This window comes from Vulpes lagopus, chromosome 2, assembly GCF_018345385.1.
Source record: "Vulpes lagopus strain Blue_001 chromosome 2, ASM1834538v1, whole genome shotgun sequence".
In the NCBI taxonomy this organism is placed as follows: Eukaryota; Metazoa; Chordata; class Mammalia; order Carnivora; family Canidae; genus Vulpes; species Vulpes lagopus.
In genome coordinates, this window is record NC_054825.1 from 202,662 (window position 1) to 332,896 (window position 130,235).

General features: G+C 61.0%; 10 protein-coding genes across 16 annotated transcripts; 5 read left to right on the plus strand and 5 right to left on the minus strand.

Annotated features, from left to right (window-relative positions):
• Positions 1 to 21,034: 21,034 nt before the first annotated feature.
• LOC121483535 (olfactory receptor 287-like) lies at positions 21,035 to 21,970 on the minus strand. The gene has a single exon (XM_041742164.1). It carries the CDS (start codon positions 21,968 to 21,970, stop codon positions 21,035 to 21,037), a length of 936 nt encoding a protein of 311 aa, XP_041598098.1.
• Positions 21,971 to 40,534: 18,564 nt separating this feature from the next.
• LOC121484790 (olfactory receptor 6-like) lies at positions 40,535 to 41,470 on the plus strand. The gene has a single exon (XM_041744486.1). The coding sequence runs from the start codon at positions 40,535 to 40,537 to the stop codon at positions 41,468 to 41,470; it is 936 nt and encodes a 311-aa protein (XP_041600420.1).
• Positions 41,471 to 45,619: 4,149 nt separating this feature from the next.
• On the plus strand, positions 45,620 to 49,671 carry SPRN (shadow of prion protein). The gene is made up of 2 exons (XM_041744918.1): positions 45,620 to 45,829; positions 47,252 to 49,671. Exon 2 carries the CDS (start codon positions 47,267 to 47,269, stop codon positions 47,708 to 47,710), a length of 444 nt encoding a protein of 147 aa, XP_041600852.1. The 5' UTR covers positions 45,620 to 45,829; positions 47,252 to 47,266; the 3' UTR covers positions 47,711 to 49,671.
• A 133-nt stretch (positions 49,672 to 49,804) lies between these two features.
• MTG1 (mitochondrial ribosome associated GTPase 1) lies at positions 49,805 to 64,317 on the minus strand. Of its 2 annotated transcripts, none has more exons than XM_041744916.1 (11): positions 64,095 to 64,315; positions 63,299 to 63,363; positions 60,542 to 60,646; positions 57,944 to 58,024; positions 57,474 to 57,530; positions 56,642 to 56,732; positions 55,049 to 55,110; positions 54,475 to 54,571; positions 54,091 to 54,172; positions 50,525 to 50,637; positions 49,805 to 50,239 (listed from the first exon to the last, which is right to left on the minus strand). In XM_041744916.1, exons 1-11 carry the CDS (start codon positions 64,204 to 64,206, stop codon positions 50,106 to 50,108), a joined length of 999 nt encoding a protein of 332 aa, XP_041600850.1. In that variant the 5' UTR covers positions 64,207 to 64,315; the 3' UTR covers positions 49,805 to 50,105. The 2 variants fall into 2 exon arrangements, 1 of the variants encoding a protein (XP_041600850.1); XR_005986170.1 differs by having other exon boundaries at positions 50,098 to 50,239; positions 54,091 to 54,198; positions 64,095 to 64,317.
• Positions 64,318 to 65,704: 1,387 nt separating this feature from the next.
• Positions 65,705 to 76,243, minus strand: PAOX (polyamine oxidase). 3 transcript variants are annotated; one of them, XM_041745242.1, is made up of 7 exons: positions 76,005 to 76,243; positions 75,181 to 75,667; positions 74,148 to 74,347; positions 71,744 to 71,996; positions 70,234 to 70,346; positions 69,693 to 69,850; positions 67,106 to 67,508 (listed from the first exon to the last, which is right to left on the minus strand). In XM_041745242.1, exons 1-7 carry the CDS (start codon positions 76,195 to 76,197, stop codon positions 67,365 to 67,367), a joined length of 1,548 nt encoding a protein of 515 aa, XP_041601176.1. In that variant the 5' UTR covers positions 76,198 to 76,243; the 3' UTR covers positions 67,106 to 67,364. The 3 variants fall into 3 exon arrangements, 2 of the variants coding, with proteins under 2 accessions (XP_041601178.1, XP_041601176.1); XM_041745244.1 differs by lacking the exon at positions 69,693 to 69,850 and having other exon boundaries at positions 65,705 to 67,508; XR_005986222.1 differs by lacking the exon at positions 67,106 to 67,508 and having other exon boundaries at positions 69,815 to 69,850; positions 70,234 to 70,906; positions 71,252 to 71,996.
• An 8,841-nt stretch (positions 76,244 to 85,084) lies between these two features.
• ECHS1 (enoyl-CoA hydratase, short chain 1) lies at positions 85,085 to 92,970 on the plus strand. Its single transcript, XM_041743554.1, has 8 exons — positions 85,085 to 85,236; positions 87,142 to 87,339; positions 87,725 to 87,852; positions 88,505 to 88,604; positions 89,639 to 89,743; positions 90,195 to 90,314; positions 91,877 to 91,944; positions 92,817 to 92,970. The coding sequence occupies exons 1-8, from the start codon at positions 85,149 to 85,151 to the stop codon at positions 92,880 to 92,882; spliced, it is 873 nt and encodes a 290-aa protein (XP_041599488.1). The 5' UTR covers positions 85,085 to 85,148; the 3' UTR covers positions 92,883 to 92,970.
• A 3,220-nt stretch (positions 92,971 to 96,190) lies between these two features.
• On the plus strand, positions 96,191 to 99,758 carry FUOM (fucose mutarotase). 2 transcript variants are annotated; one of them, XM_041743552.1, is made up of 6 exons: positions 96,191 to 96,334; positions 96,733 to 96,801; positions 98,265 to 98,335; positions 98,562 to 98,660; positions 99,218 to 99,291; positions 99,503 to 99,758. In XM_041743552.1, the coding sequence occupies exons 1-6, from the start codon at positions 96,250 to 96,252 to the stop codon at positions 99,564 to 99,566; spliced, it is 462 nt and encodes a 153-aa protein (XP_041599486.1). In that variant the 5' UTR covers positions 96,191 to 96,249; the 3' UTR covers positions 99,567 to 99,758. The 2 variants fall into 2 exon arrangements, with proteins under 2 accessions (XP_041599486.1, XP_041599487.1); XM_041743553.1 differs by lacking the exon at positions 96,733 to 96,801 and having other exon boundaries at positions 96,231 to 96,334.
• Positions 99,759 to 101,532: 1,774 nt separating this feature from the next.
• Positions 101,533 to 105,216, minus strand: PRAP1 (proline rich acidic protein 1). 2 transcript variants are annotated; one of them, XM_041743557.1, is made up of 5 exons: positions 105,078 to 105,216; positions 103,259 to 103,325; positions 102,655 to 102,707; positions 101,872 to 101,975; positions 101,533 to 101,787 (listed from the first exon to the last, which is right to left on the minus strand). In XM_041743557.1, exons 1-5 carry the CDS (start codon positions 105,128 to 105,130, stop codon positions 101,570 to 101,572), a joined length of 495 nt encoding a protein of 164 aa, XP_041599491.1. In that variant the 5' UTR covers positions 105,131 to 105,216; the 3' UTR covers positions 101,533 to 101,569. The 2 variants fall into 2 exon arrangements, with proteins under 2 accessions (XP_041599491.1, XP_041599490.1); XM_041743556.1 differs by having other exon boundaries at positions 101,866 to 101,975.
• Positions 105,217 to 107,611: 2,395 nt separating this feature from the next.
• On the plus strand, positions 107,612 to 114,689 carry CALY (calcyon neuron specific vesicular protein). 2 transcript variants are annotated; one of them, XM_041738585.1, is made up of 6 exons: positions 107,612 to 107,729; positions 111,989 to 112,143; positions 112,861 to 112,974; positions 113,489 to 113,602; positions 113,732 to 114,084; positions 114,546 to 114,689. In XM_041738585.1, exons 2-5 carry the CDS (start codon positions 112,009 to 112,011, stop codon positions 114,059 to 114,061), a joined length of 693 nt encoding a protein of 230 aa, XP_041594519.1. In that variant the 5' UTR covers positions 107,612 to 107,729; positions 111,989 to 112,008; the 3' UTR covers positions 114,062 to 114,084; positions 114,546 to 114,689. The 2 variants fall into 2 exon arrangements, with proteins under 2 accessions (XP_041594519.1, XP_041594520.1); XM_041738586.1 differs by having other exon boundaries at positions 107,690 to 107,834.
• Positions 114,690 to 125,578: 10,889 nt separating this feature from the next.
• LOC121484858 lies at positions 125,579 to 129,413 on the minus strand. The gene is made up of 2 exons (XM_041744616.1): positions 129,159 to 129,413; positions 125,579 to 127,774 (listed from the first exon to the last, which is right to left on the minus strand). The coding sequence occupies exon 2, from the start codon at positions 127,697 to 127,699 to the stop codon at positions 126,470 to 126,472; it is 1,230 nt and encodes a 409-aa protein (XP_041600550.1). The 5' UTR covers positions 127,700 to 127,774; positions 129,159 to 129,413; the 3' UTR covers positions 125,579 to 126,469.
• Positions 129,414 to 130,235: the final 822 nt, after the last annotated feature.

Sequence of the window (130,235 nt, forward strand, 5' to 3'; positions counted from 1 at the left end):
CCCCCCGCCCCGCACCCCCTCCCCCCCGGACTCTGAGCACATTGTCATCCCACCCCCTCCCCCCACACCCTGAGGGAGCGGGACCCCCTCCCGGCTCCGGGCCCTGAGGCCGTCCTGACCCCCAGCGTGATGACCGCTGCCCCAGGGGGACACACGGCCCGCATCACCCTGCTCACCGCACATCACCAGCTCCATGGAGCTGTGTCTCTGTCCCCTCCACGCTGTCACCGAGCAGGACCCCTGTGGGGACCCTCGGGTCTCCCCACCCCTCACCCCTGTCAAGTCCCTGCTGCCCAATCCTCCCCAGGTCCCCGACGCAGCCTTCACCGGCACCCTCCTGGGTCCTGACCCCATGGCATCCCCCTCCCCCGATGCCCAGGGCTTCCCCCACGGGCTCAGGCCAGCACCAGCCCCACCCAAGGACACAGGAGGGGACAGTCCCCTCTGCCCCGACCCCTCCCACAAGCCTGACTCTCTGTGGGGCTTACACAGACACCCCCTCCTCCTCCCCGGCTGCCAGGGCACCCACCTCCTGTGGACACGGTTCCCTGCCCCACCCCCGGGGACTAAGGCGGCCTGCAGCCCAGTGACCTGCGCTCTGTCCACACGTGCCTGGTGCAGGGACGGAGCAGCCGGCCAGGAGGGCAGGAGCAGGCCCACAGCAGCCACGGGGAGCATCCACCCGGCCCCCGGCATCCAGGCCAGCCTGGCCTCTGCTGTCCACCTCAGGGCAGCTGCCTGGGTTCTGCTTCCTCAGACCTCGGAGGACAGTGGGCACACCGAGGGGCTGGGAGCCACCATGGCACAGAAGGAAGAGGCCCTGCTGCTGGCGGAGGGGCAGTGGGAGGCCCGAGCCCAGGCCGGAGTGCTGAGCCACACCTGCCCCACGGCCACCCCTCGGCCACCCCTCACCCGGACCCCAGACAGGGCATGACCGACCAGCGGATGAGGAGTCAGAGCTCCTGTGGCCTGGGATGCCCTGTCCCCAGCAGCCCCTCGAACCAGCCCAGCCCACCCAGGCCCCCTCTGTGCCCCCCTGTCCCCATCAGTCCCTCTGACCAGCCCTAGCCCACCCAAGGCCTCCTCTGTCCCCCCCTCCCGTCCCCATCCGTTCCTCTGACCAGCTGCAGCCCACCCAGGGCCTCCTCTGTCCCCCCCATCCCCATCAGTCCCTCTGACCAGCCCAGCCAGGGCCTCCTCTGTACCCCCTGTCCCCAGCAGCCCCTCGGACTAGCCCCAGCCCAGCCAGGGCCTCCTCTGTGCCCCCCTGTCCCCATCAGTCCCTCTGACCAGCCCAGCCCACCCAGGGCCTCCTCTGTCCCCCCACCTGTCCCCCTGGTGAGAACACAGTGTTTGGTTAAAGACAGCAGATTGAGCACCACATGCTCCCTCCTCAAATCCCAGCAGAAGGATGATAAAGGAACCCACAGGATCAGGACAGTGACAGAGAGGACAGTAGCAACAGAGCTCCAGAAACTGGACAGATGGACTGGACCCTGCTGAGCGCAAGCCCAGAAGGCAGGGGTTTGCCCCTCGGATGCCCCTGTGGCTGTCCTTACTTGTAGCTGGCATGATGAGCGAGGGGCAAACTCACGGCACCTACAGTACAGCTTACTATTCAAAACCAGTTGTAGGGGGATCCCCGGGTGGCTCAGCAGTTTAGCGCCTGCCTTTGGCCCGGGCGTGATCCCAGGGTTCCGAGATCGAGTCCCACGATGGGCTCCCTGCAGGGAGCCTGCTTCTCCCTCTGCCTGTGTCTCTGCCTCTCTCTCTCTCTCTCTCTCTCTCTCTCTCTCTCTATCATGAATAAATAAATAAATAAAATCTTTTTTTAAAAAAAAAAGTTGTATTTCTACAGAGCAGTAACCAAAAAACTGAAATGTTTTTTCAAATGCCATTCCCAGTACTATCAGAAAACATAACATAGCTAAGTGTAAATCTTACAAAAATGTGCAAGAAATGCAGACTCAAAACTACAAAACTTCGCTGAGAACATTAAAGACCTAAAAAAATGGGATGCAAACCACTGGTTGAAACACTCACGGTTGTTAAGACGTGAATCCCCCCTGAGCAGATCTGTGGGTTCCGCACAATCTCAGTCAGAACCTAAGCAGGTTTCTCTTAGAAATCTTACCAATCTGATGCTAAGCACTAGAATTCTCAAAGCAACTTGAAAAAGAGCCATGGATTTGGAAAACGAACATTGCCTGACTTCAGATTTTATTACAAAGCCACTGTAATAAGTCAGCGTAGGATCGGCATCAAGATAGACAAATAGACCCGCGGATCAGCGAAGAGAGACTACAGGAACGGAGCCACCATATAAAGACAGCTGAGTTTTGACAAAAATCCAAAGAAATTTAGTGGAAAAGTATTAGTCTTTTCAGCAAACAGTGCTGGAAAAATTAGGTATCTCGATTCCCCAAAATAGGCCTTGATCCCTACCTCACACCGTATATACCGATTCCCTCATCGACCCGCCTAAGACCATACCTCCCAGAGAAGAACATCCAAGGGAATCTTTCTTACCTTGGGTTGGGCAGAAATTTCTTAGATATAAAAGCAAAACCAAAATCCATGAAAGAAAAAAAATCATCGAGGGGCCTTCGACAGAATTTAAATCTTCCGCTCTTCAGAAGGCGCAGTTACTACAGGGTGGATACAAGTCTGAGAGATTTTTTCAAATCACGCGTCTTGGTGGGAGGGCATGTGGCCTAGCGAACTCCGAGAACAGGGTGGGAGCTCCTGAGACGCTACACATCCCCACACACCCTCGCTCTTAGGGTTTATGTCCTTTCAGGGCCCATAAGTGTGTGTTCACGGCGGCTTCCTCTGTGGCAGGCCCGCGGGGGGGGGGGGGGGGGGGGGTGCGGGCAACACCGGGTCCACCAGAGGCGGGCAAGCTGTGCACGGCCGCGGTGTCAGCAGCAAGGGGAACGGGCTGTTCCGCAGGCAACGGTGCAGGTGCTCCAAAGGAATCAGGTTAAAAGGGGAAAGTATGATGTATAAAAATCCAGAACGTGCAGACGGAGGCCCAGCGACAGGAAGCCGACCGCGGTGCCTCCGGGAGGGCTGCGCAGAGGGCTCCGCAAGGCGACAATGTACCACCGGCCCTTTGCAGACAAGGCTCGGCCCCGCCGTGGAGCCATATTTAATCGGACTGTGGTTGAGAATATTCCAGAACCGGTGAACGAAAGAAACCTGGAGAGTCAACAATGGTCACCGAACGCTGAGCACACAGAGAACCAAAGATGGCGAGATGTGTACAAACCTGCGGGATGTCAAAGGCGGGGTCCCAGAAGCAGCGGGACAAGGGACAGCTGTGTCCCCGCCGGGGGCCGCATGGTGGCTGCGGGAGTCAGCAGGTGTCAGCGGGGCCGGGGTGGGCCGCACCGTCGTGGCTGAGCCCGGAGAGGGTGCCGTGTGGGCCCCGGGACCAGCCTGTCACCCGGGTCCCCTGCCCACGATCTTGAGCGCGGCCCGGCCTGCCCCGTCCCGGCCGCTCTCCAGAGACACTGCCCGGGCCTGTGCACACTCTGCCCTCACCTGCCATGCACACTCGTGCCCGCAGCTGCGTGTGCGCCAGGCCCCACCGGCGGGCTCCCTCCGGGTTGTTGACACATGGGCCTGAGGGCAGCTCCCCCTGGGATGGGTGCTGGGGCCCCCGCAGATGCCCTCTCGCCGGGCGGCCCCCCACGGCCAGCGGCTGGGCTCGGGTGGGGTGTCAGCTAGTGTAAGCGTCCCCGGAGGGCCAGCCTGTCCCCTGTGCACGGTGGTCGGCTTCCTCCACTCCCGGGCACTTCGTGTCACCCTCGGTGGTCCTCAGGGTGAGTCGGAGGGGAGCGCGCTTCGCTCAGCTGGTGCAGGCCTCCCCCCAGGAGAGGGTCAGCCGGATTCGTGCCCACGCTCCTCTTGCTGCTTAACCTTTTAAAATTCCTTTCTCCGGGCAGCCCGGGGGGCTCAGGGCTTTAGCGCCACCTTCACCCCGGGGTCTGATCCTGGGGTCCCGGGATCGAGTCCCGTGTCGGGCTCCCTGCGTGGAGCCTGCTTCTCCCTCTGCCTGGGTCTCTGCCTCTCTCTCTCCCTCTCTGTGTCTATCATGAATAAATAAATAAATAAATCTTTAAAAAAAAAGATAAGGCAAAAAATGAAAATAAAATAAAATGTCGACTTTTAAAAGCGCTCATTGTAATCCTGGCATATAACCCAGTCTCGCCATTAACGTGGTGTGGTTCCCGAGGTGTCTGGGTCGTGGCCTCCGGCTGACCACGCTCACTTGAGCCTCCATGCTTACGGCCTCGCGCGGTGGACGGAGCACAGCCCCAGCCCCGTGGACACCGGACGGCTGGTTGGATGAGCAGGACTGGCTGCGGCGGAAGGGGAAGGGTCCCCCCCACGTTCAGGAGCCTCGGAGCCGGGGGACGCGAAGGGCACGCAACAACACGGTGCACGTGACGCGTCGTGCGGCCCTGGTGGGCCCCATGAGTGAGCACAGTCGTCCAGCATCCGGCCTTAGGGGTCTGGCTCACATCCCCTAGCAGCACGTCCTCCAGGTCCCCCCACGCTGCCGCCTACGGCGGGACTGGACATGTGTGGACACTCACCAACCTCCTCTATCCAGTCCTCTGTTGATGACATTTGGCTGTGTCTGTGTCTTTAGTATTTTTGTTTAAAGATGTTATTTATTTATTTATTTATTTATTTAGTCATGAGAGACAGAGAGAGAGAGAGAGGGGCAGAGACACAGGCAGAGGGGGAAGCAGGCTCCATGCAGGGAGCCCGACGCGAGACTCAATTCCAGGACCCTGGGGTCACGCCCTGGGCTGAAGGCGGCACTAAACCGCTGAGCCCCCCGGGCTGCCCTAGAATTCAATTTCTTAAAAAAAATTTAGAAAGCTTGCCGTGTGATATCGTCCCACTCACCTGAAGGAACACGTTGTGGGACGGTGCCCAGAAAGAGGCAGAAACACACAGGGACACACACACGGAGGAACGCAAAACGCCCGCGGAGGCAGAGGAGCACCCGGGACGACGCGCGGCAGCTTCCACTTCTGGGATGCTCGAGGGGGACAAGGCTCCACAGTTTAGAATGAATGAATGAATGAATTTTGTCACATGCCAATAACAGTGAATAAAAGCCTGGGAGCATTGCAGTCGGTTGATGCAGAGCCGCCTCTCACCCCGCGTGCTGGCGCGGCCGTGCTCCCCGAGGCGGGTGGGGGAGCCGTGGGCGGGCTGGGCTCTCGCTGGGCCTGGGGTTGGCTCTGCTCGTCCCGTCCTTAGCACACTCGTGACACAGTCCCGGGGGCTGGATGATGGCAGGTGGCTGTGCCGAGGATTTTTACCCCCGTCCCCTTGTTACGGGGCTGCCTCACATCCACTGGTGTCCGTATCTCATCCATCCCCCCGACGTGGTGTATGAAGCGGTGAACGTGCTCCTGGGTTTGGTTTGAGCGTGTTTTGCTGACGACTTTCCCACCTGTGCTCATTCGGGAGCTTGGCCTGCGGCTTTCTCTTCTGAGCGTCTTTGTCTGCTGTAGGTCTCAGGAAAATCCTAAAATCATGTGGGCCCGTGAAAGACCCTGAGTAGCTAAAGCAATCTTGAGAAAGAAGAGTAAAGCTGGAGGCGTCACGCATCGTGACTTCAAACTAAATGACAAACCGACCGAGCGGCGACACGCAGACCAGGACAATGAGACAGACCCTGGAAGCCAGCTCATGGGAAGCTGGTGACCGCGCCGACGTTCAGCGAGGCGCCGGGACGCACCAGGGGGGAGCAGCCCCTTAACACATGGTCTTGGAAAACAAGATCCACGTGCAAAAGATTGGAATTGCACTCCCGTCTTACACACACACACACACACACACAAGCACGAAGTGGATCAAAGATTTAGGGACGCCTGGGTGGCTAAACGGGTGAGCGTCTGCCTTTGGCCCAGGACCTGATCCTGGAGTCCCAGGATCGAGTCCCACATCGGGCTTCCTGCATGGAGCCTGCTTCTCCCTCTGCCTGTGTCTCTCATGAATAAATAAATAAAATCTTTTAAAAATAATAAAAATTAAAAAAAATAAAACCTTTAAAAAAAGAAAAAGATTTAAACCCAGGACTTGAAACCATAAACATCGAGGACAACCCTGCGACATCGGTCTCGGCAGGGATTTCTTGGACACGACAACGCCCAAAGCACAAGCAGCAGGAGTGGAAGTGACCGACACGCTTTTATTCACTGTTTTTGGCGTGTGATAAAATCTATTCATTCATTCATTCATTCATTCATTTATTCATTCATTCATTCTAAACTGTGGAGCCTTGTCCCCCTCGAGCATCCCAGAAGTGGAGGCTGCCGCGCGTCATCCCGGGTGTTCCTCCCTCCGCGGGGCGTCTTGCATTCCTCCGTGCGTGTCCCTGTGTTTCCGCCCCCCACCCCGGGCGCCGTCCCGCAAGGTGTCCATCCAGGCGAGACCTTGGGTCGTGGTCAGCCTGGGACCGTTATGAAGAAGGCTGCTGCTGGACGTGTCCGCGCGGACCCACGGCTCCGCTTCTCCTGGGCAAACACCCAGCAGCGGATTGGCTAGGTCACGTGCTGAGCGTTCGCAGCTCAGCTTTCTGGAACACTGCTGGGCTGTTTTCCAAAGTAAGCAGTTGAGATCTGAGGTGGCTTGTGCACAGGCCACCGTAGGACCAAGTGGCCTCCGTGCTGCGTGGACAGTGGGGAAGCTGACCCAAAGCAACAGGGGCCAAGCAGGTGCCCCATTGCCTGTGGGGACCCAGCCAGCTGCACGCCTGTGCCTGGGGTCCCCGTCTGCTCACTGAGCGCAGGCTTCTGCACCCAGCCACACGCAGACGTTCCTGTCACGTCTGCAGGAATGAAATAAGTAAATGATCTAGTGACCACAATGACGCGTGTCATCATCCTAAAGGACGCTTTATGCCAAAAGGAATATTTTCTTAAAGAATTGTGTTCAGAGCAAACTCCGTGGTCCTCAGAATAGAGGTCGCCACGGCCAGCATCCCCAGGAGCAAGTAGCACAGTCACGTAACAGTTGGGCCCATCCGTGACCTCCCACAAAAGCACGCTTGGCCCACCTGCCCTGGAGGCCTCCTCCCCTCGCCGCCGCCAGGCTGAGCCATTTCCTTCAAGAGGGGGACGTAGGGACGTAGGCGGACGGAGGTTCAAGGTCCTGGGTCTCCAGTGGCTCAGCACGGGATGACGAGTCTCTTCAACAAAGTGGGATTCTCTCCCTGCCTTGTCCCGCCCATGGGGCAAATGAGATAGCACCCAGGCCCCCCCAGTGCTGCAGGAAGTGTGGTGGTCACTCCCACTGCGCGGACGCGGCCTGACGACAGAGCCACCAAGAGCAGGAGCAAGACCCACCCCAGCTCCCGGCCAGGGTGTGCTGCCCCGAGCGAGGAGCGAGGCCCCGCGTCTGGCACAGCAAAGGCTGCGCAGCTCGTGGCCTCATCCAACGTTTCCTCGGACGGAAGAGGAGCTTGTCGCCAACCACGCGTATTCCACACGGAAAGGCTTTGGGGGGTGCTGGGGACAGAGGTGTTGGCCTGGTCCACCGTCTCCACGGCAACGGAGCGCGGCACCCTGCTGAGCTGGGCCATCTGGGTGCAGGTCCCACAGAAGCCCCGTCCTGCTCTCCCAGACCCAAGATCAAGAGAGCGCTGGCTCGCGTCCCCACGGCAAGCAGGCACGAAGGAGAGCCCAGCGTCGTGGTCATCGGGAGACATAAACCGAAACCGCAAAGTGCGACGTCTTCCAGGACGGCAGCAATGAAGACAGACGACAACACTGAGTGCTCACAGGGATGGAGAGCAGAGAGCACCCCCCATACGCTCCTGGGGGGACTGGGCATTGCGGCGACCGTCCAGAAAGACGGATGTCAGCTGCCTGGCGGCTCAGCCACTTGAGATCCGACTCTTGATTTCGGCTCAAGTCATGGCCTCCTGGTCGTGAGATCGAGCCTCACGTCGGGCTCCGCACCCCACTAGGAATCTGCTTGAGGGTCTCTCTCTCTCCCTCTGCGTCTCCCCCCATTCACGCTCGTGCTCTTTCTAAAATAAGTAAATACATACAAAAATAAAATGCAAAAAAAAAGAGGAAAGGAAGACAGACTGCTACCTGCTAAAGCTAAATAGACGCAGACCTATGACCCAGCAATCCCGCCCTGGGGCGTGGACCCGACAGAAATGCAAGCTCATTCTCCTTCAAAGACGTGCATGACAAGTATCAGAGCGGCGCTACTTGTAGTGGCCAAAGGGAGAAACAGGTGTGCACCAAGAGCTGAGTGGAGGAGTCATGATGTGCTCATGGCGGGAGAATTAATGGGTGACAGCCACCCACGGCATCAGGAGACGATCTTGGGTGAAACACGAAGCACACAAGAGCGTGTTCTGTGTGATTCCACTGAATAGAGGAAAAAGGTAAAACCAGTCTGGGGTGGTGGGTGGTGAAGACCGTGGTTCCCTTTGGGGGCCGTGGGGGGAGGGAGTGCTGGGGCTGTGCGGTTCTAGCCACGTCGGGTTCTCGACTGAGTGTGGGTCTCATGGGTTTGTGCAGTTTATAAAAATTCATCAAACTATACACTTAAGGCAGCCCGGGGGGCTCGGCAGTTTAGGGCCACCTTTAGCCCGGAACATGATCCTGGAGACCGGGATCGAGTCCCACGTCGGGCTCCCAGCATGGAGCCTGCTTCTCCCTCTGCCTGGGTCTCTGTGAATAAATAAATCTTTTAAAAAGATTTATTTTCTCTCTTCTCTCTTTCTCTCTTTCTCTGTGTCTCTTGTGAATAAATAAATCTTTAAAAAAAAAACTATACACTTAAGATTTGGCACTTTTCTATATGTATTTTATAATTCAATATAAAGTTTGCAAAAAATAATAAAAAATAATAAAATAAAATAAAATAAAAAGTTTGCATTCTGGAGGCAACACACAGCATGATGGCTACAGTTGATAATAGTATGTTTTATATTTGAAAGCTGCTAAGAGAGTAGATCTTTAAAAAAAAAAAAGATTTTTATTTATTTATAAATAAAATAAATAAGGCGCACACCCCCTCCTCCCGAGCCACCTCGGGTACCCTCCTGCGCCAGCACCCGGTGTGCGAAGCAGGATCCATAATTGCTCGTTGAGACTAATTGACTCCCGCGAGCCGAGCTGTTGTGAGGAGCCGCGCGTGGTTGTTAGTGGGGGACGCGGTCCCCGTGGCGCCCGGAGGCCTCGGCGGCCTGTCGCGGGGCACACGAGCCGCCGCCTGATGGGCCCCGGGAGGAGGGCACCCGCTCCCCCCAGCCCTGAGCCGACTCCCGTCCAACTTGGCTGCAACCTCCGTGAACTGCAGACTTGATTGGGCGCCAAGAGGCTTCTGAGCAATTCCCCGGCTGCTTGAAGAACAGAAACTTTTTCTGAGACGCAGCGCAGAGGGGGGACACGCTCCACCCGAGGGGCTCGGCTGTCACCAAACTCCGCTCCTCGCAGGCTAAAAGCCCCGGGGACGCCCGTCAGGATGCTTGGCAACGCCGGCCCGCCAGGACGGCTGCGGCTGCGGGCGCGAGGGTCAGTTAGGGGCAGAGGCCCGGGTGTGTCCTCCGGCCCAGAGGCGCCTCCTGGCAGCGGCCACCCGGGAGGACGCTGCGGCCACCTCCGGCCAAGCCGTCCACTCCAGTCCCCCTCGAGAGCGGGCACAGGAGCCCCGCGTCTGCAGACCCAGGGCCACAGGCCGCCGCAGCTCCCCTGCCTTCACGGAGGCACCTGAAGAGTCCCGAAGTCCCAACCACCTCACCTCCACCCCGGGCTGCAGATCCAGGAAGCCCCAGAGCACCTGGATGGCCGCTGCCCCCCAACCCAAGGCCACTGCAGCACGTACCTTCTCTTAGTCCCACGACTCGGAGATTTCCCTCATTACCAACGCTGCCCTCGAGGTGACACTATCCTACAGGCGCACCCCACTCCCTCCCCGCTGTGGTCTCCCCCCGGCTCCTTGAGGGCCAGCAGTGTGCCCTCTCTCACCCTCCTCCAAGCCCCTGTCCCTCCCACCTCACCACACTGTCCTGTCATGTGGCCTCCCCCGTGGCGAAGCCAGGTCCAGCTGAGGATGAGCAGGTGCCCTCAGCAGCGCCGCGCTCTGCCTCCCCGCCTCCCGTGCCCGGCCTCCCAGCCTCCTGGGCCGCTGCCTCACCTCCCAGCCTCCTCACCTCCCAGCCTCAGAGGGCTCAGGTTCACCACCCAACTTCTCTCTTCTCTCCCTGGCTCTTCCTTCGGGGTCTTGGCCGGTCTTGGGACTTCCAGTGCGACGCTCCAATCAGTGCCACTGCCCGGGCTCTCCCCGAACATCCAGGCCTGTGTCCGGCTGCTCACTGACCATCTCCACTCAGATGTCCCCTCGCCTCACAGACCCAATGCGTACGACGTAGAACCCTTGAAGTTCCCTCCAAAACTTGCTCCAGCCACAGCTCTTCCATCTCTGTTAATGGAGTCCATCCTCCTAGTTGCTCAGGACAAAACCCTGAGTCATTCTCAGCCCTTCTTTTTTCCCTCACATCCCATCAGCCGTCCTATTGGATCTGCTTTAAGAATATACCTAGACTAGGGCAGCCCCAGTGGCCCAGCAGTTTAGCGCTGCCTTCGGCCCAGGGCTGATCCTGGAGTTCCGGGATCGAGTCCCACATCGGGCTCCCTGCATGGAGCCTGCTTCTCCCTCTGCCTGTGTCGCTGTGCCTCTCTCTATGTCTCTCATGCATAAATAAATAAAATCTTTTTTATAAAAGAATATATCTAGACTAGACCCCAGTGGCTTCTTCCTCCACTGCTGCCATCACCACCACCTCTCACTTGGATTATAGCGAAGCCCTCCCAACCGGGCTCCCTGTTTCCATACTACAGTGTCTCCTCGACATAGCTGCTGAGGGGTCCTTCCAACACAAGATAGATTTTACCAGTCCTCCACTGGGAACCACTAACAGTTCCCATCCCATCCAGAGCACAGGTAAGGTCTTCAGGTAAGAACCTGCAAGATTCTACATACCCTGGCCCTCCTCCACTCCAACATCATCTTCTCCTACTATACCCTTCTATCACCTCACTCCAGACACATAGGCTCCACAGCTATTTCTCAACCCCCCTGGAAACACGGCTTCCTCCTGTGGAAGAGGAAAGGAGGGAGGGGAAGGAGCCAAAAGATTAGAAGAAGGGAGAGCATGGGTGAGTGGACAGGTAGATGAATAGATGGGCGGTAGGATGAATGGATGAATGGATAACAGATAGATAGCTGGGTGGGTGAGTGGGTAGGTGGATGGATGGTAGGTGGGTGGATAGGTGGTAGATAGATGGATGGATGAATAGTAGGTGGGTAATTGGGCTGGTGAGTGAGCAGATGACAGTGCTGATGGTAGTGACACACGTAAGAACCACTGGCCTCTGCCCGCAAAGAGCTCACAGTGTAGGAAGAATCAAGTGACAGATTAACACTATGACATCCTTTTGCCAGGAAAAGGTGACTTGAGATGGAGTCAGGAGTCACCCAAAGAGCTTAGGGGAGATTGGCCTTAAGCACAGGCTCGAAGACGGCCATCCTGACCAGATGGTTCAAACAGAAACCAAGTCCAGACATAGCCAAGTCCACAAGGCAAGGAGCCCAGCTCAAGACCTGGGTCACCAGGGGATCCCTGGGTGGCTCAGCAGTTTAGCACCTGCCTTCGGCCCAGGGCATGATCCTGGAGTCCCAGGATGGAGTCCTGCATCAAGCTCCTTGCATGGAGCCTGCCTTTCCCTCTGCCTGTATTTCTGCCTCTCCCTGTGTGTGTGTCTCTCATGAATAAATAAATAAAATCTTAAAAAAAAAAAGAAAAGAAAAGAAAACGACGACCTGGGTCACCACATTGCACTTGGTGGGGAGTTCCTTAAAAGCCAATGGAGTTCTGCAGCCATAGCTCAAACTTTAGGGTAGCTCAGAGGCAGGTGGCATATCATGAGCATGAGTGGCAGAGAGGCAGGTGACCCTGACACTTTGCAGCTGCCTCGGGTGTAGATAATGGACATGGGGCTCCTGGGAACACAGGATGAAGGAGGCCACCCGAGAGCTAAGGCCTGAAAAAAAGCATTGAATCAGCACAAAAGGAAAAGATGTTCCTGAGCGTGGGGGCAGCATGTCAAGAACACAGGATGAGAAAACACAAGCCACAGGGAGGAGCCAGGTCTTGGAACAGCCACACTACAGTGTGTGTGCGTACTGGCATGGCCAACGTGATGAGGGAGGATAGGTTTCCAGAACATCCAGAGTCACCCACCAGTCCCCCAGCCAGTGACCCGAGGGCTGTCCAGACTCCTCACTCCACATCCAGCATGTCCCCACCCCTCAGATCTCCCTCCAAATGCTTGTCCCCAGTCTCACATTGCCACCATCCCATCATGTCTTCTTGATGATGCTGGAACCCCAGTCTGCCCCCCAGACCAAGGCCAGAGCAATTTCTAAAGTTCAGATTCCTTTGGACCCCACTCACTTCTCCCTCCAGACACAGAAAGCTGCCAGGTGGAGCTGTGTGTTTTGCCCAGATTCAGATGCTGCTGGCCAGTCTCCAATGTCATTAGGCCTCTCTGTGCTGTGATCTCATCTGTAACGTGGGACTGAAACGGCGCCTGCCCCCTATTTGTGGTAAAGGAGGCCACAAACTTCACAGCCACATGTGAAGTTTATTAGGACAGCTCTCAGCACCTACTGATCGTCTGTGCTCCTCCTTCCAGCCCCAGCTTGAGTGTCACACTCCCTAATGCCCCCAGCTGAGGTTGGGGTCCCCATGGCACCTTGGCCTTGTCAGTCTTGGTTACCTTCCACAGTCTGTCTAATGGCCTGCAAACCTGTCTCTTCATAAGGCAGGAACCTGACCTAATGTGTTTCTGGTGTCCCCCCAGGGCCCAGTCAGCACCTGGAACATAGCAAAAGACCAAAGCATTTTATGGGATAATGGAGATTACACTGCTTCATGGCTGCTGCTATGAGGATTGGAAATACAGGAGAATAAGCCAATTTGAGAGAAGAGTGAGTTTCATTTTTGACCTGTTGAATATGAAATCCAACTGGACATTCCATCAGGTAGTTGGGTAAGTGATTCCAAAAGAAGAAAAAAAAAGTGAGGTGTTGGGAACCATCAGTGAACAGAAAGAAGCTGAAAAGCCACTAGGGTCGATGGTAACGCTGGAGGATACAGTCAGGTCAAAAGATAGACCCTGTGATACAAGTAGACCTCAGAGGCATAGTGAGAACAGCCGAGGTGTGTGAAGGTGCATGTGGGGATTCATGCACCAGACAGGCCCTGAATGGCCTCCCTACTCACAAGGCTAGTCCATATCTGGGGGCTTCTCAGGGGAGGAGAGGTGAGAGACAGAATAAAGTGGCCCCAGGCTTCGGGTAACATGACAGATCACCAGAGAAGAGCTCAGCTACCTGTGCAGGCTCAGTGGACATCCAGCAATGGCAGATCAGAGAGGGGAGGTTCTCCTCTAAACTCAGCAGAGCCACAGACCATGGTGCAGCAGGAAAGAGGCTGGAGACCAGGAGAAGCACCAAGAAAAGATTCCACTTTCCCCTGTGTTTTTGATTGTTTGAACTTTAAGTTTGTTTGTTTTCTAGAGGAAGAAGGGATAGTACAGTCAGTGATGAAGCCTCAGGGGAAGGTCTGGGTGCAGCTCGCAGACTGGCTGGCTGTGGTTTACTTGGCGTGTAAAACAAGATGATAAATCTGACCTGGTCTATTTGTCAGGGAAGCTATGGGCATGAAATGAAACGATCTATAAAATGTAATGGCCAGGGCGCCTGGGGGCTCAGTCTGCGGAGCGTCTGCCTTCAGCTCAGGTCATGATCCCAGGGTCCTGGGATGGGGCCCCACATCAGGCCCCCAGCTCAGTGGGAAGTCTGCTTCTCTCTCTACCCCTCCCCCCTGCTCATGCACGCTCTCTTTCTCTCTCAATCAAATAAATAAATAAAATCTTTTTAAAAAATAAAATAAATTATAATGACCAGACCACATGTAAGGAGTTCCCGCTGCTCACATTCAGTAGGTCCATAGCACAGCATAGGAAACAGAGCTTCTCATGCTGTGGGGTGTAAACTGGCACAGCCTTTTGATGCAACTTGGCAGTAATTCGTCAAAGAATCAAACAAAGGTTCAAAGAGCCTCATTCAGGCACATCTTTGCAGTATTGTCTATAAAGGGAAAGCGTTGAGATCCACCAAATGCTAACTAATAGGAAGTTGGTGAAATAAATTATAGTATATCCATTTACTGGAATGATAACCATTAATTTCAGAAACAGAACTGTTATTTGTTGAGATGAAAATATATATTCATATTATAAATGGAAATTTAGGTTGCAAACTTTGATGTCCTGTGATCATATTTTTATAGGAGTGAGGATATGCTTAGAAAAGCATTTCAGGGGCAGCCAGGGTGGCTCAGTGGTTTAGCACCGCCTTTGGCCCAGGGCCTGATCCTAGAGACCCTGAATGGAGTCCCACATCAGGCTCCCTGCATGGAGCCTGCTTCTCCCTCTGCCTGTGTCTCTGCCTCTACCTCTCTCTGTGTGTCTCTCATGAATAAATAAATAAAATCTTAAAAAAAAAAGAAAAGCATTTCAAACAATCTAAATATACACTAAACCATTAATATGGCTATTTTTTAACCACCCGTACGATAAGCATATATGCTTCGCTAAAAAGGAAAAAAAGTAAGGTTATTTGTCCCCTTAAAAAATGTTCATATATCTATTAAAGAAATTGAACCAATAATTAATAATCTTCAAAAAGAAAAAGCCCAAACTTAACAGGATAAGCACTGGGTGTTATACTATATGTTGGCAAATTGAACTCCAATAAAAAATATACAAAAAATAAATTAAATAAGTCACAGGAATTTAAAAAGTAAAAAAAAAAAAAATTAAAAAGAAGAAGAAAAAGCCCCAGACCCAGATGGTTTCACTGATAAGATCTGTCAAACACTTAAGAAGGAAGTGATACCAGTTCCCTACAAGCTCTTCCAGAAACTAAAAGCAGAGGGAATACTTCCTAACTCATTCTATTAAGCCAGCATTACCCTAATACCAAAACCAAAGACATCACAGGAAAGAAAAACTACAGATCAAAATCTCTCATGAACATAGATATAAAAATCCTCAAAAAAATTAGCATATCAAATCCAAAAATTTCTTTTAAAAAAATTATACACCACAATCAGTTGGGACTTATTCCAGGTGTGCAAGACGGGACCTCTGAAAATCAATTCGTGTCCAGGGCTAAAGAAGAAAAATCACGATCATATCAATAGGTGAGGAAAAATCATTTGAGAAAATCCAATACCCATTCATGATGAAAACTCAGCAAACTAGGGATGGAAGAGAACTTCCTCAAGTTGATTAAGAACATCTACCCAGAAACCTACAGTTAATGTTGTGCTTAATGCTTTCCCTCCTGAGATTGGAAAAAAAGGTAAGGATGTCCCATCTTGCTACCGACATTTAACAATCCTGAAAGAAAAAAAAACAATCCTGAAAGACTGAGCTAATGTAATAAGACAAGAAAAGGAAATAAAAGTACACAGACTGAGAGGGAAGAAAGAAAATTCTGTTCTCAGATGATATGATTGTCTACGTAGAAAATCCCCACCTCAAATATAAATAATAGTGAAAGGGAATAGAAGGGAAGGGAGAAGAAATGGGTACGAAATATCAGAAAGGGAGACAGAGCATGAAGACTCCTAACTCTGGGAAACGAACTAGGGGTGATGGAAGGGGAGGAGGGCGGGGGGTGGGGATGACTGGGTGATGGGCACTGAGGGGGACACTTGACGGGATGAGCACTGGGTGTTATTCTATTTGTTGACAAATTGAACACCAATAAGAAATAAATTTATTATTAAAAAAAATCCCTACCTCAAAAAATGACCAAAAATCTCCTGTAACTCAGTAATGACAAGGTTGCAAAATACAAGTTCAACACACAAGTCAGTTGCTTTATATATTAGCTATATCTCAGCAATAAACAAGTAGAATTTGAAATTTATTTTTTTAAGATTTTATTTATTTGACAGTGAGAGAGAGCACAAGCAAGGGAGCAGCAGGGGGAGAGGAAGAGGGAGAAGCAAACTCCCCGTGCAGTAGGGAGCCCGATGTGGGGCTTGAACCCAGGACGTTGGGATCATGACCTGACCCAAAGGCAGATACTTGACTGACTGAGCCACCCAGGTGTCCCTAGAATTTGAAATTTAAAACACAATAGCATTTACATTGGCAAAAATTACCTACGTATAAATCTAGCAAAATACGTATGAGTTCAACATGAGAAAAACTATAAAACTCCAATGAAATAAATCAAAGAAAATCTAAATAAATGGGAAGATGTCCTAGGTTGGTGCATAGGAAGACTCAATATTGTCCAGATGTCAATTCACCCTGATTTTATTTATAGATTTAATGTCATCCCGATCAAAATTCTAGCAAGTTAACTTGCAGATATCAACAAACGGATTCTAGATTTTACCCATCACAGCACTAAAGAGGGACAGAGTCAGGAGACTGACCCTACCCGACCTCAAGGCTTACTCACGTTATAGTAACCAAACCAGCACAGTCTGGGTGAGAGAACGGACTAATCGGTCAGCTACACCGAGTGAACTCAGATAAGCGCCATCAATGAATCACTGGTGAAGGAGCACAGACAACACAATGGAGAAAGGACAGTCTCTTTTTTTTTTTTATTTAAACTCAATTTTTAAAAAAAAATTTTTTAAATAAATAAAATAAACTCAATTTAACTGACATATAGTGTATTATTCGCCTCCGAGGCAGAGGTTAGTGATCCATCGGTCTTACATGACACCCGGCGCTCACCCCATCCCGCGCCCTCCTTCCTGCCCGCCCCCCAGTGACCCTCCCCAGCGACCCTCAGTTTGTTTCCTGTGCTTCAGAGTCTCTCATGGTTTGTCTCCCTCTCTGATTTCATCTTGTTCTCCCCCCACTTGTTCTTTCTCTCTAAAATAAATAGTCTTTTTTTTAAAAGATTTTATTTATTTATTCATGAGAGACACACAGAGAGATTGAAAGGCAGAGACCCAGGTAGAGGGAGAAGCAGGCTCCACGCAGGGAGCGCAACGTGGGACTCGATCCCGGGACTCCAGGATCACGCCCTGGGCTAAAGCCAGTGCTAAACTGCTGAGCCACCTGGACTGCCCTAAAATAAATAAAATCTTAATAAAAAATAGATCCTAGAACTAAATGCAGGGACGCTTGGGTGGCTCAGCAGTTTAGCACCTGCTTCCAGCTCAGGGTGCGATCCTGGGGTCCTGGGATCGAGTCCCATGTCGGGCTCCCCACAGGGAGCCTGCTTCTCCCTCTGCCTGGGTCTCTGCCTCTCTCTCCCTCTATCTCTTTGTCTCTATGAATAAATAAATAAAATCTTTTAAAAAAATAGGGAAGCAGCCACAATGTCCTTCAACAGGCGAGGAGGTAAACAGTGTTCCACCCAGGCAGTGGAACGTCATCCGGTAATAAGAAAGACATGGGTCATCGAGTCACCAAAGGACCTGGAGGACGCTTCTGTGCGTGTTGCTCAGGGAAAGAAGTGAGTCTGGAAACGCTCCCGACGGGACAACTCCAACAACACAAAACTACAAACGACAAAGATCAGGCGTTGCCGGGGGTCCAGGCAGGAGAAGGGGGAGATGATCACGTGGGACCCGGGGGATTCCTGGGGCAGTGAAACAAGTCTGTGCGGCCCCGTGACGTGCCCTTGCCGAGACCCACAGAACACAGGCCGCTCAGAGTGGACCCCGAGGTCTCGGAGTTAGCGTGGGTCCATCCCGTGCGGCAGACCCGCTGCACCCTCACCAGGGCGTTAATAAGCCGGGGGAGACGGGAGTGTGGCAACTCCGCGCTCCGCTCAACTTTTCTATGAACCTAAAAGTGCTCTTAGACTCTAAGACCTTAAAAACCCTTTTTAAAAAGTCTTCGAAAAATAAAAAAATAAAAATTAAATTAAAAAGTCTTCGAGAGAGAGGAAAGGAGGAAACAGCGGGAGCTGTTAGAAGCCGGTTCCCCCTCAGTGACTCACGGAGGAGCCAGAAGCCCTCAGAGCCGGACCGGCCAGGCTCCGAGGCCCGCGGGTCACCCCTTAGGTGTCCGGGGGGTGAGAGCGGGACGCAACGGCAGCCCCCACAGCCTCCCCGTGACTCGCAGAGCACGATGGTCACCGAGTGGCCTCCATGAGTCACAGAAGCTACACAGAGACCAGTTGACCGTAAACGCTCTGGAGCTCCTTGACCGCCTCCCGCCGACGGCCGCTGGTCCCCCGCGCGACACATCTGCCATGAGGACACAGAAGCTGAGGGGTTGGGAATTGACCAAGACGCCCCCACCTAGTCCCCAGGGTGCCCCTGTCCCCGCGGGGGACCCCCAAGGGCTTCACGCCCTCCCGGGACAGATGAAGGCAAGGACGCCCCCGCCACCCCGTCCCAGGACCAGCTGCGGTTCCCCAGGTCCTGCTCTCACACTGAGCAGTAGTAAAGATCACCCCAAAAAACGGGAAAGACAGCGTTTCCTGCTGGTGGGAACCCCAGCAGGTGCAGCCACCTGCAGAGCAGCGTGGAGGGTCCTCAAGAGCTGCCCTGCGACCCAGCAACGGCACCGCAGGGGATTCACCCCAAGGATACAGGTGCAGCCAAACGCCAGGACACCCCCGCCCCGTGCTCACAGCAGCAGCGCCCGCAGGAGCCCGACGGCGGGAGGAGCGGTGCCCCCGGGATGGTGGAGCGAGGAGACGGGGTCCCCACGACAGTGGGCTGCCCCGCGCCAGCAGGAAGGACGGGTCTCAACATTTGCAGTGACGTGCACGGAGCTGGAAGGGAAGCTGCGGAGTGAGCCGGGGGCCTCACTCACGGGGCACATGAGAAACAGGGGTGCGGGGAGGGGGGCGATGAAACAAGACCAACCAGAGAGACTCTTAAGCACAGGAAACAAGCTGGGGGCTGCGGGGGGCGGGGGGGGGGGGTGCTGGGGAGGGGCGGGGGGATGGGTGAGCGCCAGGAGCCCCGGGAAACCCACCGGTCCCTGACCTCTGCCTTCAAGACTGACACTACGTGTTAATTAACTGATTTTAAATAGAATAAAATTTTTAGAACTTTTTAAAAATTAAAAAAAAAAAGATAGCACTCCTTCTGAGCCTTTAAAAACTACCCAATTCCTAAGCCTGAGGAGGAACACCGGGGAATCGCCACTTTCTCACGGAGGCAAGTCCGGGGCATCGAGAACCCCAGTGGTTCCGAGCTGTGAGGAGAGGCGTCCGCGTGGCCGTGGATCCCACACGGTTTCTTCCCTTGGGAACAGCAGGGGGACCTGGGAGCCCCAGTGCGCGTGGCCTGGAGGCCGGGTGCCCAGCAGAGGGACTCGGGGTCCTCCGGGACCCGCCCCACCAGCCGGATGCGCAGAAGCAAATGCACCCAGGGCGGGATGGTTGTTTGTGCAGAGGCCGCCCCCTGCTCCGGGCCCTTCACTCCGGAGACCCGTGACGGGAGCAGGGACAAGGAGCACCTGGCGGCAGCCGGGGCAGCAGGGTCCACGCGGCCATGAGCTCAGGCCGCGGCCACACCCAGGGCCCTGCACCTGCGCTGCGGGGTCCTAACCTAGGCCCCGGGGATGCGGGAGACGAGCGAGGGCCAGCTTCCACCTCCCCAAGCAGAGGAGCCTCCGGGCGGCAGGCACAGGGTGGGGGGCCTGCAGGAGAGGAGGCTGCACAGGATCCCCCACGGGTGCCCCTCGGGGTCGCCCAGCACGGGCCTCAGCCTCCGAGGAGACGCGTCGACCCGGAAGGTGTGGGGAGCCGGCGAGGCCGCGGGGCTGGAGAGGCCCCGTCTGTGGGGACGTCGTGCGTGGCCTGGGGGTCAGCCAGCCTGTCCGGGCCGGGGCCACAGTGGCGTCCTTACAGGAGCCCAGGCCGGCCTCTCCCCAGGCATGACCAAGAGCCGGCCCGCCGCGAGCTCCACTGACTCTCGGGAGGACGGGGAGCACCTCCCAGGGTCCTCTCCCTCCGGCCAGGACGCCAGCAGATCCCACGAGGACGCAGTTTGACTCGACATCTGGAAAATGACTTCACAGAAGCACAGACGGCAGGAGCACCGCGGGCTGCAGGCGACCCGGAGTCCACGCCGGAGGGCAGGCTCTGGGTGCGGCCCCGGGACCCCAAGCCCGGCGGGAGGTGGCCACAGCACCCCCGGGTGGCTACCATCGGCCCCATGCAAGGTGGACAAGGGGGACGACCGTCCCTGCCGCATGTGGGGCCAGCGCCAACACCGGCGCGTGCTGAGCCCTTGCTGCCGCCGACCTCGGGCCCCGAGAGCGCACGCGCCCGTCTCCGGTGAATATGACGCAGCCGCTCAGTTGACCTGTGGCCCAGGTCCACGCCGCCCACCAGGGACCCCGCGCCATGAGGGCTGTCGGGGCCTCTCACAGGGGTTCTGGAGCATGAGGACCCTGCACTGAGGGCCCAGGACGAGGTGAGCCCCGTGGGCTGAGCTCTGAGCAAACCACGCACGGACTCCCGTGGCCTCAACGGCCGCACGCCTCCTCACAAGCTCTGCACACACATTTCTCCGTGTCGCCTCCTCGGTGGTCACGGCCCCCCCGGGAGGGAGGACTCGGGAGACCAAGGTGTCAGCAGGGGGATCCCAAGGCACAGCCCGCCCCTCGCTGACAGGACAGCCATCAGCGCCTGGCCCCAGGCGGCAGGGGGCAGCGGGTATGTGCTCGTGCGTGGACGGCTCGTGGGGGGCCCGTGTCCCCCTTTCTGTTCCAGAACCTGCGTTTGGGACTCCAGGACTAGAGTGGTGGGAACTCCGTGAGGCCAGGACAGGGTGGGAGCTCCAGCCCACAGCCCCCGCCCCCCGCCCCCCGGGAGCCCCTGGCGGCACCGTGACATCGGGGTGCAGGAGAACGGTGCAGCACTTGGTGAGGCCCACTCCGAGGGCCGGTGGGCTGGGGCCGGGGGCTCACTTGCCCTGCACCCAGCCCCACAGGGCCTCCCTGACCTCCCTGTTCCTCAGGGTGTAAATGAAGGGGTTCAGCACTGGGGTCACAGCGGTGTTGAGCACGGTGACGGCCTTGGTGAGGTCCAGCGAGCTCTCCGCCGACGTCCTCACGTGCAGGAAGATGGTGGAGCCGTACCAGATGAGGACCACCGTGAGGTGGGAGGAGCAGGTGGAGAAGGCCCTGCGCCGCCCCTCGCCGGCCGGGATCCTGACGACGGTGGCGATGATGCAGGCGTAGGACAGCAGTGTGACGGAGCAGGAGCCCAGGATGACGCAGAAGGCGATGCCGAAGGACGCCAGCTCCACCACGCGCGTGTCGCTGCAGGACAGCGCGATCCAGGGCGCGATGTCGCAGAAGAAGTGGTTGATGACGCGGGCGCCGCAGAAGGAGAGGCGGGCGATGAGGGCGGCGGGCACGGTGATGGCCGAGAAGCCGCACAGCCAGCAGCCGAGCGCCAGGCGGGCGCACAGGCCGGGCGTCATGACGCTGCCATAGCGCAGCGGCCGGCAGATGGCCAGGTAGCGGTCGTAGGCCATCGCGGCCAGCAGGAAGTACTCCGTGCAGCCCAGCGAGAACACGAAGTACATCTGCGCCGCGCAGCCGGCCGGGGAGATGGCTCCGCGCCGGGAGGCGAGCGTGGCCAGGGCCTTGGGCACGCAGGCCGTGGTGAACCAGACCTCCAGGAAGGCCAAGTGGCAGAGGAAGAAGTACATGGGCGTCCGGAGGCGCGGGCGCACCCCGACCAGGCCGATGATGGCCAGGTTGCCCCCCACCGCCAGCAGGTACATGAGCAGGAAGAGGGCAAAGAGCCCCACGTGCAGCCCCAGCGGCCCCGGGAAGCCCAGCAGGATGAAGGGCGCCTGCGCGGACTGGTTCTGGCTGCGGCCCCAGGCCATGGGCACCGTGGGGACAGGGACCCTGCCGCCGGGGCCAGGGACCGCCCGCCCGAGCCCAGAGGTGAGAGCCGGGGCCGGGCCTGTCCCTTCTCTTTGGGGTCTACTCACCTCGTCTATGGTCCCAGGATCGCGGCCAGACCTGGGTCCCCGTGGGGGCGACGGGGCCACGGACCTCCCCTCTGCAGGGACGCTGCTCGCGAGGACACTGGACCCAGGTCATCAGGGCTTCTCACCTGGGGGGACAGCGCCTCGTTCCAGACCCTTCTCACCTGGGGGTGTCCTCAATCTAGACTCAAGAAGCCTGGGAAAGGACACAAATTGTCAAGTTTTCACAAATGAAATTACGTGTGGCCCAATTTTTAGCATTTGCATCCAATAAAGCAGATTGATTCCTGGTGAGACATCCTTACCTGTGCCCAGTAGCACCCCCCGGCCACACCCAACAACCGACCGAGGTCGCCCAGGGGCCCCGCTCCCCTCCCCTCCCCTGGGGCTCTCACCCCCACTACCAGCCCCAGGCTCCAAGTGTGAAATTGCAGCTGCCTCACGAGCGCCCCCTCCTGGCTGGATGCTGGGGGGCACTTGGGGGGCACTTGCTGGAAGGGGGGATGCCCGAGGGTGGTGCCCGCAGGGGAGGGCGCGGGGCTGTGGCACCTGTTGGGGGGCTCGCTGGGAGCTGAGCTGCGACCCGGGGCACCGAACGCCTCTGCACCGGGGCCAGGGCCCCCACCCCGCGGGCAGCCCCGGTGAGCATCAAGGGGGGCAGAGCCGGCCGCGAGCAGGAGGGCGGCGGGCAAGGGTTCCCAGGAGGCGGAGGCTGAGCATGCTCTGGGAGCCGGCACGCAGGCGCCAGTCCCCATCCCCCCCCATCAGGCGCCCCCCCCTCCCACAGGCACCCTCCTCCCCCCTGCAAGCACCTGCCTCCCCACCCAGGCACCCTCCCCCCAGGAGCAGGTGCACACACCACGTACCTAGAGGGTGGGGGCGCACACCCACGGGCCTGGGCTCACACGTGTGTGCACACCCGCTACCAACTGGCCCTGGAACACTCCCCCTGGCTCCAGGTGGGCCGGGGGTCCCCTGCTGTATCCCCCCAGGGCGCATCAGCAAAGCCTCCCCAGCAGCAGCCCACGCTCAGCGGCTCGGGCGGCAAAGTCCCGCGAAGGCCAACCCCCAGGTCGCCTGTCCCCAGGCCCAGCGGGGCGCCAGGCGGGTCCTGTCCTGGAAGAAGCCGTCTTTCTGGCAGGGCCCCCATGACTCCATTTCGGGGGGTGGGAGTGCCTCTCGGTGCCACCCCCAAGACTCAGCGGGGCGACCCAAGCCCTGGGCGCCGCGGCCCCGGAGGGCAGGCCGGCCAGCCTCGCACTTGGCCGGGGCGCTGGGTCCTGACTCGGGAACTGGGGCTGCTTCCTCGGCCTCGACGCCAGGTCGGGCCTCAGCTAGGAACCGTCTTCGCTGCTGAGGGTGCCCGCGGGGACAGGAGGCGTCGGCTCGTCCTGCCGGCCGGGGCACCCCGGTTCTGCAGGCCCGAGCGGCCGTTCCTCCCGCGTCCCTGAGCGAGGACAGTGGGCCGAGGCCACTGTGGAGGAGCACCAGGCCCCGGAATCATGCGCATCTCGCACGGGGTCCCTCACGAGTCCGACTCGGGACCCCCCTTGTGAGGGACAGCAGGGCTGGGGAACCCACCTGCCCAGGTCATCTTGGGGGGCACAGCACAGTCGGGGTCACTCACCCGAGGTCTGAGCAGTTCCAGGAGCCCCCGAAGGAGGGTGAGAGTGGGAAGGCCCAGGGACTGTCGGGCGGGGGCGCTGCCTGGGGTCTGCGGACCCTCTGACTTGCCAGTGGGGGCCCCTTGCTGTCCACCGTCGACCTCCTGGCACGCAGCGAGGAGGAACAGGGCGGGGGGCTTGGAGCGGCCCCACGCAGCCCGGCTCATCCAGGGCGGGGCCGGGAGACAGCTCTGGCCGTCCAGGAAATGGCCTGGCCCCCAACAGCACCCCCGGGGGCCGCCCCCAGCCCGTTGTGGGTCCCGAGCCTGCAGGACGGCGCTGCCCGGGGACCCCGACTCTGCTCATTCACACTGGCCAGAGCCCCAGTGCCCCTGCCTCCGGGACGAGGCCCGAGGTGCCCGTGCTGAGCCGCCCTCACCCCCAGCTGAGGCTGCGCTGTCCCCTCCCAGCTCCTCCTCCAACAGGGACGCCCCCCAAGCCCCGGGTGGCCGTCAGCTCCCACCTGCCACCGTGCTCGGGCACACGGTCCAGGATGCACACGCATCTGAGGCGGGTGGTGAGGGGACCCCCTCCCTGGAGCCCCCACCTGCCCGCCAGTGGGGAGAGCAGAGGGCAGCCCTCCGACACCGGGTTACTTCTGCCCTCCCCCGGCCTCCCCCGGGCTCAGGCCTGCAAGGACCCTCCCGATAATCACGCAGCTGCCGCGGGGCCCTAGGGGCCGGCGAGGTCCCTGGGCTTTGCCTGGCGCCCGCTTCTCCCCTGCAGCTCAAGCCTCTCCTCCGGGCCCAGCAGCACGCCAGGCCTGTCTACCCGGAGCGCCCACGCTGTGGGAACACTGGTGGCCCCCGGCGCCCCGGGGCATGACCCAGCCGTGCACTACACACCGGGTACTCATCCAGGTGCTCTGTGCTTAGTTCCCCATCTGTAAGCTGTGCCTCAGTTTCCCCCTCTGTAAACAGGGAGTTGGCCGCAGGCTGATAGGCAAAGGGCGGCTGTCCCACTCCCTGCCCCCACGGAGCCTTCTGGAAAGAGCTGCCTCAGCAAGAGCCAAGCTGGGGCTGTTTGCTGCCAGGCAGCTTCCCCGGTGCCCCCCCGCCCCCCGCCCCGCGAGGCCGGGAGGAGGCTGTGACACGGGGGAAGGGCTGCCGTCAGCAAGGTGGCCTGGAGCAAAGGCCTGTGGCTGGGCCGCACCCCGGGGGGCGCGCTCGGGGCTGCACCCGGCTGCCTGTAGTCACTCGGGGCCGGGGCTCAGGCGGGCTCCCCGGGCGGTGGGGGGAGCGTGCTCCCCCGAGCCTCAGCCTGTTGCCCTCACCAGCACCGGCCGGGGCAGGGCCTGACGAGGCCCCAGGGACACGGGGCCCGCTGACCCCTGCCGACCTGCTCTGGCATCGCATGTCACACTGCCCCGGGGACTCGGGGCCACCGCGGGCACTGCCACACAGGTGTCTGGGCTCCCCTAATTGGGAGCTCGTTAAAAGTTGGCGGAGGGGCTCCCTGGAGGCAGCCGCGTTGCCTCATCGGCTGGCGCCAAGGCCGGGGCTGCGCGGGGCGGGGAGGGTGGAGCGCCTGCAGCATCCGGACCCTTGTCAGCGCCCGCGTCGCGTGTCATTATTACGGTGCGGTCGACGGACCGGATAGCCCGTGGTGGCCACGAGGTCGCCATCAGCTGAGCCTCCCCCACGCGCGAGCCCGCGGGGACAGCGGGGCTGTTACCGACCTGCCATCACCAGCAGCTTTTTTCCTATTTCCGACAAGGTCCCAACCAGAGAGGAAATCTGTGATCCCCCCGCCCCCCGCGACAGGACCCTGAAAGGTGACAAGGCCCGGGGGCCGGTGCCCGGAGAGCCTCCTCCCCAGCCCCCTGCGACGGCCTTCTCTGCGAGGGGCCACGCTCTCCTCCGTTTGCTCTGCAGGGGTCGTGGCGAGGACGAGCCGTCGGGGGCCGTGAGGATGCCCTCGCAGGATGCGAACCCGGTGGCGGCATGGAACGTGCCTGTCCTGACACGGAGACCTGGAGGCCCGGAGGGCGGGGGCTGTGACCAGCACAGCAGACGGGGACTTCCAAGGGCACCTGTCGCCCGCCGCGGTGGCACAGGGTCAGGAGGGGCCTGCAGGCGAGACGGAGGGGCCGCCCCCGCGAGCTTCCTTCACGCCCTGCAGCAGGCGGGTGGCTGAGCGTCCCTGGCCGTGCGAGTGCGAGTGTGAGTGTGCGCGCGAGTGCAGCAGGCCCCACCTGCGGCCCCAGGCCCAGTAAGGAGTTTGCTGGGGCCCCTGAGGTGGTTCCACAAACTCCGTGGGCGACTGAGAGCAACACACACCTGTGGCCTCACGGCTGGTTAGCAGCTTGGCCCCGACGCCGCAGGGTCAGGTGCGCAGGGCAGGGTGTGGGCAGGAGCGGCTTCGCCCCGGGCAGTCTGTCCGCTAGGCTGTCCCCCCCCCCACCCCCCGCGGCCACACCTCCTCCAACTGACCACCTGCCCCGGGCCCCACTCCGAGGACCCCCCAGGACCGGCACCCCCAGCCCTGCCCCAGCAGCCGTGCCGCGGACACAGCGCACCGGCCCAGGGAGTGACACGCCCCTGTGCAGGGAGGGCCGTGCTTCCCCGCGGGGCACAGAAAGCCCCACCGGGCCTGTGGGGGGGGCCGGCCTGGCGGGCCTCCTGGGGACCCGCGGGTGTCCGAGACCCCGGCCGTTGCCGGAGGCGTCGACAACTCGGAAAGAAGTTTCGTGTCCGGACACGTGAAAGGAACCGTCGGAGACAAAGCAGCCGTGATTGAACGACGAGTTGTGATGAGAGTGACCTGTCCTTCGGCAGTCGGCAGTCGTGCAAAAACCCCAGTGGGCGGCTTACGGTCCCAGGTCCTCCGCGACTGTTGGTTTTATTGTTTAAAGTGATCAACGCGCTCTTTGTGGGCCCGTAGCCCCGCGGCCACCCAGCCCGGAGTCACCCCTGCGAGCCTCCCCCCTCCTCGTGGAGGTGCTCACGGCACCCAGCCCTCCCCTGCAGCCCAGGGGCAGCCCCCCAGTGCCTGCACCCCGACCTGCCTCCACTCCACCTGCCGCATGACAACCGGCTCCTGGATCCCATGGGTGCTGGGCCACCGGTTGTCTGGCCACCAACAGGGTCACTCTGGGGTGCTTGTAAATGTCCCCTGTGGAGGCCGTGAAGACGGATTTGGGGGACAAAACAATGACACCCCCTGCTGCCCTCAGAAGCTCTGCACACAGTATCTCCTCCCAGTTGTGACATCCTCATAGAGTGGAGCAGAAGCCCGCACCCCTTTGCTCTCACCGGCAAATCCGCAGTCCCTTCCCGGAAGGTGGGTGCACGTCCGGAGGGCCCCCAGACACCGCAGAGCAGGGACGCGGGCAACCAGTCACGTGCACCAAGTGCAAACATGCAGCTGCTGAGTGCAGGTGCGGGGACCACAGGAACCGGCCTGAATGGCGTGACCCCGGGTCCCAGGATCGAGTCCCCATCGGGTCCCTGCAGGGAGCCTGCTTCTCCCTCTGCCGGGGTCTCTCCTCTCTCTGCATCTCATGAATACATAAGTAAGATTTTTTTTTAAAAATGCCCAAGAGTAGACAAAACGGGAGAATCGCTGCTAATAAGATGCCGGAAACACCACTGGTGCATCGCCACCGCCGGCTCTAAGCAGATAATCCTTGAGATTCCCTGAAGGAGGTGAAACAGGGAAAACACGCACCCCCACTGCTCACGCTCTGTGCGCTGCTTGTGACCCACAGTTCCGAGGTCACCGCTCGGGGACACGTCGGTCACCAGCGTGACTGGCATTAATCCCGTTTGGACAAACGTAACTTAGATGAGTATGTGTGTGTGCGTGTGTGGTTCAGCGTTAGTTTGTTACAGGAAATCCTTGCGGTTTTTTGCTTTTTGGGGGTTTTTTCTGGAGACATAGTGAGCACGGCAGGAGCAGAGGGAGAGAGACTCCCAAGCAAGCTCTGCGCAGGGCCCGACATAGGGCTGGATGTCACAGCCCTGACATCATGACCTGAGCCCAAATCAAGTCAGACACGTGACCCCTGGGCCACGCAGGCGCCCTACGGGGAAACTCCTTTTAAGTGAAGTGGTTTATCGTGAGCCGGTGCAGGCCTGTCTGTGTGAGCTGCTGACGTCGTCCTTCCATGACCGTGCCTGGGTCCGGCCAGATGACTCAAGAGTGTTGATCTTGCCAATGCCACCCAAAGTGACCTACAGACTCAATGCAATCCCTATCAGAATAACAATGACAAAGTCCCAGTAGTTCATTTTCGCTTTTGTTTCCCTCGCCCTTGGAGACGCGTCTAGCAAGGAGCTGCTGCGGACAAAGTCTGTAGCCAAAGGTTGCTGCCTGTGTTCTCCTCTAGGATTTTGACCGATTCTTTTATCACGTTTAGGTCTTTCACCCATTTTGAGTCTATCTTTGTGTGTGGTGTGAGGAAATGGTCCAGTTTCATTCTCCTGCATGTGGCTGCCCAGTCTTCCCAGCACCATTTGTTGGAAGAGACTGTCCTTCCAGGGGAGAGTCTTTCCTGCTTTGTCAAAGATGAGTTGACCACAGAGGTGAGGGTCCACGTCTGGGTTCTCTATTCTGTTCCATTGATCTCTGTGTGTTTTTTGTGCCAGGACCACACAATCTTGATGATCACAGCTTCCTAACACAGCTTGATGTCCAGAATTGTGATGCCCCTGGCATTGGTTTTGTTTTTCAACATTCCTTTGGCTATTTGGGGTCTTCTCTGCTTCCATATAAATTTTAGGATTGTTTGTTCCAGCTCTGTGAAAAATGTTGATGGTATTTTGATAGGGGTTGCATCAACTGTGTAGATTGCCCTGTAACATAGACATTTTCACAATATATGTTCTTCCAACCCATGAGCATGGAATGTTTTTCCATCACCTTGTGTCTTCTTCAATCTCCTTCATAAGTGTTCTGTAATTTTCAGAGTACAGATCCTTTACCTCTTTGGTTAGGTTTATTCCTAGCTATGTTGTGGTTTTTGGTGTAAATGGGATAGATGCCTTCATCTCTCTTGTTTCTGTCTTGTTAGTGTATAGAAACATAATTGATTTCTGTGCATTGACTTTGTATCCTGCCACTTTGTTGAATTCCTGTATTAGCTCTAGCAATTTTATCCTGGAGTCTTTGGGGTTTTAAATATCGAGTATCAGGTTATCTGTGAAGAGTGGAAGTTTGACTTCTTCTTTGCCCATTTGAATGCCTTTTATTTATTTTAGTTGCCTGATTGCTGAGGCTGGGACTTCTAGTACTATGTTGACTAGCAGCGGTGAGAGTGGACATCCCTGTCTTGTTCCTGATCTTAGGGGAAAGGCTCCCAGTGCTTCCCCATTGAGAAGGATATTTGCCGTGGGCTTTTTGTAGATGGCTTTTAAGATGCTGAGGAATGTTCCCTCTATCCCTACACTCTGAAGAGTTTTGATCAGAAAGGGATGCTATATTTTGTCAAATGCTTTCTCTGCATCTATTGAGAGGATCCTATGGTTCTTGTTTTTTCTCTTATTGATGTGATCTATCACATTGATTGTTTTACGGGTGTTGAACCATCCTTGCATCCCGGGAATAAATCCCACTTGGGATAAATCACCACTTGGTCGTGGTGAATAATCCTCTTAATGTACTATTGGATCCTATTGGCTAGTATCTTGCTGAGAATTTTTACATCCATGTTCATCAGGGATATTGGTCTGTAATTCTCCTTTTTGGTGGGGTCTTGGTCTGGTTTTGGAACTTCATCAAGATAAAAGGCTTTTGCACAGCAAAGGAAACAATCAACAAAACTTAATGGCAACCTATGGAATGGGAGAAGATATATGCAAATGTCTTATCAGATAAAGAGCTAGTATCCAAAATCTATAAAGAACTTATCAAACTCAACACCCCCCCCAAAAAAAACCCAATCAAGAAATGGGCAGAAGATATGACAAGGCATTTCTCCAAAGAAGACATACAAGTGTACAACAGACACATGAAAAAATGTCCAACATCACTCAATATCAGGGAAATATGAACCAAAACCACAATGAGATCCCACCTCACACCTGTCAGAATGTCTAAAATTAACAACCCAAGAAACGACAGGTGAGGATGCAGAGAGAGGGGAACTGTCTTACGCTGTTGGTAGGAATGCAATTTGGTGCAGCCACTCTGGAAAACAGTATGAAGATTCCTTATGAAGTTAAAAATAGAGCTACCCTACATCCAAGAAATTGCACTACTGGGTATTTACCCAAAGGATACAATGATTCACAGGGGCACCTGCACCCCCATGTTCACAGCAGCCAGGTCCACAATAGCCAAACTGGGAGGATCCCAGATGTCCATCGACAGATGAATGGATAAAGAAGACATGGTATAAATACATACGATGAAATATTATCCAGTTATCAAATAGAAAAAAATCTTGTCATTTTAAATGACATGGATGGAACTAGAAGGCATTATGCTAAGTGAAATGAGTTAGTCAGAGAAAAACAAATACCATCTGATTTCACTCATATATGGAATTTAAGAAACAAAACAGATGAACATAGGGAAGGGAAGGAAAAATAAAATAAGATGAAATTAAAGAGGGAGACAAACTGGAGGAGACTCAACTCTAGGAAACAAACTGAGGGTTGCTGGAGGGGAGGTGGGGGGATGGGGTAACTGGGTGATGGACATTAAGGAGGGCACTTGATGGGATAAGCACTGGGCATTATATGCAACTGATGAATCACTAAATTCTACTCCTGAAACTAATAATACAGTATATGTTAACTAAATTGAATTTAAATAAATAATTTTTTAAAGAATAACAATATCCTTTTTCTTTTTTTTTTTTCCAAAATTGAGAAAACTGATTCCCAAATCAAATGGATTAGCAATGGTCCAGAATAGCCCAAGCAATCTTGAAAAAAAAAAAAAAAAAACCACAAAATTGTAGGACTTACAACTCTTAATTTCAAAACTTACTACAAAGCTATAGTAATCAAGAGTGTGGTACTGGCATAAGGATAGACACACAGACCAATGGAATAGATTCAAGAGATAAAAAATAACCCCACACATCTACGAACAACCAATTTTTGACAAAAGTATCAAGTCCATTCCATAGGGAAAGAATAGCCTCGCCAACAAAAGGGCTGGCACAACTGAACAACTACCTGCAGAAGAATGAGGTTGGAACCCTACCTCACACCATATATCAAAATTAAAATTAACTCAAAAAGGATCAATGATGAAAATATATTAGTTAAAACTATAAAACTCATTGAAGAAAATATGAGTAAATCTTTATGACCTTGAGTTTGCAAAAGGACTCTGAGATATGACACCAAGAGCAACAGAAGGAAGAATAGATGAACTGGAGTTCATAAAAATTTAAAACTTATGTGCATCAGAGAATACTCTCAAGAAATTGAAATGATAACTCACAAAACGGGGTGAAATATTTACAAATCTATGTCCAATAAGGGTCTAGTATCCAGAATATATTTTTTAAAAAACCTCTTACAACTCAAAACCTAAAAGACAAACAATTTAACTTAAAAATGGGCAAAGGGGGCATCTCAGGTGGCTGAGCGGTTTAGCGCCGCCTTCAGCCCAGGGTGTGATCCCAGGGTCCTGGGATCGAGTCCCACATCAGGCTCCCTATAGGGAGCTTGCTTCTCCCTCTGCCTGTGTCTCTGCCTCTCTCTGTGTGTCTCTCATGAATTAATAAATAAAAGCTTTTAAAAAAGACACACAGATGGCCAACAAGAACATGAAAAGATGCTCAGTGCCATTAGTCATTAGGGAAATGCAAATCAAAACAGTGAGCGACTGCTTCACGCCCACCATAATGCCTATAATTTTTTTAATGGAAAAGAACAAATGTTGGTGAGAATGTACAAAAATTGAAGTCCTTGTATATTGCTGATGGGAATGTAAAAATGGTGCAGCCTCGTGGAAAACTGGCAGTTCCTCAAAAAGTTAAACAGAATTATTATATGACCCAGCAATCCCACTCGTAGGTATATACATGCAAGAGAATTGGAAACAATATGCAAGCAAATACTTATGCATGAATGTTAATAGTACTATTCACAGTAGCCAAAAGGTAGGAATGACCCTAATGTCCATCAATAAATGAATGAAGAGATAAAATGTGCTAAGTACTTGCCATGGAGGGACACCTGGGTGGCTCAGCAGTTATCTGCCTTCAGCCCAGGGCGTGATCCTGGGGTCCTGGGATCGAGTCCCACATCAGGCTCCCTTGCGTGGAGCCTGCTTCTCCCTCTGCCTGGGTCTCTGCCTCTCTCTGTGTGTCTCTTATGAATAAATAAATAAAGTCTTAAAAAAAATACTTGCCATGGAATATTATCCAGTCATAAAAAGGAGTGAAGTACTGGTCCACGCTACAATGCGAACGAACTTGGAAAACAGAGCTAAAGGAAAGATGCCAGACACAAAACGCTACATACTGTATGATTCCACTTATATGAAATATCTAGGATAGAAAGCAAATTGGTGACGGCCAGGCCAGAGCAGGAGGAAGGAGGAATGGGGCACAGAGCTTCCTCTGGGGGTGATGAGAACATGCTGAAGTCAGACAGAGACAACAGTGGCACAACATCACCAAATCCTGCTGGACCGCACGTTCTCACTAGTTCATGTTATGCTGTGTGAATTTTACTTCAGGAAAAAAAAAAGGAAAAAAGAAAAAGATGCCAAAAACAAGGAAATCTTAAAACATTTCCATGAAGGTATAGATGCAACTATTCTAACCCCAGAGTAGTCAAGAATGTCCCTAAAAAGAATGTGTATTTTTAAAAAAAAAAAAAAAAAAGTTTTTTAAATAATGTGAATCAAAAAAGAAAAAATTTTTATTTTTTTTAAAGATTGTATTTATTTATTCATGAGAGACACAGAGAGAGACAGAGAGAGGCAGGGACACAGGCAGAGGGAGAAGCAGGCTCCATGCAGGGAGCCCGACGTAGGACTCCATCCCGGGACTCCAGGATCACACCCTGGGCCGAAGGCAGGCGCTAAACTGCTGTGCCACCCAGGGATCCCCAAAGAAAACATTTTTAATTGACAACAATCATTATTTATTAACTTCAGGCTACACTTTAAGACACAGGGAAAATGCTTTATCAATTTCCATTTCTTAGAACCTCTCGGGTATAGCCCAGAGGGCATACCCACTGGCAAGTGGATTGATGAGGCATCCGTATGAAAGCAAGTCTACAAAGGAGACAGTCTCATGTAGTGGGTAAGAGCTCGGACTCTGGAATCAGAAAAGCTGGATTCTAATTCCCATTCACTGCCTAGCCCCTGTGTCGCAATGGGCGGATGGCCTCAGTTCCATCTTTAAAATTAGGGATGATAACCCAATTTACCTCACCAGATGGTTGCAGAAATAAAATGAGAATGCATCACAGATACCGTTTACAATGCCTGGCTTATAGTCCAGCCCTCGACAAATGTTAGCTATTATTCCTGAGCAAGAAGACAAATCATAAAGGACATTTTTTTAATTTCTGAAAATTTGTTAAAATTAAGGCCTTTATTTAAGGGGAACCTGGGCGGCTCAGTTGGCTAAACGTCCAACTCTTGATATTGGCTCAGGTCATGACCTCAAGGTCTTGGGGTCAAGCCCAGTGTCAGGCTCCGTGCTGGGCTTGAAGCCTGCTTAAGGCTCTCTCTCTCTCTCTCTTTCTCTCTCCTCCCTCAAAGAACAAAAAACCTTTAACACCTGACCAAAGAAGATACACAGATGGAAAAAAAGCATATGAAAAGATGGTCAACAAAGATGTTGCTAGAATATTGCACAACTAAAATACTGCACAATTAAAACAACGAGATACGACTACATGCCTATAAGAATGGCTAAAATTCAAAAACCTGACAATGCAAAGTGCTGGTAAGGATGCAGAGCAACATTGCTGGTGGGAAGGCAAAACCCTAAAGCCACTTTGGGGGATGGTTCGGCAGCTTCTTATGCAGCTAAACATACTCTTGCCATACGGTCCAACAATCACATTCTCAGATACTTACCCAGCTGATTTGAACACTTACGCCCACACAAAAAACTGCACATGGATGTTGATAGCAGCTTTATCCATAATCACTCAAAGCTAGAAGCAACCAGCATGTCCTTTAATAGGTGAATGGATGAAGTCTGGAAAGTCTGCATACTGCACATTCCGATTATGTGACTTTTCCAAAGTCAAAACTATGGGGACGGTGTAATGATCAGTTTAGGGGAAGGAGAGTGTTTAGTAGGTAAAGCTCAGAGGACTTTCAGGGCAGGGAGACTATTCCATACCCTAGTGTAATGGTGGGTACGTGATGCTTGCTGAAACCCATTACACTTTACCACACAAGAAGTGAATTTTGATGTATGTAAATTTTTTAAGAATCAGGGCAGCCCGGGTGGCTCAGTAGTTTAGTGCCGCCTTCAGCCCAGGGCATGATCCTGGAGTCCCGGGATCGAGTCCCACATCGGGCTCCCTGCATGGAGCCTGCTTCTCCCTCTGCCTGTGTCTCTGCCCAGCCCCCTCTCTCTCTGTGTCTCTCATGAATAAATAAAATCTTTTTTAAAAATTTTAAAAAATTAAAAAAAAAAGAATCACTTAGGATGTTTGGGGATCTGAGATGGGAGACAAAAGGTGACAATCTAACTGTAGAGTGGGGTGGAAAGGTGCTGATCTAAGTAACCTTGGAAATGAGTAGAGTCTGTAAGCTGCACAAGCTCGGTACCCCAGCTGGCAAAGTACAGGTTAGCAATCCTGCTGCCGCCACGCACGCACGCTGCATCTGAAGAGCTAAGTAAGCAGATACTGGATTTACAGACCAGCGAGGGCAGGAGGCTGGAATAAGGCACATGGCGGTGGATGAGAGGTGGAGGTGTCAGTAAGGTCTTGAGTTCAGCTTATTGTGGGTACAGACGGCTGCGTGTTTACAGACGTGTGCACATACACAGGTTAATGGTCACACCTACGGCTCTTGCTCTGTCAGCTGGGAGGACCCAGAAGGAACGATACCCGGGAGCAACAAGCACACCCAGGGCCCAGGTATTTGTTTCTAATATTATTGTCTAATAAAAAGCTGCATCTACAGCTGAAATGGCTGAATCTACAGCTGGGATAAGAAATATGCAGGATGAGCCTGGAACATCTCCTGGTGCCAGAAATTTAGCAAGTGTTCAAAAAGAAAAAAAAAAGGCACGATGAAGGGGTATGTCACAGGGGCCCGGGAAATAAGTGAGCCCCACTGGGGCAGCTACAAAATAAACACAGTAGTACTGGGATATAAGCCAAAGTATGAAATAGATACCATTAGCCTGTATGGATATAAACAAATGATCAGATCAATAAGTGGAAAGAATAGACAAATGTCCCATGAAGGAGGATTCCAAATAGTTGGTGTACCTGTTTCTCTCTCAAGGAGGGAGAACAGGACTTCCCATCCCTCCATATGGGCTGTGCCTGCAGCCTCCTTCCAAAGAGGGCAGCGTGGAAGGGAGGTGGGTAACTTGACGTAGAGAAATCTGACACATGACCCCAGCCGGTGACCGACCACGGCCATCTGTGCAGATAACATGTGTCCTTGATGTGATGCGCTGAGAATGGCACCGCATGTCTGTGGTCTTCCTCCGAGGACACACAACCCCCGTCTAATCCTGAGAAATACATGAGACAAATCCCAATTGAGGTCAAAAAAATAAATAAAGGGATCCCTGGGTGGCGCAGAGGTTTGGCGCCTGCCTTTGGCCCAGGGCGCGGTCCTGGAGACCCGGGATTGAGTCCCATGTCGGGCTCCCGGTGCATGGAGCCTGCTTCTCCCTCTGTGTCTTTGCCTCAATCTCTCTCTCTCTCTCTCTCTCTCTCTCTCTCTCTCTGTGACTATCATAAATAAATAAAAATTTAAAAATAAATAAATAAATAAATAAAATAAATAAATAAATAAATAAATAAATAAATAAATAAATATAAGGAAAATTTTAAAAACTCACACCCAACGGAGGCTAAGGAGATAAGACAACTGAATGTAATGTGGGATCCTGGATAGGATTCTGGGACAGAAAAAGGACATTGGATAAATATTAAGGAAATCCAAATAAAAAGGCATGCACTTGTGATGAGCACAACAATGCAGTGTTATGAATCACTGGATTCTACTCCTGAAACCAGTACAGCACCACATGTCAACTAACTAGAATTTTTTTTAAGATTTTATTTATTTATTCATAAGAGACACAGACACAGAGACAAAGGCAGAGGGAGAACCAGGCTCCCTGAGGGGTGCTCAATGCGGGACTTGATCCCAGGACCCCCGGATCATGCCCCAAGCTGAAGGCAGATGCTCAATCACTGAGCCACCCAGGCATCCTTCAACTAACTAGAATTCAAATAAAATTTTAAAAAATTAAAAAAACAGGAAATGGAAATGAATTAATACCTACAAAAAAAAGGAATCCAAATAAAGTACAAACTTTAATTGATAACATATCAATATTGGTTCATTAATTTAAGAAATGTGTCATACTGGTGTAAGTTATTGGCACTAAAGGAAAATGGTTATAGGGTGTATGGGAACTGTCTGTAATTTTTCCATGTAACCATTGTAAAATAATTTTGAAAAATTTAGAACTTGTGTTCATCAAAAGACATCCTAAAGGAGCTGAAAAAGTGATGCTCTAACCTGGGGAAAGAGATTTGCAAAATATGCTAAAGCTTACAAAGTATGGGACACCTGGGTGGCTGACTCAGTGGTTGAGCACCTGCCTTCGGCTCAGGGTGTGACCCCAGGGTCCTGGGATTGAGTCCTGTGTCAGGCTCCCCACAGGGAGCCTGCTTCTCCCTCTGCCTGGGTCTCTGCCTCTCTCTCTCTCTCTCTCTCTCTCATTAATAAATAAATAAATCTTAAAAAAAAAAAAAGAAAAAAGCTTACAAAGCACTCCTGAAAGGAATCAAAGATGACCTAAATAGAGAAATATACCATGTCCATGGATTGGAGACTATCGTAAAGATGCTAATGCTCTCAACCTAATCTACAAATCCAATAAAATTCTAGCAAAATTTTTATAGAAAACAACAAGCTGAGTGTAAAATTTATGGAAGAGAAAAATGAGTTAGAAGAGCCAAAACTATGGCTCTTGGAAAAAAGAACCAAGTCCAGGAACCCATGCTACCTCTACCTGGTTGCAAGGCCCGTAAGACAGTGTAGTATTGGAGAAAGATAAACATACAGAAGTGTAACGGACCAGAGAATCCAGAAATGAGACCCACACGTGAATGATTTTCACATAGATGAAAGGTGATTCAATTTTCAATAAACAGTGCCAGAAAAGTCAGCTATCCTGATGCAGAAATGAACACTCTGTATCTCACACTCAAAGTGGACCAGTGACCTGGGGATAAAACCTTAGACAAATGGAGAAAATGCTCATGAGCTAAAAATTTCTTCAACACAACATTAAAAGCACAATCCATAAGAGAAAAAAATAGGGCAGCCCGGGTGGCTCAGCGGTTTAGCGCCGCCTTCAGCCCAGGGCGTGACCCCAGGGTCCTGGGATCGAGTCGTGCATCAGGCTCCCTGCATGGAGCCTGCTTCTCCCTCTGCCTGTGTCTCTGTGTGTGTGTGTGTGTATTTTCATGAATGAATGAATAAATAAATAAATAAATAAATAAATAAATAAATAAATAAATAAAATGTTTTTGGGATGTCTGGGGGGCTCAGCAGTTGAACGTCTGCCTTTGGCTCAGGGCGTGACCCTGGGGTCCCGGGATCTAGTCCCAGGTCGGGCTCCCTGCATGGAGCCTGCTTCTCCCTCTGTGTGTGTCTCTGCCTTTCTCTGTGTGTCTCATGAATAAATAAATAAAATCTAAATAAATAAATAGATAGATAAATAAATAAAATAAAAAACCAACAACACAAGGAGATACCAGAAAACACTTTTCAGAGCAACAGTTTCTCAAAGTCCGTACCCAGTGCAAGGCGGTGTGGCCACGTTGGACCAGCCTGGCAGCTCCTCACAGAGCTGAACATACTCTCATGTAACCCACACTTACATTCGCACAGGGAAATGTAAGCAACTGTTTATAGTGACTTAGTTCGTAATCAGCAAAAACTGGAAACGGCCCAGGTACCTCGGAGGGTCTTCCACCACGCAGGGGACGCACGCAGCAGCCTGGCTGAGCCACGAAGGGAGTGCGCTAAGGGAGCCAGGCTCAAAATGGGACACGCTCTTTTGATCCTATTTATATAACATTCTGGAAAAGTCAAAATTACAGGAACAGAAAACAGATTTGCCAGGCACCGGGGACGGGGAGGTTTATTCACCAAGGGGTGGGCAGCAGGGAGGGAAACTTGGAAGATGGAACCTTTGTATATTTTTATAGCGGTGGTGGTTATACGATTATGTGCATTTGCTAAAATAGCAGAACTGTACACCCGAGAGAGTAGGCTTTGCTGTATGATACCTTAATAAAGAGAACGTGAAAATACCTGAGAACATCTGTTCATTAAGACACCTTAGGGCAGCCCGGGGGGCTCAGCGGTTTAGCGCCGCCTTCAGTCCAGGGCCTGACCCCGGGGTCCCGGGATCAAGTCCTGCATCGGGCTCCCTGCATGGAGCCTGCTTCTCCCTCTGCCTGGGTCTCTGCCTCTCTCTCTCTCTGTATCTCTCATGAATAAGTAAAATCTTTTAAAAAATAAAATAAAAGACACCTTAAAGAAAGTAAAAAAATACGTTAAAAACTGAGGGAAGCTACTGCAACACATAGACTATATCCATTTTGAGGATATACGTGTGAGGCGGCCTCCAGCTGCACGGAGCGAGCTCGCGTCAGGGCCGCCTCCACCGCAGTGACGGGGCTAAACACGACCCGTAATATGATTATCTGGGTGCTGTCACGTTTGTCTTTAACAGCTGTTTCCGGATGCCGGGCAGGGGCAGTGCGGGGCGGTGACCCCAGGAGCAGTGGGGGACGGGCTGGACACCAGCTGCGCGACCAGGGCCCGGGCCAGGACCGCTGGTCTCTGCAAAGGGAGGAGCTCAGGGGCTGCAGCAGGTTGGGGACGGGGTGACTGGACTTGGGGTCCCGCCTGCCGCCAGCACAGAAGCCAGACGCGGACTGAGCCTCCTGCCTGAAAGGAAACAAACACATGAAAATTGTGGTTTTTCAAGACCCGGAACATGAAGGCAAGAGAGTGACGTTGAGGGACGGGGACGAGGGGGTGGGGCGTCGGCCGACCCAGCTTATTAAGGGCTCGGGGGCTTCAAGCCACCAGACGGGCCCCGGGCGGAGATGGGGTGAACATCACACACCCAGCGCAGCCGCCACGGAGAGCAGCGATGGCAGTGACGCGGAAAGGCAAGACCCGAGGGACAACATGTGGGACAGCCTCCCGCACAGTTGGCGTCGAGCCACCATGCGTCACCCTTGATTAGGCCGCCGGGAGCAGCGACGGTCCCCGGGCACAGGCTCGCCGGCGGCCGCGCTCCCACAGGGCCGATGACAGTGGGTGTCGGGGGGCTGCCGGGGAAGGCCAGACGGCTCAGGCAGCTCCCCAGCCTGGGCGCCCCAGGGCAGCGGCGGCGGGCGTGACCCCACAGGGGCACGGCAGGGGCTGGGCCGCCCCCTCCCCCGGCCCGCACTAGTGGCTCTGCACCCCCCGCCCAGGTGAGGATCTGCCTCGGCGTCTGCTGTGGGGCTGGTGGCCAGGATCCAGGGAGAGGCGGCAAGCGGGCCGGACCCCAGACCCCGACCCCGACCCTTGGAGCCCCGCAGGGACCCAGGGAGGTCGCACCTCCTGGGGGGAGGCTGTTCCTGAGGCAAAGGCCGGGGAGGGCGAGGGGCCCTGGGCCTGGGGTCCGAGCGGGTCCCACCGACCAAGCGCGCCCCCCGTCTGCAGACACTCTGCCGAGAACTGGGGGGCAGGCCTCATCCGTCCGCACCCGCCCATGAACGACCTCCCCCCAGCCCCAAGCAGCCCCCGCCGTCCAGGGCTGAGCAGGTTGCCGGGAGCGCGGTCCCCTCCCCGGGTGAGTGGCGGTGGTATCCCAGGGACCATAGTGATGCGGGAACCCCCAGTGCACCCCTGTCCACGGGGCAGCGCGAGCCCGGCCGGCTCCCCAGACTCCAGGGCCAGGGGGGTCCATCACCCTGAGACACCTAGGACAGGGGTGTCCTACCCCTCGCGGCTCCCAGCCCCCAAACAGCCACTTTGCTGCTCAGAAAGCTCAGGATAAAGACCTCGGGGGCTCAGCCACCACCGACCTGGGCAGGAGCCCCCCCTTCCGCAAACCTGCTGGTGGCTGCTGGGCCCCGAGAGCCCCCTGGCCGTCCCATGGACGTGGTGTCCGTCCCCAGGCCTGAGGGCCCCTGAGCATTCTGGGGGGACCGGCCGAGGCCAGGACGATGCCCAGGGACATGCCTGAAAGACAGAAGGGGTCTTCCTCTTGCTCCGGGTGCTGTGCACTCCAGGTGTGGGGGGCATGTGTACGCCTGGAGATGTGAGGGGTGCACATGGGCAGAGGGTGCCCCGGGGTGGGTGGGTGGGTGTGCGTCCTTGCGCACACACCCCTGGCGGGCACCGGTGCACTGGAGCAAGAAGGGCACACACCTGGCGGCTTCCGCAGGAGATCGCTGGCCTTTGCAGGGGCCACCGGGTAACAGCGTGGGGGTGGGGGTGGGGGTGGGGGCGACACCCAGGGGGGCAGCACCGTGGGGACCCCTCTCGGGAGGGGTGACGGCACAGCCACCAGCCCCGGCGGCCACTCACCGCCGCGTCCCCCCGCCGTTCCAGGTGCTCCGAAGGGCCTGCCCCGGCAGCCAGGGCCATGGGCAACTCCACCGACGCCCTGCGAACGGAATTCATCCTGCTGGGCTTCCCAGAGCTGTGCCACCTTCGGGGGCTGCTTTTCGGGTTATTCCTCGCCACCTACCTGGTGACCGTCCTGGAGAACCTGGTCATCGTGGTGACCGTCCGAGTCAGCCGCCAACTGCACACGCCCATGTACTTCTTCCTGGCCAACCTGTCGGTGCTGGAGACCCTCTACATCTCGGTCACCGTCCCCAAGCTGCTGGCAGGCCTCCTGGCGCGGGCGAGGACCATCTCCTTCACGGGGTGCCTCACGCAGCTGTTTCTCTTCCTCTCGCTCGGCTCCTCCGAGTGCTTCCTCCTGACCACCATGGCCTGTGACCGGTACCTGGCCATCTGTCGCCCGCTGCGCTACCCGGCCACCATGAACCGGGGGCTCTGCCTGTGGCTGGCCCTGGGCGCCTGGCTGGGCGGCTTCCTGGCCTCGTTCGTGTCCGTGGCTCTCATCTCGCGCCTCAGGTTCTGTGGCCCCAACGTCCTCAACCACTTCTTCTGCGACGTCTCACCCCTGCTGCAGCTCTCCTGCTCTGACACCACTGCTGTGGAAGTTCTGGACTTCGTGGCAGCCCTGGCTGTGCTCGCCACCTCCCTGCTGGTGACCACGGTGTCCTACGCGCACATCCTGGCCACCGTGCTGAGGATCCCGGGGTGGGCCAGACGCCGGAGAGCCTTCTCCACCTGCGCCTCCCACCTGCTGGTGGTGGCCGTCTTCTACAGCACCACCATCTTCATGTACGCCCGGCCTCGCGCCGCCAGCTCCATCGACCTCAACAAGCGGGTGTCCGTGGTCTACTCACTCGTGACCCCGCTGCTCAACCCCGTCATCTACTGCCTGCGCAACAGGGACATCAGGGAGGCTCTGGCCAAACTCCTCCGCGCCCCTGGGCCCTGCTGACCACCAGCTGCAGGAGGAAGGACTCCCCGAAGCCCTCCTCCCCCTGCTCACAGCCCCAGCCCAGCCCGGGGCAGGCCACAGCCTAGCGCCCTGAGCCACAGCTGCCAGGGACCCAGCACCAGGGGGGCACCGAACAAGCGGGGAGACCAGAGCTCCCGGCCACCCGCGCTCCAGAGCGTCAGCACCCCAGCGTGGACAGCTCCCGGCAGGGCCTCAGCCCAGGAGGGCGACCTCCTCCCCTCCCTGTCCCCCCTCCCCTCCCCGTTCCCCGTCCCCCTCCCAGGCCCCTTCCTCTCCCCCATTCCCATCCCCTCCCCCATTCCCCTCCCCTCTCCTGTCCCCTCCCAGGCCCATTCCCCTTCCCCATTCCCCCTCCCCTCCCCATTCCCCTTCCCTCTCCACCCCCTTACCCCACCCCACCCCACCACCCCTCACAGGAAGGCTCCTCCCCCCCACCCCCCCCACCCCCGGAGTGGCCAGCCCCTCTTCCTGGCCCTCCTGGGCCCTCCCTGCCCTGTCCCTCAGCCCCCCCAGATGGCCTCCAGGCCCGACGGCCCCAGGCCCTAGAGCAGACCTTGCCACCAACCTCAGCTGGCTGGACGGCGGGCCATCTTTCCTCAGAAACAAGAATGTCACTTTACCAAAACTTGGCAGGTCTTGGGGATCTCTGGGTGGCCCAGTGGTTTAGTGCCACCTTCAGCCCAGGGCGTGACCCCGGGGTCCCGGGATGGAGTCCTGCGTTAAGCTCCGTGCATGGAGCCTGCTGCTCCCTCTGCCTGTGTCTCTGCCTCTCTCTGTGTCTCTCATGAATAAATACATAAAATCTTGAAAATAAAAAAACAACCTGGCGGGTCTAACGGATAGATGGCAAGCCCATATGCGGTATTTCTGCCTTTTCTGTTCCCTGGCACTCAGGGGCAGAAACTGGGTTGGCCCAGCACTCCCCTTCTTAGTGTGCTGTCATCACTGGTCAGGGTGACCTCATTGCTTCCCCTGCCGCGGCTCCAGCGAGTGTTTCATGTCCCCCCCGCCCCCCCCCGCCGGCGGTGCGTACCCACAAACCTGTCCCACTGCTTTGCATGTGAGACTGTTAAATGCGCAGACATGATTTCCTACAGTTTTGCTTTATTATTTTGAGGTTATGTCACTACGTACACGAAATTCCGAACTGCTTTGTCACCTTGGTGAATCTAACCTTTGGTCTAGAAGAAGCGCTTCTCTGTCTCCCATAAGGCTTCCTGCCTCGACCCTGAGGCTCGGGTCTGACGGGTCTGACGTCCACAGAGCCGTGCGCGCCCCCAGGTCACTCGTGGGAGCTTGTGTGACACAGGACTTCTGTCTGGGCCTCTCAGCTCTGCAAACCGCACCTTGTGTCCTCGCTGCCCCCCGTGTCTGTGGAGACATCAGCTTGTCTTCAGTCCCTTTAGGTTACTGGGTTTCCCCCGTTGTCAGAAGCTTTCAAGGTCTTCTAACAAGAAGTTTGGTGTTTGGCTTCCAGGGCATGCTCTTCTCTGTACTTGCCATGCTTGGAGCTTGTGATGCTTCTAGAATTTGTGCCTTGCCTCATCGGCTTTTGGAAATGGTCGGCTCGTGCCCCTAGACACTGCACCTGCCACGTCCCCCCTTCGCCCGGCTCCGCATGTGGCCCCGCAGCCCTGGCAGCCAGCTGCGTACGCTCGCTTCCTCTCTGTGCTTTCTTCTGGAAATTTCCTTCTCCTCTTCCAGGCTACTAATTCTCCCTGGCCACATCTAATCCGCGTTTTTAAGTGTATTCTTTTCAGTTCTAGAATTTCCGTTTGGTTCTTTGAGGTTCTGGCTGCGTCACGCTCTCGCCCCCGTCCTACTCGTGTGGGTGCGTGTGAGGTTGCTCCGTGTGTCCCTTAGCGACACTCGCTTTGCCTGCACTGCTCTGTGTGATCCTCGCCAAGACCAGGTTGCTTTCTCCCCGTGACCTTTTATAACAATGTCTGACACACTGAGTCCTTCCTTGATCTTGTTTATCAAAATGAGTTATATTAGTACTTTTTTCACTTTCCCATATGGACTAGAAACCCTTGGGTTCTCTGTTACTTGCTCAGGACGGCACAACCAAGTACCACCCATGGGGTGGCTTAAACACCAGAAGTTCATTTTCCTGTTTTGTTATTGTTGTAACTCTTGAGATCCTATCCTTCTCCCTCAATTTCACTTGTCACCTGAGCTTTTTCTTTTTTTATATATATATTCTTTTATTGGAGTTCAATTTGCCAACATATAGCATATCACCCACTGCTCATCCCAGCAAGTGCCCCCCTCAGTGCCCGTCACCCAGTCACCCCCCCCCACCTCCCCTTCCACCACCCCTAGTTCGTTTCCCAGAGTTAGAAGTCAGTCTCTCATGTTCTGTCTCCCTCTCTGATATTTCCCACTCATTTTCTCTCCTTTGCCCTTTGTTCCCTTTCACTATTTTTTATATTCCCCGAATGAATGAGACCATATAATGTTTGTCCTTCTCCGACTGACTTACTTCACTCAGCATCACACCCTCCAGGTCCATCCACGTTGAAGCACATGGTGGGTATTTGTCCTTTCTGATGGCTGAGGAATATCCCACTGTCCACATAGACCACATCCTCTTGATCCATCATCTGTCGATGGACACTGAGGCCCCTTCCACAGTTTGGCTATTGTGGACGTTGCTGCTGTGAACATTGGGGTGCAGGTGTCCCGGTGTTTCCCTGCATCTGTATCTTTGGGGTAAATCCCCAGCAGTGCAGTTGCTGGGTCGTAGGGCAGCTCTATTTCTAACTCTTTGAGGAACCTCCACACGTTTTCCCACGGTTCTGGGGGCTGGAAGTCTGACACAGGGTGTGGCGGGGCTGGTTCCTCCTGAGGCTGCTCTCCTGGGCTCGCAGATGGCCGTCCCCTCCCTGTGTGCTCACCTGCTGGTCCTGTGCCTGCCTGTGTCCTGGTCTCTCCTTATAAGGACACCAGGCGGATTGGATCAGGGCCTGCCTTACGGACCTCATTTTACCCTGATTACCTCTGTAAAGACCCCATCTCCAAATACAGACCCATTCTGAGGTTATAGGGGTTGTGCCATCACACGATTGTGTGTGGAGCAGCAGCTCTGAGCCTGTGGGCATCGAGAAGGGTCACTCATGTCACAGGTGAGGAGGTCGTGGGGTGCACTCCTGAAGCCATCAGGGCAGCCTGGTGTCCCCAGGCCGACTGGCCAGGGCGCAGGGGAGGAGATCTCAAAGCCGGGTAGCAGGAAGTGTGATGGATGCAGCGGGACAGGGAGGGGCGGTTGGCTGGGGCAGCGGCTTGGCAGGCCGGGAGCCAAGGTCAGCCATGGCTCCTTTGCTCCCAGGCCTTGGAAGACAGGCCTCCTGTGGGCCCTGGACGCCGGAACCTAGAACCCGGCAGCTGGGGCATTCTGAGGGCGTCTGGGGCACATGGCGGGAGGGGCTGGGGCGGGGAGGGGGGAAGGGGGAGTGGGAAGCGGGCGCGGGGCAGGGGCGTGGATGGTGAGGATGGGGGGCAGGGGGACGGGAGGGGGATGGGGGCAGGGGGAGGGGGAACAGGCGGTGGGGCAAGGGGCAAGGGGCAAGGGGCGGGGATGGTGAGGAGGGGGAGCAGGGGAGGGGGGAGGAGGAAGCAGGGGGAGGGGGAGGGCGAAGCCGGGGAGAGGGGGAACAGGCAGCGGGGCGTGGGGCTGGGATGACGGGGCAGGGCGCGGGATGGTGAGGATGGGGGGCAGGGGGGCGGGGGCAGAGGGCGAGGAGGGGGGAGGGGGGAGGGGGAAGCAGGGGGGAGGGGAGGAGGTGGGGGAACACGCGGGGGGGGCGCGGGGCAGGGGCGCGGGGCGGGGATGGCGGAGCGGGGGTGCAGGGTGCAGCGGGCGCGGGGCAGGGGCGGGGGGGGGTGGCGAGGATGGGGGGCAGGGGAGGGGGAAGCAGGGGGCAGGGGAGCGGGAAGCAGGCGGCAGGGCGCGGGGCAGGGGCGCGGTGGGGGGCTGGCGAGGATGGGGGCAGGGGGACGGGGCAGGGGGGAAGCAGGTGGCGGGGATGGCGGGGAGGGGGGAGGGGGAGGGGGAACAGGCGGCGGGGTGGGGGCTGGGGCGGGGGGTGCCGAGGGGCCGCTCTCCTACTCCTCCTCCTCCTCCTCCTCCTCCTCCTCCTCCGCCGCCGCCGCCGCCGCCGCCGCCGCCTCCCCTCCCGGGCACGAGCCTCGGGCCCGCCCGCCCCCGCCCTCCGAGGCCTCGGCAGCCGGCTCCGCCCGCCCGCAGCGGGGTCTCGGCCGCCGCGGCTCCCTCCCTCCCTCCCGCGCCCCTGCAGCGGCGTCTCCGGCCCGGGGTCCGCAGCAAGCCCGAGGCGGGTAAGGCGGGGCGGAGGCGGCGCGAGGGCCCGGGGGCCCGGGGAGGGTCGCGGAGGGTCGGGGAGGGTCGCGCCGCCGCCGGTCCCCGCGGCCCGATGGGGCCCAGCGAGCGGCCCGGCCCGGCCCCGGGCTCCGCGGCGGTGGGGGGAGCGGACGGCGCCCCGGGTCCCGGGCTGCGGGGCGGGGCCTGAACGGGGTCACGGCGCGCGTGTCCGCGCCGCCTGCGAGGCCAGAACGCCCTGCTCCGCCCCGAGGGTCCGGGGGAGGCACACACCTGGTCTCCGCCGCCGGCGCCTCGGGTCCTGCGGGGCCTGGGTGGGTGGTCCGGGGCGGCCCAGGCCGCGGGCCCCAGCGCAGGTGTTCACCCCCCCCCCCCCCCATTCTTTGCTCCCGCTCCACCCCCGGGCGCGCATAACCCCTTTCATCCTCCAACTCACCCCTTCCTCCTGCCTGAACGGGACCCCACCCTCTCCCTAGGCCTGACCGCCTAACCCCCACCCCCACCCGCGGGGCCCCAGCGCGTCCCACCCTGAGCTCAGGATGCTGGTGGCTGTGGACCGCCCAACGCTGAGCCCCCAGCCCTGGCTCCCCAGGCCCTGAGCCCCCAGACCCTGAGCCCCTGAGCCCCCAGACCCTGAGCTCCCTGTCCCCAGGCGTGGCCCCCCTGGTCCCTAAGCCCCCGCGTCCCAGGCCCTGGGCCCCCTAGGGCCCTAAGCCTCCTGGGCCCTGAGCCCCCAGACCTTGAGCCCCTGAGCGCCCCGTCCCTGAGCCTCCCCAGTCCCTGAGCTCCTGAGCCCCCTGTCCCTAGGCCCTGGCCCCCTGAGCCCCCTGTCCCCAGGCCTGGCCCCCTGGTCCCTGAGCCTCCCTGGTCCCTGAACCTCTGGAACCTGACTCCCTGGCCCCAGGCCCTGGGGCCCTGGGCCCTGAGCTCCCAGACCCCGACCCCCTGGCCCCTTGAGCCCACTGTGCCCAGCCCCTGGCCCCCCTGGTCCCCGAGCCCCTGACCCCTGGCCCCAGGCTCTGGCCCCCCTGGTCCCTGAGCCCCGGCCCCCTGACCCCTGTCCCAAGCCCATGGCCCCCTGACCCCCTGACCCCCTGGTCCCCGACCCCCTGACCCCTGGCCCTGACCCCCCTGGCCCCCTGAGCCCCTGACCCCTGTCCCCAGCCCCTGGCCCCCCGAACCCCTGGCCCCAGGCCCTGGCACCCTGGCACCCTGGCACCCTGGCACCCCTGACTCCCTGGACCCCTGGTCCCCGACCCCCTGACCCCTGGACCTAACCCCCCTGGCCCCCTGAGCCCCTGATCCCTGTCCCCAGCCCCTGGCCCCAGGCCCTGGCACCCTGGTCCCTGGCCCCCTGACCCCTGGCCCAGCCCCGGCACCCCCGCCCCGGGAAGCTGAGGCCCTTTCCCCTTCCGCCGCAGGTGTGCTCCGCAGCGATGAACTGGACGGCCGCGACGTGCTGGGCGCTGCTGCTGGCCGCCACCTTCCTCTGCGACGGCGGCGCGGCCAAGGGCGGCCGTGGGGGGGCTCGCGGCAGCGCCCGGGGAGGGCTGCGCGGGGGCGCGCGGGGGGCCCCGCGGGTGCGCGTGAGGCCGGCGCCGCGCTACGGGGGCTCCTCGCTGCGAGTGGCGGCGGCAGGGGCGGCGGCGGGGGCGGGCGCGGCCGCGGGCCTGGCGGCGGGGTCCAGCTGGCGGAGGGCCCCCGGCCTGGGGGAGCGCGACCCCGACGACGGCGAGGACGCGGCCCCGGGCGGCAACGGGACGGGCCGAGGCGTGTACGGCTTCCGCGCGTGGACCTCGGGCGCCGGGCCCACGGGCAGCCCGCGCCTCTGCCTGCTGCTGGGCGGCGCCCTGGGCGCGCGGGGGCTGCTGCCGCCCTAGGCCCGGCTCGGGGCTCCCGGCCCCCGGCCTCCCCCGCCCCCCCTCCCCTGCCCTGCCCGCGCCCTGCCCGCGCCCTGCCGGCCCCTCCCTGCGCCCAGAGCCCGGCGCGCCCGCTGGGGGATGCCCGGCCCACCGCCCGCGCGTCGTGGGCCTCCCCAGACAGGCAGGTGCCCTGTGCCCCCTGCACCGACCTGGCCAGGCGGTGCTGACCCGGCCGGGACCCGAGGACCCCGCGGCCTCCCTCACAGAAGCGCGGAACCCACCAGAGGCCCCACTCACGGGCTGCGCTGTCCTGCCACCGCCTGCGGGTCCGGGAGCCCAGGCGCGCCCAGCACGGGCCTCTGCACAACCCCCAGGGCACCCGGCCGCAGCCTCGCCAGCTCACCCCCCGGGCGCAGCGGCCGGTCCCTCCCTGGGCCACACTCAGACCAGGGGCTTGGAGCTACTCTGGCCCAACTTGAAACAAATCATTCCACTTTTCTTGAGACCTATTTTGGGAGGAAAAAAAAAAACCCCAAAGGTTCTATTTAAATTTCAAGAGCTCTCCGTTTCCTTTGAGCTTCAGGTTCACCTTCTGGAACCAGTGCCCGTGGGCACCCAGGACGCAAACTGCCCTCGCGCTGGGCCCTCCCGGGGCAGCCAGGTGCGTGAGGCCGCCCCGTAGCCGGCAGCAGCACCTCCCGGGAAGGGGACATGTAACCGGCGCAGGCCAGACCCCGGGTCAGAACCAGCAGGCAGCACCGAGGGCCCGAGGACTCTGGCTCAGCCCAAGAAAGCCCGCAGAGGATGAGCCCCCGCCGTTCCGAGGGCAGGACAGAGCCGGGGAGCCTCTGAGGAGATGCCAGGCGGGCCCTGCAAGATTTGCCTCCGGCACCCCAGCAGCCCTGTGCAGGAGGCCAGCCCTCGGCTTCTCAGGCGCCAGGAGGCCCGTTTCCCTCGAGCCTCGGGCCTGGGTCACCGCCCCTGAGCTCAGCCCCGCGGCCCTCGGCTCTTCACACCCTCCAGCCCATAGCCCACGGCAGGACGGCGTCCCCGCCGGGGCCTCCGATCTCCTCCTCTGGTGCTCACTGAAGGCCTCAGCGGCTGCTGGGCTGCCCCCCCAGACCCGGGGCCTCGGGACTCAGATGCCAGCACCTGCAGGGGCCCCACAGCTGACTCACAGGTCTGGTTTGGGGGGGGGGGGTCTCCAAGCTACCAGCAGAATCGCGGACCAAGCATTTTTCTCCAAAGACCAGGACACAGTTCCCCGCAGCCGCCCGCGTCCACACCGCCAACATTCCAGGGGACAGCAAGCCCAGACACGCCTCCATCCACTCCAGACCAAACGTGATGCTACCAAAGACCCACAGGCCGTGGCCAAGCCCTGCCCAGGGTCCAGGGGCAGTGTGTCCATTGAGCCACCATACCTGCGGGCAGGACACCCATCGGGGCTGCTCCCTGGGCGCACTCGGTTCCACCTGAGGGCAGGAGCGTGGGCCCAGCCTCCGGGCGCCCTGGCAGGCTGCACGCACCACGTGGAGATGCGCGGAGTCAGGGAGCACCTGGCATTGGGCAAAGCCGCAAGTGTGGATGCTTCGCACTCTACTGGCCAGGGCCCCAGCAGGAGGCAGGCGGCGCCCGGGCCGGGGACCCTCAGGAGAGGTTAGTGTGTGCACGCGGGGTGGGCGGCGTCGGGGGGTGCTCGGTGGAGACCCCGGGGTTTCCAGGAGGCCACGCCTGGCCGGACACAAGGGGCAGAGCCCTGACCGGGCCCAGCCTGGGCGCTGTGCTGGGTACAGGCCAGCAGGTGCAGCTCCCGGGGAGGAGCCTCATGGGCCTGTCGGGTGAAAGGTGCTCACGGGCGGTGGCGAGCAGCTCGGGAGTCCCCGCCGACCGCACCAGCGCCACAGCCACTTGGGGACCTCCTGTCCATTCGTGTCCATGTATCGGTCGTGTCGTAAAATAAACACCCTGCTGGCAAACAGACTCTGGTTTCCTGAGGGCCCAGGACACTAACCCCCAAGGACCTGACGCAGGAGCCCCACTTACTAAGCCATTCACCTCCCGTGCCTCTTGGTGCGAGGCGCACGAATGAGCCGCCAGCACAGAGAGACCTTTTAAATGTTTAGATTACAGATTGTACTTTCACCTCCTAAGAAAGCGTCAGCGTCTCCTGAACAGATCCCTGGCGTGTGCGAGGCAGGGACAGCCCTGAGGTCAGCCGCCCTGGGCGCAGGCCCTGTGGGCGGCAGCTGGCCTGGCCCCCTCCTGGGTGGGGCCCCGCGTGGACTCTACAACAACCACACAGAGCTTCTGGGATCCCAGCGCCCAGTCCTTGGCTGTGAAGCTCTGGGACGTCCCACATCTCGGGTGCCAAGGGCCAGGCAGGGATGAGGCCCCCGCCAGCGGGACCAGTTCAGGGGTCTGTGCGGGACGAGCTCTGCAGGACGTCCCTGTCCAGCATCACTGGGCCCAGCAGCCCGTGGCGGAAGGTCCGGAGGAAGTCGCGGGCTGCCGCGGGGTAGTTAGGCTGGATGACGTTGACGTCTCCTGGGGAGAGAGGGTCATGAGGAGGGCCGTCCTGCAGTGCAGGCCCAGGGTTCACACGCACCCCTCCCGGCGCGGGCCCAGGGACTGGTGGTGGGCACTGCGGAGCCCGGGCAGAGGCACCTGGACCTCAGGAGGCCTCCCCGGGGGAGGGGGTGCAGGGTGTACCCAGTACAAGGCAGGGCCGCCCGGCCCCCTCCTCTGCGGAAACCCCGTTCCCAGAGCAGCCAGCTGTGCCCACCCACCACGTCCCCATAGCCACAGCCCCGGGGGGCCTCCGCGGCTCACCTGTGCCCGTGAGCACCTTCACCTTGTGGGTCTTCCCCAGCCTCATGGCCACGTGCTTCAGCACACGGGTGATGTCATCACAGGCTCCGTCCAGGCCGTAATGCTGCACGTACCTACAGAGACCAGGGATCAGGGCGGGGAGCCGGGCCAGGACGCCCCCCAGAGCCGCCGACATGCACCCTCCCACTTGGCCGTGACCACCTGTCCCAAGCCGCCCTCAGGCTGCATCGTCCACCCCAGTCCCGAGCAGGCCCACAGCCTCCGGATAGCCGCCCCCGGTCAGGAGTGAGCACCAGCGTCGGCAGCACCCGCTGCGCCAGGGCCTGAACAGGTCGGCCTGGCACGTCTGCAGCCCCCAGAGCAGCACAGGATGACGGAGCACCCCCCACGGCTGAGGACGGCCGGGGGCTCTCGCACCCTCCCCATGCCACGCGTCGCGGGCCCCGGGCCAGATAGGAGAAGCCCAGCACCCGGCCAGACGCGTCCGACCCCACAGGGCTGAAGGAGACCAGCCTCGTCCAAGCCACTCCCCGAGCCCCAGGAGCTGCACCCACACCCCTGCCGGGTCACTGCAGCCTGGACCTCCCGACAGGCAGGGGAGATGCCGTCACCCACCTCGGGGTGTACCGGGGAGGGCAGGTGCAGCCACGTGGAAAGTAAGACCTGGCCCAGCCCCCCGCGGGGCTCGGGGAGCCTGGGTCGGGGCGTGGGAACCCCAAGGCCAAGGGTGGCCGGCGGCCCCAGGGCGCTCTGTCCTGGCAAGCCGAGGGGCTGCCTCTGGGTCAGCACCCCACTCACACGCAGCCGAGACTCCGCAAACTCCAGAAACGCTGCAGGGCCGCAGAGGCCCGAGCAGACTCACGGCCCCAGATGTCAAAGCCGTGGAGAATGTGGACAGGCCCCCGCCACTGCCCGCGTGGCACCTGGAGACCCCGGAGCCCGCGGGGTCGTCGGGCTGCGGGCCCCAGGGAAGGGTTCCGGAAGTCTGCCAGCCTTGCTGGCCAGGGAGGCAATTCTCCAAAGCCAGAGGCCAGGAGGGGCCGCAGCCAGTGCTCACGCAGCGCCGCGAGCAGGTGGACGGGGCACAGGCAGACGACCATCCCAAGCAAAGCCCAAGAGCTTGTGCAGGAGCTTAGAGATCCCGGCGCCCCCAGACAGAACTCCAGGAGCCTGGCATCCGGCAAACTCCACCCAGCACACAGCAGGACCGTTGTGAGGACGAGACCTGGCGCTCAAAGTCCGGGCGGGGGAGGGGGGGGGGGGTTAGTGGAAGAGACGCCAGACCGCTTCTTGCGGCCACGTTCCACGTGGTTACGAGGCCAAGTGGAGAGAAGATGGGAACACGGTCCCAGTCGGACTGCGGAGCCGCGCCCGGAGACACGGGCAGGTCAACACGCAGGGGCGCAGGGGCGGGCCCACACGGGGCAGCAGCCGGGGCCAACACTCCGGAGGACGGAGGAGCCGGGAACCAAAAACACAAGGAGAAATCACGGCTGGAGATCTGACAAAAGCTACGACGCCACAGTCCTAAGAACCCCACAAACCGTAACCCGAGGAAAATGCCAAGGAAACCGTCGCGGGCCTGTTGTCATAAATGGCTCAGAAGCCCGATGAGAAACTCTTAAAGCAGCAGGAGGAACAGAGACGAACGTGACCGATGACCCATCAGAGACCACGGGGTGACAACGCGATGCCATGACGTCCTTCCAGAAAACCGCAGTCCGTCTAGACCCTCCGGCACAGGGCAGCTTTGCAACACAGACGTGAACTAAAGGCTCCTGCAAACCACCCCAACTGGAAAGAATTCAGCAGCAGCAGCCCTGCCCCGCGACAAACATCCCGGGAAGTCCCAGGGGACGGTGACGTACACGGAACTGGCGCGCCCACCGACCCTAAGGCGATGGGAAAAGGGCGGAGGTTTATTAGACCTGAAGTCTCTGTCTCCCTCAGGTTTACAAAATACGTAAAAAGACGCTGAACAGGGCAGCCCCGGTGGCTCGGCGGTTTTGCGCTGCCTTCGGCCCAGGGCCTGATCCTGGAGACCCAGGATCGAGTCCAACATCAGGCTCCCTGCATGGAGCCTGCTTCTCCCTCTGCCTGTGTCTCTGCCTCTCTCCCTCTCTCTCTCTGTCTCTCATGAATAAATAAATAAAATCTTAAAAAAAAAAAAAAAGACGCTGAACAACAAAAGCCCGAAGACCCGAAGAAGAATGGAGACGCGCGGCCATAAGGGGCTGGCGCTCACGGCTATTCCTTGAACGCTGAGGCAAGGGCCTCCAGAAGCCACGGATGACAAGCCAGGAGATGGGACACAGGGACATCGTGAGTGTCCACTCAGTGCACCAGAGGCCAAAGAGAGACACGGAGAGGCAGGGGAGGGAGACAGACAGGCAGACGCAGAGGAGACGGAAGGAGCGGGGACAGGAGGCCCAGACAGCAGGACGGCGGTGGGGGTAGCCTGAGCGAGGGGCAGGGAGCCCGATGCAGGGCTTGACCCCAGGGCCCGGGACCACGACCCGAGCCGAGGGCACACGCTCCACCGACGGAGCCACCTGGCGCCCTTCCCGAAAGACGACAAATTTAACCCCAGCGTCAATCATCCCGTTACATGTAAACGGCCCAAAGACCTGAAATAAAAGACAGAAATGGTCAGATTGGATGAAAAACAAGACCTCGCCGTCTGTACGTGAGAAAGACACTTTCAATAGAAAGACACAAATATGCTTAAAGCAAAAGGTTAAAAAGAGATGCAGCGCTTGGACACCATCCAAAGCCGGAGTCACTAGGCACCTACCAGCCGAGGCAGACGTCAGAACAGAGCACGGGGAGGGTCAAGGCCGTTCTGAACGACCGCGGCATCAAATCGGGGTCGCGATGACCCGCGCGCCTTGCAACGGAGCTTTGAATACACGAAGCGGACGGACGTGGCCGCAGGGACAGACTGACCAGTCACAGGTGGACACCTCGGTACCCCGTCAACGACTGACGGCAGAAACAGGAGGAAAGGCAGCAAAGGAGCAATAAGGAAATGATAAAGGTCGAACGGTCATCGTCAATGAAAGGGAGAGCTGGTTCCTGTGGAAATCCACAAAACTGATGAACCTCTAGCGGGACGTCCTGGAAACATCCAGCTCATCCTGGTGACGACAAACGGACGTGTCGGTCTGTACCGCGGACAGCACGTGCCAGCCACCAGGAGCCACCCGCGTCACAATGCGCAGGAACCCCAAAGCAGCCACGCTGAGCGCAGGGAACCCAACAAGAGCGTCCAGGCCGTGTGACTCCATTCACAGGACTCGAGCGACAGACCAAAGGTGGTCACCAGGGTGTGGCGTGCGGGATCTGGGGACCCCTCTGCAAAATGGGGGAAGGAAGGGGCAGGAAGGAGCAATCGCCCCAGCGCACAGGACACTGCGGGGTTTTCTTGACTGTGTGACACTCAAACGTGTCAGGCCGTACGTGATGTGCAGAGTTCGTCTAAACGCCTTAGGCTGCTACGCCCGTCCCCTAATTACGTTTGCACGGGAGGAGAGAGGACCGGCTGCCACCCCACACCCTGCACTCACCCAAAGAGCTGGTGCCTGTTGAGGGTGTAGAGAAGGTAGTCGGCCAGGGTCTCCTCCCCGACAAGGTGGTCCAACACGGTTCCTGGGACCAGGAGGCCAGTGTGAGCTCTGAAAACCAGCCCGGCATCGGCTCTCCAAGGCCCGGGGCCTGACGGCTCTGCCTCGGCTCTGCCTCGGCAGTACACCGAGGAAGGCAGGTGCTCCCCAGGCCGTGGGGAGCGGGAGTCAGAGCGGTGGTGGGCCCCCGACAGCTGAGAGCTGGGGCCGCACAGGCTGCTTGGCCTGCTCGCCCAGCACAGCCTGAAGCATCTGCAACGGCCACATCCAGAAAGGGAGGCCCCCCATGCCAGGCCTGGCGGCCCCCCTCAGAACCCCCCCACTTACCACATAGGGCCAGCTTCAGGCCCATCTCCACACTTTGGATGTGAGGGGCCAGCACCCCAGGAGTGTCCAGCAGGAACATGAGGGGCCGCTCACAGACCTGTGCACACAGAGGGCGGTCGGACAGCCGCTCCGCCCAGGCGTTGTAGGGTGGGCCCTGCACTGAGGCTCCGAGGAGACCCTGGGGCCCCGTCCTGATGGGTTCGTCCCTTACAGGAAGCTCTCAGCTTCCCTACAGGATCAGTTCCCATTGAGTTTGGAAAATAAATCAGAGCAACAGGTGCCAACAGCCCCCGTCTTCCCCTCCCAGGGCGAAAAGAGCAAGCGTGGACAGGCTGAGCAGAGCCCGAGACAGTGGGCCTCGGTGTGACCGTGGGCAGGCCTCAGGCTCCCCCATGCATTCACCAGGGTGAGAGCACACCCTCCCACAGGTTTGCGGTAAGGGTGCTGCGGTGCCCGGCACGTGGCAAGCTCCGGGGGGGATGGAGCGGGACGAGGCAGGCAGGCCACCCACTGCCCTCAGGAGGCGCCAGGCGTGTGCACGCGGAGCTCTACACCCAGCAGCCAAGGACTGTACCTGAATTCTGGACATCACAGCTCTGGTGATCCCAGGCTCCCCGCCCACCCTGGTAGCTTTTCCTGCAGGATGAAACGCGGCTGTCACATGCAGTCAACACACAAAGCCTGGCAGACAAGCTGCAGAATGAGAAGTGAGACACATGGAAACCGACAGAGGCCCACGTGAGCTTGATTCAATTTGGCTCCAAAGTAGGTCACGGCAGTGACGCTTCAAGCCAGGAACCAAACCTCATCTCCGAGACCTGCCGAGGGACAGGCAGGCCAAGTGCCTGACCGTGGAGGTCCCAACAGAGCCGCTCCTTTCAGCACACCAGCCGCCTCCCCCCAGGCCTTGACCCTGTGGCCCTCATGCCAACCTTGCACCCTGTAAACCTGCCCCCAAGGGGCCAGAGCAACTCAAGAGTAAAGAGATACACGTGTCCATCAGTGGACACGCAAAGAAGCCAAAGCTGGTTTATAAACCCAATGGGATATTCTTCAGCCTTGAAAAGGAAGGAAATCCTGGCACTGCCCGCAGCGTGGATGGGCCCTGAGAACGTTACGCTCAGCGAAAGACGTCCAACACCAAGGGACAGACACCGTGTGATGCACTCCTGTGAGGCACCAGACCGTCACGGCTGCCGACCAGCAGACTCGGAGGGGCTGGGGCCGGGGAGAGGCGTCAGTGGTTGTTTAAAGACTTCCAGTTGAGGGATCCCTGGGTGGCACAGCGGTTTGGCGCCTGCCTTTGGCCCAGGGCTCGATCCTGGAGACCCGGGATCGAATCCCACATCGGGCTCCTGGTGCATGGAGCCTGCTTCTCCCTCTGCCTGTGTCTCTGCCTCTCTCTCTCTCTCTCTGTATGACTATCATAAATAAAAAAAAAAAAAAAAAAAAAAATTTAAAGACTTCCAGTTGGACGTAGCGGGAAAGTCTAGAAATAGCGCGGTGGATGCACAACCCCAATATACTTAAAGCCACAATTTTTTTAAAGCCACAATCTTTTTTAAAGCCATGATTAAAGAAAAATAAGCTTAAAAAAAAAAACGACTTGACAAGTCAGCAACGAGCACCAAAACACCGTGTAAAACAACGGTCCGGGTGTGTGCGCTGGGTCCGGGTGAGTGAACAGACCGCGCGTCGCTGGTGTGCAGCGGAGCCCACCTGCGCTTGGCGCTGACCTGCGGCGCTTATCGGAAGAGGGAAAGGGGGAGTAGAGCGGCTGCAGTCAGGGCGGCCCGGGAGGAGGCCACCCCAGCTGCCTGCCCCCCAGGTCATCCCGCACCTCCCGCCTGACACCAGGTCGCGTCTACGCTGCGGCACCTGAGGACAGGTGTCAGGCGCCTCCGTGATGGAGGAGGCAACCGCCAAAGAGCACGAAGGTCACCCGCGCGGGAAACCCCTTAACGCTTCACGTCCAGGAGAGAAGACAGGTGCGACGAAGCGCGCCGCAGGATGACCCGGCCTCAGCCTTCAACCTGGCGCCAGGCAGTCAGGTGGCCCCTTCGGGCCGGGGGGCGCTGGCTCTGGACGTCCTGCCGGCGGCCAGAGGAAGGGGGGCTGCTCACCGGGGGCACGAAGGGCCCACGCACCAGCTGCGCGGCCGCAGTACCTTTCCTGAGGTGCTGTCTCCTGAGCGCGTTGATGAGGGAGGACTTGCCCACGTTGGGGATCCCGATCACCAGGGCGCAGCACTCCAGGTTCTGCAGGGGCGCAGCGGCCGCGCAGGGTCACAGTCCGCCCGCGGCCCCGCCCACACCGACCACGCCCCGCCCACAGCACCTTGGCCACGCCCACTGTCCTGGCCACGCCACGCCCAGACCACCTGCAGCCCCACCCACAGCACCCATGACCCCACCCAGATGGGCCGCTACCCCGCCCACAGCCCCGCCCACTCCACGTGGACCACATCCCGCCCATAGCCACGCCCCCACAGCCCCGCCCACTCCACCCACGCACCGCCCCCACGCAGCCTACCGCCCGCCCACTCCACCCACTGTCCCACCCAGACCACCCGCTGCCCCCCACAGCCCCGCCCACACCGCCCTGACCCCGCCCACTCCACCCACGCCCCGCCCAGACCGTCCAAAGCCCCGCCCACAGCCCTGTGGCCCCGCCCGCTCCACCCACGCCCCGCCCAGAGCATCCAAAGCCCCGCCCACAGTGCCCTGGCCCCGCCCACTCCGCCCACGGCCCCTCCCAGAGCCTCCTCTGGCCGGTGCACGGGGCCGCAGGGGAAGGTCACCCTCGTGGAGGCCCCGCCCACCTCGGCAGGGCCACCCCGACCCTTCCTGCCGCTAGCACAGGCGGGTGGAGCAGGGCCCCCCCCCAGCGCCTAGACAGGGAGCCCCAGGCCCAGGCGAGGAGTTCTGGGCCAGTCGCGCCCCGCAGGGGTCCTGCTCCATCGCGAGGGGCCATCCCACAGCACGGAGCCCACGACCAACCTCCTGGCGGTGGTAGCGGTGGCTGCTCTCCACCAGCCCTCTGACCATCGGGATGACCTGCAAGGGACAAACCACACGGAATCAGGCTACCTCCTGAGCTTCTGGAGGCGGTGGCCTCCCAGGTCCAGGAGGGGCGGGGGGGGGGGGGGGGGGGGGTGCACCTGCACCCATCATCAGAGAGCAGGCCATCCCCCAGAGGGGGGCAGCTGTGACCACAGCCACCTTCCACAAAGAGGCAGGTCAGCCAGTGAAATAGTCCTCAGAATAACTGCAGAAAATGCGGCCCCAGAGCGTCCAGCAGCTCGTGGAAGCTCAGACCCCTGCGTGCACACTGGCCCGGCGCCCCAGGACCCCCAGCGAACCCACGGATCCTCTCCAAAACTCTGCTTCTGTGAGAGCATGAGAGAATCTCTGGGATTTCTGACCTGTATTTAAGCAAAAGCATTAGAGAGTGAAACAGGGGCGCCTACCTGCTGGATATTCTCATCCCTTACACAGTTGGTGAAAACAACATTTTTCAGGCCCTCTTCTTCTAGGTGTTGTATAATTTTCTGAAAGAGAGATTTCCATTTTAAATACCAAATGCAAATACGGGTGGTGTGATATGCTAAAATCAAGGATCTGAGAGGGAGGTCCCCACCCCCACAGGGCCAGGCCGCTCAGGGCCACAGCAGCAGGATGGGGAAGAGCCAGGCTGTGGGGGGGGCGACGGGGGGGGGGGGGGGGGTGCAGGCAGGGAGTAGGCGGGCGGGCGGGCAGCACAGAGCACAGGAGTCCGGTGAGGGCAGGAGGGAAGTGCCCTGGCCCGGCCCCCATGCACTCCAGGCTCCAGCGGGGATGAGGGCCTCTCGGGGCTCAGGCCCCCCCCATGTACTAGGAGCCCCCGCCAATGTGAAGTGCTACAGCTCTGGTCTCCATTGCTGATCTTGTTACACCCTAGCTCCCCTGCACGCTGAGGCTTTACCCTAATCCAGTCACAAAGTATATGTAGTGTTTTGAAAGCCCAAATGTAAACTAAGGCAAGTATGAATTCACTTTTTTTTTTTAAGATTTTATTTATTCATGAAAGACACAGAGACAGGCAGAGGGAGAAGCAGGCTCCCTGCGTGGAGCCCAATGCGGGACTCGATCCCAGGACCCCAGGATCACGCCCTGGGCGGAAGGCAAACACTCAACCACTGAGCCACCCACGCGTCCCTGAAATTCACTGGTCTTAACATGAAGCAAATGCAGTGCAGGAACCCTACTTTTTAAAACCAGTATGGGGACACCTGGGTGGCTCAGCAGTTGAGTGTCTGCCTTCAGCCCAGGGCATGATTCCGGAGTCCCGGGATCGAGTCCTGCATCGGGCTCCCCGCATGGAGCCAGCTTCTCCCTGTGCCAGTGTCTCCGCTGCTCTGTGTCTCTCATGAGTGAATAAATAAAATCTATAAATAAATAAATAAAAATAAAACCAGTATGATATTGTTTGATCAACTACCGACCTAAAAAGATGACCCATGTCTGCTTATATATTTTAATTATTCGTTAGATGATGCAGATCAAGGTACAGGCCACACAACAAAGACGTATTTGGAGCCTCACTCTGAAGTGCATCCATCCACGATGGATGTCCCGAGCCGGCACCCAGAGGCAGACATGGGGCCGCTGCTGGGGGCCTTGCCTCTCCTCTGCGGGACCTCTGCCCCAGCAGCACCTCCCAATGTGGGGAGACAGTGCTAGGTCCCCAAGGTAGGTCACCCCAGTACCCAGCATTCTATGAAAATTAGCATTTAAGGGCAGAAGCAATCACTGATTATGACTCAAGTCTCAGCCAATAAAAGCCAAGCTTGGGACAAATCTGCACAGCAGGGTGGCTTTAAATGACCCCAGGTGGAGGCCTGTGGACTCTCAATGAACAAAGGACTCCTGTGGCTTCAGGATTTGATGTTTCCCTGGAAACCTTGAGACAGAGGCTTGTGGCTGGGTTGTTTTTTTTTTTAAGATTTTATTTATTTATTTATAGAGACACACACAGAGAGAGAGAGAGAGAGAGAGAGAGAGAGAGAGAGAGAGAGAGAGGCAGAGACAGAAGCAGGCTCCATGCAGAGAGCCCAGCGTGGGACTCAATCCAGGGTCTCCAGGATCACACCCTGGGCTGCAGGCGGCACCAAACCGCTGTGCCACCGGGGCTGCCCGTGGCTGGGGTTTAAGTAGCTCAGACCTAATCAACTAAGAAATCTGAGCTGTGGGCGCTGGTGGCTCAGTCGGTTCAGCATCCATGTGTCGTGTGTGCGTGTGCATGCGTGTGTGTGCATGCGTGTGTGTCTCTCTCTCTCTCCATGGTCAGCAGGGAGTCTGCCTCTCCCCCCACCCCCCTCTCCCCTGCGTTCTCTCTAGCACACTCTCTCTAAAATGAATAAAATAAAGCTTTTTAAAAAGAAAAAAGAAGCCCAAATTGCATTCTCAAAACAAAAATAAAACTGCACCAACAGCCTGAACACAGCCTGGCTGGAATCCGCGAGGTCTGGGACCTGCCCTCTGGGAAGGCTTTGACCCCCACAGCAGGAAGAGCAGAGCTGCGCCTGCTTGAAAACAGCGGGTCCAGACCTTCAGGTTTCTTGTACCTCTGTGACACCTGGGAAGGCCCTGAGCTGTGGAGTTACTTCGGGCCTCCCCACCCTTCTAGCGTCCAAATCACTGGATGTGCAGGACTGGCCAGTGAGGGCACCTGGGGCACACGTGGCCGCCAGCCCCACAGAACTTCTGAAATGCAAATCATTAAACTGAAATATGATATAAACATCATTCCTGCATCATTCCACGTCCCAAGTGCTCACGGCCACACGGGGACAGAGTCCACGCTGTGGGGCACTGGGCTCCACCTTACAGCCTGGCCACTTCCCATGGGAGATGCCCATTTGGTCACTGGGACCATAAATTAAACATTGGAGGCAAGCCTGTCCTCCTGAGGGGCCATGTGAGAATACCTCCGCAAACAGCGGGCTGTTTGCCAAAGCAAGCCTGCCCAGGTGGGTCACCAGCGAGACGGCCCGAGTGCTGCCAGCATCGGCGACGGGGACCCTCACCTGCTGCTCCTTCAGATCCGCCAAGTCCATTTTGTTGAGGACCAGCACGTGAGGCTTAAGCCCGAGAGCTTCCTGAAACAGGGGGTTGCGGCCTGAAAGTGGGATGTGGCAGAGTTAAGGCAAAACTCCTTCAGCGCTTCACCAGCCCACGAACTTTGTCCGTCTCGTTACGCAGACTGCCCACGGCCTCGGGAAGGACGAGCCGAAGGAAGCCCGGTCTCCACGCAGGGGCATGCCCCCAGCCAGCCTCTCTCCAGGCGCTAGGACAGCAGCCCTGGCTCTGCCCTCCCGGCCGGGGACAGGACCCCGACGCCGCCACAGACCCCCGCAGACACGCAGGGCAGGGCTCCATGTGCCTTCTCAAACAGGAACGACGGTGCAAAAACAAAACACAAAGCTCGGTGGAAGGTTTTCTAGCTGCTCTTTGTTTACTTGCCAAGGCACATCAAGTTCAAAATGAATGATATCACTCAAAAAAAGCGCATCTGGATCCCTGGGTGGCTCAGCGGTTTAGTGCCGCCTTCAGCCCCGGGCGTGACCCTGGAGATCCAGGATCAAGTCCCTGCAGGGAGCCCGCTTCTCCCTCTGCCTGTGTCTCTGCGTCTCTGTGTCTCTCATGAATAAATAAATCTTTAAAAAAAAAAAAAAGCGCATCCAGTAAAGCCCTGACTAGTGTATCTCAAACTACTGCTACCCGCTGGTCACGCCTAGGAGCGGCTGGTCCCCCATGCAAGCCTCCCGGAGGCTCTGCCTCCTTCGGCACCGTGAGGCCCCTCCGCCCTCAACCAGGGACCCTTGGGGTCAGGACAGGTCCCACTGGAGGGGACCCTAACACAGGCAGGAGAGGCCCTTGCTTTAGTCTCCTGAACACTCGGCCCCCGCTGGTGCTGCACCTCGTGCAGCTCCCGAGCCTCCGGCACACCCCAGGTCCAGACGCCAGTTACAGGCCACGCTGTCACCCACACAAGAGGACTTTCCACAAACCTCACCGTCCCCTCAAGAGTTAACCAATCCTGTGTAGCTCAGAAGAGCAAAGCGTCAGACCTCCTCCCAGGGCCCCTGCCCAGCCTAGGGCTCCCCAAGCCTGGAGAGAAGCGCAACGGTCTAGAAAGCAAAGGACAGACTTCTGCTCACTGTGCACTAGCCACAGGTTTATCGTTTTTGATCATCCCACACACGAGCGCCAGCAAACGCTCTGACCAGCAGGGCTGGCCGCAAACTGACGTACGGAGCCTACAGTAAGTAAACTTGGTACATTAGTCCAAAAGTTCCAGAGCCTTGAAGCTGTGAACCCGGCCCCTCTTCCGCGACCCTTGAGCTCCTAACAACCGTCAGCCCAATGCCGTCATCATGGAGAATCCGAGCACGGCTCAAGCACGGTGAAAACCAAGTCCGAGAAGGAAACTCGTCGAGGAACAAGAGCAGCAGGTCTCGCCATTCAGGCCTCAGGCCCGGAGGAAGGCCGGCAGGCTGCGGGTCGGCTGCACCCCACCTAGAGGACCCGCTGCTGGACTGGACTGGACTGGACGGCCAGGGCCAGCCAGGCCGGGGCTGGAGACAAAGATGCCACCTGGTAGCAGTGGGGAGCTTCAGAAAACACAGGGCCTGGACCCCATACCACACAGTCCGATGAACTGGTCTGGAAAGGGGCCCAGGCCAGAGGGTTTTTTAAACCTCCAGAGAAACTCTCGTGTAATGAGGGCTGAGAACCACTGCTTGTAATGCCAGTAACTGAGAGGGGTCTCGGCCCCCGGGGTAGCAGACAGCAGACCCAGGAGGATGGAGACCAGCCGGCGGCGGTCAGGGATGCCTCCCGCCGTCCTGAGCCCGGTCAGGGAGAAGGCCCCGGACGACTCTAACCCTGCACCCAATCCTGATGGCCCTGGGGCCGAGGGAGCCCAGCGTTGGCCCAGGGCGCGATCCTGGAGACCCAGGATCGAATCCCACATCGGGCTCCCGGTGCATGGAGCCTGCTTCTCCCTCTGCCTGTGTCTCTGCCTCTCTCTCTCTCTCTCTGCGACTATCATAAATAAATAATAATAATAAAAAAATTAAAAATTAAAAATAAAAAATAAAAAATAAAATAAAAAAAGATTTTATTGATTTATTCATGAGACACACAGAGGGAGGCAAAGACACAGGCAGAGGGAGAAGCACTCCCTGCGGGAGCCCGATGCAGGACTCGATCCCAGGACCCCGGAGGTCACGGTCTGAGACGAAGGCAGACGCTGCACCCCTGAGCCCCCCAGACGTCCCAAGCATCCAACTCTGGATTTCAGTTCAGGTGGCGATGTCAGGGTCGGGAGGTGGAGCCCTGCATTGACCGCACGGTCGGCTTGAGATCCTGGCTCCTCCATCCGTCCTCCCGCCCTTGCATGTGTGTCCCTCCCAACTCCAATCAAAATCATCTAAAACTAAAAAAAGTGCCACTCTCCCTCCAAATCCACATTTTGCCAACCCAGAAGCTCTCCAAACCCTGTCTTTTTAGCTTTTTATTGAGGCTTCATTATATAGGCCTGACTAATAAATCACGGGGCACTGGCAACCGGTTCCACCTCGGGCAGCCCGCTCCCCAGGCAGGTGGTTGCACCGGGCAAGCAGCCCTCAAACTTGGGTGACTTAGGGCCTCCCCAGGTCGCCTCCCCGCGGCTCACCCACCGCCACCGCCGACACTCCGACACCCAAGAAATGCCCTGGGTTTGCCAACCAGGGACAAGGCAGACCCGGCCCCCTCTGCCCCGAGTCACGGAAGGATATCCGGGCGTCGTGCACCTCGATGACGCAGTCCACCAGCCTCAGGCTGCTCTGCATCTTCTTCAGCCCTGGGCGACAGGGGGGCGCGTGAGCCTGCCGGGGCCTGCGAGGGCCTCCGCGAGTCCAGCCCGGGGCCCCGGGAGCCGCTCGCGCGCGGTCTGGGCCACGGGGCAGCACCCGGGGCCCGACCCACGGGCGCCCCCCACCCGCCACGCCGGGCGCGCAGCGCAGCCTCCCGCAGCCCACGGCGCCCACTCCGCGCCCTCGGGTCGCCGCGCAGAGGGGAGTGAAGGGGCACAAGGGACTCGGGGTCGCCCGGGGCGCGGACAAGGACGAGGAGAGGCGGGGGTGGGGGGGGGGGCGGGGCGGAACCAGGCCGGGAGCGGGGGGAGGGGGACGGGCTGGGGGCGGTGGGGGTCAGAGGGGGCGGGCAGCGGGGGAGGGTAGCGCGGCGGGGGGGGGACAAGGCTGGGGGCGGGGGGCGGGGGACAGCCGGGAACAGAGGGCTGGGGGAGGGGCCTGGGACAGCGGGGGGGGAGCGGGGGGGGGGCGGGGGCGCAGCGGGGGGGGGGGGGGGCAGAACCAGGCGGGGGCGGGGACGGGGACTGGGCTGCGGTGGGTACCGGGCTGGGGGAGGGGGAGGGACAGCGGGGTCAGAGCGCGGCGGGGCGGGGGGGCCAGGCTGGGGGCAGCGGGGGGCGCAGCGGGGCGCAGCGGGTGGGCCGGGGCGGGCCGGGGCGGGGCGGGGCGCGCACCGAGCAGAGCAGAGCAGACCCGGCCCGGCGCCCCCGCGCCTCACCCTTGGCCATGTGTCCCGGGAACCAGCGCGCCACGTCGCGCCCGCCCAGGGGGAAGCTCTCCCGCCAGGCGGCCCCGGCGACGCCGCAGAGCGCGCGACAGCCCAGCCTCATGGCGCCGTGTGCCGAGCGCGGCGGTGGAACCGCTCCCGGACGGACCCCCCGCGGCCCCGACCCGGCCCGACCCGACCCCGCGGTTCCGGGGCCTCCAGACACCGCCGCGCGGCTCGCGCATGCGCACTACGGCGCCTTCGGGGTCGCGCGGGGCGGGGCCTGGGCGGGGGCGGGGCCTGGAGGAGGGGCGGGGCTACCAGCCGACCTGCGGCCTGCGCTGCGGAGTCTCGGTTTACGCGTTTTAAGGAATTCACAGATACATTAACGCTCTTTACATTTAAATTCTTTTTTTTTTTAAGATTTTATTTCCTCATGAGAGACACACAGAGAGAGAGAGAGAGAGAGGCAGAGACACAGGCAGGGGGAGAAGCAGGCTCCAGGCAGGAGCCCGACCTGGGACTCGATCCAGGTGTCCAGGGTCACGCCCCGGGCTGAAGGTGGCGCCAAACCGCTGAGCTACCCGGGCTGCCCCCATTTAAAATCTTCTAATTCGGGGAGATCCCAGGGTGGCTCAGCGGATTGGCGCCTGCCTTCCGCCCAGGGCATGATCCTGGGGACCCGGGATCGAGTCCCACGTCGGGCTCCCTGCATGGAGCCTGCTTCTCCCTCTGCCTGTGTCTCTGCCTCTCTCTCTCTCTCTCTCTCTCTCTCTCTCTCTCTCTCTCTCTCGTCTCTCATAAATAAATAAATAAATAAATAAATAAATAAATAAATAAATAAATAAATAAAATCTTCTAATTCGGGATGCCGGGGTGGCTCAGTGGTTGAGCATCTGCCTTCGGCCCAGGGTGTGACCCCGGGGTCCCGGGATCGAGTCCCGCATCCGGCTCCCTGCAGGGACCCTGCTTCTCCCTCTGCCTTTCTCTCTGGGTCTCTCATGAATAAATAAATAAAATGGGGCAGCCCGGGTGGCTCAGCGGTTTAGCGCCCCCTTCAGCCAGGGAGACCCAGGATCCAGACCCAGGATGGAGACCCAGGGTCGAGTCCCACATCCAGTCCCACGTCAGGCTCCCTGTATGGAGCCTGCTTCTGCCTCTCTCTCTCTCTCCTCTCTGTGTATTCTCATGAAGAAATAAAATCTTTAATAATAAATAAAATCTTCTAGTTCGTCCCTAGGTGTATTCTAAGTGTAGCATGCCTCAGTTGTCCCCTGTCACTGACCCTTTTACAAACTTGGTTATAATTTTCAAATATTTTACATGTAGCCTACATTATCCAATATCCCCCCCTTTTTTTTCAAGTGCTCTAGGTCTTTTTTTTAAGATTTTATTTATTTTTTTAATTTTTATTTATTTATGAGAGTCACACAGAGAGAGAGGCAGAGACATAGGCAGAGGGAGAAGCAGGCTCCATGCACCAGGAGCCCGACGTGGGATTCGATCCCGGGTCTCCAGGATCGCACCCTGGGCCAAAGGCAGGCGCTAAACCGCTGCGCCACCCAGGGATCCCTTATTTATTTATTCATAGAGACACAGAGAGAGAGGGGGGGGGGCAGAGGCACAGGCAGAGGGAGAAGCAGGCTCCATGCAGGGAGTCAGTCGTAGGACTCCATCCAGGGTCCCCAGGATCAAACCCTGGGCTGCAGGTGGCGCTAAACTGCTGCGCCACTGGGGCTGGCCCTCAAGTGCTCTGGGTCTTAAAGGAAGTCTTTGCCGATGCTGACAGCAGTCCTGCTCCCTAGACTGCTCCCTCCTGAGCCCCCTGCACAGACATAAAGGAGGTCAGGTTTCAGCTTGAACACAGGGCAGGATCACGTCCTGGAATTTGGGAAACGAGCTCCCCGAGTTTCAATCACTCCTGGTTCTCAACACAGAAACGACTCTGCCGTGATGGTCTGACACCTGCCAGTTGTCAGCACTGAACATCGCAGGGACCAGGAGGTGAGCACTCCGGGGGGAGGACAACGCAGCCCCCCCACCACCACTGAGAGGCAGCGGCCACCCTGCTCACCTTTGTCACCCAGATTCGGCTCTAGGCTCGATGCAAGCAGGACAGATGACTGCCCCTGAGGGAAGCGGCAATCTCTCACAGCCCTGGGACCACGAACACAGGTGTCCACGCAAAACCACTTGAGTGACACAAAGCAGTGGACACACATCCAGAACGCTGGGGCAGGGGCCATCTGCCCCCTTGGAGGGGAGGAAGAGAAGGGCCCACAGGGAGCGTGCTGGGGCCCAGGGCATGTCCAGCACCATCTGGGACTGCAGAAGAGCCCATACGGGCCTGGCCCCAAGACCCCTCTTCCCCACACGCGTACACTCACCCTGGAGCCAGCGCCCCTGCCAGTCCCCTGGAGCAGGTCACAGGCTGGAGCCCAAGGTCTGAGGAGGGGCAGGAGACGCTGACAGCCCCACCCCCTGCAGCACAGGGTCCCAGCCTCTGCTGCTCCTGGACCTTCCTCCAGAGACTGGGCAGTTATTGACCTTGACTTACATTAACCTCTAGGCATTTTGTCCTTTCTTCAACTGGGAAACAGCGGCACTTTGGTCCATTCGCTGCGACACTTTGAGGATGCAGCAAGGGAAGATGGGGTCAGCTGAGCAGGGCACCCAACGCACTGGTCAGCACCCATGGCATCCAACACACCCAACACTGCCCACTCACCCTGACACAGAGCTATCCCACCCCCTCTGCACTCTGGAGGCCGCATTTTTTATTCGCATCCTCTAGAAAACCTCTTGCCCCAGGTCAGGACAGAGTGCCCCTGTGTGCTCATGTCTCCACTCTCTGGCCCTCACCCAGCCCACACAGCCAGGCCTGAGCACCACCAGTGAGAGCTCAGGAGCGCCTGAAGATGCCCAGGACGAGGGGCAACCACAGCACCCACAGCACCCACAGCCCAGGGGAGGGGACACCAGCCCTGCGGTGACTCAGGCAGGTTTAAGGACGAGGAGACACGGAGGCTTTAACACACTTTATATGCATGCCCTCAGCAGCAGCAGTGGCATCCTGGGTCTCATTTCTCCAAGAAGACCTTGCACTCGGGTCAAGCTCGGCCCTGGCCAGACTCAGTGATAGGCGTGAGAAATGAGAGCTGCTCCCAGTCACCACAAAAGGCAGGCTGTCATGGACATCCCCGAATCTCAAGCCCGGCCAGATGCTGTCAGAGGAAAGGACGGTGTCAGCCTCCCCCTGGCACAGGAGGGGCGGAGCAGGGCTCAGAGCTGGGGCCCGGGCTGCTGGGCCTGGGGATCCTGCAGAGCAATGAGCCGGTCGGCCTCCCTCCAGCCAGACAGCAGAGCCCCGTGTGTGGTGGAGTAAAACGTCCGATGCGTGGCTTCCCCTGCAAACAGTATCTGGAGCTGCAAGGAGAAGCCGGGGTTAGCACAGGGTGCCAGGAATCAGGCCGCAGCCACAAGCCTCTCATTGGCTACAGAGTTGACGGCAAGTGTGTGGCTTCATTGCTCACTAGTCCCACGGAGCCCTGAGATGGTCAGGAATCAGAAGCGGGCACAGGGACAGCAGGCACTCCTGCAATCAAATGTGACTGCAAAACGGGGTGCAACATTGAGAACTTCACCCAAAACACAGAGGGAAAAAAAACCAAAGACGCAGGAATTAGGAGGAAAGGAAGTAAGAAAATTTGAGGACCAGTCCACCACCCAAACAACAAAAATCCCAGAAAAGCGGGAGGAAGACGAGGGCGGGAGAAGGAGAAAAGAGAACTGCAGAGGCGCTCCCAGCTGGCTGAGCACTCGCTCCCAGGACAGAAGCGTGGGTGCGGCAGGAGGCGAGGGGCTCGGCAGGAGGCGAGGGGCTCGGTGCAGTGAGCCTCGAGCCCCAGGAGCACTGGGGGACGGTGGGTCCCTAACATCTTCCATGTGGAGGAAAGTGCCTCTCAAGCTGGGATTTACACCCCGTGTGCGGCTCTCGGGCTACAAGCTCTTGGGGAGACGCCTCCCATAGAAAGGCAGGGTCTGTGTCCTGCCCCGTTGAATCTGGGCAGCCGTGACCACTAGGCCAGGGGAGTGTGGCCCCGGGAAGCGAGCTGCGTCCTGCTCCACTGGAACATCTGTGCCAGGCCGTGGGCTGCCACGTGGGCAGCACAGGGGCCCTGAGGAAGCCTGAGCCCTGCAGAGGCCACGGGCCGCACTGAAGTCAGGGTCCCAGCCCAGGGCCACTGTGCAGGAGAAGCAGACCCAGAGGACCCCCAGCCCAGCCCTGAGTGACCCTGGCTGAGACCCCAGACAACACGGGTGAAGGAAGACACAGGGTCCCCAGAGCTGCCTACAGGATCTGTCGGCGTTATAAAGTGGTGGCTTCCACCACGGGCCTTTAGGGGCTTGTTACATAGACAGGCCCGGATGCCTGGAGTAGAAGGGGAGACAAAGAACATGTTCACACATGCACATTTTCTCTAAAAATCTTCCCCCCCCCCCCCCCGCTCCGAGTACCCTCTCTTCAGGGAGCTTCTGGAATAAGTGCTCCAATGAAGTAAGTGCACGGGGAAGGGGGGTACAGGGCGCCGGACAAGCTAGGCTGAAGCTGACACTGAAGAGTCCAGGCAAACGAGGCTGAAACCGAGCCCCGTGCACTCTCTCACTCATGCACTCACACTCAGGCTCCCTTGCACAGGCCCCACCTCCACAGCCCGCTCACGGACCTGTAAGCTCTCACATAGATGCACACTCACACCTGCAAACAGGCAGGAGGAGGAAGCACAGCGTCCTCACAGGACAGGAGTGCACAGGGCCTGGGGCAGGGCACATGGGAGCGCAGCGCTAAGTGCTGGGGGGGTGGGGGGGGGCTGCAAGAGGCTAACGCCTTCTCTGCCGCCTTCTCTGCCGCAGGCAGTCACCCTGTGATGCCGAAAACCGACAATCCAAGGAGCAGCATTATCGAACGAGCACACCGGAAAGAAACGGTGATGACTTTGCTGTATTCGCACATGTCAGAGGGCGTCCCTTATCTGCGGGGACCCTTATCAGGTGGGCTGCAGGCCACGGCCAGCACCAGGCGGCCCTGGAGCCACAGGCGGGGACCCACATGGCCAGCCTGCTGGTGCACACGTGCAAGCTTTCCACAGCCGAGTGTTTTGTGAAAAGTGGCAGCCCCAGCATGTCGGAGATGCCGGAGATACGGGAACAGTCTGGGCGGGGGATGCTGGGCACCCCAGCCTGCTGGGTTTGGTTACTTTGTTACCAGCTCTTTGGTTACTTTGTTACCAGCATCCTCCCATGCTTAGGCTACATGCATGTAAAACCCTGATAAAATAATATGTTTCAAGATTCCTAATTTCAGGGCAGCCCCGGGGGCTCAGCAGTTTAGCAACGCCTTCAGCTCAGGTGGTGATCCTGGGGTCCTGGGATCGAGTCCTGCACTGGGCTCCCTGCAGGGAGCCTGCTTCCCCTCTGCCTATGTCTCTGCCTCTCTGTGTGTCTCTCATGAATAAATAAATAAAATATTTTTTTAAAAAAAAGATTCCTAATTTTGAACAGCACAGGGACCCAGCCCCAGGGGTCCCGGCCCCCCCTCGCCCGCCTCACCTGCGCCTCCGCGCCGTCCTCGGGCAGGGGCCGTGCCAGCCGGTCGATGTCCTCCCCGGTGCTGCCCACGGCCACGTAGCTGTAGGAGCCCCTGGTGTACGGGGCGCTGTGCCAGCGGGAGCGCAGCACGCTCCTGGGCGCGGGGAGCCTGGCGTTTCCTGCGCCCAGAGACGCGTGTCAGCGCCGCACTGCCGCCTGCCTGGCCCCAGGGCCGCTTCCCTTCAGGACTCAGCAGCTTAAAACGAAGGAAACCACCCGGGAAGAAGACCCAGCCCCGAGCGTATCACCAGAGGCTCTCCGTGTCTGACGGCTGCGCCTAGCTCAGGACTCCCAGCAACAGAAAAAAGAAGTGGAAAGAGTTCACAAAGATGTTTCAGTCCCTTAGAGAGGAGACCTCCGAGGGACCGCTAAGCTCAGGAAGGCCTGTCCCTGGAGGGCCAGAGCACCAAGCTCAGCTCCAGGCAGCTCTCGAAGCTGGGTATCCGTCCAGAGATCAGCCCGCGAGGGCCCTGGCGGCAGCCCGGCCACCCGTGATCAGTACCTGTCACCCTGCGGAGGACTTGGGTCAGAGACAGAAGCACCTCCTCGTCGGTCAGAGTCTCCATGAACTCAGACTCCAGCCCGGCGATGAACCCGCAGAGGACGTGGACAGACCTGTGTGGGGAGACAGCCCTGAGACGGCCTGCGGCCGGGCCCTGGATGGGCACCCACAGCGCCTGGGGCAGCTCTGCAAGTGTGGCCGCAGGTCCCCGGGGTTCCAGCACCGAGCTGCTGTTTGCTGCTTCTACTCCGTCCACACACACACACACACACACACACACACACGCCGATGTGCAAGGCCACGGCATGTGAACGGGCCCCTTCGCAGACGCGGGGCCGCCGTGCAACCCGGACTAGCAGGCCCGGAGCTCTTCCCACCGCACACACGGTGGAAACGCCAGATGCACCTGAGAACGTCCTCCACGAAGCAGCGGAAGTGATGAACCGTATCAAACCTCGGCTCTCGAGCGCACGTCTCTAATACCCCGGGTGACCAAACAAGATGCGGGCGGGCGGCCCTTGGGCAGCACCCGACGCGGGGCAGCTGTCAGGACGGCCCTGCGCCGAGGGCTGAGCCGCCTGCTGAGTCGCTGCTCCGTCTTTACCGGAAAGAACGTGGCTAGTGTTCCAGCTCGGGTGTCTGGCCGACGTTTTCTTGACGCCGAGCAGCGTGTCTGTCACGAGGAAAACAACTGCAAGTGTTTCCTGCCAACGATGAACCTGAAGCGCTCACACGAACATCACATTTTAGAAAACTTCTATCTGCCGCCAGCCACTCGATAGGTTCCAACACCAAGAGACGTTTCTGAGACCCACGGTGACGTTAATAAATCCCATCGTTTGATATCGTACAGTGAAACGTCGCAACATTCGGAAGACGGGGCGCTTGGCTGAGATCCCCGCGCGGCGCAGGGCAGGCGGTGGGTCCTAGCGTCCCGCACGCGCCCGGCGGAGGGTTCAGACCCCGCACGGCGCCCAGGGAGCCCCCCCCCCCGCCGCCTGAGCTGTGGTGCCCATACCCACAGTCGTCTGGGGCTCTTGGCACGGCTCCCCTTCCCAACTACGTGTCTGAGCGGAGACTGTCGTCGACTTCACGTGGAACGAAGCTCGGCACCACCGCGTGCCAGCAGCGGGACTACGGAGCCTCTGCTATTGAGCCAGGCCGTAAAGACAGCAGAAGAAAAGCGCAGCATCGCCACTCTCTTCACTAAAGTTTGTTTTAGAGATACAGTTATTTGGGGGCGGCTGGGGGGCTCCCTCCGTGCCGCAGGCACACTCCGGGCCGAGACCCCGACCGGCTGCCCGCGGGAGGCTCCTGGTGCCCCACGGCGGCTGCAGCCCCGGGCCCCCTCGGCGCTCCGGGGCCCTCCACGTCCCACCCGGAAATCCTCCACAAATGTCTCCTGGGGATCGATGCGCTGCTGGACCCTCAGCCGAGCCCCCGCCCACGAGCCAGCATCCCGGGGCCCACAGCTGAAGCCTCCGCAGACAAACCCAAGGAGCGTACATACTCAGAGGAAGGCAGGACCCAAAAGCCAATGAGCTTCTTGAACCAGACGTCCTGCAGCTGAGAGGCGACGTCCTCCAGGGGCGACATGTCCTCCCACACCACCTGGATGTGCTGGCAGCCTGGCTCCCAGAAGGGCTCCTCGAACTCCAGGAAGATTTTATTGTTCGTCCCAAAGCCCAGTTTCCTGATCGCGTCGGCCTTCTCGGTGGGCAGTGGTGGCTCAAAGAAGGTGTCCACGTGTTCCTTAAGAAAACCTGGAATTCACAGGTGCACTCACCTTACACCCCACAAATCTCTCAAGCTGGAATCGCCGGCCACAGGAACCCGCCCGGAGGCCCGTCAGAGGGGTCAGGCAGGGAGGCTGCCCGAAACCACGTCCGCAGAGACCCACGCCAGCCCCAGCTCTCGACTGGGCTCCCAGGAATCGGGCTGGCCCCGGCCCTTGGGACCAGCCTCGGGAGCAACACACCGTGGAGGGACACGGAAGGCCCCATGGCCACCAGGTCAGCCAGGGACCATCGGCACAGCCCCCCACCCCACCCCCAATGACCCTGTAGGACAATTTCTCACTTCTAAACCCATCTGCCTCTCAATGTCTGCAAACCGTGCTGCTCTGGATTAGTTGGGAGCAGCATCACAACCTACGGGCTTTTTCCAGAAGCTACGTGAAAAATAATCTGCGTGGCAGAAACAGTTCTGGGCCAGAGTGAAGCCAGGAGATGGAATATTTACGGCACAAGCCACTGTCCTTAGGACACAGACAGTGTGCAAGTCAGTGAGTAAAGGACAAACAGCCCAACAGGGAACAGACCCGCAGAGGCCACAGAGACCCACAGAGGGGTCTCCGTGCCCTCCACAGGCCCGTCAGAGACCCTCAACCGGGCAGCTCCTGCTACTGCAATTTGTGCCTCAGATATATTCATGCGAGTGCATTTAAATGCACATGGAGGGCAACCCGGGTGGCCCAGCGGCTTAGCTCCGCTTGCAGCCCAGGGCGTGATCCTGAAGACCCAGGATCGAGTCCCACGTTGGGCTCCCTGCGTGGAGCCTGCTTCTCCCTCTGCCTGAGTGTCTGCCTCTGTGTGTGTGTGTGTGTGTGTCTCATGAATACATAAAATCTTAAAAAAAAATACACATGGAAATGCTGCATAAAACAGGAAAGAGTGAAAACCTCAATTTCTATCAACTTTAAGTAATATTAAGCAATGACTCCTACATGGAAGAAAACGCTGTGTGCCTATAAGGAATAAATGTGACAGGTGTCCTGGCTCCTTGTGAACAAAACCAACAGGCGGCAATGCACCTGCGGATCACAGCAGGGCCTCAGCAGGCACGCACTCCAGCTGCGAATGACACCGACATGGGTGCCAAGAAAAAAAAAAAAAAGACTGACAGATTTCTATGTGCTCGTCTGGAAGGACTGACAAAAGTCTTATTCACTAAAAAAAAAAAAAAGGGAGCGGCAAACAGAGCAGCAGAGGACTGTGTTAACACGTCCGGTGGGATTCCGCGTGTGGGAGAAAGGACGTGGGTGCTGAGCAAGCTCGCCCCCAGCCAGCGCGTCCTGAAGGGACCCCAGAACTCAGGCTGCGGCCACCAGGGGTGGGCAGACCCTCGCTCTGCACCTCACATCGGCTCTGGCCCCTGCTGGCTTTGTGACCTTGCACGATTAAGTGACTTATTTCCGTTTGCATCTGTCAAACAGGGTGGGACATACACGTCCCCAGTTGCCTGAGGGTAAATGAGATGGCACAGCACAGCGTGGCTCTCAACCCCCCATCCACCTTTTGTCAAATTGTCAAAAAGCCTCTCTCTGGGATCCCTGGGTGGCGCAGCGGTTTGGCGCCTGCCTTTGGCCCAGGGCGCGATCCTGGAGACCCGGGATTGAATCCCACATCAGGCTCCCGGCGCATGGAGCCTGCTTCTCCCTCTGCCTGTGTCTCTGCCTCTCTCTTTCTCTCTGTATGACTATCATAAATAAATAAAATTAAAAAAAAAAAAAAAGCCTCTCTCTCCGGCGTCAGATCTCAGATTAAACAGAAGCACCCGCGTGCCCCTTCCTCAGCTACAGCAGGGCTGAACCTGAGACCTGGCTCTCACAGCCTGCTCCGTCTCCCAGAAAGCACAGCTTGGTGAGCTCCTGCGGGCAGTCCCAGCCTTTCCAGAAATGACCTCGGGAGGAGTAAGACACGCACGTTCTCTTACTGGGAAACTCACCTCCCAAGCAGCAACCGCTACAAACCGCAGCAGAGCAATCGTGTGTCACTAGATGAAAACGGGAGCCAGGCCCCGAACCAACACTGCGAAGCCTGCCGGGCTGGGGCAGAGCCGGAGGCCGGGACCCCCGGGGGGCGGTGGCCTCGGGGGAAACCCACGGGGAAACCCGTGGGGAGGACGCGCTTTACCTAAGGGCACGGTGACGATGACATGATGCACAGGGAAGCAGACTCCATCCTCACACTCCACCAACACCGGAAACGTCTCCCCAGGAGACGCGGCCTCCTGGAAGGACCCGTTCCAGTGAATGGTCTTCACAGGCTTGTTAAAAATGATCATATCCTCTGGCAAGGAGGCCATTATGTGGTTTGTGAGGCCCTGATAACCCCTAGGAGAGACGGGAGGGGGGGGACGGTGCTGTCGGAGGGGGCTGCCGAGGACCGCACGGGCCCCCCAGGGGTCTCCAGGCCACCTCGAACACCGGTACCGGGGCCCTGGCTAAAGAGGCTCATGGGAGCACGAGCCGACGGAGCTGTGAGAGAACGAGCCCCCCTCTCCCCCGCCTGGAATCCTACTTCTGATCACAAATGATCAAGGAGCCTTGGGGTGATGCTGGGGAGCCCAGCGGGACCACCCTGCCTGGGTGCATGGGTGGGGGGGGTCCCAGGATACAGGAGGGGCCCGAGTGCATGGATGGGGAGTCCCAGGGTACAGGAGGGGCCTGAGTGCATGGATGAGGGGGCCCGGGGTACAGAAGGGGCCTGGGTGCTTGGGGGGCCCAGGGTACAGAAGGGGCCTGGGTGCATGGGGGGTCCCAGGATATAGGAGGGACCCGGGTGCATGGGGGTTCTAGGCTACAGGAGGGGCCCGGGTGCATGGGGGGGCCCCAGGGTATAGGAGGGGCCTGGGTGCATGGGAGGCCCAGGCTACAGGACGGGCCCGGGTGCATGGGGGGTTCCCAGGGTACAGGAGGGGCCTGGGTGCATGGGGGGTCCCAGGGTACAGGAGGGGCCCGGGTGCATGGGGGTCCCGGGGTACAGGAGGGGCCTGGGTGCATGGGGGGGGTCCCAGGGTACAGGAGGGGCCTGGGTGCATGGGGGTCCCGGGGTACAGGAGGGGCCTGGGTGCATGGGGGGGGTCCCAGGGTATAGGAGGGGCCCGGGTGCATGGGGGTGTCCCAGGGTACAGGAGGGGCCCGGTGCATGGGGGGCGAGCACCTACCCAGGAAATGTGCAGTCCAGCCCCGGCAGCACGGTGTACTCCCCGAAGGGCGCCAGGGCCACGAGGTCCATGCTGTGGGTTCCGCTCACGCAGCACTCCACGTTGAGGAAGTTGTGCATCAGGGCGAGCCGCAGCCTCCTGGCGTCCTCGCGGTCCGTCCAGCCGGCCGCCAGCGCCCTGAGCGCGCCCCTCACGTACTCCCCGACGCTGGGCGCGGGCGCGGCGGCCCCACGCACGAACTCGCGGGCCTGGTCTATGAGGCTGTGGAACAGACTGGCCGTCTCCGCCACCAGCTCGCGGCTCACGCTGACCCCGGAGCTGGCGTAGGTCACCGAGGGCAGGCCCACGTGCCCCCCCGTCTCCATCCGCTGGTTCTCCTCCGACAAGTCCTTCTCCCGCAGCAGCCGGTGCTCGGCCGCCAGCTCAAAGACGGGGTTGCCGCGGGAGGGCCCGTGGATCCAGTGCGCGCCCAGCTCCAGCACGCCACCTGCGGGGCAGCAGACGGCCGGGCCTGCGCCGAGCGCTCCTCCGGGCCGCCTTCCCCAGCCCCAGGCCTCGTTCGAGGAGCCCCTTAGCCCTTGAGGGGGCTGGCCCGCCCCCGCCCTCGGAGGGCCCCCGCGGAGGGGCAGGGGCAGCAGGGGTGCTCGAGGGGGCGGCCGCGGGGCCCGGCTCGGCGGGGATTGGGGACCGCGGCCTTGACCCGAGGCGCGGGGTGGGGCGCACGGGCCCTCGGGGGGCTCGGGGTCGCTGAACCCGGGCGCAGGCGGGCAGCGCCCGTGGGGCTCCGGGGCTGGGCTCTGGGAGGGGCTGCGGGAGGCGGTTACCGAAGCCGCGCTCCGAGCGGATGCGGCCGCCGGCGCGGGCCGTGGCCTCCAGGACCCGCAGCTGCGAGAAGGCCCGGTGCGCGCGGAGCCTCTGCGCGGCGCCCAGCCCCGCGATGCCGCCGCCCACCACCAGCACCCGCCGCCCGCGGCCCGGCCGCTCCGCCTGGCCTCCGCTCCACTCCATCGCGCCCATCCACTCCGTGCGTCCGGCCGCGGCGAGGTGCGGAGAGCCCCGAGGGGACCGGGGCGGGGCGGGAGGCGGGGCGATGTGGAGGGGCGGGGAGGGACGGGGCGCGGGGCCGCCGGCAGCCGGAGGGGGGCGCGGGGAGGGACTGGAGGTGGGCGGCAGTGGGGGCGGGCTGGGGGCGGGGCGATGGGGAGGGGAGGAGAGGGGAAAGGAGGGGGGGCGGGGAGGGGAAAGGAGGGGGGGCGGGGAGGGGAAGGGAGGCGGGGGCGGGGAGGGACGGGGTGGGGACGGGGTGGGCACGGGGCCGCCAGCAGCCGGCCGGGCGCGCGGGGAGGAACTAGAGGGGGATGGGAGTGGGTCGCGGCTGGATACGGGAGGGACGGATGGGGACACAGGAAGGCCAGGGGCAGGGAAGGGGCGGGGAGGGGCGGGGGGGGGCACGGAGCGGCCAGCAACCGGATGGGGGCCCTGCCAGGCCAGGCCAGGCAGGTACTGTTTGCTTGCTCCTGAGGAGGAACAGGCCAGAGGGGTGTTTGGAAATACCAGGTCCGTAAGCGGGACTCATCTAATGAGAGCTTGACACTGGGGAGTTCGGGGGTCGGGGGGGCTGTTAACCGGGCAACCTCCCCCCCCCCAGATCCCCTGAGTCCTCCTGCTGGGCTGCCCAGGCTCCCCAGTAAGAGTCTTCCAGTGTCCTTCCTGCAGCGTACAGGTCTACTTGCCAGTATTTTTGAAACCGAAGAGTGGATAGGATGGGGGGGTGGTCAGCATTCTGGGTACCAGGAGGGACAGGAGGGGGATGGGAGGGGGGCAGGGCTGCATAGGGGACGGGAGGGGTGGATGCGGGCAAGGGAAGCCCAGGGGCAGGGGAGGGGAGGGAGGGGGCGGGGCGATAGGGTGGGGCTGGTGGGACCACCGGCTGCAGGAGTGGGGCTGGGGCGCGAGGCGGCAGGTGCCGGGCAGTAGGAGGACTGAGGAGCGCCAGGCCAGGCCAGGCCCGGGTGGCGGCCGTGCCACGTGACCTCTTGTCCTGGAGTTGCGGCCCCCGTGAGTGGCGCAGGGGTGCGGGCTGCAGGACAGGGTAAAGGCGAGCGCGCTTGGCGGGGGGTGTCCCGGCTGTGGGCCTGCGCGCAGGAAGAGGCCCGAGCCACAGCCCCACTGCTGGGCAGTCCGGGCAGCTGTCCCCGCGGACAGAGGCCATGAAGCAGGCGTGGAAAGGCGCCCAGAAGGTGGAGGGCGGGCCTCGCTCCTGCCTCAGGAGAGCAGCACCTTGGGGCCTCGTGGGGCCTCCGGCGGATTCCGAGGGTGGCGGCGTCCCAGGGTGGCACGGGGAGAGCCTGGCCCGTCCAAAGTGGGGCTGAGGGACACCTCTCGGCGGGGACGCCCTCCTCCGTGTACACACGTGTAATCCACATAAAGTACAAAATTCAAGAGAAGAGGGGAGGGGAGAACTTTCTCACACATGCCCCGCCCCTGGTCCAGGAGTGTTTAGTGCATATCCTGATTCGGGAAGGTCTGGTCTCTACTGTCTTGCAGGGATTACAGAGCTTCTGCCAAAGGCTTTCCTGGGACATCACCCAGGGCGTGTCATTCCTTGCCGGCCACATCCAGATCCGGCCACTCTCGCCCAGCGGGAGGCTTCCCTGGACTTTCCGTGGGTGGGACAGGAGGCCTGCAGGCCTCAGGACCACCCCTAAGTCAGCCGCAGCCTGGGCAGGTGGTCCTTCCGTCTGGGCCCCCCCCCCTCCGTCGCCCAGAGGACTCCCTCCTTCCCCCGGGGGCTGGGCCTCCTCCCCCAGCTCTTGTCTTTTCTTGGTTCCTCCCGTTTGGGTGAAGCCCGGCAGACATGCCGGGAGGTCATTTATTTAATGATATTGGAAACCGGAAAATGTCTTGGTTTCGCCCTCACACTTGATTTGTAGTTTGCCTAAGCATAGAACTCTAGGTTAGGGACGCCCGGGGTGGCTCAGCGGTTGAGCACCTGCCTTCTCCTGGAGACCCGGGATCGAGTTCTGCGTCGTGCTCCCGGCGTGGAGCCTGCTTCTCCCTCTGCCTGTGTCTCTGCCTCTCTCTGTCACTCATGAATGAACAAGTCTTAAAAAAAAATTTTTTTTAAAGAACTCTAGGTTAGAGACCTTCGGACTGTGCAGGCCTGTCTCCGGCCCGGGAGTGCCCGTAAGAAATTCACAGGCATTTGAATGTGTGATCCTTTACCACAGTGGAGGCTGCTCCTCCCTGCAAATATTTAGGATCCTCTGTGGAAATTTCACAGTGTGCTGCGTCCTTGTGGTGGACGTTCTCTCGTTATTTTGGGAACTCAAAGTGCCCTCAGTCTGGAAACTCCTGTGCTTCAGACCTGGGAACTTCCTTCATAGGTTATTTCACTAATCATTTCTTTCCACCAATGACTTGTCCCCCCCTTCGCTGTTGCCTCTGTCTAAAATTCCTGTTTTAAGATGTCAGAGGTTGGGCGTTGGGGGGGGGGGTGCGCTCAGTGGTTTAGCGCCGCCTTCGGCCCGGGCGTGATCCTGGAGACCTGGGATTGGGTCCCACATCGGGCTCCCTGCATGGAGCCCGCTTCTCCCTCTGCCTGTGTCTCTGCCTCTCTCTCTCTCTCCCTGTGTCTCATGAATAAATAGATAAAATCTTAAAAAAAAAAAAAAAAAAAAAAAGATGGCCGAGGTTTGAGACTGAAGCTTGTGTGTTCAACTTTTTGTCCCCTGTTTCCTTCCTGGCCTTTCGCTCTGCCTTCTGGATGATTTCTCCCCGGGAGGCTTGTGGGGCTGCCACTGTGCTGAATTTCCAAGAGCTTCTCTGAAACGTTCTGTTCCTGCTTCAAGGGAGCAATGTCTGAGGATGTGCGTGAGAAACGCGGAAGTGTTCTCCTGCTTGGGGGGTTTGCCCCAGATGCTCTCTTCTCTGTTTCTTCTGTTTCCATCTTCCAGGAACTTTTCGTGCTGGCAGGTACTGTTTGTTTGCTCGTGAGGAGGAACAGGCCAGAGGGGTGTTTGGAAATACCAGGTCCGTAAGCGGGACTCATCTAATGAGAGCTTGACACTGGGGAGTTCGGGGGTCGGGGGGGCTGTTAACTGGGCAACCTCCCCCCCCCCAGATCCCCTGAGTCCTCCTGCTGGGCTGCCCAGGCTCCCCAGTAAGAGTCCTCCAGTGTCGGGATCCCTGGGTGGCGCAGCGGTTTGGCGCCTGCCTTTGGCCTGGGGCGCGATCCTGGAGACCCGGGATCGAATCCCACGTCGGGCTCCCGGTGCATGGAGCCTGCTTCTCCCTCTGCCTATGTCTCTGCTTCTCTCTCTCTCACTGTGTGCCTATCATAAATAAATAAAATTAAAAAAAAATTTTTTTTAAAGAGTCCTCCAGTGTCCTTCCTGCAGCGTACAGGTCTACTTGCCAGTATTTTTGAAACCGAAGAGTGGATAGGATTGGGGGGTGGTCAGCATTCTGGGTACCAGAGACTCACCCCCAACTGTCTCTCCTTCTGGAATCCCTCTGTGCAAAAACAGGCGTCCAGGCCGCTGCCAGGATGGCCCCAGGGCCACTGCCTGGATTCTAACAGCTTCTCTCTCTCTCTCTCTTTTTTGTTTTAAAGATTTATTTATTTATCCATGAGAGACACAGAGAGAGAGAGGCAGAGACACAGGCAGAGGGAGAAGCAGGCTCCAGGCAGGGATCCCAATGTGGGACTCGATCCCAGGACCCCGGGGTCACGCCCTGAGCCAGAGGTAGACAACCGCTGAGCCACCCAGGGGCCCCAGTCTAACAGCTTCTTAAACATGAGAAGACCTATTCAGATAATTGGAGGTGCTGAGGGCTCATCCCAGAATAAGAGACAAATCCCAGCCGCCGCGGAACTCAGAAAGTGGACATAGGAACAAATGTACGTATGTGACTCAATGAAACGTAGGTACGAAGGACGCAGGCACTTTACAAGAATGCTGCTGGGAGAGTCGCTGCCATAGGCGGGAAGCAGAGCGCCCAGACCACAGGGTGACCCCTCCTGTCACCCAGCAGTTTCCGTCACACAGGCAACCAAGCAGGTCAAGGCGCCCATGAGCGACTGCAGGAGCGGCCTGCTGCCCTGGGGACCGCATCGGTGGAGAGCAGCTTTTGTGCGGCCGCTTGCTGGGTGGACGCCCCTGGGCCGCCCCTGTTCTCCTTCCTCTGTACCCCATCCCTGCTCCTGGACAGGGTCGCTGACAGCTGGTACACCACCCCCCACACCCCGGCGCGCATCCCAGCTGCACAGACGACAGTACTCTAGGAAGATGCACCCTGGGTCAGAAGGCACACCCAACTGCTGCAAGGCTGCGGGGGGGGGGGGGGGGGAGGCCAACGGGGTGACACAAAGCCCAGGAGGAAACCAGAGGTCCTGGGGACCAGAAGCAGGCTGCAGCACTGGGCCCAGGACCAGTTCACAGAGCTGACCACCTGGCCCCTGGTCTTATCACTCAGCCTGACATCCCAGGCGATCTGATGAGTCCAATGTGTTTGGGGTGCAGTCACCCTGACCCTAGTGTCACCTGTTTGCTGAGAGGAACAGCTCTCTCTTTGGGGGAAACTCAACCCTCCCCCACTGTGGCACTTGAAGCAACACTGCTGGTTTGGGGGGCTTCCTCCTCCATCTGGATCCCCAGGGCTCAACTGAGCAGGGTCACTGGGCTGCAGTCAATGTCTCAGACGTCTGGTCTACCAGTGGGGACACTTCAGCCCGCAGATTAAAGGTACTCTGAGGTCCCAAACTTGGTAAAGTGGCCACTGGTCTCTGGGTCTCTCACAGGTAGGCCCAGGGTGAGGCCCGTGGTGACCCCTGATATCAAGCTGGTGGCAGAGCCTGAGCCACCCAAAGTGGCCATTTCTCTTCCTACTCAATACTGCTCGCCAAATAGCCCAACAGGATCATAGCAAGCCGGCAACGTATTCGATGACCAGAGAATGGAGAAGGGGACATCACGCTCCAGAGGCACCTTCTTCCATATTAGGTCTCATGGTCGGGGTTATATGGGGTTAGGGTAAAAAAAGGCTGGTAAGCAAGCTGACTAGGAGGTTTTTTAGGGAAGCGGGGGAAGTTCTGCTAGAATCAGACTGCCACCTCTTTTTTCCCTTAACTGGGCACAGCTGGATCTGTCAGGGCACCAGTGGGTGTTTTCCGTTATTATAATTATATGGTAATGATCGTGAGGCCATCTAGAGGGTTAGCACGCTGTCTGGTATCCCATGAGTTGGGACAGCCTGGAAGATTTCCAGTTCTGCCTTTCTCCTCCTGGCCCATCATCTTCTCTCCACCAGCCAGCCTCTTCCTGGTGCAAAAGATAAAATGGAATGGAGTCACGTATGTCAAGGAGTTTTCAAATGGAGCCGGGAGGCCATTAAGGAGACGGGCCTGGCCTATTCACACCCGCACTGGACGAAACCATGAACTTTGAACTGGGCCAAACCAGGACTGCCTGAACTTAGTGAGAGTGATAGCCCTCGCGGTCACTTATAGTGAGCGGACAAAAGTTTCCTATCACCAACACCAGTCAAAATTCTTAGTAAACGCTGCATACAAGCATTCCCTTTGGTCTTTAAAAAATAAAAATAAAAATAAATAAAAATAAAAAACCTTGACTTTTGTTGCAACCCAAATCTCTGCTCCCTAAATTGCAATTCTGAGACCCCAAATAATGCTTTTGTTTTATTTCAACTCTACCTGTTTCATCGGTCGACACTGGTAGGATCAGGATCATAAGGGGTTGCAGAGATGGGACACCTGGGGGGCTTAGCAGTTGAGCGCCTGCCTTCGGCTTGGGTTGTGATCCTAGAGACCCAGGATCGAGCCCCACATCGGGGCTCCCTGTATGGAGCCTGCTTCTCCCTCTGCCTGTGTCTCTGCCTCTCTCTCTCTCTCTCTTTGTGTCTCTCATGAATAAATAAATAAAATCTTAAAAAAAAACAACAACAACAACCAGGGAGTCTGACACCTGGGGGAGGGAGCACCTTAGCACCCCAGGGTGTAGGAGAGGACATTTCATACTGCTTGTGTCCCTTCACTGTGACACCACCGCCTAAATCAAACCATAGCTGCAACCAACACTGGCCTGTAGCTGGGTCTGTCATCGCTGTCCCACATTCTTGGAAACAAAACTGGCACGGCCACGACCAGCACTGGACTCCTCGGTGGTGTCTGAGACCACCGGCAGTGGCTCCAACACAGGCAGGACATGCCTGGTTTTGATGATGCTCTCCGGTGATACCGGAGGGTCGCCTGAGGCCATCAAGGCTGCAACTACTCAGTGTCATTGCCCGTGTGGCTTAAGGAAACCAGGTTTTCTGGGTTTTGTAAATAGCTTTACTGATTACATCTCACATGCCGTACATTTCACCGACTTAAAGTGCACAGATCACTGGTTTACAGTATGTTGTGAATCCATCAGCACAACCCAGGCTAGAATATTTCATCACTCCGAAAAGTGACCTCTCGCTCTTTAGCAGTACCCCACGCCCCCTCTGCAGCCCCTGGCAATTTTCTGTGTCTGTGGATTTGTCCATCTGGACATTCACAGAAGTGGGCTCAACAGTAGAATGCAGCCTTCAGTGCGGCTTCTTGCGCTCAGCATGGCTTCATGGTTCACCCGCGTAGCATGAACCAGCACACCTCATTTCTTTTTATTGCCAAACAACATTGTGTATTTGAATCCATTATAGCGCATCCATCGTACAGACACCCCACATTTTGCTCATCCATTCACGCTGATAGACATCTGGGCTTTTCCCACTGTTTTGACTATGGTGAAGGATGCTGCTATGAACACTCATGAACATGTTTTCGTGTAGAGCCGTGTTTTCATTTCCCTTGGGTACATACCTAGGGATGGCACTGCTGGGTCACGTGGTCACGCTGTTTAACCTTTCGAAGAACTGCCAGATTATCTTATCAAAGTGACTGCATCATTTTACATTCCTACCAGCGATAAATAAGGCTTCCCATTTCTCCACATTCTCGCCAATACTTACTGTCTTTTTGGTGATAGCCACTCTACTATGTACCAAGCGGTATCTCATTGTGGTTTTGATTTGCATTGCCCTAGTGACTGATGATATCGAGCACCTTTGTGTGTGTGCATTGGCCACTTGTGTATCTTTTTTTTTTTTTTTAAGATTTTATTTATTCATGAGAGACACAGAGAGAGGTGGAGACACAGGCAGAGGGAGAAGCAGGCTCCATGCAGGGAGCGGACGTGGGACTCAATCCCCGGTCTCCAGGGTCACGCCCTGGGCCAAAGGCAGATGCTTAACCCCTGAGCCACCCGGGCTGCCCCCCATTTGTGTATCTTTACTGGAGAAATTTCTGTTCAGTCCTTTGCCCATTTTTTTTAAGTTTTTTTTTTTTTAATCTCTATACCCAACACGGGGCTCAAGCTCAGTACCCTGAGATCAAGAGCAGCATGTCCTTCCAACTGAGCCAGCCAGGCTCCCCTCTTTTGCCCACTTCTTAATGGTTTGTCTTTTATTTAACGGGGTTATAAAGTGTTCTTTATATATTCTAGATAGAACACCCTTACCAGATACGATTTGTAAAGCTTTCCTTCCATTCTGTGCGTTGTCTTTTCACCTTCTTCATGCTATCCTTTGAAACACAAAAGTTCTTAATTTTGCTGAAGCCCAATTTACCTAAATACAGATGTATAGATATGGAAATTAAGAAAGGGAAACCTGACCAAAATGGAGTGGGGAGGCCAAAAGGGGAGCGCCAGCACTCCCTGCTGATTACAGATCTGTGAATGACAGACCCCAAGGGAAGAATCCTCAACAGGAGCCAACTGCAGAAAGAAAAAAAGAAAAGAAAAGAAAAGAAAAAGGAGCCAACTGCAGGCCCCAACAGGAAAGGTGAACATTGCCAGGTCCACAGGACCCAGACCCCCCTGCAACCCAGCTTGACCTCCTGCTGGTGTCCAGTGGAGGTCAGAGCAACCCCTCCCAGGCCCGCCTGCTCCGCTGCACTGGCCCCGGTTCTCCTAGAGCTTGCATGTCCTTAATTGCAATTCTCTGCTTTTCCTGAATAAACCCAGTTTTGCTGGTAAGATAAGCCAATTTTATTTTGAAGGTCAATGCAAATACATTTCTCTGCCGCCGCCCGGACCCCAGGCCCCAGCCCTCACCCACACCCTTTAGCACAGGCCGGGGGTGTTTCTTCCTTCGACCCTCAACCTGGAGACACACGTTGCTGAGTGTTCGACTCTGGCTTGAATTTTATTATTTAAAAGCGTGGGATTCACTTTTCATTACTAGAGGGGCTGTCTCCCGCGTGCACGGGTGCACCAGCCGGACGGGGCCTGGTGATCCGGTCTCCACGCTTCAGTGTCATCGCCAAGACTAAACCGTCGTTAAAATCGATCTTCCCTTTCTTTTTTTAATTGATCTTCCTTTAATTAAACTGCCCACGGCCTGGAGTCACGGGCGTCCGCGCCACTGCACGGGCCAGGCCCACAGGCCCAGGGCGCAGGGGAGGGGCGACCTGGGTCACCAGCCCCGGATTCCCCCGCACACCTCCGCGGCGGGGAGCGCGGCCGGGGCGTCGCGGGCTCCGCGTGCCGCGAGCAGCGCCCCGACGTCCGGCTCCCGCCCCGCCTCCAGCCCGCAGGGCCGCCCGGGAAGTGGGGGAACGAGCCCGGGGCTTGGGGCAGAGACCCGAGGTCAGGGGAGGCGCCGCAGGCCCGCGGGGCCAGCGGGGAGTCAGAGGCCCCGACCCCGCCCCGCCCCTTCCGCTCCCGCCCCGCCCCGCCCCCTTCCGGCCCCGCCCCGCACCCACGTCGCCGCGCCCCCTTCCACCGCCCCCTGGTCTCGCGATACCTGCGCCTTCTCGCGACGCCAGCCCGGAGGCGGGCCGGGCCCTGACTGGCGCTGCCGGGGGCGGCTCCGCGGGGCGGGGCGGGGCGGGGCGGGCTAGCTGTCCTCGCGGAGCCATGGCTGCCCTGCGCGTCCTGCTGCCCCTCGTCCGCGGCCCGCTGCGCCCCCAGCCCCGCTGCGCCGCCCTGCGCCGCTTCGCCTCTGGTGAGCGGGGGGCTGAGGCCGCGGGGCGCTGACACCAGACCTCACCCCTCCCCGGGCCGGACCCCCGACCTCACCCCTCCTCCACCCCGACCCCCCGACCTCACCCCTCCACCGGCAGGACCCCCCCCACCTCACCCCTCCCCCGGCCGGACCCCCGACCTCACCCCTCCTCCACCCCTACCCCCGACCTCACCCCTCCACCGGCAGGACCCCCCCCACCTCACCCCTCCTCCGGCCGGACCCCCGACCTCACCCCTCCTCCACCCCGACCCCCGGACCTCACCCCTCCACCGGCAGGACCCCCCCCCACCTCACCCCTCCCCCGGCCGGACCCCCGACCTCACCCCTCCTCCGCCCCTACCCCCGGACCTCACCCCTCCCCCGGCCGGACCCCCGAACTCACCCCTCCTCCACCCCGACCGCCCGACCTCACCCCTCCACCGGCAGGACCCCCCCCACCTCACCCCTCCCCCGGCCCGACCCCCGACCTCACCCCTCCTCCACCCCTACCCCCGACCTCACCCCTCCACCGGCAGGACCCCCCCCACCTCACCCCTCCCCCTGGCCGGACCCCCGACCTCACCCCTCCTCCACCCCGACCCCCGGACCTCACCCCTCCTCCGCCCCTACCCCCGGACCTCACCCCTCCTCCACCCCGACCCCCGACCTCACCCCTCCTCCTGTCGGACCCCCGACCTCACCCCTCCTCACCCCTCCTCCGCCCCGACCCCCGGACCTCACCCCTCCTCCCCCCGACCCCCGGACCTCACCCCTCCTCCCACCCCGACCCCCCCTACCTCACACTACCCTCCTCCAGCCGGACCCCCAACCTCACCCCTCCTCCACCCCAACCCCCAGACCTCAACCCTCTGCCTGCCAGACCCCTGACCTCACCCCTCCTCCAGCCAGACCCCTGGACCTCACTCCTGCTCTACCCCCCCCCACCTCGCCCTCCTCCACTCCGAGCCCATCAGTGCCCCAGCTCCTCCCAGGGCCCGCCCCGCCCCTCTGCTGTCCCGCTGGGCACCCCTGCCAGCACCTGCTGCCTCACTCTGCCAAGCTCTGGGGGGCTCACAACCAAGTGCTAGGACCAAGTGCTCTGGTCGTTTCAGTTTGGTTGTTGGTAAAATCCTGCAGGATTTACGGGACTGACGGAGGCGGTGCAGGTGGGGCCTGGGAGCTGGCAGAGGTCCTGTGCTCTGTGCGCAGCGCGTCCCTCCCACCTGCTGCTGTTCCCGAGTCTGTTCAGACTCTCCCTGCCCCAGCTGGCCCGACCGTCCACTCAGCCCTCAGGCCGGGGCCGCAGTGCTCCTTGGGGACTCGGCCCTCCCTGAGCTGGGGGAGGGGTGTCCCTGCAGCTCCTTCCCTCACCCAGGCACCCACTCGCTGCCCGGCTACCAGGGCATGTTGGCGTTACCCTCAGTTCCTGTGATGAGCTGCTTTGTGGGTCCTGACCTGCGGGCAGCAATCGTTTCCTGGGCTGCGGAGCGCGCCTGCTTAGCCCTTCTGCTGAGTTCCTCCCCACCAGACCCCCAGGGGGGCGCTGTGCTCCTCAGGCCACCGGGCAGACACCCACCTGCGGCCTCGCAGGTCACCCCTCCTGTCCGGGCCGCGGCAGTCACCCTTCAGCGGCGTGCGCCTCCCACTCCGTCCTCTCCCCCAGCTGCCATTCCTCCCAGGGGGAAGGAACCTATGTCTCCGTCCCTCGTTCCTGCTGAGTCACAGGGTAGACGTGCTCAGATTTGTGTGGAAGTAGGTGCTGGGGCAAAGGCCACCCACGAGGCAGAGAGCTGTGTGCTGCTCCCCGAGGACTGGGCAGGGGACCGGTGGGGGTCACTCTGACTGCTGACGGGTCAGTTCCGCTGCTCTGATGCCTACGCGGGTGGAAATGCTTTCCTCCCCCAGGTGCTGACTTCCAGTACATCATCACGGAGAAGAAGGGGAAGAACAGCAACGTGGGGTTGATCCAGCTGAACCGCCCCAAAGCACTCAACGCGCTCTGCAACGGGCTGATGACGGAGCTCAACCAGGCCCTGGAGGCCTTCGAGGAGGACCCGGCCGTGGGGGCCATCGTCCTCACGGGCGGGGAGAAGGCGTTTGCAGGTGCGTGGGCAGCGGGGCGCTGGTCCCAGGCGTGCGAGGGGCGGGCGGCGGCGTGAGCAGCCTGGGGTGTAAACACGAAGTGTAAACGGAGCCGGTCCCGCTCGGAGAGCCGCTCTGCCCATCTAACGTGTGTGCTGTGCCAGCAAAGTCAGTGCGTCCAGAGGATTCGGGTCCTTGACGCTCAGTCCGTGCCTGGTGAATGAGCCTCGCCGTCCGAGTCCAGGCCCTGTCCTGCTGTCCCCGCTGTCTGGCTCCGTGCAGGTGGCCGTTCCCAGCGGCCCCCGGAGCCTACACACTGCACACTCGTGGCTCCCTGCGGGCCGGGGGTGCAGCTGCAGCGGGGTCTCTGCTCTCTGGTAACCGGGACCTCCTTTCCTCTCTCCAGCTGGAGCCGATATCAAGGAAATGCAGAACCAAACGTTCCAGGACTGTTACTCGAGCAAGTTCTTGAGCCACTGGGACCAACTTGCCCGGGTCAAGAAGCCGGTCATAGCTGCCGTCAACGGCTACGCTGTGAGTGTCAGACCAAGTCCCCTCTCCGCACGCCGCTCCTGCCGAGTGTCACTGCAAACCCCGGAAGTGCAGGGAGGACGCGCTGTGGCACAGCTTTCGTGGCAGCTGTCCCGCTGCTGGCTTCCCACTCCGTTGTTGGGAAAGCCCCTCCCCACAGCCTCCGTGACTCCTGGGAACATCTCCCCTCCGCTAGGCTGTAGGCCGCCGCACCCGCAGGCTCACCTCTTCTGCTGCCATCGAGAGCTCTGTGTGGCGTCAGGGTCTCTGGGCGCGTGGACCCTCAGAGGCCCTGGGTCGATGGTAGCGAAGCCGAGGGCAGCTCAGCTCCTGATCCTTTCATGAAGCTCCGTGTGGGTGAGGCGAGGCCAGCCCGTCAGGTTCACTGGACCACAGTGGTGCCTGCTGGTTCACGGACTCTGGCTGCCGTCGAGCCCCACAGCCCGGCAGAGACCGCGGGACCCCAGAGCTCAAAGAGTGTGCCGTGGGCGCTTCACAGAGGGAAGCGCCAGCGTCGGCCCTCGTGGCTAACTCACCTCGTGTCTCCGTGCTAATCTCGGCTACGCTCTGGGCCGTGTCCATCTTAACTGCAAATTCAAGTAAGCAAATGGACTGAATTTCTGACTGGCGCCTGGCGGGCCCTCGTGTTTTGCAGCTTGGTGGCGGCTGTGAACTCGCTATGATGTGTGACATTATTTATGCTGGAGAGAAAGCCCAGTTTGCACAGCCGGAGATCCTGCTAGGAACCATCCCAGGTAAAGAGTGACGACGTCTCTGGCGTAAGGTCTCCAGGTCCATTCTCTGGAGCCTCGGGAGCTTTTGGGCGTTTCCGGTAATAGACAGAAGTCTGCAGCTTGCACCTGGCGAGGGACCTGGGCTGTCCCCTGAGCGCCGGCCAGGCGGCCACCTGGCTGTGCCCTCTGCCCATTGAGCTGACCAGCACACTAAGCCGCAGGGGACACAGCGCTCCGAGAGTGGCCCCGGGGCCTCGGGGCTGCACGGGCTCCCTGATGACCGCCCGGTCCCTTATCAGACGCTGTTGGGAAGGGCTGGGCCACCCACTGCATTACGACTGCAGTGATTCCTGCTGGTAACCTGGGGTTCTGCAGAGCAGGGAATCCCATCCCCATGAGGTGGGTGAGGGGAGCTGTGGGCAAATGGGGCCACTGATGAGGACTCCAGGCTTCTGGCCCCTGGGTCTCTGGCCTGCATGTGGAGCCCGGGGCCCAGGACATCTGCTGAGCACGGTGAGGTCAGGAGGGGCGTCTGGGGTCGGCTGAGGGTGAGCAAAGCCCTGCGTGAGCTCTGCTGGGTGCTGGGCTCTTCCCGTCCGTGCCCACGGTCTCCTCCTTGAGGCAGCGCCTGGGTCTGTTGGATTGTGGGTCCCCCTCAGGTGGTCCCTTGGCTCACGGGGCGGCCCAGGCTTCACCGTGGGGCAGATGACGGGACAGACCGCTGGTGTTCCTGCCACAGGGCGTCGGGTCCGCAGGAGGCGGGGGCAGCAAGGACGGGAGCTCGGGGACAGGCCACGCCCAGGGCGGCCGGGGGGCAGAGCCCTTGCTGCCCCCCAGGCTGGGCCGGGCCAGGCTCTGAGCTGCAGGGCCCCGATATGCCAGCCCCCCTGTGGAAAGGAGCCACCCTGAGGTTTCGTGGGCTGCCTCCTTGCTGCCCGCCTGCCCCACCCAGCGGGCCCCTCCCGCCCCTCGGAGCTGGCTGCAGGTGTGTCCGTGTCATCTTGGCGTGCGCTGGCCGGGAGCCGACTGTGACCTGTGGCCGTCTACCTCTGCAGGTGCAGGGGGCACCCAGAGACTGACCCGCGCTGTTGGAAAGTCGCTGGCCATGGAGATGGTCCTCACCGGTGACCGGATCTCTGCCCAGGACGCCAAGCAAGCAGGTGCGGGCCAGGGCCACCCCACAGAGCCACCCTCACGGGGAGCCGAGTGGAGGCAGGGGTGGGGGGCTGCACCCACGGGCGACGAGCACAGTGATCTCGGGTGTCCTGAGAACCCAGGGGACAGCTGACTGTGTTTTACTTGGGACACGGCACAGATGCGAGAGCAGCTAAAGTAGACGTGTGCTTAGAGTCCTGATAAAACCATCCTGGTTCCCCCCCCCCCCCCCCGGGTCAGCAGTGGGGGATCCCCAAGACCCTCCGCCCACACACCCTTTCCCCGCCCCTGGCTGACCGCCCTTCCTCCCTGTTGATGTGTCTGTAGGAGCCTGGTGGCCCCACTCGGGGACTCTGCGGCCCCTTGTTAGCACCGCACAGCCCCAGCTCTAGAGCCGCACTGTGACTCGGGCACTGCCAGTGCTGCTTCCACTTGGCGCCCGCCTGTGTGTTTTAGGTCTCGTGAGCAAAATTTTTCCCGTGGAGACCTTGGTCGAAGAAGCCATCCGGTGTGCGGAGAAAATTGCCAGCAATTCTAAGATCGTAACAGCAATGGCCAAGGAGTCCGTGAACGCAGGTAGGAGAAGCTCCGAGGGCCCGATGGCACAGGAGCCCCACAGCCGGGAGTCCAGATTCGCGTCCTAACTGGCCCTGGACTCTTGATGGTGGGGTTCTGGCTCTTGGTGGAGTCCTGGGTTTTGTTTGCTGTGTCACACGTTGTCCTGAAATGTTCCGAGCGTCCTTGGTATCAGGACCCAGGGAAGGAGCCAGCCTGCGGGGCAGAGGGACAGGGGTGCAGGGGTGCCCGGAAATGGCCGGGAGGCCAGGACGGTCCCTGAAGGAAAGCCAGCCGGGCTCCCGGGAAACCCAGTGCACGTCCCGGGACCCGGCGGACGATACCCTGTCCTCGGCCAACGGCTGTGCCTGCCGTGGGGCAGCCTGGCGGGTGGCACAGGCTCACGGGACACCCGGGTGACTGCGGACAGTCCAGGCTGCTCCTTGTTGCCCCGGACTCTCCATCCGCCCTACCGGCAGGGCAGCTCTGCCCCACTGAGCATCCTTGTGTCTTCACGGAGCCTTCTGTCCTCGGCACTGGGGTCAGCTGCCGGCTTGCTCGCCACTGCCTGCTGGGGGGCCGCGAGCGGGGGGGCTGAGGGGGCCGGGGGGCTGTGAGCCGGATGCTCGGGTCTGCGGCTCCTCTGCAGGGTGGCGGGCGGGCCCCCTGGGCTGCTGGCCTTGGCTGAGCCGCCGTGGGTGACGCGTCCCCCACAGGATGAGCACTTAGCTCACGCGGAGGCGGCCCCTGCTGCTTGTGCTGTCCAGGCGCCTGCTGTCCGTCCAGGTGCTCAGCCAGGGATACCACCTCGCCTTCCCGGGGCCACGGTGCCCTGCCCGCCCAGGACTCTGTTATGGCACAGCGTTTTTTACGGTTTTCATCCTTCATTCTCATTTTTTTTTTAATTTTATTTATTTATTCATGAGAGACACACAGAGAAGCAGAGACTCAGGCAGAGGAAGAAGCAGGCTCCATGCAGGGAGCCTGACACAGGACTCGATCTCAGGTCTCCAGGATCACGCCCTGGGCTAAAGGCGGCGCTAAACCGCTGAGCCCCTCAGGCTGCCCCTTCATTCTCATTTTTTAATGCTTTTAAAAATATATGTAATTCCGGGGGGGCACCTGGTGGCTCAGCCCACAGAGCATCTGACTCCTGGCTCAGGTCGTGATGTCAGGTCGGGGGGCCGAGCTCCGGCTCCAGCTCCATGCTCAGCGGGGGTCTGCTTGTGACTGTGCCCCTCGCGCTGCCCCTGCGCCTGCTCGTACACGCTCACGGTTTCTCTCAACATAACATTTTAAAAAATAATAAGTTGTATGTGAGTCTCTTGGCCCCCCAGTCCTCTTGTGCTTGCACAGAGTTGGCCGTCGCACTCTTGACTCCATTCCTTGTTCCTCTCCTGTGGGGCCGCTGGCGGGAAGCCGGGGGCAGGGGGCGGGGGGGTGTTCGTAGGCGACCGTGTAGGTCACGATATCACGACAAAATCGAGGTTGATTGGGTCAGTGGGGAGTGTTTCCTGTCCCCATGAAGAGTTGTCTGTTCCCACATCTGCCCCTGGGTCATAACCTAAGGGATTTCTTTTCAGCTTTTGAAATGACACTAACGGAGGGAAACAGGCTGGAGAAGAAGCTCTTCTACGCGACTTTCGCTACTGTGAGTGAGCGTCGGGGTGGACGGACGCGGGGCCCCGCCAGAGAGCGCGCCGGGGAGGTCCCCGTAGGGCTGCGGTAAACGAGTTGTCTGCCGCCCCGCAGCTGGATCGGATGCATCCTGCCCACGAGCACAATTAGCACATAACTGCCCAACGTATGAAGCGTTACATCCTTGACCAAGGTCTCAGGAATCAGGAATCGGGCCCTTAAACGGCAGCCTCCTGTATTTAAAGGCAATCCATCTGCCGTAATTTTCTAGATCGTTCCAACGACCTGGCGTGGAGTTGGAATGTATCTAATGCTGCGTTCTGAGGCTTCAGAACAGTGTCCTGCAGGATTTGACAGTGAGCGAGAGGCAGTTCTTGTAACAGGCATTGAAACCCACCTGCCACGATTAGCGTCCTAGGCAGGTGTGTTTTATGGGAGCTTGGAAACGGCCGTGGCCCTCGAGGAAGTGAAGGTGTGTGTGTGACCACGTGCACGCTCGTGCGTGCGCGCAGGGAAGGTGTAGGGCTAGGGCTTGCACACCTGTGCCCTGCTCCGTGGTGCTCAGGATGGTCCTCCACGCGGACCGCCACTAAACCCAGGGGCGAATTAGTGAACGGCCCAAACAGGTGCGTCTGAGGTTCCCTGGGTGAGAGTTTGACACACGAAGCGGTGGTTCTTGGACGATCACCCCTGGGGGCTCCGGTGCCCGGGGTTCAGGCCGTGCGCAGGTGCGCAGGCGGTCCCGGGGCAGGACCCTCCCCACCCTGGGAATCTGTCAGAGGAGCCCAGCAGACCGAGAGCAAACCCAGAAACGGGCCGAGCCCGCGCCTCCGCCCATAGGAAACCGGGAGCGCCCATCTCTGCCTATTTTCCTTCTCCCACCAGGAAGACCGGAAGGAAGGGATGACCGCGTTCGTGGAAAAGAGAAAGGCCAGCTTCAAAGACCAGTGAGCGCCGCCGCCTCCGCCCCAAGCCTCGACTTGAAGACAGAAATTATGGTCTGACGGTCTTAGGAGCAAATAAATTCTCTAGTAAAGGGCCCTGTAGGCGGCGTGGTCTCTCTGACGCAGGGGCTCTCGCTCTCCTGAGTGGGGGCCGTCCTGAGACTCCGTGTCTGGGGCCTCTTCTCATTCTGACTGAGCAGATTCTTAATCAAAAATTCTCTCTCTCTCTCTCACACACACACACACACACACACACACACACAAAGTCTCACGAGGGGAGCTTGGGCGGCGCAGTCGGTTACGTGGCCGGCACTGAGCCCAGGTCATGATCTCAAGGTCGTGGGGCTGAGCCCTGCATCGGGCTCCCTGCTTGGTGGGGAGTCGGCTTCAGACTCTCTGTCTGCTCCTCCCCACACTCGTGTGCACACTTGAGCTCTCTCTCTCTCTCTGTCAAATAAATGACCCTAAAAAAAGTCCTGCTGGTGAGCCCTCAGTGGTGTGTGTCAGTTTTTACTTGACCCAGGGACTGAGATCTTTCGATGCCAGACTCACTCCGTACAGCCTGCCGTGTTGAGATGGACGCGCGTTCCCCGGCCGCTGTGCAGCTTCGCAGCCCCTGAATGTGACACTCGGAGGAGGGCGCCGCCGGCACGCAGCGGACGGAAATCACGCTGTGCCTCTCCTCGTGAGCAGACGCCACGTCGCTCTTCAGACTTTTGTCATTGTGTGACAACGGTCAAACGGAAGGGAAGTCCAGAAAGTAAGTCACCCGGCACACTCCCAGGGTAACCGCCGTTAACTGGAACGTAGCTTTCTAGGTGCTTCTGTGCACACACATGCACACACACGCACCTGCATACACCGACATGGCTCAGTGCTCTTTTTATGAAAACAGAATTGCGCATCCGCATTTCTTTTACCTTTTTCCTTTTTTTTTTAAAGATTTATTCATTTATGATAGAGAGAGAGGCAGAGACACAGGCAGAGGGAGAAGCAGGCTGCATGCAGGGAGCCCGATGCGAGACCCGATCCCGGGACTCCAGAATCGCGCCCCAGGCCAAAGGCAGGTGCTGAACCGCTGAGCCACCCAGGGATCCCCCTTCCTTTTTTTTTTTTTTAATTTAAAGATTTTATTTATTCATGAGAGATACAGAGAGAGAGAGAGAGGCAGAGACACAGGCAGAGGGAGAAACAGGCTCCATGCGGGGAGCCCGTCGTGGGATTTGATCCCAGGACTCTGGGGTCAAGCCCTGAACCAAAGGCAACACTCAACTGCTGAGCCACCCAGGGGGCCCCCAGGGTGTTTGCTTAAATGCCGAGACCTGGATCAGAGCCAGGGCAGACCCTGGGATGCACAGTCTCCAAGGCATCGGGTGTGCCCTGGTGCCCAGCAGGACGGCCATGAGGCTCAGTGCCATTTGCTGCGGGAGACAGAAGGCTTTGCTGACAACCCTGAGCAGGACTGTCCCGAGGGCCACAGCCCCATATGGAAGCTCCACCCCCTCGGACTTAATGGACCTCTGGCTCCATGTTGTTTGGGATTCTGATTTGTTTTTAGAGCCGAATCCTCGCCTTCTCACCTATGCCGCCTGGGTGGCCGAGGTGCATGGCCTGCTGGCCTTCCCTCCCCGTTCCCTGCACTGCTCCTGGTCCCATCATGCCCAGCGGGGCCAGCCCAAGGCCCTGTGTTCCCGGCCCTGCTAGATCCCAGGCTGGCTCCCAGCTGGCTCCCTCGGCCAGCAGGGCTCCCCAGGGCCCAGCAGTAAAACGGGCACCTTGATTCTCATCAGGTTTTGGTGTGGCTTTGTTGTCTGGTGTATAAAACCTTCCCAGGAGTGGCCAGGCCGCCCAGCATCTCATGTCAGCGCAGGGCTGGGGGTCACGACAACAGCACCGACCACCGGCCATGAGTCCATCCGGGAAGGAAGCGGAGGAAGGCGGGCTCCAGAGGGAGACAGCCTGGCCACAGCTCTGGGTGGGACTGTGTCCCCTGCGCGGGTGAGCACACGCGTGGGTACCCGCACCGCTGTCTGCCTCCAGCCTGAGTGTGCGAGAGGGATCGGAAGGCCGAGGGCAGTGTCGGCAGGGCCCAGGAGCCTCCGGCATCGGGCAGGCTGTGTGGGTCAGGAACCCAGACGCGCCACAGTGGGTTAGCTCGTCACCGCGCTATGTCCGGGACCTCGCTCACTCGTCTGGTGCTTGGTGCTGCACCAGCGGGGCCTACCTGGGGCCAAGGCCAGCACGTGCACAGGGAGGCTCTCTGTGCCCTGGGCTTCCTGCCAATCCCGTGCCTGGGTCCCAGGACAAGTCCTGAGGAGGGAGAGGATGAGGAGGAAGCCGTACTGCCCTTATGACCTAGCTCAGAAGCCAGGCAGCACCATTCCCAGCGAAGGCCCCCCTGGTTCAAGGGAAGGGAACAGGCCCCATCTCAGTGCCAGGTGCCCCGACAGGGCTGCCCGCGGCTTCTGGAGAGTCTGCTACCCTCAACCAGGATTGGGGCCTGAACAGGGGGGCTGTGCCGTGCAGCCCAGGGAGGGCATCTTCCCGCAGGGAGTGCAGTGGATGGTGGTGGCACCTGACCAGGAGAGCAGTGTGCCCGGGGCCTGGCTCTGAAGAGCTTAAGGAGGGAGCCGGGCACCGAGAGTCCAGTCTCCAGGGACAAGGGCCAAGCTGGCAGAGACCCTGGCAGCTGGAGGCAAGGTGCTCCCCCTGTTCAAGGGAAAGAGGCGTGGATCCAGCCCCACCACCCCTCCCCCCCTCCCTGCCAGACACCCCATCTTGGTGGGTGGGGGATGGGAAGATGCAGTCCTGAGGAGGAAGGGCAGTCAGGTCACTGCTGTCCCGGGCTGGGATGCTGCACCCCACTCTGCACCGAGGGGTCCCGGCGCCTGGGAGACCAGGTGGAGACCCCCCACCAGGTGCTCCCGGCACACCTGCCTGGCCCAGAGGCCGCTCCTGCCTGTCCCCCAGGGCAGGCCACGGGTGTCCTGCGAACAGTGCGGGCCGAAGAAGTCGGGGTCGGGCCACCCTCACCCAGCGACCAGGGACCCGGCGGGCTGGGGCGGCAGCGGGGAGCTCGGGGCGCTGCGGTCTTGGACCCGGCGAGGGGCGTGGGGCCCCGGAGGATGCCGGAGAGGCCGGGCCGGTGGTCGCCCCAGCCCCGGTCAGCCTGCGAGGCGCGGCCGCGGTCCTCGGGGTGGCCAGCCCTCCGGGCACCGCGGGGGGGACCCTCTACTACGCCCCGCCCCCGGCCGCAGGCCCCGCCCCTCTCCCGAAGCCACGCCCTCCCGGCGAGCCCGGCTCCGCCCTCTGGCCCCGCCCCGATCGCAGGCCCCGCCCCTTCCCGAGGCCCCGCCCCGCCCGGCCCCAGGACCATGGTGGTGCTAAAGGGCGTCCCCGCGCTGCTCTCCCCGGAGCTGCTCTACGCCCTGGCGCGCATGGGGCACGGAGACGAGATCGGTGAGCGGGGACGGGGCCTCGGGACCCCCTCCCCCGGGCAGACCCGGCGAGGCGCGCGCGGGGCCCCCACCGCCCCACGCCCCGCTGGGGTCCGGGAGGAGCCGGGTCCGGGGTGGAGGCCTTGCTCCGGCCGCCCCGGGCTCCCCCTGCTGCCCCCACCCCCACCCCCGCCCAGGCCGAGGTCAGCCCGGCGGTCCGGACGGCGGCCCCCGGGGGCGGAGCCCTGGGCGGGGGGGGGGCCATCCCCACCCGCGTCCTGGGGACACCTGCAGCTCCTCCTGCCCTCGGAGACTCCCTCCGCCCTGAGGGGAGGGGGAGGGGCAGGGGCGTGGTCTGCGGCCCGCGGTGGGAGGGGCTGGGGCCCAGCGGGGTGTCTCACGGCGTGGCGGGCCCTGCAGTGCTCGCAGATGTGAACTTCCCCACGTCCTCCATATGCAAGTGCGGCCCCGAGGAGCTCCGCGCTGACGGTGAGCGCCCCGGCGCGGCGGTGCCAGCTGCCCAGGTGCCCCGCCCTGCCCCCACCCCAGCCGCGACCCAGGGCCCCTCGGAGCGGTGACCTTGGGCCTCCTGCTCCGGCTCAGACACCTCTTGGTAACTTCTTGCAAGTGGGGAAACTGAGGCCCAGCGGGCTGTTGGCTGGCTGAGCACAGGTGCACCCCTGGCCCCTACGACCCAGGTCACGTGTTCAGCTTTTGCTCTGCTGTAGATATCCCAGTACTGGTGACCTCACCTCCCAGGCTCCAGGTGCCCACGTGCTCTGTGTCTGAGACCCTCTGGCCCTGGGGAGACCCGGCGGGGACGGGGGCTCGGGGGGCAGAAGGTTGGCTGCGGGGCCTGGGGCCGGGTCTCCACCATGAAGGCAGTAGCAGAGTGAGTACCAATAGGGGCTGGCGTGAGGGCACCTGTCCTGCCCTGTCCTTCCTACCTAGCTGCAGTGGGCTCAGGTGGGGCCTGGCTGGCTCCCCGCCCTCAGCAGTGCCAGGAGCGGCGACACGACCCTCCCTGCAAAACTGAGGCCACTGAGGCACGGAGATGTGAGGTGTAGGGTCAAGCAGCCCCTGTGGGCAGAGCCGGCCAGTGGTCTGAGGCCCGTTCGCCGGGTGCTGGCCCCCGACCCAGTGGCCGTGGCTTCCACTCCCTGCGGAAGGAGAAGAGCCAGCCGGGCCTCAGCTTACGCTGGGGGCCAGGTGCCCCAACATGCTTTCCTCCCCAAGGAGGAGGGGACAAGGGAAAGGCTGGAATGCTGGGGGACAGGGGACGGCCCAGCTGCCACGTGACCCACACGCCCTGCGGGTTAGAGGGAAACAAACCGGTAGGAGTCGGAGCCAGGTACGAGCCTGACAGCAGAGAAAAGCCGGGAAAAATGCAGAAGAGAACGCAACACGCTCAGGGCGGCAGGCTCGTGAGATCCCAACAGGCTGTCACCAGCTCCGCACAAGCAGTTGTCGGCGTTGCACAAGCAGCGGGAGTTCCTTTAACAGTCAGAAACCCGCTTTACCGGAGAGCAGGGACCTTGGGGACCAGTGGGACGGGTCTGGAGGCAGACTGGGGCACGAACAGCCGCTTCCCAGAGCCCCAGGGTACAGGTGGCAGCTCAGGGGTCACGGGGGGATTCCTGGGGTCAGGGAAGGGGCCCAGGTGCCCCTGCTGGCGAGTGTTGAGGTTTGCGAGGTGTGGGGTGAGGGGGGTGGAAGGGCGAGCCCACGGGCAGCGCAGCCTCAGGCGCTGGGCCAGGGCAGGGCAGTGCCCGTGCGACCCCGGCAAGTGTCGCCAGGCCGGCAGCCCCTGCTCTGTCCTGGCCCAAGTCCATCCCTGCTGGCTGGCTTGGGGCTTGGGGCCCGGGGCAAAGGGCGTGCGCGGGCCAGGAGGGCGGGTGCACTGCTGGCGGGCAGGGACGGCAGCGTGACCTGAGGTGGCACTGCGCCCTCAGGCCTGGGCATCCCGCCGCTGCTGGAGGCCGTGCTGCAGCTGCTGCCCCTGGACACCTACGTGGAGAGCCCGGTGAGTGCCCGTCGCCCCGCCGCCCCTCCCCACTTTGGGCCTCGGTCTCTGCTTCCTCAGGCCCCAGAGGGTCCACTTGCTTGAAGGCTGGTGGGGAGGGGGGCAGGTGTCCCCAGAGGGCCCTGTCCTGGTCAGAGGAGCCCTGAGCTGTCATCCAGCAGGGTGGGGGCTGGAAGAGCCCAGGGCAGCCGGATGCATAGGCCAGAGCCGCCCCCTCTGTCCCTAGGCTGCCGTCATGGAGCTGGTGCCCAGCGACAAGAAGAGGGGCCTTCAGACTCCCGTGTGGGGGACCTACCAGTCCATCCTGTCGGGGGCCGGCTGTGGGGTGAGGTGCAGCCCCGCCGGGAAGGCCCTCGGGACCCTCTGCACCTCCTCGGAGGCTGGGAGGAGTCAAAGGCGGGGCCCCACACCCCCCTGCACTTGTCCCAGCCTCCCGGAAGAGTGACCCTGGGGATGAGGCTGCCCCCAGCCTCTTGCCCTCTCGGGTCGCGATCCATTCCTTGCCAGAGGTCCCTCGCCCGGCCCAGGTGACCGAGGGGGGCCAGGGGCCGCGGGGTATCCCTGGCCTGAGGCTGTGCGAGGGGATGCACTTGCCCTCCCGGGGCCTCCCACGGGCACGTCTCGGGCAGGACCCACCTGAAGGGCAGGGGGGCAGGAGGGGCCCTCATGCCAACTCCGAGGGACACGGGGCCCCAGGCAGCTGGCCACCCCCCCCCCGTGTCCCTGCCTGTCCAGTCCTCCCCACTCACAGGCTGAGCACCTTTGGGACCCCAGCTGGGAGACCGAGAAGGGAGGCCCTGAGCGGCCCTGCCTCTCGTGCCCCTGAGCCCGCTGGGCCCCGAGGCCCTCTGAGCAAGGCCCTCGCGCCCCTTGTGCCTCCAGGGCGCCCTGGCCACAGTAGAGAGGTTTGCGTTTTATGAGCGCGCCAAGAAGGCTTTTGCCGTGGTAGCAACTGGGTGAGTGCGGGGTCCTGCGGGTCAGGGTGGATTGGGGCGCTCCCCTGCCCCCCCTCGGCCCCTGCCCCAGCTGACACTAGAGGCCCCACGGGGAACAGGGTTGTCAAGGGATTTGCCTGAGGACTAGTTCCTGGACTCCCCCCGTGGGGGGGTGCGGGAATGGTCGCGGGGGGGGCCCCGGCTGTGGTGCTCAGCTCCGCCCCTCCCGCAGGGAGACGGCTCTCTACGGAAACCTCATCCTCAGGAAGGGGGTGCTGGCCCTGGGTGCGCCCTAGACCACCGGGCCCAGAGACGCAGCCGGATGCCTGAGCCGGACCACAGAGCACTGGCCCCGCCCCCGCCTAGCTGCAGGGGCCGGGGGGGGGGGGGGGGGGGGCCGGGCCGGGGTGGGGGGACCGCCGGGAACCCGGGTCACCCGATTTACGGCAGTGATGTGAAGGTTTCAACAACAGCCGCATCCTCACAAAGGCCTGTGTGGTGCTGCGCACAGGGGAGCCCCTGGCCCCTCCGACGACCCCCATCACCAGGGGGGAAGGAGACCTCTCCCCACCCCCACCCCCGCCCTGCAGGTTTGGGTGGCCTGACTCTGAGCAGGCCCCTGGGTTTGGAGTGAGAGCTCATGGGCCTGCAGCCCCCACAGAGGCGGGGGCGGGGGGGCGGGCAGGTGGTGACTGTCCCGCAGGAGCCCTGGCGGCAGGTGGAGCCCCGGGGCTGGGGACGCTCGGGTGGGCCTGGAGGAGACCAGGTTGGAGACCAGGCGGGAGGGCAGGTGGTGGCAGGTGGTGGCGAGGGGGCCACTCCCCTGGGGGCCGGGCTCTGCTCCGTATGTGGGGCCTCCGGGTCCTGGGAAATGGCAGGGGGAAGGGGTGGTACCGGCCCCGAGGGGTGCCCCCCGACCCCACAGGCGCAGGCCAGCCTGCCTGAAGGCGGCACGAGGGAGGCAGTGGGCTGGGGCTCGGGCTGGTCTTAGGTGGGAGCACCCACCACCCCTGCTCTGGACCCCAGGGTCTCCCGCAAGCCTCTCCCCTCCTCCAGACCTTCCTCCGGCCTCGTGAGTGCCAGCGCGGGCATGAACGGGGCTCCCGGGCCGCTGGCTCCCGTGTTTGGGACCAGGGCTGGTGTCCCGGAGGTCGTGGGGGGCAGGCAGGCCCGCTGGGCTGAGCATCGGGGCTCAGCCTGGGGGGGGGGACCGTGCCCTGGTCCCTGCAGGGCTTACCCTCAGCGCCCTGAGCCCACGGCCACTTCCGCCACACAGACGCCTCTGAACGGCCTTACTGAGGCTTGAGTGACGTGTTCTAAACTACACGTGGGAGCCTCTTGCCTCCGCGCTGTCTCCTGCTCACGCGGCTCGCGCACTCCCGGGCCCCCAGCTGGCCCGGCCTCTGCAGGGGCTCCCGGCCACGTGACCTGGCCACAGACTCCCCGGGCTGCCCAGGGCCGGGGCACCCCTGCCCTTGCGTCCGAGCCGGGCGCCGCCCGAACCCACGCGGCTCAGAGATGCCGTCCTTGACCGACGGGAGGGACGGGAGGGAGGGGAGGGACCGTGAGCCCTCCGCTGTGCGGGCCTCAGAGCCCGCGTGGGGTCCCAGTGCTCACGCCGCCCGGCTGCCCTGTGAGCTCACGGTCCATCTGGGGTCCCTCCATCAGGAACACGGGGTGACGCTGGGCGGTGAGGCACGTGGGCCCTCAAGCAGAGCTTCGGGTGTGGGCTGCCGTCCAAGTCCTCAGAGGGGACCCACGGGCGGACACCCAGCCTGGGGCGTGAGGTCACCTCACAAGCTCACCGTCCTCGGGCAGCGGCGAGAGCTTGGTGGCCTCCGCTAGGTGTTTCACCGTGTCCCACGTGCGGAGCGGAGGCGCCAAGTGCTTCCCTCCCTCCGGGTGCGAGGCTGTGACTGCCACACGGGAGCCCCGGGCACGTGCGGCTCAGCCCCTCCCACTCGGTCCCTGCGCCCGAGCCCACGGTCCCAAGGGCGGGGTGTGGAGCCCCGGGCCTCAGAGGGCGCCGGGCAAGCACCCAGAGAGTGAGGACCGGGAGTGGGGGCCTGAGTCCTGCCCGCCCCGGCAGCCCGTCTGTGGGGGGCTGACCTCCGCCAGGCCCGGGGGGCGCCGAGGGCACAGGCCCTTCGGGGAACAGGGCTGCGGGGCTGGGGGCCTCGGGGGCTCCCGAGCTGCGACGACCGGGGCCTTCCTCCCCAGACGGCGGTCTCTGACCACGGACGCGCCTCCCAAAGACACTCGTGGCCTCTGCAAGCTTTATTTTTCTAGCTGGGGAGGGTCAGGGCCCCCAGGAGGCCTCCCTGGGGTGGTAGATGTGGTCTCGGTCCTCCTCCGGCCCTTGAAGCACCTGCTGAGGTGGGAGCACCCACGGCCAGAGCCGCGCCGAGCCCTGGGCCTCCTCGGGCGGGGGGTGGTACAGGCTGTCGCGGTCCGGCTCAGGGTCCCAGCTGGGGGCACGGCCCCAGGTGTCCTCCGCCCCCGCCTGGGCCTCAGAGCCTGCAGACAAGAGGGGGGTGAGGGAAGTGGGCCCCACGCAGCTTCCCTGCCAGGACCCTGCCCCCCGGGGGTGCCCACCTTGACCTTGCCATGTCGCCCACGTGGCAGCTGCCAGCTTTGGAGCCACGAGGAGCCCCATGGGCTGGTTGTCGTGTTTCAGCGTCTCCAGCATGTGGGCGCCCCGGGCCCTGGGAGCACAGCTGGGTCAGGTCTGCTTGCGCCCCAGGAGGCAGCTGGGCCGCCCCACCTGGGGGCCCACCACCCAGTGAGCAGCCGGGGGCCCTAGCTCGAGGCCGGTTGCTCCGCACCCGGGTCCTCGGCGGCTCCAGGGTCCTTGGCAGCTCCAGGGTCCTCGGCGGCTGGGTTCCGTTACTGGCCAGCTACCCCGGGATCAGCCCCACTGATCCCCGCTGTCCCCCCGCGGGGAGCTACGGCCAGGCCACCCTCAGGGGACCCAGACCCACAGCCCAGGCATCCCCACCGCATCCCTGAGCTGCGTCCCCAAGGGCGTCCCCTGAGCAAACCTCCAGGCCCTGGAGACCCTGAGAGCTGGGCAGGAGCCCCTGCTCCAAGGCCAGGCCCTCACAGGCTGGGGGACCCCGGGGAGAAATGCCTCCAGCGAGGGCGGGGAGGGGGTGCGACCTACAGCGCCTCCGGCCGCGGCTGTGGCCCGGGGTGTGGGGGTCTGGTCGCTGCGGGAAGGTCCCCCACCCCGGCCTGTGCCCCCGCAGGTCGCTGACAGATCCCAGGGGGCCCTACTGGCTGGAGCATTGCCCCTTCCTCCTCCACCCACCAATGCCCTTAGCTAAGGGGGCTCCCGGGCAGGGCCAGAGCAGGGGGTGTGGAAGGGGTGCTGGGGGCACTCACCCCTCTGGGTCCTGCTCAGGGGCCCCGACTTTGCCGTTGGTCCTGACGAGGCCCTGGAAGCGAGTTGGCAGGTGTGTGCTCCGTGGCCTGCACAGGGCCGAGGGCAGAGGACCACACCGGCCAGGGCACCCCACCTGCTGGGGGCTGGACGGGGAGACCAGGCAACCCCTGGGGCTGCGTCTGGACCCCGGTGGCCTGAGGAGGGCCCTGCCCTTGAGCCTCGGTGCGGCAGGCTGAGCACAGGGCAGCGGACAAAGCGGTGCCGCGGGGAGCGACCTGCTGTCTGCTGCGGGGAGGGGGGGGGGGCTTCCCCTGACCTGGTCTCTCCGAGGTGTGCAGGGCGGGGTGGGACGAGACGGGTGGGGGCACACGGTCATCTGCACAGAGGGCCCCTGGCCGCAGGGCACGAGGACAGGACGAGCCCTGGACTGGCCGGCGGGGCGCGAGGCATCGGGGCCCTGCTCCACCCGGGCCGCCTTGCCCAGCAGACGCCCCTGCTCAGTCCACCACCCGGCACCCACGGGCGTCTTGCCGTCGGGGCCCCCCACCTTGTGCCCTGTCTTCACCTCCCTTGCTGGGGGCCGGGCGCAGGGCCCGCACGTACCTGGGCCAAGGAAGCCGAGCCCGCCTCCCGCAGCAGCAGAGCCGCCAGCCCGGCGACCAGGAGGAGCCTGAGGGGACCAGAGAGGACCAGAGAGGATGGGGAGAGGCCGGGCCGCCCTGCCCACGGAGCTCCCGCCGGGACACCCCTGCCGTGGCCCGGCCTCGTCCGCGCGGTGTTCTCTCCCCGAGGATGCCCAGGCGCGGGGGCCCCAGGCCCACACTAGCCCCCAGGCCCCTCGGGCCACGGCCTCTGCCCCGCTGCCCCCAGCAGCCGCGACAGCCCCACGCTGCCGGCCTCCGGGGGAGACGCTGGCCGGGCCTCCCCTCCCCTCCCGGCACAGAGCGGGGCGCTGGCGGCGTCCTGGGCTCCAGGCTCAGAGTGCTGCGTCCTGCCCCCCAAAGCCCGGCACGGCGGCTCCCACACGGCCAGTCGGCACCTGGCCCGTCGCAGCTGCGGGTGGACAGCGGGGTGGTGCGGGCGCCCCCGCAGGAAGCCCCAAGGGTGCCCAGGAGGGTGCACAGGGAGAGGCGTCAAGCTCCAGGCCCCGGGCAGGGAGTCAGGGAGCAACGGCCAAACGGAGGGGACACATGCACGCTGGACAGGTGACCGTGGGCCCAACTAGAAGGTCCTGGGAGCCTCACCCAGGGCGGCCGGGGGGCCAGGACGGGAGACTGACCGGGGCGCAGTGTGCACCCGACAGACTCGCCGCCCCAGGTCGCCCACCCGGAACCTAAATACAGGTTCGGCTCCCCCAGAAACAGATCCTGAGGGCAGTGTGGCAGGAGAGGCCGGGGCAGCCTTGAGGCCATGGCAAAGGGCGTCCCGGGGCCCTCACCCCCTCTTCCCGCTCCCCCTCCCGCCCCCTGACACCCTCCTGTCTGCAGGATGCGGCTGCCCGGGCCTAACTGGTTTTGCTCAAAGAAACGCAAATGCCGGATGGGCCTCGGTCCTGCTCCTCGGTCTGGGCCCAGCACGGGCCCTCGCAGGAACCCTTGGCTCCCTCACCAGGCGCTGGGGCCAAAGGGCGGGGGCGTGCCGGCGGCGGGCTGCTCAGGAGGGCCCCTGCCCCTCGGGCACCCACCCACGGAGGCTGAACTGTGGCCCCGCGCCGACGTGTCTGGACTCCACACCCCCACCTCACTGTCCAGCTAAGCCCAGGAAAGCACCTCATAGGTGAGGTCGCAGCTGGGTCCCCGGCGTGGGGGTGTGGCCATGGCTCCGGAACCCGTGGCCTCTCCCCAGGAAGGCAGCTTGGACTCCCAAGGGGGCCCAGGGACCCCAAGCCCCGCCGCGACCCACCTCCCTGCAGGGGAGGCGTGGCCTCTGGCTTGAGCCGGGGGCCCCAGGAGAAGCCCCCAGACCAGGAGGGCAAGGGGAGCGCTTGGGCTCATGGGAGGAGGGGAGAGGGTCCCCAGGAAGGAGGGGACCCCCCAGGGGGGAGGACAGCCTCTGACCCCCCGGCCCAGCTTCCAGGGGACTGTCCCCTCGGGCAGCATCTGACCCCCACCTCTCCTCCTGACCCAGCGCCTCCTGCCTCCCCTTCCAGGCGCCAAGGGGCCCCAGGGGACAGGGTGCCCTGTCAGGGGCTCCCGGGCAAGGCCCTCCAAGCTGGTCCCAAGGTAGACACGGGATGGGCAGTTCTAGCCGCCCTGGGGCCCGCAGCCAAACCCCGGCCTGAGGACACAAGCCACCCCTTCCTCCCCCGCCAGCTCCCTTCCCGGAGCCAGCCTGAGCCGGGACGTGGGTGCCCGGGGCTCCCAGACCCAAGCAGACCGCCCGGTTTGGGTGGGGGGTCTGGCTTAGGGGCGTTGGGCATTACCTCCTCATGATGAGGCCCCCTTCCCAGTGTAGACGGTGCTCTTGGGGACCCATAGTTCAGATCCAAGTAACTGGATCCAGTGACTCAGACCTGCTCTGCTCCTCCCGCTGGTTCCTCGGGCTTTATGGCCCCGACGTGGGCGGATCTGGACAGAGGTCAGAGACCAGGGATCCCAGCGGCAGTGGCAGCTGGTGCTCCCCAGCTGGCTCCCCCCTCTCAAGGACCCACCTGAGGCGCTTCGGCCCCCACGGGGGACCCGCACGCCCGGGCCCACACCCCCTGGCCGCCACCAGCAGAGTGTCCTGATGTTGCTTTGGGGGACTAGAGCCGAAACTGGGCTGACGGGTGGTCTGGAAGCTGGAAAACCGTCCCGGCCTCCCACCTCTCCTTGTGCGCCTGGCACAGGCCTCCTCCTGGAGCGGGTTTGCCCGGAGCCACAGGCAAGGGGTGGGGCTCCCCCCAGTCAGAGTGGGCATCCTTAGGGGGAGCCACGTCGGGGCCCTGGCACAGACACGGACCCTGGCACAGGCGCCTAGAGAAGGGCGCACACCTGCGGCCGAGCCTTGGGTGGGAACGGGGCCTCCCTGCGGGGCCGCCCCTGCCCCAACTCCAGGGTGCTGCTACGGGGGCCCCATGGTCCTGCGTGTTCCCAGCTTTATTTATGAATAAATTAAAAAAAAATCTTTTTAAAGAAAAGAAATAAAGGGGAGAGTGATGAAATGTCTTAAGTAATTTCAATAAACAGAATTTTTAAAAATATTTTATTTATTTATTCATGCGAGACACAGAGAGAGAGAGGCCGAGACACAGGCAGAGGGAGAAGCAGGCTCCCTGCGGGGAACCTGACATGGAACTCGATCCCGGGACCCCGGATCACACCCTGGGCCCAAGGCAGACACTCACCTGCTGAGCACCACCACCACCACCCCCCGCCCCGCGTCCCCAAAAGGTGGCTTTCATTTCAGGCTGTTACTGGGCCTTTGTGACAGGTAAGCCCGTTGGCCAATGAACCTTCCCGCGCAGGTGGTTTCAGAGGAGAGCGACTCCGGCAAAGCGGACTAGTGACCGTCCCCTTCCACACTTTCCTCTTTCTCTTCCCTGAGAATGACTTAGTGCTTCTGTGTCTCCCAAGCGCGAATCCTGGTAAAGGAACTCCCCACTTCCCCGCTTGCTCTGTTCCTCTGTTCAGTCACATTGGAAAGGACTTAAGCGGGGGCTGCCCCTAGGCTGGGTCACCTGCAGTCCCTGCTGGGGGGGGGGTTGTCTCTTCACTCTTTTGTTTGCCCTTTCTCGTCTCCAGCCTCTGGAGAGTCCTTTTCCTTTGGATTTTTTCAGCACGCCGCTGTTCCAGGTAGAGCTTAGTTTTCAGACCAATCATCGTTTTCGCTTTCTTTGAACGTTCCTGAGCCTCTCGATCTTCTTCCTTAATCTTTTTCTCCTGGAAATCCAAACGACAGCCGTAGCGCTTCCGGCGTGACTCAGTGTATTCATTTTGTGGCCTGGTGCCGCCTCGGAGCCGCTGTCAGGGCGCGCAGAAGCTCTCAATTTTCGGGTCTCCCAGACCCGTGAGCCAACTCCACACAAGCCGTGACGGGACCCCACTGCACACCAAAGTTAATTCAAAACGCATCGTTCTAGGGGCACCTGGGTGGCTCGGGCCTGGAGCACGCAGCTCTTGATCCCGGAGCTGGGTGTGCTGGGAAAAAGAAAAAGGAGGTCGTCTCAGGGGTGCAATCGGCTCTGATGAGTGTCCTAAGAAGAGACAAAGGCAGACGGGGGACCGTTGGGAGCCACCAGCCAAGGAGAGGAGCCTGCGGAAACCAAGCCTGCCCTCGACTTGACCCCAGCTTGGAACCTCCAGCATCTAAGGAGCCAAATCCCTGTGGCTGCGCTGCGCAGCCTACGGCCCCAGGTGACCAAAGACGACAGCATGTCGGCGGCAGGTGGAGGGACCGTGCCACTGCTCGTTTCTGGCCTCAGACGGTACAGGCCTTTTGGGAAACGTCTAGCTGACAAAGCTGACCGTAAATGCCCCGTGAGTGACCACGGGCCCTAGCGACTAGTCCTTGCACCCGCCCAGAGGAGGGAGGCCTCAGTCTGCACAAACACACGTTCAGGCCCATCCACCACCAGCTGGCAGCAGGGCCGCCCAGACTGGGCAGGGGTCACGGCTGCGCTCGCACCCCAGCACCCCTCCCTGGTGGCCCAATGGGGACGAGCGACAGACTTGCTCCAGGGGCAGGGGCCGCCTTGGGGCTTCAGGCGCGGGCACACCAAGGGGGGCAAGAAGGCAGTCTGAGCCCCGGACAGAGTCGTGGGAGGCAGGCCGAGGGGCAGGCAAGGCTCAGCTGACCCCCCCCCGCAGTGAGGCAGGCGGTGTGCTGTCCGGGTGGGAGCCCCCTGCACCCCCTGCACCCCCTGCACCCCCTGCACCCCCTGCGCAGCTCCCACGGGGGGGCTCCGGGGTGGAGCGGTGGCCGCAGACGCAAGCGCTCCCTCCCTCCGCCCGCGTCTCCCAGGCGACAGCAGCCTCGGTCTCGGCTCGGCCCCTCCCCCGCCCCGCCCCGGCTGCGAAGCGTCTGGAACCGCATCCTTCCTCCGCATCCTCGTCCTGCGGCCGCGCCGTGCAGCAGCTGCCCGTCGGAGCCGCCTGTGAGCCATTTCCACATTTCTCCTTGTGGAGCGGGGGCGAGGGGGGCCGAGTGTGCAGGGGCGTGTGCACGGCCGCGCGAGGTGCGCGTGCAGGTGCGCGTGCAGGTGCGTGTGCAGGGACGGGGGCACCGCGGCCGGGGGGAGCCGGGGTCCCTCCTTGGGGTCTCCGGCGGCCGCAGCGGGGTGCTGTCCGCAGGCCCCCCCGACGGCCGGGGGCCTCCGCGGGGCGAGCCGCTGCCCGGACCCCCCGAGGAACCGCCGGTGTCCAGCCGCGCGCAGACCCGACGTGCCGCCCGGACCCCAGCGCAGCGCGGGCGGGGGTCGGGGCCAGCCTCAGCGGCGTCGCGGTGGCCGGAGGGCCCTGGGGGCTGCGGAGGGGCGGCCAGTTCCAGAACGTCCAGCTCTGTGCGAGGGCGGGGGGCGCGGGGCAGCGGGGGGCGCGGGGCAGCGGGCGGCCGGACCCCGAGGAGCGCGCCATGGCTCCAGCAGCACCTGCCGCAGACCCCGGGCTCGGGCCACAGGTGGCGGGCGCGCGGGAAGCCGGGGCGGGTGCAGAGCCGAGCCGCCCCCACCTGGGCCTCCGGGGCTGTGCGGGAGCCGAGAGCCAGGCCGGGGGCGGCGGGGCGCGGGCGGGGCGCGGGCTTGCGCCCTGGGGGTGTCCGCTCGGCACGCGCCCCCCGCGCTCCGCAGTCACATGCACGCCCGACACGCGCCCGGCCCGCACGAGCCCGCGCAGGTGCGCAGCCCTCGGTGTGACGCAGATGCAGCCGGGCGGGGGCGGGGGCGGGGGCGGGGGCGGGGAGGGGAGGGGGGTCGAGCACCCCGCGGCCCGGCTCCTGCGGGCTGTTCCGCCAGGGCCCCTCGCCCCCTCCCCGCGCCCCGCTCATCCCGCGCCCCCTCCGCAGACGCCGCCCAGCAGCCCGCAGCGGGGAGCGGACGACGGCAGAAAGGGGAGGGGGGGCGGGAGGCGCAGGGCGACCCCCACCCACCGACCAACGACCTCCGAGCCTGTCCTGTGAATGAGCCCAGCCCGCCTGCCCAGGGGCCCCACGACTCAGCGAGGGAAATGGATGGGGGGGTCCCACATGCAGCCCGCCCCTGCCCCAGCTTTGCGCCTCGCGCGTGACGCCTGGAACCCGACGCGGAGAGGCCCGAAGGCCCCAAATGGCTCCTTCCCTTGGAGAAGATGTGTCATTCCCGGCTCCGTTGCCATGGAAACCCGTGATGACGTCACACGGACGTCACGCTCCGTCAGCGGAGGCTTGGCTCCTAGAGGACCCCAGAGGCGGAGCTCCCCGGCCCGGGGCCCGGCCGCCAGCCCGAGGTTGGGGCTAAGGGCGACCTCGCGCCCCCCGCCCCCCCCCCCGCCGCAAGCCGCAGCGCCCCGCAGCTGGAAGGCCCGACCCCTCCCGGCCCCGCCGCCCTCCCTCCCCTGCGAAGCCCCCCTGCAGCGCTGCGCACTTGCTGCCCTGGCCTCCCCGGCCTCCCCGGCCTCCCCCTCCTCCGCAGCCCGTCAGGCCCTCCCTCCGGGGTCCCCTCCCAGGGCTTCCGGGCCCTGTGTCCTCCCGGGCACCGAGGTGTTCCCATGGGTGCTGGGCCACCTCGGCCTCCCGCGGCTGCCCTGCCCGGTGCAGGGGTGACGGTGCGTCCTCCCCGGGCTGCTCCCCTGCCAGCCCCACTCCCTGGGAGAGGCCCTCCAGCCTGGGGGCGCAGTCGGGGGCGCTTTGCTGGCCTGTAAGGGCCCTGGGCCTGGGGCGTAGATCCAAGGACGAGCCCCCCCCCCAGGGCCCTAAGGGGACCTTCCTCCCTGGAGCGCCCAGGAAGTCCCCGATGGGGGTGCCCCCTGCCCAGCCAGCTGCCTCTTTGCGCCCCGAGGATGTGGCTCCCGGCCACCCCTCTTTGTCCTACAAGGACCTCCCTGCCCAGCACCTGCACATTCTGCGTCCCGGCACCCCTGGGCCTCTGGGCCGGAGCTCCTCGGTATTCCCACCCTGCCTGCCCACACCAGGAACCCACAGCAGGGCCTGGCGTCTGGGGTGTGATGGGGTCCCCCATGGGCCTGGTGGGGCTGCTGCAGGGGAGGCGTCTGGGGATAGTGAGGTCGCCCCAGGACAGCAGTCTATAGGACGGGGGCAGGCAGTGGCCGGGGCCGGAAGTACAGCCCCCTGGGGTCTGACCCCGGTCCTACAAGGAGGGGGTGGGCAGAGAGCCGGGCACAGGTGCCATGCGACTCCCTTCTGCGCAGGCGCACGCCAGGGCCCAAAGCCTGGGGAGGGGTGGGGTGGCCGGGCCTCTGCCTCCAGCCTGCTGTCCTTTGGTTGTTGGTCTCATTTATTTTGAACTCTTTGTTGTGAAATATAATGAATATTCGGAAGATGATGTAAAACAAACGTGCAGCCTAATGATTGAAGGTAAGTGCACCCCAGTCATCCACCAGCCAGTGAAGACTGGAAATCCCCGCGGGGCCCTGAAGCCGCTCCCCTCCCCCGAGGCCCCCCAGACTCCCCAGACGCAGGAGCATTAATTGGTCTGGAGCCGCGCAGTGCGGGTCCCTAAGCGCCGAGCCTGGTTCCTCCGGCGGCTGCTCTCGGGGCCAGCCTCCTCCCGAGGGGTCCGGCCGGTCCTGCCCGCGGCTACACCGTTCACCCCATTGCTCTAAGGACCCGGTGGCAGGAACGCCTCATTTACAGCTTGTTTTCTGGCGTGCGGTGGTGTGTCGGTGGGACCGGCCGTGCCATCCACGTTCAGGGGCGCTCGTCCTGCGGGGCATCCACCCCGGAGTGAGGGCTGCTCAGGGTTCGGGTGTGTGGCTTACGTGAGTCCACACCCCCTGCATGGCTTTGGCTCCTGGGCTCCTGGAGCTCTCCTGGGTTTGGGGGGGCTTCCCCGAGCCGGTTCTGATTCGCCCCCTCGTGGGCTAATGAGGCGAGCGCCTGCTTAGTATCCGTGGCCTTTTGAAATCTGCCTTCCTGCATTTTTCTATTGGGTTTTTCTAATTTTTTTCTTCATCAACCTGAGCTGTTCTGCCCCAACGTTAGCTTCCTCGCGGCCAACAAATCACCCAGCGGGTGGCTTAAAACAACAGGCATGTATGTGGGAGAATCAAGGATTCTTTGGAGACAAGAATCCAGAATTAGGGAGGGCTGTGCGCCTTTGGGGCTCTAGGGAAGGAGCCTTCCGGCCTCTCCCTGCTTCTGGGGACCCCAGTGTTCAGTGGCTTGTGAATGCATCCCTCCGACCTCTGCCTCCCTGTGTGCCCCCAAACGTAGGACCCCAGGCACTGGGGTAGGGCTCCTGTGATCCACCATGACGTCGTCTCCGCGGTCACGTCTGCAAAGACCCGATTTCCTAGGAAGGTTACACTCGGGCAGAGGGACCTGAACATCTCTCGCTGATGCGCCCGAGTCCCTCGCCATCGGCGCGTTGCACCTGCCTTCTCCAGTCTCGCTTTGCTGCCGCTCTCTGAAGGCTACGTTTTGATAAGCGGAAGTTCTTAATTCTAATGTAGCCCTTTTATGGTCAGTGCTTATTTCCCACATCGAGGGATAATTTTTTGTCATTGATGTAAGACCTGCAGCGCCATGACTTATGGAACTGATAGTAAAAGGCCGTTTTAGCTCCTTCATCTTAAAGGCAAAGCTTTCACTGTTTAGTTCATACCGACGCTGTGGGGTTTTGTGGGTAGCCTTTATCAGGTGAAGGATGTTTTCCTCTACCCTTAGTCTGCTAATAGGTATTTAAAGTAATAAACAATTGTTGGATATTCTCAAATACTTTTCCAGATATTATTGAAATTAATCATGATTTTTTAGAAAGATTTTGTTTATTTTAGAGAGACAGGTGGGGGAGGGGCAGAGGGAGAGAGAATCTCAAGCCGGCTCCCCACTGAGCAGGGAGCCTGACACCTGACACGGGCTTGATCCCAGGACCCTGAGACCACGACCTGAGCAGAAATCAAGAGTCGGATGCTGAACCCACCGAGCCCCCCAGGCGGGATCGGGATCGGTTTCTGTTGAGCACAAGGCTGCCCTCCGAAGTGCGCTGGGGCAGGCCCGCCTGTGTGCCTGGGCACACCCCGCATGGCTCTGGGGCCCAGGGGCCAGGAGACCTATGACTGAACATGCATGGTTTGTCCTGGGATGTTGGCTGTCCTGGCTCCGGTGTGAGGAACCGGGTCCAGGCTGGGGCCCCCTCGCCCTCTCCCAGGGGTGCTATGGTCAGGTGGTGAGTGGGCAGTGACCGGTGTCTCCCCCGGACAGGCCGAGGACCGCTGCTCACCATGGTGAAGCTGGGCTGCAGCTTCTCCGGGAAGCCGGGCAAAGACCCAGGGGATCAGGACGGGGCCACCACAGACAGCGTCCCTCTCATCAGCCCCCTGGATGTCAGCCAGCTCCAGCCACCGTTCCCTGACCAGGTGAGCGCCTGGGCCAGCACGGAGGGCTCTTCTCAGCCCGCCCGGAACAGAGGGGACGGGCAAGGGTCGCTTCCATGTGGCCTCCCCCAACAGGCAGGAGAGCAAGCAGGGGAAGGCCTGGGCTGGGCCACAACCCTAGCTGGCCAGGCGGTCTGTGACCTGATCAGCTGTCCCGTCACCCAGAGTCACCCTTTCCTCATCTGTGAACTGTGTAAACTGACCGCAGGGTGACTGTCGGGACTCTCACGCCATCTGGCAGACGGTGCCCGGCAGGGGTGCCCAGCAGGCGCTTCGAGCAAAAATTCCCACCTTCCCTGTGGGCGAGACAGGGTCCTTGGGCAAGGTCTGATGGAGGGCAGCTTTCTGGAGGAATCTGCCGAGGCACAGCTGCGGTCCCCCCCCCCCCCCCGCCCCATGTGCCCTGGAGCAGGACCCGCGGCAGGTGCTGCAGCGGAGCAGAGGGGCCACCTTCCGGGCCTGCGTCAGTCGGCCTGAGGTCGGGGCCCTGGGGCTCGGGGTTAGAGGCAGCCCTGGGCTCAGGGGACCGTGTGGCACCTGGGGGCACCGCCTGCCTGCCCCCAGCTGGCCCTTGTAGCCAGCGCAGCCTTGCCACTAGACGGTCCGGCAGCTGCTCAGCACCCAGCTCCTGGGCAGCCAACCTGGGGCCCCTCCTAGTCCCCCCATTTCAGTGTGGTCCTGGCTCCCCTCTTCCCGCAGGTGGTTATCAAGACACAGACGGAATACCAGCTGTCCTCCCCGGACCAGCCAAAGAAGTTCCCTGACCTGGAGGCCCAGAAGCTGGCCTGTAACCACCCAGAGGAAGGGCGCAGGGTAACCCCCCTCCCCATGCCACGCTGCCCAGGGGTTGATCCCGGGGGGTTGGGGGCAGGGAAGATGGGGAGCAGGCAGCTGAGGCAGGGGAGCCCGTGCTCTGAGCCAGGTGGGCTGGGCCCCTCACCCCCTCGCCTGTGGTCAGGGAGCCAGGTGGGCAGGGATCCCCCCCTCAGGGCCCTTGCCCTGCGGCTCCGCGGGGCTCCTCTGGCCCAGGGCTCCTGCTGCGCCCATCTTCCAGGGTCACGTGTCTCTTCCTGAGTGACCTGGGCTTTGATTGTACTTCTGCTGTGTCTGTGCCTAATATTTTTTCCCACCCTGTTTTTTCGCCCTCAAGTCCCCTAAATGACGGCTTTGCCAGTTTTAGCGTGCCATGTCTAAAGCCCTGTGAAATCTGCCCTCTCTGGGGGGCGTCTGGGAGCTGGAAGGGACCCCCCAGCAGAGGCAGTGAGCACAGCCCCTGCCGCGAGCGCGCTGACCCTCCCGGCGCCCCTCTCTTTCCCCGGCCCCCCAGCTGCCCACCGCGCGGATGATCGCCTTTGCCATGGCGCTCCTGGGCTGTGTCCTCATCATGTACAAGGCCATCTGGTATGACCAGTTCACCTGCCCCGACGGCTTCCTGCTCCGGGTAAGGCCTGGCCCGCTGCGGGGCGGGCGGGGTGGGCAGGGGCCCCCCATGTCCCCGCGGAAGCCTGGCAGGTGGGCTGCCCGCCCCAGGGAGGACCCTCGGGCCGCCCTGACCCCGCCCCCCCCGCAGCACAAGATCTGCACCCCGCTGACCCTGGAGATGTACTACACGGAGATGGACCCCGAGCGCCACCGAAGCATCCTGGCCGCCATCGGGGCCTACCCGCTGAGCCGCAAGCACGGCACCGAGACGCCCTCGGCCTGGGGGGAGAGCTACCGCGCCGTCAAGGAGGCGCCCAAGGCGCCCACCCAGGCGGGCGCGGCGGCGGCGGCGGCGGCGGCGGGGGCGGGCGCGGCGGGGGCGGCGGCCACCGAGCCCCCGGGAAAGCCCTCGGCGCCGGGAGAGAAGGAGCCGCCGCGCAAGGCAGCGGGCAGCGCCCCGCCCCCGGCCCCCCAGTGACGGCGTCCGCACCTGCGGCCCGGGTAGGTGGGCGGGGCCGGGGCGGGGGCGGGGCCGGGGAGGGGCGGGGGCGAGAGTGGGCGGGGCATTGATGGGAGTGGGCGGGCGTGGGAGGGATGGGCCGGGAGGGGCGGGGCGTGGGCGGGGCCGGGGTGAGGGCGGGGCGATGATGAAAGTGGGCGGGGCGTGGGGAGGGGAGGGGCCGGCGGGGTGGGGGCGGGGCGGGGGATGGACGGGTCGGGAGTGGGTGGGGCCGGGCATTGATGAAAGTGGGCGGGGCGTGGGGGATGGACGGGTCGAGAGGGGCGGGGCATGGACGGGAGTGGGCGGGGCGGTGATGAAAGTGGGCGGGGCGTGGGGAATGGGCGGGCGGGGGCGGGGCTTCGCCGCGCGGTCCTTCCCGCGCACCTGGGCGGGGGGGTGGGGGGGTCGTGTGCCCGCCTCCAGCGCCCGCTCTCGCCCCGCCTCCCCTCTGTCTCGGCAGCGCCCCCGGCGGCACCTGTGACCGCCCTCGCCCGACGCGCTCCCCTCCTGTGGTCGTGCTCCCGCCTCCGGGACCCCTCGCTGATGCCCCTGCCCCCTGAGCTTCCAGCTCTGCTGCTTTTCTCTAAGTAAAGATTCACATCCAGCCGCGTCTCCTGTTTCTTCTGCGCATCCTGGTCCCGCGCCTTGCTCCTGCTTCCCCCCACCCCCGCGTGCCTCCCTCTCCTGCCGGGAGGGAGGGGCCCCTGCAGGATTGTGAAGAGCCGCGGTGGGGGGGCAGCGAGCCGCCCTGGGAAGCGGGGTGCACCTGTGCACGCCGGCGGGGGGGGCAGCGTGGACGCGGCCTCGCCCGCGGAGGCTGGCTGCGATGTTCAGGGAGCCTTTGGGACCTTGGCTCCGTCCCTGAGTTCGCCCAGCCCCACCTCCAGCGGAGCTGGCCCATCTCCCGTGCTGTGCTGTGCTGTGCTGTGCGTGCTCCCCACCCCCCACCCCGATGGACCCAGCATCTGGAGCCCCTGTCCCCGGCAGCACCCACACGTGGTGCCCGCCCCCACTGCCTGGCCCACGGGCACACGTCACTGAAGAAGTGAGCGAATGCGTGCATCCAAGCGGCCCTGGGCCTCCGGACAGGGGATGTGAGCCCACTCCTGGGGCCCGAGGGGGCTCCCCGCGGCCAGAGCACCCCATCTCCTATTCCCTTGGAAGTACAGGGGCTGTGGGAGGTCTGAGGAGTCTCCGCGCAGCCAACAGCACCCCATCTCCCCCTCTGCTTCAGCGCTGGGAGGCTCAAGTCTGCTCCCACCTGGCTAGGCCTGACCAGGACCCCACTCCAGCACCTGTCCTCCCCTGAGGGGTTTGATCCCAGGCCCAGACGCCCACCCTGGTGAGGGGGGAGCTCAGACCCCAGCACCAAGGGCTGGGTGCTCAGGCCAAGGAAACAGACAGGAAAGAAGCCTTTTCAGTGCGTGGCCCAGTGACCGATGCCGTGGGTCAGAGTCCCTGGGCCTTAGTGCGGTCCTGCGTGGGGACACAGGGCTGGGTGCTCAGACAATGTGGGATCATCCGGCCTCCAGGGCAGGGAGGCAACGTGAGGGGTCTGAGCAGCTTTGGAATAGCAGGAAGTGGGTGAGGCAGGTGTTTGAGATGTTCCATGGACACACCACTGAGGCCGGGGGCTGGGGGGAGGGCAGGGGGGGCGGGAAGGGGCTGGGTCTGAGGCTGTCTGCGTCGTCACTGGGCTCCTGTCTGTCCAGCCAGCCGTCCACCCGTCTGTGGATCTGCCAGGCGTGACCTGCCAGCTGTCTCTAGCAGCCACCATCCCCGTGACTGTCCTCTGCTGAAGTGTTTCTGAGCCGTTGGAGAGGAAGTTGCCTCATTACCCTTAAATACCTCAGTGCGGATTTCCTGGGGGCATTTTCTTACATCACCTCACGCAATGACCAAAATCAGGAATTTAGCTTAGATATAATACTCTTATTTAATCAATATACCTTATTAATATTTCCCCAACTGTCTCAATAACGTCCTTCCTAGCAAAAAGAAAAGCCTGACCGGGAGGCGGTCCGGGAGCCCAGCCACTACCTCCTTCCCCGTTCTCAGGTCACCTTAGAGCAGCCTCAGCTCGCACATGTGAGGCGTGTTGTCCTGATGAGCCACGGGACACATCCCCGGGAGAGGCTGAGTCCGTGTCGGTGTCCCGCCGGGAGGCACCGAGGTCCGGCTGTGTGCCCCGAGGGGACAGATCCTCGGCTCGGGTGGCTTCCGATGGGTCGCGCCCCGTGACGTTACCTTTGGTTACCCTTTGCCTCTGTAAGTTAATACACGTTCCGGGGGATGCTGCTCTGAGACTACGAAACACCTTGGTCCTCAGCCCTCCCTGCTCAGAGCACCAATCTGGTCTGAATCCAGCTACTGTATTTTCCAAGTGACAATTGCCTAAATTCAGCACGTTTTCTACACTTATTAGTTGATCTTCCACTAGTTTACCGGAAAGGAAATCTCTCCCTTCTCCCCTTTCATTTGTTTGCATCAGCATGACCCGCCTATTCCCATGTCATTCAAGCGGCTGGAATCCGTGCTCTCGTTATTTATTTTTATGGTCACATTGCTTCGTACCTGGCTAGTAGAAGTCGTCCTGGGGACACGTCTCCGTCAGCCTCTGGGCACTTCCTAACTTCCTGGCACAAAGGTGCCACCAGGGGCAGTTGAGCGCCTGCCTTCGGCCCAGGGCATGACCCCAGGGTCCTGGGATCGAGTCTCAGTCTGACTCCCTGCATGGAGCCTGCTTCTCCCTCTGCCTGTGTCTCTGCCTCTCTCTCTCTCTCTGTGTGTCTCTCATGAATAAGATCCAGAAAAAAAGAAAAAGCACCAACAACAAAGGTGCCACCAGGATCTGGGTGCTGCTTACGGGTGTTGCTTTGGCCGCTCTGTGCACGGAGCTGCGCGTGTGGTCTGTAACACACCCGCTCGTGCACACACGCTCCGTATCTCCCTCCTCTCTGTGTGTACACAGACACGTGCATGTGTGTGCGAGTATGTACACACGTGTAGACACAGCCCACAGTAATCTATGCGGTACATCCACGCGGCGTCTAGACTGCGGGTGTACGTGGGGTACACAGGATCTCCGCGAGGTCCCAGCGGCTCCGCGGTTCTCGCTCCCCTGCCCTTGGTGTGAGAACTGCCCTCCAACAGCGGAAAGCTGGTTCCTGTGACTCTCAATATATTTATTTGCTTCGTCTTAGAATCCACTGGAGTCCTTGTCGGCATTGGTAACCCACGCCAGGGCCCAAACAAGCGCCTGCTGCTTATTCAGGGTTCTGTCTGGAACGGGCGGGTCGATCGTCAAAACGCTGTGCGCAGGATATTTGCGTTTGTCGTTCACGTTGCTATTTTTTTTTTTAAGATTTTATTTATTTATTCATGAGAGACAGAGAGAGAGAGAGGCAGAGACACAGGCAGAGGGAGAAGCAGGCTCCACGCAGGGAGCCCGACGTGGGACTTGATCCTGGGTCTCCAGGATCACGCCCTGGGCTGCAGGCAGCGCTAAACCTCTGGGCCACCAGGGCTGCCCCAAGCAGTGTGTTCCTTTCCTCAGTGCTCCGGGCACCTAGTTCTCATTGTCCACGTGCCTTGTCGTGAGAACGTGGTGAAGAACCGGGTGCTTACGTTTCATCTCATTGTTGTACCCATTGCTAACCGCTGAGCCACCAGGGCTGCCCTCGCTTCCTTTCATATATGGTGGAGTCACTTACTACTGCTCACACTCTGGTTTTGGGTCCTTCCCCCATTTTCGTTGATTTTATCCATTAGTTTTTTGTTTTTTCCTTTTTTTTTTTTTTGAAATCACAATTTATTTTTAAAGATGTTATTTATTTATTCATAAGAGACACAGAGAGGCAGAGACACAGGCAGAGGGAGAAGCAGGCTCCATGTGGAGAGTCAATGTGGGACTCGATCCTGGGACCCCGAGGGTCACGCCCTGAGCTGAATACCGGCACCCAACCGCTGAGCCTCCCGGGCGCCCTTAATTCACATTTTTAAAAATTTAAATTCCATTCATTGACATAATGTGCTATTGGTTTCAGAGGTAGAGGTCAGTGATCACACCCAGGGCTCATCCCATCTCGGGCCATCACCCCGCCACCTCACATCCTATTATTTTGTAATAAGTAAAACATTAACAGGATTCCTAAGGAGCCGACTCCCTCCCACCCCTGAGGGAAATCAGTCTATTTAGTTTCTTTTTTTTTTTTTTAAGGTTATTTATTTATTCATGAGGGACACAGAGAGACAGAGACCCAGGCAGAGGGAGAAGCAGGCTCCACACCGGGAGCCCCACGTGGGACTCCATCCTGGGACCCCGGGGTCACGCCCTGGGCTGCAGGCCACGGCGCCAAACCGCTGAGCCCCCCAGGCATCCCCGTCTTCTGAGTTTCTAGCTCAGCTGTCTGTGCGTCTTTCTGCACAAACAAGCACATACATCTGCCTTTTTCCCCTCCCATTTGACTTTTTTCTCTGTAATGATTTTTTTTTCCCCACACAAGTGACAATCAATTCTCCAATTCTGCGCACCACCGGGTGTCCCACATTCAACCCTATTCCCCGGAAGAGGCACAGACCCCGCCAGGGAAGGGCCTGGTCTGGGGAGCCTGCCTCCCGGTTCAGACCGTATGGGGGGGGGCCGGCCACCCTGTCTGTCCACCTCGACTACGAAGCTGGGGGATCACCTCTTCAGATTCGATTGCTCAGTAGAGTGACTTCCAGAACTCGGGAAAGCGCCTCCTGGACGACTAGTTTCTCATAAAGTTCACAAGTCAGGGCCGGGGGTGGGGGTGGGGGTGCTCGGGCACAACCCCGCGGGCACCCGCAGCCTAGCCTGGCTCCCGCCCGGCCCCAAGCAGCCTGCACCCCGGCCCGACCTCTTCAGCAGCGTAGCCAGGTGTGCCCTGAGAGCAGAGGCCCCGCCTCGCAGGAAGTGCCCAGGGCTGGGGAGCTGCTCCCTGGGACCCCGGGACCCCGGGACCCCGGGACGGGACCAAATGCATTTTTTATTGCAGCACATGGACTTAACCCATGGGAAGCCAGTGCACAAGGTGTGATCGGACCCAGGACCCCCTCGTTCCCGCGTCGTCCCCCCACCCGGGGCTTTCCAGGTGCTTTACAACATTTTGCAACACAATGCTCCATGAATAATTTATGCATATGTGCTTCGTGTTGTTGGAGATTTACCTGCCTGGCAAACTCCGGGGAGTGGTGTTGCTGAGTTAAACCTGCCTTTGAGGGGACCCCTGGCGGCTCAGCGGTTGGGCGTCTGCCTTGGGCTCAGGGCGTGACCCCGGAGTCCCGGGATCGAGTCCCGCGTCGGGCTCCCCACATGGAGCCTGCTTCTCCCTCTGCCTGTGTCTCTGCTTCTCTGTGCCTCTGTGTCTCTCATGAATAAATAAATGAAATCTGAAAAAAAAAAGAAAAAATGCTTTTGATTTACAAAATGTTATGATTTACGATTACAAATTTAAAGCAGCGTTAGAGAGCAGGAAGTCCTGTCCTCTCAAAGGTCCTTCTAGCTTGGGTAAGAATCAGATGAGACAGATTAGCAGGACAAAATCCAATTTAATGGGGTCGGGACAGGGACCCCATGCAGGCTGCAGGCGTGGAAATCCCGAGTCAGACAAGGTGCGGTGCGTATGTCCTCGGGAACTAAGGAGAAAGCAGTGGGGCCTGGGGCTCCCGGGAGGGTGATGAGGCACACATGTCTGTCCTGCCTCACAGAGGGGTCACTCAGAGGGAACTGATCTGTTAACCACCCCTATTCTGGGAAGGTCCCCCCAATTTAGATTCTTCTGCATAGTCAAGAGGGAGGTGGAAGTTTCTCTGGAGTCTGCAGGGTCCCAGTGCGTTCAGCTTAGAATGATCCATGTGGCACATTCTGGGGAGGTCTCTCCACTGGCTTCCTTGGCTTCCCAGCCTTTAAAGCTCCATTTAAAAACTTACTAATGGGGGCGCCTGGGGGGCTCAGTGGGTGAAGCACGGCCAGCTCAGGTCATGATCTCGGTGTCCTGGGACCGAGTCCTGCCTTGGGCTCCCTGCTCAGCAGGGAATCTGCTTCTCCCTCTCCCTCGGCCTGCAGCCCCCCTGCCTATGCTTTCTCTCTGTCAAATAAATAACATTTTTTTTTTTTTTAAGAAAAAAGCGGGCAGCCCCGGCGGCCCAGCGGTTTAGCGCCGCCTTCGGCCCGGAGCGTGATCCTGGGGTCCCGGGATCCAGTCCCATGTCGGGGTCCCGGGATCCAGTCCCATGTCGGGCTCCCTGCATGGAGCCTGCTTCTCCCTCTGCCTGTGTCTGCCTCTCTCTCTGTGTGTGTCTCTCATGAATAAATAAATTAAAAATCTTAAAAAATAATAAATAAATAAAAGTACCTTACTTCTGAATCTAGTTACTCTTGTGTTGGTGTGTCTTCCCTTATTCTGTACTTATTATTCTATTAACTTGTACATTTGATATATATCCAGTCTCTCATTTTTAATTTTTTTAAATTTTTATTTATTTCTTTTTTTAAAATTTTTATTTATTTATGATAGTCACAGAGAGAGAGAGAGAGAGAGAGAGAGGCAGAGACACAGGCAGAGGGAGAAGCAGGCTCCATGCACCGGGAGCCCGACGTGGGATTCAATCCCGGGTCTCCAGGATCGCGCCCTGGGCCAAAGGCAGGCGCCAAACCGCTGCGCCACCCAGGGATCCCTCAGTCTCTCATTTTTAAAAGACATTTCACAGACGTGACCAACTCGATTAATTACATGCCCTAGGCATTTCCAGCTCTAACCAAGCTGATACAGCTGATTCGAAGCATCCGGGTCACGTGTGGACCTCCAGACCCCCCTGTGATGCGCTGCAAGCACCTACATGCTCCCGCCACCAGACACGAGGGCTTCGGTCACCGGATCTTAATGGAAATTCTCTCACACATCTTAGAACTAAAACCCAGGGGCACTGAGGTAACCCATAGCCTTCAAACTAAACAAAACCAGTTGCTAAGGTGCCATCAGCCGGAACCAACAGGTCTCCACGATGGCCCCGGGGCTTCTGGGCAATCCCAACTCGGCTGCAGAGCCAGCTCCACACCACCTCCCGGAGCACCCGCAGCCCCCGGGGGCCAGGCCCAGGGCTCCACAGCGCCCCCCCCCCCCCCCCCCCCCCCCCCCCGCCACCAGGCCCCGCTTTCTCAGGGTCCCACACACCCTCTGGGTGCCCTGGAGGTCTTTTTTTTTTTTTTTTAAAGATTTTATTTATTTATTCATGAGAGAGAGAGATAGAGAGAGAGGCAGAGACACAGACAGAGGGAGAAGCAGGCTCCATGCAGGGAGCCTGATGTGGGACTCGATCCCGGGACTCCAGGATCACCCCTTGGGCCAAAGGCAGGCGCTCAACCGCTGAGCCACCCAGGGATCCCCTGGAGGTCTTGTCCTTACCCACAGTTTATGGAAACCTCTTGCAAAAAGTCTTTCATGAGCCATGGGTACCGGAGCAGAGCCCCACGGTGTCGACAGCGTCAGATACACTGCCCAAAAGTTAAAACAATTCTTACCCAAACACCGAACGTGTCCCGAGTTCTTGGGCTCCGGATGCGGGACAAGAAGTCCTAGGCCCCGCCAGAGGTCCCTGCCCCGCTGCAGGTCAGCACAGGGCGCCGCCGGCCGTCTGCGGGGCCTCACGTGTCCTCTGCCAGTCAACCCCGAGTCGCCCGAGCCGTCAGACGCAGGCTCAGCCTCGTCCTTGGGGGCCCGTCCCACCGTGGGGGGCACACTGGGCGCAGCTTAAGGAGGAGGGGAATTTTGTTTGGTTGGACGTGGTTTCCACGGTGAGAAGCGCCCGCTGACAGGGCACCTCCTGAGGACGCACACAGGGCTCACCCCCCACCCCTGGGACCGGCCACTGAGGCTTTCCCAGCTTCCTATAGCCTCCTCCTAGGTCATGGCTGTCCTCAAGGTCATCTCAAGGCTCACCGCCTTCCCCATCAGGCCAGCACCGCCCCAGCAGGTGGGAGGCCTCTGCTCCATCCTCATTACCTTCAGCAGCGCCGTCGGGTCCCCGCCCAAGACCAGGCACAGCAGCGTGTCACTCCCGGCCCTGAGCACAGAGCTCATCCGCCTGCCACGCACCTGCCAGCTGCTGCCGAGAGGAAGGGGGAGCGTGCGCAGGGGCCGGACGGGAGGAAGGCCCCGCTCATGGGGGCGGGGGGCGAGGCGGGCTCCACACTGCGGTGGGCTGCAGCGCCCTGGCACCTCTTACAACTGCAGGCTCCTGGGTGGCCTTGCAGTGGGACCCCCGGGGGTGACCCTGATGTGGGGCCCACGGCGTGACCTGAGGGCTGCAGCTTGAGGAGCACAGTGCAACACAGCAGCCAGAACACTCTTCCTCCCTCGGTGCCCTACAATGTGCCCACATTGCACACACGTGCCCACACTCATATACACGTACGCACACGAGCTGCACGTGCACACACATGCACACTCACACATGCATGCAAACGTGTCCTCGCACTGTCTCCTCTCCGCAGTTGTCCCCACACACAGAGGCACGGGCACGTTCTCTTGGGCGGACACCGTTCCCCAGGGTGGGGCGGTGGATGGGGGCAAGCAGAAGGTGGCAGCGCCCCTGGGGCTTGAATAGGGCTCCTCGAACGAGCCAGAGTTTGACCTGGTGTGTGTGTGTGTGTGTGTGTGTGTGTGTGTGTGTTTAAGATTCCATTCATTTATTCATGAGAGACACAGAGAGAGAGGCAGAGACACAGGCAGAGGGAGAAGCAGGCTCCATGCAGGGAGCCCGACATGGGATTCTATCCCGGGTCTTCAGGATCACACCCTGGGCTGAAGGCGACCCTAAACCGCCGAGCTACCCGGGCTGCCCCTGATGCGTGTTTTGAATAGATTTCCCCCAGAAGTGGTCTCCAGAACCCACAGGGCAGAGGCCAGCCAGGTGGAGCGGCAGTGGCAGGGGGGTGGCTAGGGAACCTGGGGAGTCCTGGAAGGACCTGCAGGGCCTCACGGAGTACCGAGGGCCCCAGTCACCTGCAGCAGCCAGCCCGAGCTGCAGCGGGGGATCAGCTGGTCTTGGAGGCCTTCATCTCCCGTCTCACAGCGAGCCCTGGTGCTGCTGCGGAGGCCTCAGGCCGCCTGTGCAGCGGCCCCATGGGGTGCACCCCAGTGGCTGGCACAGCAAGACTCAGCGCTGGCCAGAACAGCAGCTGGGGCCCTAGTGACCGGCAGCCCAGTGAGGTGCCCCCAGGACTGCTTAGAGCCTCAGCCCCTCCCGCCCCAACCCCGCCCGAGAACCAGGCCAGGACGGACTGAGGCATTTCTGAGGCATCTGCAGGAGATGCAGGTCCCAGGAAACCCCCTGCCTCCTGCCTCACCTGCCCAGGGGGGTGCATTTGGGTGCCCCACAGGTGAACAGTGGAGGTCGGGCATACTGAGGCTTCTCCCTCCGCGGGGGGCCAGGCTCCTGGGCGCATCAGGCGTGCCTGGAGGCGGGGGGACCGGGCCCCATCAGACCTCCGGAGCACCAACCCGGTGTGCGTCAGGACAGGGTCAAGGCAGGCAGGGGGACTTGGGGCAGCCCTGTGTCCCCTGTGTCCAGGCTGTGGGGAGGTAGCCGGGGTCACGTCGCCCTGGGGAGAAGCGCTGGCTGGGAGTGCGGGCGCCGAGTGCAGTCAGCTCCAGACCCTGCTCCGCGAGGGCACCGGGGGCACCACCCCCTGGGGCCTAGCATCCCCCCAGTTTCACCCTGCCTGGCCCGGTAGGGGGCTTCGTGCGAGCACTGGGGAACTAAGTGGACATGGCGCGGGGAGCAGAGAAGGGACTCGGGGCAGCCCCACGGGCTCAGCCTCCTTGGCATCCCCGGGCCCGCAGGACCTGTGAGGCGTCTGGGCCTCCCACAGCCCGAGTACATCAACGGTCCTGTAGATGGTTCGCCTGGATGTTTTCTCTTTATTGTGCGCCGCTGTGCTCTTCCGTGACCTGAAAAATCACGGCCTTTTGAAGTGACAAGACTGTCATCTGTCTTTTATCCGTGTGCTACCTCTGGGCCACGCGGCACGGTGCTCAGGGCAGGAGCAGCAAGGTCAGCCCGCGGTTTGCCGGGGAGTGGAGGGGCTGCGTGTGCACGTGGGCGCCCAGGCACACCAGAGGCCTCGGCCCGCAGGCCCCCATTACTGCCCCCGGGGTTCCCATGCCACAGCCAGGAGTCCAGGGCCTAAAAGGCCTGGCTGGTCACCCAGCTCGGCGTGGGCTCCTGGGCTCTCTGGCACAGCCAGGGTATAGCCTGCCAGGCCCCGAGGGTTCTCCAGGGCCCTGTGTGCCCCCGGGGAGCGTGGCTCTAGCCCAGGGCAGGTACGCGGGTGGGCCTGTTGAGTCCTCACCCCATGCTACAATTGTGGGGGCCGGCGTCCCTACTGCTCCTCAGCCTGGGGCCCAGACCATGGCCCCTGTTTTGGATAGCTCAGAGACTGGGTGCTGGGGCCCCTCAGGGAGGATCCTGGTACCAAGCCCTGCCCCCAGGAATGTTCTGGCACCCAAAGCCGCTCAGTGAGCCCGGGGGCGTTCACAGGACCTCCCCTACTTGGCAGCTCCTCCTGTGACCTGGCCCTGCCCAGGGCCTGTGCTCATGCCGTCCCCTTGCCCAGAGCCCCCCTCCTGCCTCTGTGGGGGCCTCCCCGGGCAGTCCTGGCCCCAGGAGGGAGGCGAGCGGGCCAGCCTGTGCTCAATCGCCGCCTGTTAAGTGGGCACAGGCCGCAGGGTGGCGAGCTTTGGTTCAGCAACAGACCGCAGGCCCTGCTGTTCTTTCACACGAGAAGTTGAAATGGAGAAGTTTGTTGCTCGCGTGTCCTGAGGACGGGTCCGCAGGGCTGGAGAGGCCACGTCGAGCCCGGGGGGTCCAGGCAGGGCGCAGACGGCGGCGGCGCAGAGGCTCACCGCGCTCCCAGGGGCTCCCGAGCCAGGGCCAGGTGGTCAGTTCCAGCCACAGGAGCAGGGCTCGGGTAGGTCCGCGGTGCGGCGGGCGGTGCGGGGCTACGCAGGGGCACGACAGAGGGGCCGGGAGGCGGGCGCGCTGCTGACCTTGCGGGCTGCTGGGGAGTCGGGTCCCCACTGTTTCCTAGGTGCTCCGTGCTGGGGTCTGGGGCCCGAGCTCCCCGGACGGCCGGGGTCAGCACGACGCCGCACAAAACGGATGCGAGGCAGCCGCCCGGAGACTCGCAGTGTGGCCCCTGCCCAGGCGCGCACGGGCACCCGGGGTGCAGGGGCAGGTGCGCAGCTCCAACCGCAGATCCGCCCGGAGATCACCTGCCAGCTGCTCGCTCACGGACGCGCTGAGGCTCAGGGCAGCACCTGGGGCCACCCCTGCTGCCCAAGGCCCTGCCCACCGGTCCCTGGGCCCAGGGGGGTCTCGACGGTCCAGCAGGGCGCACAGGGGCGGGGCCGGGCGCAGAGCGGGGGCGGGGCTCAGAGCGGGGAGGGCGGGGCGCAGAGCGGAGGGGGCGTGGCTCGGCGCGGGGGGCGTGGCTCGGCGCGGGGGCGTGGCTCGGCGCGGGGGGCGGGGCGGGCCGGGGCGGGCCGGGGCGGCGGGGCCCTGCTGCTCCCCCAGTGCTGCCGCTGCTGCGCCCCCACGTCCAGAACGGTGCGCGGGCTTCATCCCCGCAGGTACCTGAGTTCTCCCCGGGAAGAGCGTCTGCGGAAGCCCAGAAGCTCCGAGGTGGGCGCTGCCCTCTGAGCCCGGGAGTGGGCCCCGGGGCGGGCGGCCCAGGTCGGAGGTCACGGCCCGGCCGCGCCCCAGAGCCCCAGGCCCCCCCTCCGCCCCCGGGAGAGGCTGCGGACACGGGGCTGACGGGGTGTCCGCGTGGGGACGGACGCAGGGAGGCTGTGGCTGGCCCCGCAGGGCTCTGGGTGCACGGCGCGAGCTCCGTGGCTGTGTCCACCTTGCCGGGCCTGGACCCCTCCGCCGCCAGCCCCGCGCTCGGTGTCCGGGAAGGAGGGGCCGGTGCCTGGAAGAGCAGCTCAGGGGAGGGCCGCCGCGGGCCAGCACGGTCCGCCCTGGTCCCCTGGACACTAGCGGGCCGCCAGGCAGAGGCAGGCGCACCCCAAGGGGCCCGGGGGTCACAGGCAAGCCTGCTGCTTTCCCCAGCACCCTCTCGGGGAGCCTGTCCGAAATGCCGCCTCCCCAAACTGTGAGGCCACCTGGGCTGATGTCACCGCTGCCTTCCGAGCAGGCTGCAGGGTCCCCGGGGCAGTGTGAGGGCCGAGGGTGGCGGTCCTGGCCAGAGGTGAGGGTCCCGTGTGCACCCCCCAGGCCCCGGGGAGGCCGTGTCCGCGGGGCCAGCCGGGGGCAGCTGGGCAGTCAGGCAAGAGGCACTGTCCCCGGCCCGTTCTGCCGTCACACGGGGTAAACCCCGAGGCCCTGGTGTCTCTTCAGCTGCAGAGACACGAACTGGCAGAAGCACAGGCCCAGCTGGAGGTGGCCCTGAGCCCCCTGGACGTCCTCAGAGGCGGGGAAGTACGCGTGGGCCACGCAGCAGGCGTAGCTGGACGAGAACCGCAGCATGGCCTCCTGGAACAGCGCCTCGCCCTCCGCGCACTCCAGAAAGACCTGCCTGCACTCCTCCAGCAGCACGTACACGAAGTGCAGCTTGTTCATGGTGTCACAGCCCACCAGCACGGAGTGGGGCGCCAGCAGGAGGTTGGCCTCGCCCGCTCTGAGGGCCAGCTCCCGCATCTTCCTCCTGGAGAACCTCTGGAACCAGCAGAGGGTGTTCACCGCCAGGACCAAGGCGAGGGGGCAGAAAAACACAGCGCCCGAGAGGAGCAGGAAGCGCTGCGCCGGCGGGCTCCGCTGGAGCCCCAGGACCAGCGTGAAGGACAGCAGCGCCAAGGAGACGAGAATCAGGAAGATGCCCAGCGGGACCCTGCAGCCCAGGTAGCGGAGGCAGGACCTGGGGGACTGCGCCCCGTTCAGGACGCCCAGGGCGCGCCGGTACACCTCGGGCTCCTCCAGCACCTCCTTCAGGGGGTCCGGGACACTCAGGGTGCTGAAGGTCCCCACCTGCCAAGACGACAGGCTGTCCTTGTTGATGCAGTTGAGGGTGAGGAGGGTCTTCCCGCTGTAGAGGGAGGCGGCCGGGCGCAGGGCCGGCACGGAGCGCGCCCCGCACAGGGTGGCCTGGCACAGAAGCCGCAGCACCTTGGGGTAGAAGCGGCTGTCGGTCGCCTCCAGGTAGGTCAGGTGGCTGAGGTGCAGCGGGACCCGGCAGGGCTTCAGCAGGACGGGGATGACGGCCTTCCTCTCCAGGCAGTAGCCGAACAGGGACAGGTCGGCCTCCAGGAGGCACCACCGGCTCTGCACGAAGTCCTGGCTCAGCAGCAGGAGCACCTTCTGGCTCTGCTGGATGCACTCGGCCATGTTCTCCAGGATGTTCCTGCCAGGGACGAAGTCCCGCTCGTGCAGACACACCCGCAGCCCCGGGAGGTCCGCCTCCAGGCGGCCGATGAGCGCGTGGGTCCACGCCGCGTCCCTGCTGCTGTAGCTCACGAACACGTGGAACTTCTCGCCGGGCCTCAGCAGGGGGATGGCCAGGGCCCCCCCTTCCTCCTCGGGGCCGGGATCCATGGGCGCCGCCAGGGAATCCACCCCCGGGAAGTCGCCTCGGGTCTCCGGAGAAGAGAGAAGGAAGCCGCCCTCAGGCTGTGAGACACAAGACAGACTCCCTCAGCGGGACGCTGCGGAGGACTGGAGGACGGGAGGACCGCTGCGGAGGCCGGGAGGACCACTGAGGAGGACGGGAGAACCACTGTGGAGGATGGGCCAGGACGGCAGTGAGGCCGCAGGGGTCGCGGGGGAGCCGCCAGCAGCCCCAGCAACCACCCGCCCCGGCAGCGACCACCAGCTCCTGCTCTGCGCCCCCTTCCAGCTCAGGACCCACCGGGAGGGCCGTCCGCGCCCCTCGGCCATCGCCTGGCCCTGTGCCCCAGCCTCCCCCCAGGCCCAAGCCCCCGCCCTCGGGGCGCCCCCGCTGCCCGGTCTGCCTCCGGGTCTCTGCCGCACGCAGTGACCGAGCCCCCCAGGGCCGTGCGCCGTCACCTGGGGCGTCTTCCTTGGTGACACACGACACCGGCTCTGAGGGCTGGAGCCGCAGGGCCACTTCCTGTCCTTTCTCCCACAGTTACGGGTCAGGGGGCTGCCCCGTGCTGGCTGGCCGTGTCCCTGAAATCCCTTCCTCGAAGCCCTAACCCCAGGGGATGCCGTTGGGAGGTGGTCAGGGCCTGAGGGCGGCCCATGAGTGGCGACTGCCCCCAGGGGGTCCCCACCCTCCCACCCAGGCAGTAGCCCGGTGCCCTGAACTGACCGCCAGGCTCCAGACTCAGAGAAATCACTATCATTTAGGAGCCCAGGCTCCGTGTCGTGTGCGGCAGCCCGGGCCCTCCCCGGGGCCCCTTCCAGAACATGCCAGCAGGTCTCTACGCCGCTCCACAGCCTCGCAGCAAGATCCCGCTGCTCAGACTCGGTGATCAGAGCGCCCAGAGGCCGAGCTGGACACCCAGGCCCGCGAGGTGTGCGCCGCTCGCCCAGCCCGACCCCCCAGGACTCCTGGCTGAGGCCCTGCCTCGTGCCCGCCACCACCTGGGCACCCTGCACACCTCGCGTGGCGGCTGGTTCCCGGGCCGGCCTCATGGGCAGAGTGGGCTGCGATGCCACCGTGCCAGGCAGCCCCTGCTGAATTCCCTGCCCTCGGGTGCGCAGGAGCAGGGGTCACAAAAGGAGGGCCCGAGAGCAGCTCTGGGAGAGACCAAGGAGGAGAAGCCCACCTGCCTGCTGCGGCCTCGCCCCTGCTCCCCCAGGTGGCTGGAGGCAGGGCACCCACGGTGGTGACAGGAGGGGGCTCGTCCCGCAGCCCACCCAGCATAGCACGGATGGAGCCGTTGCAGGAGGCCGTAGCGTCCACCCTTCCTGCCCAGCAGGCCCGGTGCACGGGCACCTTCCCCCTGCAGCCAGACGTCCCATGAGCAGGGCTGCGGGGGGCGCTTTACCGGGGCCCCCTCCAGGGAGGGCTGCCCACCCCCCCTCTCACCGGCTTCCTGCAGGCGGGCTGGGTGTGCGCGTCTAGAGGCGCCGGGACTCCGATGCTGCTCCTGCTCTGGGCCCCGAGGGCCCGAATAGCGCAGGCTCTGGCCTCACCGCTCCTCGGGCGAGGGATCGGGCTGGGAGGCCACCCGGAGCCCCCCACCCCACCCCCCAGCGCTGTCCTCAGACAGAAGGAAGTCTGCAGCCAACACTTTCTAGAGGCATCTCTGCTCCAGCACGAGCAGTGGGAAACTGAAAAGGGAAGCAAATTGAGGAAGGCCCCTGGCGTTGGATGGGGGTGGGCGGACAGGGCCCCTTCTGAGAACGATGCTGGGGACCTCACGGGGCCAGATGGCGGGAGTAACGCGGCCATGACGCTCTCGAAATCGGCCCGGGGGTCATGATCGGTGCTGCCCGGCAGCTTTGCTGGAGTCACCGGCTCGCTGGGGCCCGCCTGGCGGGGAGGGCTGGGTGCCCCCGGTTGGTTCCTTGGAGCAGGTCTGGCGGGGGCGGGGGGCATCCTCTGTGTCCCCAGGGCTGGCGATGCCCTCCAAGAGCCGATGGCAGCTGCTGGGCGACTTCCCCAAACAGTGGAGCTCGCCTCCCCCGCACCCCCAGGCCTGGAGCCGCAGCCTCCCTGTGGCTTCCCCAACCCCGCCCCCAGCCCCGCCCCTCCCCCAGTCTTACTCCATGACCCAGGGGAGTAGCGTCTGTGCCTCCCGGGGCCTGTGCCCGCCCCCACGGCCCCCCCACCTGAGCCAGAGGCCCGTCTCCCACCTGCGCCATCTCGGTTCCGGTTCCCGTGGTCACTTAGCGGAACAGCTACTCGGACTCTCACCTGAGGAAGAAACTCCAAGCTGCACGCTCCTGCGTGATTCCTACAAACAGCAGAACCCAGAATCGACGAAGCGGCTTGATGCCGTGATGCCGGGGAGGCTGCACACGCCGCGGTGGCCTGGGACGTGTCACCACCGGTTTGGGGCACAGCCTGCTACCGTCCCCAAGAGGCCTGGAGACACGGGCCTGCCCTTTGAGGACCGAATCCCCTAGAAAAAGGCCGTATGTCCAGCTGATGGACTTGTGC

Coding starts and splice junctions, on each gene's coding strand:
- LOC121483535 (XM_041742164.1), bottom strand. CDS start 21,970: ATGGCCTGGGGCCGCAGCCAGAACCAGTCCGCGCAGGCGCCCTTCATC.
- LOC121484790 (XM_041744486.1), top strand. CDS start 40,535: ATGGGCAACTCCACCGACGCCCTGCGAACGGAATTCATCCTGCTGGGC.
- SPRN (XM_041744918.1), top strand. CDS start 47,267: ATGAACTGGACGGCCGCGACGTGCTGGGCGCTGCTGCTGGCCGCCACC.
- MTG1 (XM_041744916.1), bottom strand. CDS start 64,206: ATGAGGCTGGGCTGTCGCGCGCTCTGCGGCGTCGCCGGGGCCGCCTGG. Junction 57,531..57,943: donor GGGATGAGAATATCCAGCAG/GTAGGCGCCCCT, acceptor TGTCCCTTGCAG/GTCATCCCGATGGTCAGAGG. Junction 50,240..50,524: donor GAAGGTGCTCACGGGCACAG/GTGAGCCGCGGA, acceptor CTCTCTCCCCAG/GAGACGTCAACGTCATCCAG.
- PAOX (XM_041745244.1), bottom strand. CDS start 76,197: ATGGGCGCGATGGAGTGGAGCGGAGGCCAGGCGGAGCGGCCGGGCCGC. Junction 70,347..71,743: donor TGGGTCCTGCCTTCCTCTGA/GTATGTACGCTC, acceptor CTCCCCACACAG/GTCTGTCCACGTCCTCTGCG. Junction 67,509..70,233: donor AGTCCTCCGCAGGGTGACAG/GTACTGATCACG, acceptor TTCTCCTTGCAG/CTCCAGATACTGTTTGCAGG.
- ECHS1 (XM_041743554.1), top strand. CDS start 85,149: ATGGCTGCCCTGCGCGTCCTGCTGCCCCTCGTCCGCGGCCCGCTGCGC. Junction 87,340..87,724: donor CGGGGAGAAGGCGTTTGCAG/GTGCGTGGGCAG, acceptor TCCTCTCTCCAG/CTGGAGCCGATATCAAGGAA. Junction 91,945..92,816: donor TCTACGCGACTTTCGCTACT/GTGAGTGAGCGT, acceptor TTCTCCCACCAG/GAAGACCGGAAGGAAGGGAT.
- FUOM (XM_041743552.1), top strand. CDS start 96,250: ATGGTGGTGCTAAAGGGCGTCCCCGCGCTGCTCTCCCCGGAGCTGCTC. Junction 96,335..96,732: donor GGGGCACGGAGACGAGATCG/GTGAGCGGGGAC, acceptor CGGGCCCTGCAG/TGCTCGCAGATGTGAACTTC. Junction 96,802..98,264: donor CGAGGAGCTCCGCGCTGACG/GTGAGCGCCCCG, acceptor CTGCGCCCTCAG/GCCTGGGCATCCCGCCGCTG.
- PRAP1 (XM_041743556.1), bottom strand. CDS start 105,130: ATGGGTCCCCAAGAGCACCGTCTACACTGGGAAGGGGGCCTCATCATG. Junction 103,326..105,077: donor GGGGGCCTCATCATGAGGAG/GTAATGCCCAAC, acceptor TGGTCCCCTCAG/GCTCCTCCTGGTCGCCGGGC. Junction 101,976..102,654: donor CCTGAGCAGGACCCAGAGGG/GTGAGTGCCCCC, acceptor CTGTGCTCCCAG/GGCCCGGGGCGCCCACATGC.
- CALY (XM_041738585.1), top strand. CDS start 112,009: ATGGTGAAGCTGGGCTGCAGCTTCTCCGGGAAGCCGGGCAAAGACCCA. Junction 112,144..112,860: donor AGCCACCGTTCCCTGACCAG/GTGAGCGCCTGG, acceptor CTCTTCCCGCAG/GTGGTTATCAAGACACAGAC. Junction 112,975..113,488: donor ACCCAGAGGAAGGGCGCAGG/GTAACCCCCCTC, acceptor CCGGCCCCCCAG/CTGCCCACCGCGCGGATGAT.
- LOC121484858 (XM_041744616.1), bottom strand. CDS start 127,699: ATGGATCCCGGCCCCGAGGAGGAAGGGGGGGCCCTGGCCATCCCCCTG.